The sequence below is a fragment of the Pseudophryne corroboree genome, chromosome 5, assembly GCF_028390025.1.
Source record: "Pseudophryne corroboree isolate aPseCor3 chromosome 5, aPseCor3.hap2, whole genome shotgun sequence".
Classification (NCBI taxonomy): domain Eukaryota; kingdom Metazoa; phylum Chordata; class Amphibia; order Anura; family Myobatrachidae; genus Pseudophryne; species Pseudophryne corroboree.
Window position 1 is genome coordinate 669,796,064 of NC_086448.1, and position 144,179 is coordinate 669,940,242.

At 45.8% G+C, this 144,179-nt stretch overlaps 1 protein-coding gene across 1 annotated transcript; it reads left to right on the top strand.

Moving 5' to 3' along the window:
- The first annotated feature begins 209 nt into the window (after positions 1-209).
- Positions 210-60,126, top strand: MRPL15 (mitochondrial ribosomal protein L15). The gene is made up of 5 exons (XM_063924991.1): positions 210-375; positions 14,840-14,997; positions 42,297-42,462; positions 43,535-43,658; positions 59,565-60,126. Exons 1-5 carry the CDS (start codon positions 271-273, stop codon positions 59,900-59,902), a joined length of 891 nt encoding a protein of 296 aa, XP_063781061.1. The 5' UTR covers positions 210-270; the 3' UTR covers positions 59,903-60,126.
- The last annotated feature ends 84,053 nt before the right edge of the window (positions 60,127-144,179 follow it).

Below are 144,179 nucleotides of genomic sequence, written 5' to 3' on the forward strand. Positions count from 1 at the left end.
GTCCAGATTGTAGTGTTATATTCAATTTATTCCCTACTGCTGACAATAGTAACATACCACGTAAACACTACTACCATATTGGGCGTAAGATCCTCAATATCACATCACATATTAATTAATCTAGTTTTCAAACCGGCACTGCCAGGAACAAAAATGGCGGAAGTATTACGCAAAACGGTGGAGTCGGCCCGTAAAGTGTCACTGTGAGGGCGGTGTGTAGTTGTCGCATCTTAATCACGTGCTTGTGTGTCTGCCCTTCAGAATGCAGAGATGGCGGCCTCCGGGAGCAGCGGGCAGAAAGCGGGCGGGCTGCTGGTAACCCTGCCCCGGGTGTCCTTGGCCAATCTGAGACCTAACCCTGGTGCCAGACAGAGAGTAAGAGTTTCCCCTCATACTGCTGTGCGGACTGTATCATGTCCGCTTAGTGATGTCACGTTTATCCCATGTGCCGGCTCTCCCTACAATGACAGTCCCAGGTGTCAGGCATTTTCCCAGGAAACTTTTTATGTTTCTCTATCTTGCAGAATTGTAATTTAGAATTCTTAGTTTTTTTGTGTTTTGTGCTCAATTCTAACGAGCTCTTTACTTTTTAATCTAATTTATTGGGTAGGGATATTTACAATGTAAAAAAGGTTGTTACAATAATATGTAGAACACATTGCATGATTGTAATGCTGGACTGTTTGTATGGGAAGCGGGTTTGTGACTAGCGGCCGGGAAACCGCCGGTCACTAGACTGATGCCAGAATCCCGAGTGGGGGAAAGCCAGACAGTCGGCAATCCGACTAACGGGGACTATTCCCACTCCTGGGTGTCCATGACACCCATAGAGTGGGAATAGAACCTGTGGTGAGTGCAGCGAGCTCTGTGGGCGGGATCCTGTGGTCTGTATAATGACCTCTGGGATCCCGGCTGCCGGTCTCTATGGTGGCCAATCTCGGGATCCCAGGATTTAGGGCCAAAAATGTACGGGATTCAATCCCGGGGATTGGGGGATCAGCGTTGAGTGTCCACCGGACGCTCAGACGCTGGCCGGCTTCCTCCTTCCGGGTCCCCAGCGCAGCGTGAGAGGTCACGCTGCGCTGTCAGCCACTGCCGGGAGCCGCCAGCAGCGTTCAAAGTATGTTCCCCTCCTGCTCGCCCCTGGTATATGGTGAGCTATATGTGCGGGGCGAGGGGGTGGCCACCAGGCTAAAAGCCAATTCCGGGAATCCCGGGATTGGCCATTTTTCAATCCCAAAACCCAGGATTGAAAAAATGGCCCGGGATTGGCTTCCCTACCGGTCTCCCAATACCAACCCTTGTGTACAGTGCAGTTACATAATGGGTACTAACGGGCAGTGGCTGGGGGAGACGGTACTAATTACCCGGGCCCAGGTCCCTCCCGCTGTACCTAGCAGCACCTGCAGCTTTTCTCCTAGCACACACTGCTGTGTTCTGGGATGCAGTGTGGCCAGGAATGCGCTTAAAATACAATTTGTTTCAGTTTTTTTAATCTAAAGGTGTATGGCCACGCCTCCTGTGATTAGGCTACGCACCCTGAAAAGGTTCCTGGGGCCCAGCTAGGCTCTCGACTGACCTGCTAACGGGATGATTTTACACATACATTAAATGTATTGTACACCAAAGGTCCGGCTCTCCCCGGTAATAAGCAATAGTCCAGGTGCCCGCACATGAAATATAAACGATTGGAGGTGCAAAACTCACGGGTATATAATAAACTTACAACCATTGCCTGTATCTGCTCCATTTCACGCCATTGTCACCAGGCTTAAAATACAAACAACACATTCTCGCCTTAGACAGTGTCTGCTCTTACACTACGTGGACGCCTTCCCCGGAGGCTGGACCTCGCACCCGGCTGCGCATAATCAGTGACGTTATTGTGCCCGTTGTGTCACTAGGTGTTAACCCTTCACCAACAGACGGAAATATTTTAATATTGTGCCGTGAATTCAGGCACTGAAACGTTGCAGATACATGCCGTGTTTGTAAGTTTATTATATACCTGTGAGTGCTGCACCGCCAGTATTTTATATAAAAGGCTCGTTTACAAGGTAGTTCACTGCTTTGTAACTGGGCACACAGACTTTTCTACACGGTTTAGGGTGACCATATTATCCCTTTTACCTGGGATGTCCATGGATTATACAGGTTCTGTGGCTGATTATAATAACCAGCTGAAATGAAGGCTTGAAGTCAGCCAGCCACAGAACCTGTGTAATCCATGAGTGTCCCAGGTAAAAGGGATAATATGGTCACCCTATAAATTCACATCCATTTGTCCTGCTCCACAGAAAACTGTCCCTATCAACTGTTATACTGCTATGTACAGTAAGTGTATTCTAGTAATGGAAAAACTATTCAGATTTCAGTCCATATATTTCAGGAGCCAGCAGGATCATTTATGTAGCCAGTCCCAGCAGTTCCCCCTTGATGGGGGCCCTGGGTGTCACTACCAGGCTTCTGATACTTGGCCAGCACTGATGTTGTAGTGACTTCACACTGCATTCAATGTTTCATACAATAGAATCTTATTTCTCTAACGTCCTAGTGGATGCTGGGGACTCCGTCAGGACCATGGGGAATAGCGGGCTCCGCAGGAGACAGGGCACATCTAAAAAAGCTTTTAGGTCACATGGTGCGTACTGGCTCCTCCCCCTATGACCCTCCTCCAAGCCTCAGTTAGGTTTTTGTGCCCGTCCGAGAGGGTGCAATCTAGGTGGCTCTCTTAAAGAGCTGTTTAGAAAAGTTTTTTTTTAGGTTTCAATCTCAGTGATTCCTGCTGGCAACAGGATCACTGCATCGAGGGACTTAGGGGAGAGATTTCCAACTCACCTGCGTGCAGGATGGATTGGAGTCTTAGGCTACTGGACACTTAGCTCCAGAGGGAGTCGGAACACAGGTCAGCCTGGGGTTCGTCCCGGAGCCGCGCCGCCGATCCCCCTTACAGACGCTGAAGAGACGGCAGAACGGAGGTCCGGAAAACAGGCGGCAGAAGACTCCACAGTCTTCATGAAGGTAGCGCACAGCACTGCAGCTGTGCGCCATTGTTGTCACACGGCTCACTGACTCAGTCATGGAGGGTGCAGGGCGCTGCTGGGGGCGCCCTGGGCAGCAATATAATTACCTTTAGTGGCAAAATAAATACATCACATATACCCATTAAGGCTATATGTATGTATTTTGACCCAGGCCAGTTTCTTAAAAACCGGGAGAAAAATCCAGCCGAAAAAGGGGCGGAGCTTATTCTCCTCAGCACTCAGCGCCATTTTCCTGCTCAGCTCCGCTGGTGAGGAAGGCTCCCAGGACTCTCCCCTGCACTGCACTACAGAAACAGGGTAACAAAGAGAAGGGGGGCATAAATTGGCGATATTTATATATTAAGAGCGCATATATAGTAAACAACACCTTCTAGGGTTGTTTATATACATTTATAGCGCTTTTGGTGTGTGCTGGCAAACTCTCCCTCTGTCTCCCCAAAGGGCTAAGGGGTCCTGTCTTCGATTAGAGCATTCCCTGTGTGGCTGCTGTGTGTCGGTACGTGTGTGTCGACATGTATGAGGACGATGTTGGTGTGGAGGCAGAGCAATTGCCGATGATGGTAATGTCACCCCCTAGGGAGTCGACACCGGAATGGATGGCTTTAGTTATGGAATTACGTGATAATGTCAGCACACTACAAAAGTCAGTTGACGAAATAAGACGCCCGGCAAACCAGTTAGTACCGGTTCAGGCGTCTCAGACACCGTCAGGGGCTGTAAAACGTCCTTTACCTCAGTCAGTCGACACGGGTACCGACACAGATGAATCTAGTGTCGACGGTGAAGAAACAAACGTATTTTCCAATAGGGCCACACGTTATATGATCACGGCAATGAAGGAGGCGTTGCAGATCTCTGATACTGCTGGTACCTCAAAAAGGGGTATTATGTGGGGGGTGAAAAAACTACCTGTATTTTTCCCAGAATCAGAGGAATTGAATGATGTGTGTGATGAAGCGTGGGTTACCCCCGATAGAAAATTGCTAATTTCAAAGAAGTTATTGGCATTATACCCTTTCCCACCAGAGGTTAGGGCGCGCTGGGAAACACCTGACAATTCTAAATTCCTTGTCGTATAAACAACCCTTTATGAAGCTAAGAACACTGTACGCTGTTTACTTAAGAAGTACCGTAATGGTACGCTATTGGCGTAGCGATCGCTCAGCCGTAGGCGAGACGCTCAAGCGTCACGTTCGCTCACGGCCCAGTGATCACAGGACACGTTATTGGCTATGTCTAGGGGAATGATTCGCTGTAGCGTAGCGTACGCTCGAGACCACGAGGAGGTCACCAGCGATGCAGACGCTCACAACACTATACCTTTATGTTAAAACCTTATACCATTGAAATACACTGAATACCTTAATGTGAGTACAGGGTGTAAGTGCAACCTTGTGTAACCTGACTAACTACAAAGCTGCTTGAGCGTCACCGACGCTCAAGTGAACACTTAACACTATAGAAAATGCACAGATACTGGTTTAGGTTCCAAAGCCTATTAACTGTATTATATCTAATATACTTGTAAAAGGGGATAACAGTACAAATGATACACTACACTATAACAGAGACTTCCTAACCACAGAACTAAACAATAAATACAAAAAGACAATACTACACTGACCTAAATGCAATACAGTACAATACTATAATACTATGAGAGATATAAGAGAAAAGAGGAGAGAGAGAGATAGAGAGAGAAATTGGCTCACAGAAAGACAATGATTACGGAGAGAAACTTACGCACAAAGGGTATGATCGCCTGCGCCTCGATATCCAGCTCCCGGCTATCAGCAGATAACCGTTGATGAGAGAGTGAGAGCTGGATGTGGTCGGCCTGCCTATTTATGCCCCACACACAATGCAATCTCCTGGTCCTACAATCCCATTGTCCATTGGCCGAAGGAATTCGGCCCTGCATCATAACAAAAGGTCATAGGGTGATTCATACAGGTGGGCTGTGACGATTTCCAACAGCTCAGGTGGGTGGGAAACTGGGTTTCCCGCCGCATACCTGAGTATGTGTAAATAATAGAAATGGACATAAACTTCTTATGTCCATAACTATTCGCACGAGCGATTAATACGCTCCAAACCAACACCGGAATATTGCTAATTAAATACTCTTCTGATGGGTACCAAACACTGCTGTATGATTCCTGTTAGACCCTTCGTACGATATAAAGAGGGATTCCTCAGCTCTGGGACATTGTATTTTAAACAAACTTTCAGAATCTATCAAAGGGACCATGATCTATAAACTACATTAATTGTGAAAATATGTAACGAATGAGTCGCACGCTACGACCACATAAACTCTACCGTAAATACGCATACCGCGCCTGCGTGTGCACGCTATTGCGGGTATGCGCTTCCACGGGAGAGCGTACGCACGCGCAGCGCGGACCAGTGTGCGGTGCAAATATGGCAACGTGCATTGAGACATTTTTCTGACTTTGACAGTCCACCCTTTGGCAGTCAATAATAACTGCCACAAAACATTTAAGGAGAAAAATGTAAGTCAGGGGTTAATTGATTTCCATGGTTGGGTAGGGGAGAAGAGTGGAGTAGGTGTGAAGAGGGTATGACCTAGTGAGAAAGTAGAAGCGTGTGTATGAGCCCATGTTTGGAGGGTCATGTATCATCGTGCCGTACGTGTGGTAAATCAAGCTTCGAGGTATTGCGAAGTATACATTTGAATTCCTTCTTGTCCTGTGGTACAGGTCTGTGGATGGGCTGTCAAACTCTACCGAGCTCATTTCGGCTGTGGTTGTAACAAAATGGGGATGCACATTTTAGTTGATGATACATGAATGGGGGAGGTATGTGGTTGCTGCTATCTGTGCCTGTATTCCCTATCGTCTATGTGTGTCGTTACCTGGGGGTTGCAGAGATGAAGATAAAGAACACTTACGAAAAATGCAATGATATTCTATGTCAGGGAAATGTACATCTGTCGTCGAAGTTGTTTTCGGTATCTGTTGAGAGTCGTCTTCTTTGCGCTGTATTGCTCCTTGGGCATGAGCAAATAGCTTTGTCTGAGCCATCAGATTTACAAAAAATGTTGGGCTAGCGTGAGTTTAAAAATACTAGGGAAACTGGGGATCCATGGCAAAGTTCATCAAGTGTCCATATTTAAAGTTGTCAAATCTTCTTCTTTGGTGCTTGTCTGTTGTCTGTATACATCTCGTCTCGTCAGCTTCCTCGTCCAAGGGGGTCTTTGTATCTTGGAGAAAAGCAGAAAAACAGGTGAAAGAAACGGACCGTATAATCGCATTTTCATCACATTCTGGTTTCTATCATTGGGTCATAAATCAAATCCAGGTTAATTACGGTTTCCTCACTCCTCAAGCTCATCACTTTTGTACTTTGTTTGCACCTCATTAAAGCCTGCCCGCATCTAAATATCAATCCAATCGATATAACGACACCCAAGATACATAGTAGAAACTTTCCAACATCCATTATGACTCCTTGAGCCCAGTCTCCTAAACCGGAGAACCAATTTCGCGGGTTCAACCATGACACCCAACCAGTCAGCTCATTACCTACAGCAGCAAGGGTGAGATTGTGTTTTCGACGAAATTCCCACTTTAATTGCAGAATATCGTCCATCTTTTGGTCTATGACCTCTACCGGATCCTCGGTGCTATTTGTGATATACGTGCAACACTTTATGCCGTACTGTGTTGCCAATGTAACACAATATCCGCCTGTTACTGCTGTAAGATAATTAAGAACCATCCTATGCTGAACTAGTTCTGTTTTGTAAGCTTGAAGTTCTCTTCCAGTGTATCTAAACGTGTCATCATACATTTCAGTGATATTATCTAACAAATTGGCGAGTGCGGAAATGTATCTATAATTCATCACACCTCGAGCGGTGCGAGTGAAATCTAACGCTACCAGAACCTGAATCCCGGTGGATTCATGGATAAGATCAGAGGCCGGATGCTCTAACCTTTCTGACAGTTGTCTTTTAACTCGGTGCTCGTAATGAGTGTGAGTATAAGGAGCTTGGGCACCACGGTGTATGTCCTTCATTTTGTCATGTGTAACAGTCATCACTTCAGGCAATACTTTTCCAATATAACACAATCCTTCAGAGTTTGGGGCAAGCCACTTGTACGCCTTTCTCCCGCATATGAAATATGCATCATCGGGGAGAACATATGGGACGGAGAAGGACATGACCATGTTACAAACCTTCCAGGTGAAATCTCCTGACCCTAATTCTTCCATCTGCCTAATGCACGTATCGGTTTGTACGATATGTGCACAGTATCCTGGTGATACCTCTCCAACTCTAGTAATCCTATTTCCTAAGGTATATCGATACCGGAAAGATTTTCCTCTACTGGCTATGTGGCGTACGAGCTCTGTATCTGTAGGCATTCTATCTGCTCTATGTGAAAAGGTCATGGTAAGGTTGCTCCATGACACTTCCCAATTTCCCGGTTTTCTGGGATTGGAGATGTTAAAACATATGAGGGACCTATCCACATGGTATTGGTGGAGCTTCAAACTAGGAGGGCTGGAGATGTTAAACCTCCGGTCCACCGGTCTCCCACCACTTAGCTCAAGTACCTCCCCTAACGTTAAAGGAAATGGTACTAGCCCTGATTTACTGTGACCCTGAGGTACTTGAGAGCATACCCAACAATCTGTTTGGTTTAACACGTTACCCACTAGAGAGTGATAGTCACTCAATGGATGCCGGTCCATATGGATATTAAAACTAGATTGGCATTTCTTTATGCATCCATCTTCAACCAGATTATCACAGAGCCTACAGATACAATTTTCTTCAGCTAACAATCCATCACAATTCCTTCTATCGGATCGTTTTCTGATACTCGCCTTTGCTTGTTGGTTTGGTTGATCTTGGAAAACTACGCCTCCATCATCATAATCGGAACCCATTCCAGAACCTCTCTCGACCTCTATGGTACTCTCGCCGGAACAGACTGCTCTGGTCAACATCATGGTTAACATCAAAATCCGGATCACAGTCTCTTGGGGCAAGTCCATCTTTGAGGAGGAAATAGAGAAGAATGAGAAGGGGGAAAAAGAAATTTTAAGGGAGAGGGGATGGGGAGTGGAGAAAACAATAAAAGGGAGAGGGGAGTCGACAGCTGCTTTCGATCTTCAAGGCTCAGGTGCCGCCTCAGTCCTCCTGGAACAGACACTCTAGTGATACAACCTCTACCGTCTGTTCCTTATGACCTCCTGGTCTTGTTACCTTATGACCTCCTGGTCTTGTTACCTTATGGTCCGCTATACTCTAATGCTCAAATATTATTTAACCAGGGATGCCTCCCTAGCCACCGTATATGTCACTTACACGTATGTCCCTTGACGAGTACCCGGCTTTCCTTTTGGTTCCACCTTAAAGTTATATAAACTTTTGTATACAAAACACACTCACTCAACACATGTACACTTTGTTTCTATATCTATTTCTGCGCAGAAATTGTCTTTAGGCCAAAAGTGTTACCAATTAGGAGCAGGATCTGTTAAACTAAATTTCAGATTTTTTTTCAAAAATAGATTTGCGTTATTTTCCGCGTCGCGTTATCTACCGCTGTGCGTTACTTATCGCTTTTGCGTTAATTATCGCTTTGCGCTAATTCAACTTTTCGTGACGAGCTACGTGGGCGTAACCAGACGCTACGTTGCGTAATGAACGCTGCGTGCGTCTGCCTTTTGGATTGCGTACGCTAGTCTTTGTTAGCGACACGTGTACGCAATGCAAAGGATCCACCGTAACACAATATATACTTTTATCAATGTAAATGATCCCTGATCATCTACCGCAATCCACACTGACTGCCTTGTATCTCAGACAAACCGTGTGTTTGTTCTATACTTTAACTATTACCTCTACTATTAAATAACAGCAAATCTCTTTTTAGCACTTTCTATCAACTATAAAATTGGCAAACAGGAATAGTGATATACGAAATTGAAAAAGAAATGCAGATAAATGTATGCGTGCGTGTATACGCAAGACAGAAGAGAAATAAAACAGTTTTAAAAGACACAAGCGTTTTGTTCTTACTTCCGGTTACCGGGTTCCTTCAGCACTCTTTATCTAAGCGAAGCAGACGCTTATCCCGTCAGCAACTGCGAGACAACCTCCCACCCTTTGCTGGGGGATAATGTCTGCTGATCTACCTAGTGCAGATGTGAGAAGTATAGGACGAGTCCCCCAATTGACAATTCTAAATTCCTTGTCGTATAAACAACCCTTTATGAAGCTAAGAACACTGTACGCTGTTTACTTAAGAAGTACCGTAATGGTACGCTATTGGCGTAGCGATCGCTCAGCCGTAGGCGAGACGCTCAAGCGTCACGTTCGCTCACGGCCCAGTGATCACAGGACACGTTATTGGCTATGTCTAGGGGAATGATTCGCTGTAGCGTAGCGTACGCTCGAGACCACGAGGAGGTCACCAGCGATGCAGACGCTCACAACACTATACCTTTATGTTAAAACCTTATACCATTGAAATACACTGAATACCTTAATGTGAGTACAGGGTGTAAGTGCAACCTTGTGTAACCTGACTAACTACAAAGCTGCTTGAGCGTCACCGACGCTCAAGTGAACACTTAACACTATAGAAAATGCACAGATACTGGTTTAGGTTCCAAAGCCTATTAACTGTATTATATCTAATATACTTGTAAAAGGGGATAACAGTACAAATGATACACTACACTATAACAGAGACTTCCTAAGCACAGAACTAAACAATAAATACAAAAAGACAATACTACACTGACCTAAATGCAATACAGTACAATACTATAATACTATGAGAGATATAAGAGAAAAGAGGAGAGAGAGAGATAGAGAGAGAGAGAGAAATTGGCTCACAGAAAGACAATGATTACGGAGAGAAACTTACGCACAAAGGGTATGATCGCCTGCGCCTCGATATCCAGCTCCCGGCTATCAGCAGATAACCGTTGATGAGAGAGTGAGAGCTGGATGTGGTCGGCCTGCCTATTTATGCCCCACACACAATGCAATCTCCTGGTCCTACAATCCCATTGTCCATTGGCCGAAGGAATTCGGCCCTGCATCATAACAAAAGGTCATAGGGTGATTCATACAGGTGGGCTGTGACGATTTCCAACAGCTCAGGTGGGTGGGAAACTGGGTTTCCCGCCGCATACCTGAGTATGTGTAAATAATAGAAATGGACATAAACTTCTTATGTCCATAACTATTCGCACGAGCGATTAATACGCTCCAAACCAACACCGGAATATTGCTAATTAAATACTCTTCCGATGGGTACCAAACACTGCTGTATGATTCCTGTTAGACCCTTCGTACGATATAAAGAGGGATTCCTCAGCTCTGGGACATTGTATTTTAAACAAACTTTCAGAATCTATCAAAGGGACCATGATCTATAAACTACATTAATTGTGAAAATATGTAACGAATGAGTCGCACGCTACGACCACATAAACTCTACCGTAAATACGCATACCGCGCCTGCGTGTGCACGCTATTGCGGGTATGCGCTTCCACGGGAGAGCGTACGCACGCGCAGCGCGGACCAGTGTGCGGTGCAAATATGGCAACGTGCATTGAGACATTTTTCTGACTTTGACACACCCCCTAAGGTGGATAAGGCGCTCACACGTTTATCAAAGCAAGTGGCGTTGCCGTCTCCTGATACGGCCGCCTTCAAGGATCCAGCAGATAGGAGGCTGGAAACTACACTGAAGAGTATATACACACATACTGGTGTTATACTGCGACCGGCAATAGCCTCAGCCTGGATGTGCAGTGCTGGGGTAGTGTGGTTGGATTCTCTGACTGAAAATATTGAGACCCTGGATAGGGACAGTATTTTATTGACTCTAGAGCAATTAAAGGATGCTTTTCTTTATATGCGAGATGCTCAGAGGGATGTTTGTACTCTAGCATCAAGAGTAAGCGCGATGTCCATATCTGCCAGAAGAAGTTTATGGACGCGACAGTGGTCAGGTGATGCGGATTCCAAGAGCCATATGGAAGTATTGCCATATAAAGGAGAGGAATTGTTTGGGGTCGGTCTTTCGGACCTGGTGACCACGGCAACTGCCGGCAAATCCACCTTTTTACCTCAGACCCCTTCACAACAGAAAAAGACACCGTCTTTTCAGCCGCAGTCCTTTCGCTCCTATAAAAAGCGACCAAAAGGACAGTCTTATCTGCCGAGAGGCAGAGGAAAGGGTAAGAAAGGGCAGCACGCAGCCCCTGCCCAGGAACAGAAGCCCACCCCGGCTTCTACAAAGCCATCAGCATGACGCTGGGGCTTTACAAGCGGACTCAGGAACGGTGGGGGGTCGACTCAAGATTTTCAGCAATCAATGGGCTCACTCACAAGTGGACCCGTGGGTCCTGCAGATAATATCTCAGGGTTACATGCTGGAGTTCGAAAGGTTTCCCCCTCGCCGGTTCCTAAAGTCTGCTTTACCAACGTCTCCCTCAGAAAGGACGTCGGTTTTGGAAGCCATTCACAAGCTGTATTCTCAGCAGGTGATAGTCAAGGTACCCCTCCTACAACAGGGAAAGGGGTATTATTCCACTCTATTTGTGGTACCGAAACCGGACGGTTCGGTAAGGCCTATTCTAAATCTGAAATCCTTGAACCTGTACATACAGAAATTCAAGTTCAAGATGGAGTCACTCAGGGCAGTGATAGCGAATCTGGAAGAAGGAGACTTCATGGTGTCCTTGGACATAAAAGATGCTTATCTACATGTCCCGATTTACCCCTCACACCAAGGGTATCTCAGGTTCGTGATACAAGACTGTCATTATCAGTTTCAAACGCTGCCGTTTGGTTTGTCCACGGCCCCTCGGGTCTTTACCAAGGTAATGACCGAAATGATGGTTCTTCTACGAAGAAAAGGCGTATTAATTATCCCTTACTTGGACGATCTCCTGATAAGGGCAAAGTCCAGAGAACAGCTGGAAGTCGGTGTGGCGCTAACACAAGTAGTGCTTCAGCAACACGGGTGGATTCTAAATCTTCCAAAATCTCAATTGACCCCGACAACGCATCTGCTGTTCCTGGGTATGATTCTGGACACGGTTCAGAAAAAGGTATTTCTCCCGGAAGAGAAAGCAAGGGAGTTATCCGAACTTGTCAGGAACCTCCTAAAACCAGGAACTGTGTCAGTACATCAATGCACAAGAGTCCTGGGAAAGATGGTGGCTTCGTACGAAGCGATTCCATTCGGCAGATTCCATGCACGGACATTTCAGTGGGATCTGCTGGACAAATGGTCCGGATCGCATCTGCACATGCATCAGCGGATAACACTGTCACCGAGAACAAGGTTGTCTCTCCTGTGGTGGTTGCAGACTGCCCATCTGTTAGTGGGCCGCAGATTCGGCATACAGGACTGGGTCCTGGTGACTACGGATGCTAGCCTACGAGGTTGGGGAGCAGTCACAAAGGGAAGAAACTTCCAGGGCGTGTGGTCAAACCTGGAGACGTCTCTTCACATAAATATACTGGAGCTAAGAGCGATCTACAATGCTCTAAGTCTGAAAAAACCGCTGCTTCAGGGTCAGCCGGTGTTGATCCAGTCCGACAACATCACGGCAGTCGCCCACGTAAACCGACAAGGCGGCACGAGAAGCAGGAGTGCAATGGCAGAAGCTGCAAGGATTCTGCGCTGGGCGGAGAATCATGTCATAGCACTGTCAGCAGTGTTCATCCCGGGAGTGGACAACTGGGAAGCAGATTTCCTCAGCAGACACGACCTTCACCCGGGAGAGTGGGGACTTCATCCAGAAGTTTTCCACATGATTGTGAACCGTTGGGAAAAACCAAAGGTGGACATGATGGCGTCTCGCCTCAACAAAAAATTGGACAGGTATTACGCCAGGTCAAGAGACCCTCAGGCAATAGCTGTGGACGCTCTGGTAACACCGTGGGTGTACCAGTCAGTGTATGTGTTCCCTCCTCTGCCTCTCATACCAAAGGTACTGAGAATTATACGGAAAAGAGGAGTAAGAACGATACTGGTGGCCCCGGACTGGCCAAGAAGAACTTGGTATCCGGAACTTCAAGAGATGCTCACGGAGGATCCGTGGCCTCTACCTCTAAGAAGGGATCTGCTTCAGCAGGGACCTTGTATGTTCCAAGACTTACCGCGTCTGCGTTTGACGGCATGGCGGTTGAACGCCGGATTCTAAAAGAAAAGGGCATTCCAGAGGAAGTTATTCCTACCTTGATTAAGGCTAGAAAGGAAGTGACTGTACAACATTATCACCGCATTTGGCGAAAATATGTTGCGTGGTGTGAGGCCAAGAAGGCTCCAACGGAAGAATTTCAATTGGGTCGATTCTTACATTTCCTGCAAGCAGGATTGTCTATGGGCCTAAAATTGGGGTCCATTAAAGTTCAAATTTCGGCCTTATCAATTTTCTTCCAGAAGGAATTGGCGTCCGTGCCTGAAGTACAAACTTTTGTCAAAGGTGTACTACATATACAACCCCCAATAGTGCCTCCAGTGGCACCGTGGGATTTGAACGTGGTTCTAAATTTTCTCAAATCTCATTGGTTTGAGCCGTTAAAATCGGAAGAATTAAAATACCTTACATGGAAGGTAACCATGCTGTTGGCCCTGGCTTCTGCCAGGAGAGTTTCAGAGTTGGCAGCTTTGTCATACAAGAGCCCATATCTGATATTCCATTCGGACAGGGCAGAATTGAGGACACGTCCTCAATTTCTCCCTAAGGTGGTTTCGGCATTTCACTTAAACCAGCCTATTGTGGTGCCTGCGGCTACTAGCGACTTGGAGGACTCCAAGTTACTGGACGTTGTCAGAGCATTAAAAATATATATTTCAAGGACAGCTGGAGTCAGAAAAACTGACTCGTTGTTTACATTGTATGCACCCAACAAGATGGGTGCTCCTGCGTCTAAACAGACGATTGCACGTTGGATCTGTAGCACAATCCAACTTGCACATTCTGTGGCAGGCGTGCCACAGCCTAAATCTGTAAAGGCCCACTCCACAAGGAAGGTGGGCTCATCTTGGGCGGCTGCCCGAGGGGTCTCGGCATTACAACTTTGCCGAGCAGCTACGTGGTCAGGGGAGAACACGTTTGTAAAATTTTACAAATTTGATACTCTGGCTAAAGAGGACCTGGAGTTTTCTCATTCGGTGCTGCAGAGTCATCCGCACTCTCCCGCCCGTTTGGGAGCTTTGGTATAATCCCCATGGTCCTGACGGAGTCCCCAGCATCCACTAGGACGTTAGAGAAAATAAGAATTTACTTACCGATAATTCTATTTCTCATAGTCCGTAGTGGATGCTGGGCGCCCATCCCAAGTGCGGATTGTCTGCAATGCTTGTACATAGTTATTGTTACAAAATCGGGTTATTACTGTTGTTGTGAGCCATCTTTTCAGAGGCTACTTCGTTTTGTTATCATACTGTTAACTGGGTTCAGATCACAAGTTGTACGGTGTGATTGGTGTGGCTGGTATGAGTCTTACCCGGGATTCAAGATCCTTCCTTATTGTGTACGCTCGTCCGGGCACAGTACCTAACTGAGGCTTGGAGGAGGGTCATAGGGGGAGGAGCCAGTACGCACCATGTGACCTAAAAGCTTTTTTAGATGTGCCCTGTCTCCTGCGGAGCCCGCTATTCCCCATGGTCCTGACGGAGTCCCCAGCATCCACTACGGACTATGAGAAATAGAATTATCGGTAAGTAAATTCTTATTTTTCCTTGTATTAATATTTTACTTTATTCTTAATTTTCAGGAAAGACAAAGAGGCCGTGGTAGACATGGTGGTAGGAAAAGTGGTCGGGGCCACAAAGGAGAGACACAGAGGGGAAACAGACCTCGTTTAGGATTTGAGGGAGGCCAGACCCCTTTTTATCTGGTTATCCCTAAGTATGGGTTCAACGAGGGACACAGGCAAGTACAATCTAATGGCTTATGCTGGGTATACACTGTCTGTGAGACGGGCAACTTATCTGACAGCCTGAAACCCATCAGATATTGTGGCCATACACTGCAATGTCACACAGTGTATGGTCACAATATCTGGGTTCCTTCCCTTAGGAGGAGACATTTCCCTTGTTTTCCGTCTATGAAATAACGGGGTAAATGTAAGGTGTCCGGCCGTGGCAGCACATACACTGCCAAATGCGGCCGACAAATGTTCGGATCTATCGGACGTGCCGGATGATTCCAGCGTGACTGACACACCGTTCATCGCTTATCTATCGCCGGCATACACTGTACGAGTTACACACACAGGAATCAATCCCACACCAGTAATAAAATATACTATTAGAATCTCATAGGTCCCTTCCTCTTAGAGAGAGAGAGAGATATATAATAAGAATTTACTCACCGGTAATTCTATTTCTCGTAGTCCGTAGTGGATGCTGGGTACTCCGTAAGGACCATGGGGAATAGACGGGCTCCGCAGGAGACTGGGCACTCTTAAAAGAAAGATTAGGTACTATATCTGGTGTGCACTGGCTCCTCCCTCTATGCCCCTCCTCCAGACCTCAGTTAGGGAAACTGCCCGGAAGAGCTGACATTACTAGGAAAGGATTTGGAATCCAGGGTAAGACTCATACCAGCCACACCAATCACACCGTACAGCTTGTGATAACTATCCCCAGTTAACAGTATGAACAACAACTGAGCCTCATTCAACAGATGGCTCATAACAATAACCCTTTAGTTAAGCAATAACTATATACATGTATTGCAGAGAGTCTGCACTTGGGACGGGCTCCCAGCATGCACTACGGACTACGAGAAATAGAATTACCGGTGAGTAAATTCTTATTTTCTCTGACGTCCTAGTGGATGCTGGGTACTCCGTAAGGACCATGGGGATTATACCAAAGCTCCCAAACGGGCGGGAGAGTGCGGATGACTCTGCAGCACCGAATGAGCAAACTCAAGGTCCTCCTCAGCCAGGGTATCTAACTTGTAGAATTTTGCAAAAGTGTTTGATCCCGACCAAGTAGCAGCTCGGCAAAGTTGTAAAGCCGAGACCCTTCGGGCAGCCGCCCAAGAAGAGCCCACCTTCCTCGTGGAATGGGCTTTTACTGATTTAGGATGCGGCAGTCCAGCCGCAGAATGTGCAAGTTGAATCGTGCTACAGATCCAGCGAGCAATAGTCTGCTTTGAAGCAGGAGCACCCAGCTTGTTGGGTGCATGCAGGATAAACAGCGAGTCAGTTTTTCTGACTCTAGCCGTCCTGGAAACATAGATTTTCAGGGCCCGGACTACGTCCAGTAACTTGGAATCCTCCAAGTCCCGAGTAGCCGCAGGCACCACAATAGGTTGGTTCAAATGAAACGCTGATACCACCTTTGGGAGAAATTGGGGACGAGTCCTCAATTCTGCCCTGTCCACATGGAAAATCAGATATGGGCTTTTACAGGACAAAGCCGCCAATTCTGACACACGCCTAGCTGAGGCCAAGGCCAACAGCATGACTACCTTCCACGTGAGATACTTCAACTCCACGGTCTGAAGTGGCTCAAACCAATGTGATTTTAGGAAATCCAACACAACGTTGAGATCCCAAGGTGCCACTGGAGGCACAAAAGGGGGCTGAATATGCAGCACTCCCTTAACAAACGTCTGAACTTCAGGCAGTGAAGCCAGTTCTTTTTGAAAGAAAATAGACAGGGCCGAAATCTGGACTTTAATGGATCCCAATTTTAGGCCCATAGTCACTCCTGACTGTAGGAAGTGCAGAAATCGACCCAGCTGAAATTCCTCTGTTAGGGCCTTCCTGGCCTCACACCAAGCAACATATTTACGCCATATGCTGTGATAATGTTTTGCTGTCACATCCTTCCTAGCTTTTATCAGCGTAGGAATGACTTCATCTGGAATGCCCTTTTTCCATTAGGATCCGGCGTTCAACCGCCATGCCGTCAAACGCAGCCGCGGTAAGTCTTGGAACAGACAGGGCCCCTGCTGTAGCAGGTCCTGTCGGAGCGGCAGAGGCCAAGGGTCCTCTGAGATCATTTCTTGTAGTTCCGGGTACCAAGTTCTTCTTGGCCAATCCGGAACGATGAGTATAGTTCTTACTCCTCTCTTTCTTATTATCCTCAGTACCTTTGGTATGAGAGGAAGAGGAGGGAACACATAAACCGACTGGTACACCCACGGTGTCACTAGAGCGTCCACAGCTATCGCCTGAGGGTCCCTTGACCTGGCGCAATATCTTTTTAGCTTTTTGTTGAGGCGGGACGCCATCATGTCCACCTGTGGCCTTTCCCAACGATTTACAATCAGCTTGAAGACTTCTGGATGAAGTCCCCACTCTCCCGGGTGGAGGTCGTGCCTGCTGAGGAAGTCTGCTTCCCAGTTGTCCACTCCCGGAATGAACACCGCTGACAGTGCTAGCACGTGATTCTCCGCCCATCGAAGAATCCTTGTGGCTTCTGCCATTGCCATCCTGCTTCTTGTGCCGCCCTGTCAGTTTACGTGGGCGACCGCCGTGATGTTGTCTGACTGAATCAGCACCGGTTGGTTTTGAAGCAGGGGTTCTGCTTGACTCAGGGCATTGTAAATGGCCCTTAGTTCCAGAATGTTTATGTGTAGGGAAGTCTCCTGACTCGACCACTGTCCTTGGAAGTTTCTTCCCTGAGTGACTGCCCCCCAACCTCGGAGGCTTGCATCCGTGGTCACCAGGACCCAGTCCTGAATGCTGAACCTGCGGCCCTCGAGAAGATGAGCACTCTGCAACCACCACAGCAGAGACACCCTGGCCCTCGGGGACAGGGTGATCAACTGATGCATCTGAAGATGCGATCCGGACCACTTGTCTAACAGATCCCACTGAAAGATCCTTGCATGGAACCTGCCGAAGGGAATTGCCTCGTAAGAAGCTACCATCTTTCCCAGGACTCGCGTGCAGTGATGCACCGACACCTGTTTTGGTTTCAGGAGGTCCCTGACCAGAGATGACAATTCCTGGGCCTTCTCCTCCGGGAGAAACACCTTCTTCTGTTCTGTGTCCAGAATCATGCCCAAGAACAGCAGACGCGTCGTAGGAATCAGCTGCGACTTTGGGATATTCAGAATCCAGCCGTGCTGTTGTAGCACTTCCCGAGATAGTGCTACTCTAACTAACAACTGCTCCTTGGACCTTGCCTTTATAAGGAGATCGTCCAAGTACGGGATAATTATAACTCCCTTCTTTCGAAGGAGTATCATCATTTCGGCCATTACCTTGGTAAATACCCTTGGTGCCGTGGACAGACCAAACGGCAACGTCTGGAATTGGTAATGACAGTCCTGTACCACAAACCTGAGGTACTCCTGGTGAGGTGGGTAAATGGGGACATGTAGGTAAGCATCCTTGATGTCCAGCGACACCATAAAATCCCCCTCTTCCAGGCTTGCAATAACCGCCCTGAGCGATTCCATTTTGAACTTGAACTTCCTTATATAAGTGTTCAAGGATTTCAAATTTAGAATGGGTCTCACCGAACCGTCTGGTTTCGGTACCACAAACATTGTGGAATAGTAACCCCGTCCCTGTTGAAGGAGGGGAACTTTGATTATCACCTGCTGAAGGTACAGCTTGTGAATTGCCGCCAGTACTACCTCCCTTTCCTTGGGAGCAGCTGGCAAGGCTGATTTAAGGTAACGGCGAGGGGGAGTCGCCTCGAACTCCAGCTTGTATCCCTGAGATACCACTTGTAGAACCCAGAGATCCACCTGTGAGCGAACCCACTGGTCGCTGAAGTTCCGGAGACGCGCCCCCACCGCACCTGGCTCCACCTGTGGAGCCCCAGCGTCATGCGGTGGAATTAGTGGAAGCAGGGGAGGATTTTTGTTCCTGGGAACTGGCTGTCTGGTGCAGCTTTTTCTCTCTACCCCTGCCTCTGGGCAGAAAGGACGCGCCTCTGACCCGCTTGCCTTTCTGAGGCCGAAAGGACTGTACTTGATAATACGGTGCTTTCTTAGGCTGTGAGGGAACCTGAGGTAAAAAAGTCGACTTCCCAGCTGTTGCTGTGGATACGAGGTCCGAGAGACCGTCCCCAAACAATTCCTCACCCTTATAAGGCAAAACCTCCATGTGCCTTTTAGAATCCGCATCATCTGTCCACTGCCGAGTCCATAATACTCTCCTGGCAGAAATGGACATTGCATTAATTCTAGATGCCAGCCGGCAAATGTCCCTCTGTGCATCCCTCATATATAAGACGACGTCTTTAATATGCTCTAGGGTTAGCAAAATAGTATCCCTGTCAAGGGAATCAATGTTATCTGACAGGGTATCAGACCAAGCTGCTGCAGCACTACACATCCATGCTGAAGCAATAGCAGGTCTCAGTATAGTACCTGAGTGTGTATACACAGACTTCAGGATAGCCTCCTGCTTTCTATCTGCAGGCTCCTTTAAGGCGGCCGTATCCTGAGACGGCAGTGCCACCTTTTTTTAAGCGTGTGAGCGCCTTGTCCACCCTAGGGGATGTTTCCCAACTTAACCTGTCCGTTGCCGGGAAAGGGTACGCCATCAGTAACCTCTTAGAAATCACTAATTTCTTATCTGGGGAACACCACGCTTCTTCACACAATTCATTTAACTCATCAGATGGGGGAAAAGTCACTGGCTACTTTAGTACATAATACCCTTTTTAGTGGTAACCGGGTTAATGTCAGAAATGTGCAACACATTTTTCATTGCCGTAATCATGCATCGGATGGCCCTTGTGGACTGTACATTTGTCTCATCCTCGTCTACACTGGAGTCAGACTCCGTGTCGACATCTGTGTCTGCCATCTGAGGTAGCGGGCGTTTTTGAGCCCCTGATGGCCTCTGAGACGCCTGGGCAGGCGCGGGCTGAGATGCCGGCTGTCCCAAAGCTGTTACGTCATCGAACCTTTTATGCAAGGAGTTGACACTGTCGGTTAATACCTTCCACATATCCATCCACTCTGGTGTCGGCCCCGCAGGGGGCGACATCACACTTATCGGCTCCTGCTCCGCCTCCACGTAAGCGTCCTCATCAAACATGTCGACACAGCCGTACCGACACACCGCACACACACAGGGAATGCTCTGACTGAGGACAGGACCCCACAAAGTCCTTTGGGGAGACAGAGAGAGAGTATGCCAGCACACACCAGAGCGCTATATAACAGAGGGATTTAAACTAACACAGTTAATTTTCCCCCAATAGCTGCTTATATCACCTTTTGCTCCTAAATTTATGTGCCCCCCTCTCTTTTTTACCCTTCTTGTAGTGTATACTGCAGGGGAGAGCCTAGGGAGCGTCCTTCCAGCGGAGCTGTGAAGAGAAAATGGCGCCGGTGTGCTGAGGGAGATGGCCCCGCCCCCTCCGCGGCGGGCTTCTCCCGCTTTTTTAATAATGTTAATGGCGGGGGATTAGGCACATATACAGTTTATAACTGTATTATGTGCACATTTGCCAAAAGGTATACTTATTGCAGCCCAGGCCCCCCCCCCCCCAGCGCCCTGCACCCACCAGTGACCGGAGCGTGTGGTGTGCTGTGGGAGCAATGGCGCACAGCTGCAGTGCTGTGCGCTACCTTATTGAAGACCGGAGTCTTCAGCCGCCGATTTTCTCCTGGTTCTTCCGTCTTCTGGCTCTGCAAGGGGGATGGCGGCGCGGCTCCGGGAACGGACGATCGAGGTCGGGCCCTGTGTTCGATCCCTCTGGAGCTAATGGTGTCCAGTAGCCTTAGAAGCACAAGCTAGCTGCAAGCAGGTAGGTTTGCTTCTCTCCCCTCAGTCCCTCGTAGCAGTGAGTCTGTTGCCAGCAGATCTCACTGAAAATAAAAAACCTAACAAATACTTTCTTTTCTAGTAAGCTCAGGAGAGCCCACTAGGTGCATCCAGCTCTGGCCGGGCACAGATTCTAACTGAGGTCTGGAGGAGGGGCATAGAGGGAGGAGCCAGTGCACACCAGATGTAGTACCTAATCTTTCTTTTAGAGTGCCCAGTCTCCTGCGGAGCCCGTCTATTCCCCATGGTCCTTACGGAGTACCCAGCATCCACTAGGACGTCCGAGAAATATAGTTTAATTATTCTTACTACAGGTAATCTACTCTTATGAGGTGCTACTCACTACTTTTTAACAGACATACATTGCACAAAAGAGGGGAAAAAAAAGCTATTTTGTGAGTGCACTTGGATCAAATAACATTATAAAAGGCAAATGTTTATTGATATGTAATTCTGAATGTACGTATGTCACAAGAAATGGTGAAGTTTTAAAATACAGTGTGAGAAAGTGAAAGAAAAGGTGTATTAAAATTATTTTAAAAGACCTGGCTGCTGTCTTTTCTTACTACTAGATATCCGTTATTTATTAGTGTATATATGAGCTAATTTGCCTTATTAGTAATGTAAATAACATATTTTATAATGCAGATAGTTATCAGTAATTTCTCTAAAGGTGCATACACACGGGGTGTTTTTGCCCAGTGTGTATGCACAGCGATGATCGCTAGGCTGAAAATCGCTCAGTGCATGCACACTGGGCAAAGTTTTTTATTTCTCCCCCCCCCTGCCCAGCGACATCAGTGGGGGTGAACGGCTTTCGATAGCAGGACACTATGGAAAGCTGTCCACCCCGTCATTCATCTACTGGTGATACCAGCAGATGAATGGCAGCCGCCGGGGATGAAGCAGGGGTGTGCATCAGCGCTCATCGCCGGGGCATACCCACTGGGCGGTTTTGAGCTGAAAGCAGCTCAACACACCAAAAGTGAGCTGCTTTCAGCTCAAAATCGCCCAGTGTGTATGGGCCTTTAGTGACTTGTCAGTGCTCTCTCGTTGCTGTTTATTTAGTGAGATTAGATATTTCACTTCCACAACTAATGCTGTATCTCCTCTTTGTTATACAATGTTGCAAGTATTTATAACTTTATTAGCATTCAGCTATTCCCTCTGTCATGATTATAGAGGTGAAATCCTACTGTGATTCATTGTTATTAAGCAATGAGTCTAATAATTCCTTTAATGAGTGATATTAAATGATATAGTGATCTTATAAGGGATTAGCAGGTATAACAATTTTAATACACCTTTTTCTTTCACTTATCTCACACTGGGGTATATTCAATTGCAGTTGAAAGCTGCCGTCTGTCGGAAAGACAGAGGTTTTCAACTTTTTTAGGTAGGAAGGGGTTCCGACTTATTCATTACACCCCAGAATTATCCGACAAGTCGGGAATTCCGACTTGTCATAAATCACGCGGATCAGCGGAATAGCTGCTGATTCGTGTGCTTCTGTCGGAAACCGTGCCAAATCCGACAGGTTTTGGCCCCGTTACCCGACCATCTCAATCCGACTTTAAAAAAAAGTCAGATTGAGATGAGGGAGTTGAGAGGAGGAGATGGGGAGAGCAGCGGCTACAGCAGCGTAGCAGGAGGATGGGGCACTGCCGCCGCTCACGGCATTGTCCACCTGGCTGCAGCAAAGGAGGTCCCGCTTGCTGGAGCTGGGTGGACGCTGCCGTGAGGTCTGGCGGCGGTGACCTATCCTCCTGCTACGTTGCTGGAGCCACGGCTCTCACCCCGTCACCTCCTCTCAGCTCCCTCATCTCAAACCAACTTTTTTTAAAGTCTGATTGAGATGGTCAGGATTTGGCCATTCATTGAATAGCCCTTGTTGGATCCATTCCGACAAATGCATGTCGGAATGGATCCATCTTTAATTGAATATACCCCACTGTATTTTAATACGTCACCATTTCTTGTGACATGCATAGATTCAGAATTTTAATACATTTCAATAAAGATTTGATTTTTAAAATGTTATTTGGTCCAAGTGCACTCACAAAATTGCTTTCTTTTTCCTTTTTTGTGTGAAGTATACACTATACCAGTGATGGTGAACCTTTGGCACTCAGCTGTTGTTGAACTACACATCCCAGCATGCCTTGCTACAGTTTTGCTATTTGGCCATGCTAAAACTGTAGCAGGGCATGCTGGAATGTGTAGTTCAAGAACAGCTGGAGTGCCAAAGGTTCTCCATCACTGCACTATACGATCATTGGCTCAATCCGCAATTAATATGCTGATCAGGTGTGATAATTGCATAATTTATGCCTGGCATTATCTCTAGACATACACAAATGTATTTTATTTTTTTTAATTTGCTTTCAGCTGTACTTATTGACAGCTAGAAATGCCTGTTTATTCATTGCATTTTTTTTGTTTGTTTGATGAATAAAGAACTACACACATTAGACCATTTGGGATCAGGTAATTGTCTGAGTCTCGTGGTAATTGTATTTTCTTTTTTTCTTTTGTAACATACATATTACAAACATAAAAAGATAGAACTGTGCCGCTATTTAGAATATTTTGTTACTGTAAAATCAAGTTCTGAACAGATGTTAAAGAACTGAACCCAAAACTTATACTGATTCTTAGATAGCAAAGCTGTGGGGTTTGGGAATATAGGACCTTTCCGGTAAATACTGTTTTCACTTGCGTCTTTGTCTTCTGATGGTGTATTGTGTCGCATTGTAGCATGTGTGTAGGTGCAATTTTGTTGGTTACCCTGCAGAAATCCCATTTCAGCTCACAATAAAAGACGCTCACACCTCCATAAGATGCATGCCTGCTTCCGTCTGTAAAAGTAAAGAGTAAAAAATGGTAGAAAAAAAAAAAAAAAGCGGGGTCCACTCTCAGAAGCATAACCAGCACTGAGCTCTTTGAGCCGGTATTGGTTGGAAAAATATAAGGGCAAAAATGACTGAGGTCCCCCTGTATTTTAATTGCGCTTTTGGACTGGTGAAAGTTCCAAAAATACAGTGAAAAAAAGATGTAGTGTCCCTTGTATTTTTTAAACCAGCAGAGTGCTCCACTAGCCACGGAGGTAATATCACAGCTGGGGGACCTACTTATATTGATCCTAGTGTCATAGTATTAGCGCCCCAACTAATCCACCCTGGCTGGGGATTCCTTGGGGAGTGGGGACCCCCCAATAAAGCCTCTCCTTTGTGCACCCAATGCCAGGGATGAAGCCTGATGCAATGCCCGGCACCCGTGGGTGGTGGGTGCCGAGTTGATAGCATTCAAGTATAAAAATAAGAATGAATGTGTGTTAAAGTGGATCTACAGGTCCCAGCTAGCCTCCACATCATGCTAGTACTTGGAGAACCACAAACGTGGGGCATTAAATGGCCTCCTGGTACCTGTAGTACCACTGTAAAATAAATATTACAATAAACACAGGACACACGCCTTAAAGTACAACTTGCGGTTCACCTCAATTGACCCTGCACTTAACTACATAATAAAGCGATTCCCATCATAGGAATGAATTGTGTTTTACACCCATTCATCTCTATGGGAGCTGCACACAGCCTCTGGATCCCAACTTTCATTGGCTGACTGGGTCTCCTAGTGACAGCAGTCACTTGGGGACCCATCATTTGGGCAGAGTCTGCTGGATTCTGGTTTTCGATATATTTGTTTTTTAACCCCTTGGATGCCTACATAGCACGAAGAGGACCAATCTACACTGGAATAAGGTGAGATGTTTTTATTTTTATTTTACAGTGACGTGGATTACTGCATGCAGGTACTTGTGGTTCTCCAAGTACCAGCATGTGGAAGAGGCTTTCTGGGACTTATAGTTCTACTGTGAAAGACATTCTTATTTTTACATTTTAATGCTATGAACTCTGCACCCACCAACCACGGTTGCCGGCCATAGAATCGGGCTTCAACCCTGGCTTTAGGTGACCTGGAAGGGGGGTTTTATTAGGTCCCCACTCCCCCAAGGAATACCCGGCCAGAGCTGATTAGTTGTGAAGAGATGGGTTTAATGCTACGGCTGCCAGCACCAATATAATTGTGTCCTCCGGATGTGGCATTACCTCCCTGCCTAGTGGAGCCCGGTGCTATTAAAAATACGGGGAACCACTTTGTTTTATTCCCCCTGTATTTTTGGAAACAGGACTGTTCCAAGAGCCCAGTGCTGGTTGTCAAACCATAGGGGGACCTCAGTAATTTTTCTCTGGCTGGGTCCACAGGATAACGTTGGGATATTGTCGAGCGACAGCGAAAATGGCACCAACACGGTCACAAGCTTTCTGGCCTCCCAGGATGCATTGGGGCCTCCACTATATAGTCCCGCCCACTGACTCAGTCAGATCAGTTTTTTGCTTGGTGCGGCAGGAAGCCGCATGGTCACAGGGCTGCTGTGAGAGCAGCCTCAAGCTTTTATTTTATTTTTATAGACTTACTATATTGTTTTTGAGTGACTTATTTTAACAGCGTCTTAAACGCATTCTAGAAAGAGTCGCTCCAACAACTCCCCACCGGGTCGCAACAACACTTACCTTCGGGTATCAGTGCTGTCTCGACGGGCGTCTGTGTCGGATGTTCTAGCAGGTCCAGCAGACGTAACCAGGCTGTGGCCGGAGCATGGGGAGACGGTGAGTCTATGGACTTCCTCTTACTAGAGGGGTCAGGACACAGCTACACTGATTTTGGTGGAGACTACAAACAGTGTGTTGATGCGCCGAACATCTAGAGTGCGACAGTGCTACGCTCCGGGGATCATAGTCGCCAGGACTAGGTAGAGGCCGCGATCCTGGGAGTTTAAGTCAACAGGGGGATTCAGACGCTCTCCTGGCCGTCCCTCCTCCGAGTTCATGGCCAGTTCCCGCGTATTTCTCGTTTCATGAACTAAATGACCTCACTTCCGGCTCAGACGCTACCACGAGGGTACTCGGTCGCAGCTTAGACGCTGCGGTTGTGTACACTGAAGATAAACCTGCCCAGACCGAGTCGCAGTCCTTAGCATCTGCATACACGTGGAAGTCGCTCAGCGTCCGTGTCCGTTATCAAGAGCGGCAGTGTACACCAGTAGCGTCTGAATCCACTCAGCGTCTTACGAGCGTATTTGCTTGTATATGAAAGTGTGGTGAGTCTCCCTGTATCCCGCTCTACGGAGGCAGGGTATACAGTACTAAAAATTCTCTCTACTTCTTAGTATGCATTGTTAATTTTTAGTACCTATTGCATACGAGACCTGTATATTACTGTGTTTTCTGCATGCTATGTTGAAAAAAGAACCATTTTATAACAGAAGTACAATTTTCCTACTTATGTATAAGTTGTTAGGGAGGTTGTATTCTCATATGGCAATGTCTAATGCTTTAACATGTGACTGACTGCTAGTATGTGTGCTGACTTTTCTGTGTAATGTCAGTCCTGTTCTGACCCTCAAATCAGGTGCACTGTGGTCAGATTGGTCTCACCTCTATATACTGACATATAGGGTGATTTTCAGTCACAAATTGTGTAGTCAATAACAGGTTAATACCATATCTGTGAGCGGCAAAAGTGATGAGGAGAATTTATCAAGCACTCCTACAAGCCCTAACTTGCTTATCTTGTAAGTCAGGTGTAATTGATATGAATCAATTGGTCACTTATGAGGGTTTGCGTGCAAACTGTTTCGCTTTTCAGCGAAGTAAAAAACAGGAGTTGGTTCAACCACCAACAGAGCCACCATGGAATATGTTCGCAAAGACTCTGTCTTCAATAGCGGACAGGTTAGCTCCGGTAGCACCACCTCAAGGGTTAGGTTACACTATGAACCCATACATGCAGCTCCCTTCCTATGGTTTGGTTCCAGTAGCCTCTACAAGCAACCAAGGGACAGGTAAGACTAAGACAGATACGTCTGTGTGGCAGACTACACAAGATGATACATCGGATGATGATGATACAATAGATTCAACTCCATATGATGATCAGTCGCAGAGCTTTAGTTCAGATGATGTAGCTGAACTTATTAATGCTGTGAAGGCTGTTCTCTCGTTGGAAGAGCCAGCCAAGACAGTGTTAAAAACTAAAGCACCTGTATTTAAACGAACAAAATCAGTGACAGCTGAATTCCCAGCGTCAGATGAGCTGACGGAAATGATGGATGAGTCTTGGGCAGCGCCCAGTAAAAAGTATAAGATTCCTAAGAGATGGGATTCTTATTATCCATTTCCTGCTGTGGATTGTTCGAAAAGAGAAGTTCCTCCAAAAGTAGATGCACATGTTCTGCGACTCGTGCATAAATCTGCTTTACCACTGTCATCTACCTCATTGAATGATGTCACAGACAGAAGGGTAGAGAGCCTGTTGAAAAATATTTTTTCTCTAGTAGGAGCAGTGGTAAGACCTGCTATGGCTTCGGCCTGGGTAGCAAAGGCAATGGGCGAATGGATAGAGGAACTAGAGAATGACATCCCTACACCTACTAGGGAGCAAGAGGATAGTTTTTGCCGTTTAAGACAATCTGCCCAGTATTTGGAAGAGGCAGCAATTGATGTAGGCACAGTTGCTTCTAAAGCTTCAGCCTTGACAGTAGTCGCTCGCAGAGCAGTTTGGCTACGGACCTGGAAAGCAGGTGCGGAGTCCAAGAAAGAATTGGAAGCATTGCCTTTTGTCGGTAATATATTATTTGGAAAACCTTTATCGGATATCCTAGAATCAGAGGCTGAATCGAAAAAGGTCAGATTTCCGGCTGTTTATAACCCTAAGTCCAAGGGTTTAAAATTTCGCTCATTTCGTTGGCAAAGCAAAGCGAAAGCTAAAGAGGAGCCTACGCAACCCCAGTTTAAATCCAGGGGTAGGAAGCAGAGGGCTATCAAAAAGCCAGCTTCCAAACCTGAACAGAAACAGTCAGCCTGAAGAGACGGGCCTCCGCCTGGAGGATTCCAGGGTTGGGGGCCGACTCCTTCTTTTTGCACACATATGGCAACAGTCAACAATTCTAAACCTGAAAATGTTGAACAAATACATATGGATCCCGAAGTTCCACATGGAGACGTTACGCTCCATAATGTTGGCTATGGAACCGGGAGATTACATGGTATCTCTGGATGTACGGTATGCCTACCTGCATGTGCCTATAGCACTATCACATCAGTGTTACCTCAGGTTTGCCATCCTCCAGGAACATTTCCAGTTCCAAGCTCTGCCATTCGGGCTAGCTACAGCACCCAGGGTGTTTACCAAGATCATGGTGGTTATGGCAGATTGTCTGCGCAAACCAGGGATAAAAATATTCCCATACCTAGACGACCTGTTAATCTTAGCACAGTCGCAAGATTTACTGTTGAGCCATCTTCAACAGACGATAGTTTGTTTACAGAGACACGGGTGGCTCATAAATTGGGAAAAGTCGTCCCTGAATCCGTCACAGCTGATGGGCCATATTGGATTCAGACCTACAGAAAGTTCTCTTACCAGAGAAAAAGATAGTCACGGTGCAGGTCATGGCTCAGGAAGCGTTGTAAGCCCAGGCAATGTCAGTCCATGCAGCAATGCGACTGTTGGGTCTGATGGTATCAACCTTCGACATGGTGGAATATGCGCAATTCCACTCCAGACCGTTGCAGCACCTTATTCTGACCAAATGGAACGGAAATCATCAGACGATAAAGAAGCAGATGATAAAGATTCCAGTAAATGTAAAAAGGTCTCTAGCGTGGTGGCTACAGACAGACCATTTAAACAAGGGGAGACCCTTTTGGATTAAAGAGTGGCAAGTCCTGACAACAGATGCCAGCCTGCAAGGCTGGGGGGCGGTACTCGGAAGCCTATGGTTTCAGGGAAAATGGACCGCAAGGGAAAGTCACCTGCCGATAAATCTGTTGGAGATAAGGGCCGTTTACTTGGCTTTAGTTCAGTCAAAGGACAATCTACAAGGAAGACCAGTCCAGATCCGCTCAGACAATGCGACGGCAGTAGCATACCTCAATCATCAAGGAGGGACTCACAGCAAGAGTCTGATGGGGGAAGTAACTCCCATTCTAAAATGGGCAGAACTCCATCTCCCAGAATTGTCAGCAGTATTTGTCCCGGGTGTACTAAACTGGGAGCGGATTTTCTCAGTCGGCACACCATTCAGGAAACCGAATGGGCACTACACCCAGAAGTGTTTCAGACACTGGTGAACAGATGGGGTCTACCAGAGATAGACCTTATGGCGTCTCGTCTAAACAACAAAGTTCCGAGGTACGGATCGAGAACAAGGGACCCAGGAGCGGTCCTTGTAGACGCACTGTCAGTAGAATGGAGGTTTCAGCTGGCATATCTGTTCCCTCCAATATCTTTGTTACCCAGAGTAGTGAGAAAGATAAAGCAGGCAAAAGGAGCGATCATCCTAATAGCTCCAGCTTGGCCAAGAAGGCATTGGTACACAGATCTGTTGAGAATGTCCGTGGAAGCACCGATACTGCTCCAACAGCGTCCAGATCTGCTAATGCAGGGTCCTTGTTGTCACAGTCATCTGGATCGCCTGTCTTTGACGGCGTGGCTGTTGAAACCTCTATCTTAGAGGCTAAAGGTTTTTCGAAACAAGTAATCCAAACTATGCTCAGAGCAAGAAAGCCTTCTTCAGCCCGTGTGTATCATAGAATATGGCAAGCCTATATTAATTGGTGTACTGGAAAAAATTTAAATCCGAGATCTTTTAAAGTAGCTAGGATTTTGGATTTCCTGCAGGCAGGATTGGATAAGGGGTTGAAAGTTGCTTCCTTGAGGGTCCAAGTTTCAGCGTTAACTGTATGGTTTCAGCAGAAGATTGCTGATTTACAGGATGTACGTACATTTTTTCAAGGAGTAGTACATATTCAACCTCCATTTGTTCCTCCTGCAGCTCCCTGGGATTTGAATTTAGTTCTTAATTTTCTCCAGGGTCCTTTGTTTGAACCACTTGAGAGAGCAGATCTTAAGTGGTTAACGGTTAAAATTCTTTGTTTACTGGCAATGGCGTCAGCCAGAAGAGTGTCAGATTTAGGAGCATTATCATGTAAGTCTCCTTTCCTAAGTTATTTTCCAGACAGAGCATTACTCAGAACGAGATCTAGCTATCTTCCAAAGGTGGTATCAAAGTTTCACCTGAATGAAGAGATTGTAGTCCCAGCTTTTCAGGTATCGGGACTATCTGCGGGAGAAGCGTCGCTGGACGTGGTCCGGGCTTTAAGAATCTACATAGATCGTACTAGTGTCATCAGGAAAACAAATTCTCTCTTCATCCTCTACGGATTCCATAGAAGAGGATGGTCTGCTAGTAAACAGACGCTGGCGAGATGGCTCCGAATGGTAATATCAGAAGCTTATTCGCATGCAGGTCTCCCTATTCCGGCTAATGTCTCTGCACACTCTACACGTAAGGTAGGTCCTTCTTGGGCAGCACAACAGGGTGCTTCAGCAGAACAGATATGTAGGGCAGCCACATGGTCTTCCATAAACACATTCATTAGACATTATGCCTTGGATACTTTTGCCTCTCATGACGCAGACTTCGGGCGAAAGGTCCTCCTGCGCAATCAGGAGCGTCCCCACCACTAAACTGGCTTTGGGAATCCCAATGTTATCCTGTGGATAATCCTGTGGACCCAGCCAGAGAAATATACGTTATGGTAAGAACTTACCGTTGATAACGTGATTTCTCTTATGTCCACAGGGATCCAACCCTGACTCATCTGATTTGAGGATCTAGACAAACACTAAAACCTCTTCCTTCTTGTATGGAAGGGTGTACATGTGTGTTCTTATCGCCTAAACAGGTCTCTGCCTGATGTTCCTGCCTAAAATCGGTGTGGAAAGAACTGATCTGACTGAGTCAGTGGGCGGGACTATATAGTGGAGGCCCCAATGCATCCTGGGAGGCCAGAAAGCTCGTGACCGTGTTGGTGCCATTTTCGCTGTCGCTCGACAATATCCCAATGTTATTCTGTGGATACCTGTGGACATAAGAGAAATCACGTTATCAACGGTAAGTTCTTACCATAACGTATATTTTCCTATGTATTTTTCCAACCTGGACAAGCTCAAAGAGCTTTTGGGGAGGACCTCACATCATTATTTTTTCGAAACTCTTTCTTTTACAGACTGAAGCATGCACGGATCTTACTGATCTGTGCAGGATTCTGTTAAACATGCACATGTTGAAGGTGCATTGAGGTGCAACTTTGGTGGTGCGTTTGATGGGTCTTGGTAAAAAAAAAAAAAATATGGTTGTTCGATGTGAACACGCTCAAAAAAAAATAAAAAATCAATCCATTGATTTAGTGCATTGAGCTGCGACTTTGAGGTGATTTTGATGGTATATGACAAAAGCAATTTTTAGTAAATCTGCGGTTTCCAATGATACTAATGTTATTTGGTAGTTGTTTGCTCCGATGGTGAATTGCCACGATTTGGAGTATGAAGTCGCATTTGACATGCAACTTTTCTGCGAATTAAACTTTGGTAAATTAGCGATTAGTAAAATCGTGTTTTCTGCAGCAGGATACATTGGTTTCCACAGGAAAACATTGGTGTGTAGAGAGGATTTTGCTCCAGAGGCTCCAACAGGCTAAAGCTTTAGACTGTCCAAGGATGCATTGGGGCCTCCCCTATAAACCCTGCCTCCATGCACTAGGAGCTTAGTTTTGAGTTGGTGCCTGCAGCAGCAGGTCACCTAACAGGAGGGATGCACTGGACAGCCCTGAAAAAAGCTTGTTAAGATTTCTCTGGGCTGTCAGCGCTGTATGTCAGGGTGACACTTCAGCGCTGCAGCTCCATCACCTCCCAAGCGGCGCCGCATACTCCCGCGGTTCTGTTCCCGGGTACTTGCGGCGGAGATGCTCTGGCTTAGGCACATGGTCGCAGACGCTCTTCTGGTTCATGTGGCTGCTACGGGGAGGCGGTAAGAGAATTCCCCAGGCGGGACCCGCCATTAAATCGCGTTCCGTCCGTGGCCATTGGTAGACGGGTCGTGACGCTGGCGTGGACACTGTCTCTGAGCAGGGATCCCACTAGACCACCGGGAAGTTTGATTACAGTTCGGGTGTACTAACACCCCATTTAATAAGACTCACAGTACTTCGTCAGGAGTGTGATACGAAACGCGTTGGGGCGTGGCCTGTCTGACACACTGTGTCCACCTCTGCAGCTGCTCCCACTGTCTGATCCAGAGAGGTTTCCCGACGAGTCACGGCTATACCATAGCCGGCGGCGCGGTGTGTGGTCCCGGGTGGCGGCCAGCGGGTATGCAGTTTGTGCCAGTGGATTTTCTTTGAACCGTGGGGTAACCAGCCCACAGCGTGTGCTATATGGTACGAGTCCCATACAATTTGTCCGTGGACCTGTTACTGTTTTTAAATTGAATAAACAGTCTGCACTATGAGCGCCTTTTCCATTATGTTTTATTCCTAGAAATCAATCCTGCTCCAGGAGTCCGGAGCCTTCATTGGAAAAGTGCTGCGGTATTTATCCTATACCTGTGCTACAACTCGGAGGTTTCTGGTGCTTGGAATTTTCTCTACTGTTGAGAGAAAAAGGACTGCCAACACACACACACACACACACACACACACACACACACACACACACACACACACACACACACACACACACACACACTATGGGTGTCTGCAGTGTCGGAAGCCACAGGCGGCACTCCACGGATTTAGTGTAGAATTAAAATTTATAAAACAAACAGCATGAAGAGTCCAACTGTCAGAATCCGTTTGGATCTCCCATTGTGAGAACATGTTAGCAGGGACTGATGTTCACGGTATAATAGCAAGTTTATTAAGCACTGTACAACTAAACAATAAATATAAACCAGGAGTAACTAGAGAACACAAAAAGAAAGGGAAAACTGAGGGGACATAGGATACCAGGAGACTGTGAATACACGTGATGCCAGGATTGCACTGTGGTAGCTGGATCACAGGATAGCAACAAGCTGAGGGAATACAGGTTACCTGAGTACTGGGAGAATGCAGGCCAGCTACTCAGTTCTTTAACCATAGGCTGAGAGAATACAGGTTACCTGAGTGCTGGGAGAATGCAGGCCAACTACTCAGTTCCTTAACAACAAGCTGAGGGAATACAGGTTACCTGAGTACTGGGAGAATGCCGGTCAGCTGCTCAGTCCATTAACAATGAGCTGAGATATTGCAGCCTCAAAGATAGACTTGATGAACTGGCACAGGAGTGCTTGTGAACAGAGGATAAATAGCAGCTTCCTAGGTGCAAACCACAGCTGCACATAACTAGGTAATCAACGCTGCCAGGTCACAGAGTGGGAACTGCTAGACAGACTAGGAGGCAGAAAGTGACACCTAGAGTCAGAAAGGATATATGGCACGGATCATGACAGTACCCCCCTCCTCAAGGGTGGATTCCAGACACTCCACAAATTATTTCTTCTTCTTTCTCCTCTTTGTGGATTTCCCAGTAGGAACAGTAGACTGAAGCTGAAAAAAACCAACAGGTAAGCTGATTGCTGGAGTCTCTAAGTTAGCAACAGGATTCTCGGATGAACCAAGATAGATAGGAACCTAAGATGACCCCGGCTGGGCAGGAACCTTAATTGGGACTGAAGACTGGTAAGACCATGAATTGAATTTCTTAATTACCACTTCACTGAAGGCCACAAGATTGAAAAGAACTGGGTCATTGGTTTCAATTAATGGACTAACCCATGCCAAGGCTTCTCCTCTGAAGGTCAGGAATAAAAATTTAACTATGTTGGATGGAGTAATTCCGAGGGAAGGATCTGTCTCCATCATGGAAAGATATCGATTAACTAGTGTGAAGTATTGCGTTAAATCTCCATCATAGTAATCCAAAGATGGAGCGTTGGATGAATTCTGTGAAGTGGACGCTTGATTTTCTGGAAACACTCGAGATGGATCATCAGGACACTGAGGAGGGGACAGACTTTCAGGAGACTGGTCAGAAATATATAATGATCCTAACCGAACTTTGACTAGAGACTTGGATGGCACTTTTTGGATTTGGTCCGTCCTGGGGGACTGGGCTGTACCCAAATCGTGAGCCAACAAGTTAGTAGTAGGATTAGAACCCAGGACAACAGCAGTGCCTACGTTCCTAGATATATGGCCTGTGTTGTGAAAAGCAAGGGTGCTAGATTCCTCTTCTGAGATTGGCATAATGCTCAGAGCCCCCTCCTGGGGCTGGACTAAGGCAGTCGCCCCCACTTCACGGGGCTGGGCTGAGGCAAGAGCCCCCTCGTCACAGGGCTGGGCTGAGGCAAGAGCCCCCTCGTCGCTGGGCTGGGCTGAGGCAAGAGCCCCCTCGTCACGGGGCTGGGCTGAGGCAAGAGCCCCCTCGTCACGGGGCTGGGCTGAGGCAAGAGCCCCCTCGTCACGGGGCTGGGCTGAGGCAAGAGCCCCCTCGTCACGGGGCTGGGCTGAGGCAAGAGCCCCCTCGTCACGGGGCTGGGCTGAGGCAAGAGCCCCCTCGTCACGGGGCTGGGCTGAGGCAAGAGCCCCCTCGTCACGGGGCTGGGCTGAGGCAAGAGCCCCCTCTTCACGGGGCTGGGCAGCGCTCTGTAGACTCTCTGGCTGGGCAGCGCTCTGTAGACTCTCTGGCTGGGCAGCGCTCTGTAGACTCTCTGGCTGGGCAGCGCTCTGTAGACTCTCTGGCTGGGCAGCGCTCTGTAGACTTTCTGGCTCTGGACCCTCTGAAGAACCCCCTCCTGGGGCTGGACACGCTGAAACCCTCACTGGGGCTGTATGCTCAGAACCCCCTCCTGGGGCTGTATGCTCAGAACCCCCTCCTGGGGCTGTATGCTCAGAACCCCCTCCTGGGGCTGGATGCTCAGAACCCCCTCCTGGGGCTGGATGCTCAGAACCCCCTCCTGGGGCTGGATGCTCAGAACCCCCTCCTGGGGCTGGACACTCTGAAGAACCCCCTCCTGGGGCTGGACACTCTGAAGAACCCCCTCCTGGGGCTGGACACTCTGAAGAACCCCCTCCTGGGGCTGGACACTCTGAAGAACCCCCTCCTGGGGCTGGACACTCTGAAGAACCCCCTCCTGGGGCTGGACACTCTGAAGAACCCCCTCTTGGGGCTGGACACTCTGAAGAACCCCCTCCTGGGGCTGGACACTCTGAAGAACCCCCTCTTGGGGCTGGACACTCTGAAGAACCCCCTCCTGGGGCGACAGGCTTGGAAACTCCTCCTGAGGCAACAGACTCGGAAACTTTAGGTGGAAGACCAGTTTTGTGACAGATGGTATTTAAAGATTGGAGATGCACTCTGCCCCCATTTCTTGGTTTTCGAATGGGACAAGTTAGAATAAAATGTCCTTGACCCCCACAATACAGGCAAAGTTTATTGTCTCTACGATACTGGTGTTCTGTTTCTGAGAGGCTAGGTCGAGGGAAACTTTGGAACCTGCCTCTTGTCTGTGGAGGAGAGGTGCCCCTAGCATGCCTAGTCCATGGGTCAGAAGAAAACCCCTTTTCTGGAGCTATTTTACTGGGGTCCACCAGTCTCCCCAGGAATTCAGGTAGAATGCATAGAATACTGGATACTAAAGTCTGTAGCTGGTCTAACTTTCTCTTTAAAATCCCCAGTTGTAAGAAATCTAAAGAAGGTGATGTCCTGGGAGCTGAGGGGTTAGCGAGCTGTGAGAAAACTCCCTCAGGCAGACTGCAATTATCTCCCCTGCTGTTTGTTTTGGGCCAGTTCATACTGTCAGAATCCGTTTGGATCTCCCATTGTGAGAACATGTTAGCAGGGACTGATGTTCACGGTATAATAGCAAGTTTATTAAGCACTGTACAACTGTAAACAATAAATATAAACCAGGAGTAACTAGAGAACACAAAAAGAAAGGGAAAACTGAGGGGACATAGGATACCAGGAGACTGTGAATACACGGGATGCCAGGATTGCACTGTGGTAGCTGGATCACAGGATAGCAACAAGCTGAGGAAATACAGGTTACCTGAGTACTGTGAGAATGCAGGCCAGCTACTCAGTTCCTTAACAATGGGCTGAGAGAATACAGGTTACCTGAGTACTGGGAGAATGCAGGCCAGCTACTCGGTTCCTTAACAACAAGCTGAGAGAATACAGGTTACCTGAGTACTGGGAGAATGCAGGCCAGCTACTCAGTTCCTTAACAACAAGCTGAGGGAATACAGGTTACCTGAGTACTGGGAGAATGCAGGCCAGCTACTCAGTTCCTTAACAACAAGCTGAGGGAATACAGGTTACCTGAGTACTGGGAAAATGCAGGCCAGCTACTCAGTTCCTTAACCATGGGCTGAGAGAATACAGGTTACCGGAGTACTGGGAGAATGCAGGCCAGCTACTCGGTTCCTTAACCATAGACTGAGAGAATATAGGTTACCCGAGTACTGGGAGAAGGCAGGCCAACTACTCAGTTCCTTAACAACAAGCTGAGAGAATACAGGTTACCTGAGTACTGGGAGAATGCAGGCCAGCTACTCAGTTCTTTAACCATAGGCTGAGAGAATACAGGTTACCTGAGTGCTGGGAGAATGCAGGCCAACTACTCAGTTCCTTAACAACAAGCTGAGGGAATACAGGTTACCTGAGTACTGGGAGATTGCAGGCCAACTACTCAGTTCCTTAACAACAAGCTGAGGGAATACAGGTTACCTGAGTACTGGGAGAATGCAGGTCAGCTACTCAGTTCTTTAACAACAAGCTGAGGGAATACAGGTTACCTGAGTACTGGGAGAATTCCGGTCAGCTGCTCAGTAGTCCATTAACAATGAGCTGAGATATTGCAGCCTCAAAGATGGACTTGATGAACTGGCACAGGAGTGCTTGTGAACAGAGGATAAATAGCAGCTTCCCAGGTGCAAACCACAGCTGCACATAACTAGGTAATCAACGCTGCCAGGTCACAGAGTGGGAACTGCTAGACAGACCAGGAGGCAGAGAGTGACACCTAGAGGCAGAAAGGATATATGGCACGGATCATGACACCAACGTTTCAACACCGCGGCGGGTGTTTTTGTCAAGGACACATGGTGAAAACAAACAGTGTGTGCATTGTTCTTACCTTAAATACGCCTCTCTCTTGTCAGTGCAGTCAGACAGGTGCGGCGGGCGGGAGCGTCGCCGGCGGCTCCGGCATCGGGCGGCTGAAGATGACGTCACCGTTGCTAGGCTACCGGGAAACGCCAACACCCGGCGCATCCCGTTACTGCGCTGTAGAGCAGAGGCATAGTTAAATACAAAGTGTAACAAAGTGATACAAATAAACAATATGAGGAAACAAAATAAAGTTTCCAGCGGTGTAAGTGAAGAGATACATAATAGCTGAGCAATCGTGTGACTGGGAAACAATCTAGACATCTTTAAATAAATATCAACTATGTGTAAATTAAAAACTTTAAAGCGTACCGTTATCAAACATGATAATAAAAAGCTCAAACTTAAAGTTGCTGCAAATTGCACACTATGTATATACTGATAACTCCCCATAGGAACAGTAAGCTGGCCTGTATAATGACATTTAAAGAAAAAAACTCCATGTCAGTTTTTCGTTCAGTCCCTGAGGTGCTACAGAGTTCAACAAGGAGATCCATCACATTTCTCGTTATGACAGAAGTTTCTGTCTGTCACCACCGTGGTTGGAGATAGGAACATGGTCCACAATCTGATATTTCAAACTCGAAAGAGGATGTCCACATAGCTTGAAATGACGGGCGACTGGCTGATCATTATCCTTGCCCTCAATGGCAGCTTTAATGGCAGCCATTAAAGCTACCATTGAGGGCAGGATAATTTATACCATAATGTCTAACAGAAATGGCAGTAAATCAGTGGAAGCTCCTGCATCATGCCAGTCCGCAGCTCCTGGGACTACTTAGGAGCCACCCTGTGCTGCGTTCACAAGCCTACTGGGTACTCTGGTAGAACGCCTTATGCCCCCTATGGGATGTCCCTATGGTTAATCCACTTTGGGCGGAAAAAACTTATCTAGCTAGCTGCAACAATTAAATTGGTCTTTGGTTAGACAGAAATCCACTCCAAGTCACTCTCGTGTCTCTGGGTCATCCAAGCGGGCTACTTTGTCCTCACAGTCCACATACCTCTCTGATGTTTCATCTGAAGAGGAGGTGGAGCATATGGTCCTGTCAGACACTGAATTTCGTGTTACTGATGAGGATTCTCCCTTGCAGATTGATGTCCCCGCCTTAGTGTTGCTATTAAACAAATTCTGCAAATCTCTGATGAGGATTCCACTGCTTTGGCAAAGAAAACGAATATGTTTAAATGTCAGAAAGTGTTAAAACTCTTACCCCATTCTGACCATTTATTGGACATCAGAAGGGAACCCTGGACTACTCCAGGGAAGAAATTCCCTCTGCATAAACGGGCCCGGGCTCGCTGTCCTCTCCCTGCAGAGTTATGTAGCAAGTGGGTAAATTCACCGCCAATGTATTCTCACATCACCCAACTTGTGGTGTCATCAACTCTGCCTGTCACCACAGTTACCTCACTGAAGGAACTGACAGATAAGCGAGTGGAGGGATTCCTGAAATCTATTTGCTCCCTTACAGGAGTTGTGCATAGACCCACTATTGCTGCTTCTTGGGCTGCAAAAGGTATTGAAGTGTGGGTTTAGGCATTAGAGGAAGAGCTGCCCGAGGATATATCTCACAGTGCCAGACAATACCTGTCTCACATTACCACTGCCGCCTATTACATTCAGGAGGCGTCCTCTGAGGTGGGTGTGCTGGCGGCCAAGGCGTCGACTACGTCTGTCCTGGCTCGCCGTATTCTGGTGTTGAGGTCCTAAAAGGTGGACCTAGACTCCAAAAAGACCTTGGAGGTACTCCCTTTCACTGGGGATATTTTGTTTGGTGAAGACTTGAATAAAATTGTGTCTGTGTTAGCAGCTGCTAAGACTGCTTTCTTTCCAAATACTAATCCTTCTGCACAGAAGACAAAAGGTACCACCTTTTGGCCTCAAGGAAAAGCAAAAGGTCAGGCATACCAAAACCTTCCAAAACCACAAAGCCCAAGACCAAACAATCCTGGGCAGCCCGTCAGCCTGCTTCTAGACAAGACCAGCATGCTGCATGACTGGGCAGGCCCCCCTGGGGGATCCCAGGGTGGGAGGCCAACTTCTTCAGTTCGCCCAGGTCTGATTAAAGAACACTTCAGACTCGTGGGTGCTGGACGTTGTGTCTCACGGTTATGCTGTCTCCTTCATGAGACGTCCCCCTAGCCAGTTTTGCACCACGGTTCTACATTCGGATCCGTTAAAGGCACAAGCTTTGCAAACGTGTCAGTTCTCTCCTGAGTACAGGAATGGTTGTGCTGGTACCTCAGTCCCAGTTAGGCAGAGGTTATTACTTGACCCTGTTTCTAGTCCCGAAACCAAATGGGTCATTCCAGCCTATGCTCAACCTCAAATCCCTGAACAAGTTTGTGAGTGTCCAGGTTATATATGGAAACACTGCGCTCAATTGTACTGGCTATGGAACCCAGAGACTAAAGGGTATCTCTGGATATACAGGATGCATACCTGCAAATACCTATTGCCATGTCACACCAGCAGTTTCTGTCCTCCTCAGTCATCTGCAACTGACGGTAAACTTCCTGCAAGCCCACGGGTGTCTTATCAATTGGAAGAAGTCGTCGCTGGTCCCAGCTCTTAACATGGTGCACCTGGGGGCACTTCTGGACACACACGATGCAAGTACTTGGCCTGATGGTGTCGGCATTAGACATGGTAGAGTACGCTCAGTTTCATTCCCGCCCACTACAGAGGTTAATCCTTTCCAAATGGGACGGCCAACCTCATCGGATCAGTTCTCAGATGATCACTTTAACTCCGGAGGTTTGTTTGTCGCTGACCTGGTGGTTACAGGACCAGCAATTAAGCAAGGCCCGTCCCTTCTGGATCCCCGACTGGGTCATGCTGACAACAGATGCCAGTGTGAGGGGATGGGGTGCAGTGTTGGAGCAACACTTGTTTCAGGGTCGCTGGACCAAGGAGGAATCACTCCTCCCAATAAACATTCTGGAGCTGAGGGCAGTGTTCAAAGCGTTATCACTCGCCCTGCCTATGGTACAGAACAGGCCTGCTCAACTACGGTCCGACAACGCCACCACGGTGGCATACATAAACCCTTAAGGCAGCACTTGAAGGAACTTGGCAATGATGGAAGTGTCAAAAATCCTTTGTTGGGCGGAACGCCATCTGCCAGCCATATCGTCAATGTTCATTCCAGATGTCCTAAACTGGGAAGCGGACTTCGGCGTGCACGTCCTGGCGACTGAGGGAGAGTGGAGTCTTCATCCGGAAGTCTTTCAACTCCTAGTGGACAGATGGGGCCTACTGGACGTAGACCTAATGGCGTCTCGACACAATCACAAGGTTCCGGTCTTCAGATCAAGGACCAGGGATCCTCAAGCAGCGTTCGTGGACGCACTGGCGGTTCCGTGGAACTTTTGGCTGCCCTACGTGTTCCTTCTAGTGTCACTCCTGCCCAGGGTACTACGCAAGTTCAAACAAGAAGGAGGAATACTACTTCTAGTCGCCCCAGCGTGGCCTCGAAGGCATTGGTTCTCAGACCTGCATGGTCTGTTTACAGAGAACCCCCTTCTACTTCCTCAGCACCTGGACATCCTTGCGCAGGGCCCTTGTCTTTACCCAGACCTGGCCAGACTGGCTTTGATGGCGTAGCTCTTGAAGCATCACTCCTGAGGGCCAAAGGCTTCTCTGAGGCAGTTATCCAGACTATGTTGAAAGCCCGCAAACCAGCCTCTGCCCGGATTTATTATAGGGTTTGGAATTCTTACTTCACATCGTGTGCTGATAAGAATTATGATGTCTTTACATTCAGAACTTCCAGAATTCTGGCTTTTCTGCATCAAGGCCTTGACTTAGGTCTCCGTCTGGCTTCCCTCAAGGTTCACATATCTACCTTGTCGGTATGGTTTTCAGAGAAAAATTGCATCTATACCTGACGTTCATACTTTCACTCATGGCTCAGGATTCAGCCTCCCTATGTCCCTCCTGCGGCTCCATGGGATTTAATGGTTGTACTGAAAGCCCTGCAAGAGTCTCCATTTGAACATCATCAGCGGACCTTAAATGGCTCTCAGTCAAGGTCCTGTTCTTGCTGGTTATTGCCTCAGCAAGACGGGTGTCGGACTTGGGCGCTTTGTCCTGTCATCCATCTTATTTGATTTTTCACACTGACCTGGCAGTTCTACAAACTCGACTGGCTTATTTGCCTAAGGTGGTGTCATATTTTCACCTTAACCAAGAGATTTCCGGCCTTTATCTCTTCAGATTTGTCTTCCAAAGAGCGTTCTTTGGATGTGGTAAGGGCTCTCCGTATTTATGTGGAGAGGTCTATCAGGATGTCAGATTCCCTTTTTGTCCTGTTTGGTTTCCACAAACTGGCCTGCAAATAAGCAAACCTTGGCCAGATGAATTAGAATGGTGATTGCACAAGCTTATGCGCAGGCTGGACTCCTAGCTCCTGCTGCTATAAAAGCCCATTCTCCTCTGTCTGTTGGACCTTCTTGGGCGGCTTCCGTGGCGCATCCGCAGTACAATTGTGCAAGGCGGCTACGTGGTCCTCAGTGAACACGTTCATTAGGTTCTATGCCTTTGATACTTCTGCCTCCAAGGATGCTTCCTTTGGATGCCGGGTTCTCATACCCACTAAGGCGCGTCCCCTCCCTTGAGGAACTGCCTTAGGATATCCACGATGTTTTCCTGTGGAAACCAATGTATCCTGCTGCAGAAAATAGAGTTATGGTAGACTTACCATTGTTAACTCTTTCTGCGAGGTACATTGGTTCCACAGGGCGCCCACCCTGACGCACCTAGCTTCTTTGGGTTTGTATGGCATTAGCCACTGGTATCTTCTCCTGTCGTGAGAATGTGGTTCTATGTGACTAACATCTACCTTCTCTCTTGCCTGCTCCTGCATTGGACTGGTTAACAAAACTGAGCTCCTAGTGCCTGGTGGCAGGTTTTATAGGGGAGGCTCCAACGCATCCTGGGACAGCCTGTTGGTGCGTCTGGATGAAGATCCCCTCTACACCGCAATGTTTTCCTGTGGAACCAGTGTACCTCACAAAAAGAGAGTTAACGATAGTAAGTCTGCCATAACTCTATTTTTTTTTCTCACCAAAAATACCCACAAATTGGTTAAAATCTACCTTAAGTAAATGTCCCCCCTAGAGTTGTATTTTGCTTCACTTGGCCTACTGACATGGTAATGTGTCAAGGTGAGTATTTTTTAAGTAATGTATTCCTGAACAAGGTACAGCCCCTTTGGCAGCATTCAGTTGTAGGAAGGGGGGGGGGGGCATTATAGTTCTAGTTCCTTGTTGAAATTAATTTTAGAATTAATAGAAAACTTTTTTTATGAGTTTTGTACTAAGTGCTTTATTCTGTCTTGTTCTCCAGCAATCGGCGCCAGTATCACCCTCTGAGTCTGAAGAAGTTGCAGTACTTGATTGATCTTGGAAGGGTAGATCCATCCCAGCCGATCGACTTAACACAGCTAGTAAATGCCAGGGGAGTGACCATACAGCTCTTAAAGAGAGATTATGGTGTCCAGCTTTTGGAAGAGGTACTGTGTATTCCTTTCTGAGGTGTGGTGTTTTGTTTTTTTGTTTTTTACATGAATGAAAAGTTAGAATTATTACACTTCTCACAATTTTTGGCACAAGTAAAGTATTTAGACCCATTTACTGAGTACTCTGGTTGTAATAGAAAAGTGTCCTAATGAATACTAGGGTGATGTCATTACTAAGCAGAAAACCTTAGCATTGCTTACTGTAATTAATACATAGTTTAGCATTGTCCCTTTTTTACTAGAGGGGTGTGGGTTCACCAGGGGGTGGTGTACAAGTGGTGAATAGATATAATTCTTGTGTTTATTATTGTGGTGGTTTTTTTTGTAAACACAATGCTATGACTATCTAAACTGCCCTTTGGAATACATATGAATGGGGAAATTTGAGGGACCGACACACAAACACCACTAGGTGGAGACAGTGCAATGCTTTAGTAATGAAGTAATAGGCTACTTTATTGTGAAATGTTTTTGTTGTGTTTATGTATTATTATTATTATTATTATTATTATTATTATGAACATAAAAAGAAATAACAGGCACACACTCCAAACTTTACCCAGTGGCTCAGTAGAAATAATTTTATTCATAAACATCATAAATATTTATCCCATAAAAAAAATTAACGCCAGATGAATCACCTGGTATCATAAAGAGACTTGCGTATAACTTTTATCAACTACTCAACTGGCTAATGTTTTTTACAGAATTGCCAATTGGTTCTTATTTTTTACTATTATTATTCGCATCATCAGCAAGTTAGGTAAATAATACATTTTTAAAAATGATTTGGTATATTTTAACAAAAATGCAAAATCAAGTTTTAAATAACTATTATTTCATTTATTTAATGTAGTAAAAAACAAAAAACGATTTTGGGACATTTAAAAGAAAGTCACATTTTCACAAAACCATTTTCTACAATTTAAGTTCTAGTAACGATTTCATTCTACTTCAGAAACCTTTTACAGATGTAATTACAAAAATGACATATTTAGGTAGGTTGCTGATTACTCATTTCTGAATTTTTATTTATTTATTTTTCTATATCATTGCACTGTTTCAGGGCGCAGACCTATTTTGTGCTAAAGTTAACATTGAAGTCCAATGGGCATCCGAGCTGGCAATTGCAGCCATTGAAAAAAATGGTGGTGTTATCACAACTGGTTTCTACGATCCACGGAGCCTTGGTAAGTTAGTAATTGTGTTTTGTGTTAAAATTGGTTGTGAATAGCTTTAGGGCAAATGGTCAGAAACAACAATTGTTGTCTAAAAAAATAGAATGGATTTCAACTAGTTTTTTTTTCCATCAAGGGTTCACAGATTTTCTGTCTGAGTGCTTTTAGTACATTGTTCCAGTAACAGTATAATAATGCTGAGGCTGCAATCTAAACTAGGCTCTCCGTAGAGTTATGGGGGGATTCAATTGCCGGCGAAGGTTGTGAATTGCTGTTGTTGGAGCGTTTAAACACTGCAACAGCACCCCTTACTTGCCCAATTCGCACCTCGATTTGCTCATAAGTGCTAACTGCCCTATGGGGAAGCGAACTCGTGTGCGAGCTCCCGCTGCAGTAAAGTGCAGTGTGTGTGTCACAGATTGGCCGGTGAACAAGTCGCAGCAAACGAATTCCCACCATAGGATTCTTAACCACTGAACTAGCTGCAATTAAATTGGTAGTTTTTGTTTTTTTTACATATTATTTTGTCTTTGAACCATCTATAGGTAGCAGCACATGCTGTTGCTGTTGGCTGATTTTCTTTAATAGGCCATATTGTAAATATTGTCATTTGAGCATAAAGTGCCTATGGGGTATATGCAATAGCGGGCGAATTGCAGAAAAAGGCGAATTCCGGGACGTTTTCGCCTCCAAAAATCAATTCGCCTATGCAGTGCAGTACTTTTTCGCAAAAAAACGGGCCGTCAAAATTCGCCTTTTCTCAATTCGCCTTTTTCCGCATTCGCCTTTTCTGCAATGGTACAGATGCTGCAATTCGCCTCCAGCATATTCAATTCAAGTTTGGAAATTCGCCTGCAGTGCTTTTAGACAGCACATTCGCGATTTTCAATCCGCCACACTTTGGAGGGTGAAAACAAATAAAAAAATTTTAAACATGGATTTTTTTGTGTTTTTTTTTTGGGAATAGCAGATCTATTTATATTAGAAGGGATTAGGTTTTTTTTTTTTTTTGGGGGGAGGCACAAATATTATTTATATATTTTTTAAAATATTATTATTATTTTTTTTATTTTTTTATTGCTGGAACGGTAAAATCAGAAAAAAAAATGGCGTGGGGTCCCCCCTCCAAAGCATAACCAGCCTCGGGCTCATTGAGCTGGTCCTGGTTCTAAAAATGCGGGGAAAAAATTGACAGGGGATCCCCCGTATTTTTAAAACCAGCACCGGGCTCTGCGCCTGATGCTGGTGCCAAAAATACGGGGGACAAAACGAGTAGGGGTCCCCCGTATTTTAAACACCAGCATCGGGCTCCACTAGCTGGACAGATAATGCCACAGCCGGGGGTCACTTTTATGCCGTGCCCTGCGGCCGTGGCATCAAATATCCAACTAGTCACCTCTGGCCGGGGTACCCTGGGGGAGTGGGGACCCCTTCAATCAAGGGGTCCCCCCCCCCCCAGCCACCCAAGGGCCAGGGGTGAAGCCCGAGGCTGTCCCCCCCCATCCAATGGGCTGCGGATGGGGGGGCTGATAGCCTTTGTGTTCAAAAAAAAGATATTGTTTTTTCCATTAGTACTACAAGTCCCAGCAAGCCTCCCCCGCAAGCTGGTACTTGGAGAACCACAAGTACCAGCATGCGGGAGAAAAACGGGCCCGCTGGTACCTGTAGTTCTAATGGAAAAAAAATACCCAAATAAAAACAGGACACAGACACCGTCGACAGTAAAACTTTATTAGACACTGCCGACACACACATACTTACCTATGTTCACACGCCGACATCGGTCCTCTTCTCCATGTAGAATCCCGGGGTACCTGAAAAGCAAAGTTCAATATACTCACCTTAACCAGGCTCCAGAGATAAATCCACGGACTTGGCAAAAAAAGAAAACGCATTTACCCGCACCAAAAACGGACTGAAAGGTGTCCCATGCTGACACATGGGACACCTTTCCACGATTAAGATCTGTCAGTGACAGTTGTCACTGACAGGTCTCTAAGCCAATCAGGAAGCGCAACTTCGTTGCGCTCACCTGATTGGCTGCTCGCTGTGACAGCGCATCGCACAGCTCCCTCCATTATATTCAATGGTGGGAACTTAGCGGCTAGCGGTGAGGTCACCCGCCGGTCAGCGGCTGACCGGCGGGTGACCCCACCGCTAGCCGCTAAGTTCCCACCATTGAAAGTAATGGAGCGGCTTTGCGAGGCGCTGTCAGAGTACAGACGGCGTCCAGCCAATCAGGTGAGCGCCACGGCAGTAGCGCTTCCTGATTGGCTGAAGGGACATCAGTGACAGGAGTCACGTGATGTCCCGGCATTCGGGAGAAAGGAGTGTAATGTGAAAACATTGGACCCCTTTCTAGTCCGGTATGGCTCGGTGATCGTTTTTTTATTTTACAAAGTACGTGGATTTACCTCTGGACCTGGACCTCTGGACGGACGCTGGAAGGTGAGTATAATTTTTTGACAGGTACCCTCGGATCGTCGGAGATCGTTGCAGTCGGCGTGTCAACACAGGTAAGTATGTGTGTGTCGGCGTATGAAATAAAGTTTTACTATCAAGGTGTGTGTGTCCTGTTTTTATTTGGGTATTTTTTCCCCAGTAGTACTACAGGTACCAGCGGGCCCGTTTTTCTCCCGCATGCTGGTACTTGTGGTTCTCCAAGTACCAGCTTGCGGGGGAGGCTTGCTGGGACTTGTAGTACTAATGGAAAAAACAATATCTTTTTTTTTAACACAAAGGCTATCAGCCCCCCCATCCGCAGCCCATTGGATGGGGGGGGACAGCCTCGGGCTTCACCCCTGGCCCTTGGGTGGCTGGGGGGGGGGGACCCCTTGATTGAAGGGGTCCCCACTCCCCCAGGGTACCCCGGCCAGGGGTGACTAGTTGGATATTTGATGCCACGGCCGCAGGGCACGGCATAAAAGTGACCCCCGGCTGTGGCATTATCTGTCCAGCTAGTGGAGCCCGATGCTGGTGTTTAAAATACGGGGGACCCCTACTCGTTTTGTCCCCCGTATTTTTGGCACCAGCATCAGGCGCAGAGCCCGGTGCTGGTTTTAAAAATACGGGGGATCCCTGGCCGATTTTTCCCCTGCATTTTTAGAACCAGGACCAGCTCGATGAGCCCGAGGCTGGTTATGCTTTGGAGGGGGGACCCCACGCCATTTTTTTTTCGGGTTTTTCCCCGTTTTTTCCCGTTTTTAAAAATCGCGGCAAAATCCGCCAAATCGGCCGATTTTCGCCCGCGACCCTGGCGAATCCGTTTTTCATTGCATATGGTGAATTCCGGAAGCCACCTTCCGGAATTCACCTGGCGAATTTGGTCGAATTGAAAAAACGGCGATAATTGCCGCGATTTCGCCCGCTATTGCATATACCCCTATGTCTGAGTCTCATGTAAAGTCGTAGCAATTCCTGGCACTTCCAGCGATTTTTTTTTTTTTTTTAATCAACCCTACACTTGTGAGAGCATCTGGCATCACTGTTATGTGCGTGTGCCCCAGCCCCATCCTTAGTGTAGGTCTGGCTGTACCTTCTCCTCTGAATGCCACCCAGTAATAAACATTCAGCCACAAACGAGAAACAAGATGTGCACAAGTCTGAATTGCTTTTAAATGCTTGAAGATTGTGCAGTTTGCTAAAAATCGCAACGGCTTTTGGAGTAGCGCACAACTTTGAATAAATAATTACTGGCACAACCAGTTTGATAAGTTATCCAATGTATTGTTAGGCACATGATTTTTTTTTTTTTTTTTTTTTTGTCTTAACATACCTTAGTGCTTTTTTTAAACAAATACTTCCTTACACTGCAGTGCTTTTCAAACTCTTCTAAATAACACTCAGTTGGTATTGGGCAGTACGCATGGTGTAATGGTTAGCATTACTGCCTGACAGCACCGAGGTCATGGGTTTTTATTACCACCATGGCCTTGTGTGGAGTTTATATATTCTCCCGTACTTGCGTTGGTTTCCTCTGGGTACTCTGGTTTCGTCCAATAAATCATAAAATATGCAGGTAGGTTAATTGGCTCGCAACAAAATTAACCCTAGCATGCATGTGTTTGGTGTACATGTGGTAGGGAATCTAGATTGTAAGCTCCACTGGGGCAAGGGCTGATGTGAATGGCCAAATATTCTCTGTAAAGCGCTGTGTAATATGTGTGCGCTATATAAATACCATGCAATATTTCTCTAACGTCCTTAAGGACCATGGGGATAGACGGGCTCCGCAGGAGACATAGGCACTTTAAGAAAGAATTTAGGTTCTGGTGTGCTCTGGCTCCTCCCTCTATGTCCCTCCTCCAGACCTCAGTTTGATACTGTGCCCGGACGAGCTGGGTGCTTTTCAGTGAGCTCTCATGAGCTTGCTGTGAGAAAGTATTTTGTTAGTTTCTTTATTTTCAGGGAGCTCTGCTGGCAACAGACTCCCTGCATCGTGGGACAGAGGGGAGAGAAGCAGCCCTACTCTCTGAAGCTAGGTCCTGCTTCTTAGGCTACTGGACACCTTAGCTCCAGAGGGATCGTACACAGGATCTCACCCTCGTCGTCCGATCCCAGAGCCGAGCCGCCGTCCCCCTCGCAGAGCCGGAAGACAGAAGCCGGGTGAGTATGAGAAGCAAGAAGACTTCGAAATCGGCGTCAGAAGACTCCGTTCTTCACTGAGGTAACGCACAGCACTGCAGCTGTGCGCCATTGCTCCCACACACCTCACATACTCTGGTCACTGTAAGGGTGCAGGGCGCACGGGGGGGCGCCCTGGGCAGCATATGGACCTCTTTTGGCAAAAGTACACATATATATAGTTGGGCACTGTATATATGTATGAGCCCCCGCCAAGAAAATGTATATTTAAGCGGGACAGAAGCCCGCCGTCGAGGGGGCGGGGCTTCTTCCTCAGCACTCACCAGCGCCGTGTTTTTTCTCCACAGCACCGCTGAGAGGTAGCTCCCCAGCCTCTCCCCTGCAGATACACGGTAGAAGAGGGTAAAAAGAGAGGGGGGAGGGGCACATAATTAGGCGCAAAAGTCAATATAAACAGCAGCTACTGGGATAACATTAAGTTACTGTGTTATTCCTGGGTTTATAGCGCTGGGGTGTGTGCTGGCATACTCTCTCTCTGTCTCTCCAAAGGGCCTTGTGGGGGAATTGTCTTCAGATGAGCATTCCCTGAGTGTGTGGTGTGTCGGTACGTGTGTGTCGACATGTCTGAGGTAAAAGGCTCCCCTAAGGAGGAGATGGAGCAAATGTGTGTGTGAGTGGTGTCTCCGTCGACAACGCCGACACCTGTTTGGATATGTGTAATAAAGTGCTAAGGTAAATTTATTGCACAAAAGATTAGAGAACAGACAGGGAATCTACCCATGTCTGTCCCTATGTCGCAGAGACCTTCAGAGTCTCTCAATGCTCACTATCCAAAATAATAGACTACGTGTCGATATCAGTGTCTGACTCCAGTGTCGACTACGATAATGCAAAGTTACAGCCAAAATGTCAGGAAAGTATTCAATATATGATTATTGTAATAAAAAATGTTTTGCATATCACTGATGACTCATCTGTCCCTGACACAAGGGTACACATGTTTAAGGGGAAGAAAGCTGAGGTAAATTTCCCTCCTCTCATGATGAAAAAGAGCGGGAATCTCCAGACAAGAGACTACAGTTTCCCACAAAGAATTCTCAGGGAGTATCCTTTCCCTACTAGGGCCAGGATACAATGGGAATCTTCCCCTAGGGTGTCACGTTTGCCCAAAAGATAGCGCTGACTTAACAGTTATCCTCAGGGATCCTGCAGATAGCATGCACATTCTGGTACACTACTCAGACCGGTGATTGTGTCGGCATGGGTTTATAGCGCTGTAGCAGCGTGGACAGATACCTTATCAGCAGAGATTGAGACCCTAGTATGTATGTGTGTGTATATGTGTGTGTATATGTGTGTGTATATGTGTGTGTGTATATATATATATATATATATATATATATATTTCTCTAACGTCCTAAGTGGATGCTGGGGACTCCGTAAGGACCATGGGGAATAGCGGCTCCGCAGGAGACTGGGCACAAAAGTAAAAGCTTTAGGACTACCTGGTGTGCACTGGCTCCTCCCCCTATGACCCTCCTCCAAGCCTCAGTTAGATTTTTGTGCCCGAACGAGAAGGGTGCACACTAGGTGGCTCTCCTGAGCTGCTTAGTGAAAAGTTTAGTTTTAGGTTTTTTATTTTCAGTGAGACCTGCTGGCAACAGGCTCACTGCACCGAGGGACTAAGGGGAGAAGTAGCGAACTCACCTGCGTGCAGAGTGGATTGGGCTTCTTAGGCTACTGGACATTAGCTCCAGAGGGACGATCACAGGCCCAGCCATGGATGGGTCCCAGAGCCGCGCCGCCGGCCCCCTTACAGAGCCAGAAGACTGAAGAGGTCCGGGAAATCGGCGGCAGAAGACGTCCTGTCTTCAATAAGGTAGCGCACAGCACCGCAGCTGTGCGCCATTGCTCTCAGCACACTTCACACTCCGGTCACTGAGGGTGCAGGGCGCTGGGGGGGGGCGCCCTGAGACGCAATAAAAACACCTTAGATGGCTAAAAATACATCACATATAGCTCCTGGGCTATATGGATGCATTTAACCCCTGCCAGTTTTTCCTTAAAAAAGCGGGAGAAAGGCCGCCGAGAAAGGGGCGGAGCCTATCTCCTCAGCACACAAGCGCCATTTTCCCTCACAGCTCCGTTGGAGGGAAGCTCCCTGACTCTCCCCTGCAGTCCTGCACTACAGAAACAGGGTAAAACAAGAGAGGGGGGGCACTAAATTTGGCAGATTAATAATACAGCAGCTATATAAGGGAAAAACACTTATATAAGGTTATCCCTGTGTATATATATAGCGCTCTGGTGTGTGCTGGCAAACTCTCCCTCTGTCTCCCCAAAGGGCTAGTGGGGTCCTGTCCTCTATCAGAGCATTCCCTGTGTGTGTGTGCTGGTGTCGGTACGTTGTGTCGACATGTATGAGGAGGAAAATGGTATGGAGGCGGAGCAATTGCCTGTAATAGTGATGTCACCCCCTAGGGAGTCGACACATGACTGGATGGTCGTATGGAAGGAATTACGTGATAGCGTCAGCACTTTACAAAAGACTGTTGACGACATGAGACAGCCGGAAAAACAGTTAATACCTGTCCAGGCGTCTCAAACACCGTCAGGGGCTCTAAAGCGCCCGTTACCTCAGATGGTCGACACAGACCCAGACACGGATACTGACTCCAGTGTCGACGGTGAGGAAACAAACGTATTTTCCAGTAGGGCCACACGTTACATGATCACGGCAATGAAGGAGGTTTTGAACATTTCTGATACTACAAGTACCACAAAAAAGGGTATTATGTGGGGTGTGAAAAAACTACCCGTAGTTTTTCCTGAATCAGATGAATTAAATGAGGTGTGTGATGAAGCGTGGGTTTCCCCCGATAAAAAACTGCTAATTTCTAAAAAATTATTGGCATTATACCCTTTCCCGCCAGAGGTTAGGGCGCGTTGGGAAACACCCCCTAGGGTAGATAAGGCGCTCACACGCTTATCAAAACAAGTGGCGTTACCGTCTCCGGATACGGCCGCCCTCAAGGAGCCAGCTGATAGAAAGCTGGAAAATATCCTTAAAAGTATATACACACATACTGGTGTTATACTGAGACCAGCAATCGCCTCAGCCTGGATGTGCAGTGCTGGGGTTGCTTGGTCGGATTCCCTGACTGAAAATATTGATACCCTGGACAGGGACAGTATATTATTGACTATAGAGCATTTAAAGGATGCATTTCTATATATGCGAGATGCACAGAGGGATATTTGCACTCTGGCATCAAGAGTAAGTGCGCTGTCCATTTCTGCCAGAAGAGGGTTATGGACGCGACAGTGGTCAGGTGATGCGGATTCCAAACGGCATATGGAAGTATTGCCGTATAAAGGGGAGGAGTTATTTGGGGTCGGTCTATCGGACCTGGTGGCCACGGCAACGGCTGGGAAATCCACCTTTTTACCCCAGGTCACCTCTCAGCAGAAAAAGACACAGTCTTTTCAGGCTCAATCCTTTCGTCCCCATAAGGGCAAGCGGGCAAAAGGCCACTCATATCTGCCCCGGGGCAGAGGAAGGGGAAAAAGACTGCAGCAGGCAGCCTCTTCCCAGGAACAGAAGCCCTCCCCCGCTTCTGCCAAGTCCTCAGCATGACGCTGGGGCCTTACAAGCGGACTCAGGTACGGTGGGGGGTCGTCTCAAGAATTTCAGCGCGCAGTGGGCTCACTCGCAAGTGGACCCCTGGATCCTGCAGGTAGTATCTCAGGGGTACAAATTGGAATTCGAGAAGTCTCCCCCTCGCCGGTTCCTGAAGTCTGCTTTACCAACGTCTCCCTCCGACAGGGAGGCGGTATTGGAAGCCATTCACAAGCTGTATTCCCAGCAGGTGATAATCAAGGTACCCCATCTACAACAGGGAAAGGGGTATTATTCCACGCTGTCTGTGGTACCGAAGCTGGACGGCTCGGTGAGACCTATTTTAAATCTGAAATCCTTGAACACTTACATACAAAGGTTCAAATTCAAGATGGAGTCACTCAGAGCAGTGATAGCGAACCTGGAAGAAGGGGACTATATGGTGTCTCTGGACATCAAGGATGCTTACCTCCATGTCCCAATTTGCCCTTCTCACCAAGGGTACCTCAGGTTTGTGGTACAGAACTGTCACTATCAGTTTCAGACGCTGCCGTTTGGATTGTCCACGGCACCCCGGGTCTTTACCAAGGTAATGGCCGAAATGATGATTCTTCTTCGAAGAAAAGGCGTCTTAATTATCCCTTACTTGGACGATCTCCTGATAAGGGCAAGGTCCAGGGAACAGTTAGAGGTCGGAGTAGCACTATCTCAAGTAGTGCTACGACAGCACGGGTGGATTCTAAATATTCCAAAATCGCAGCTGATTCCGACGACACGTCTGCTGTTCCTAGGGATGATTCTGGACACAGTCCAGAAAAAGGTGTTTCTCCCGGAGGAGAAAGCCAGGGAGTTATCCGAGCTAGTCAGGAACCTCCTAAAACCAGGCCAAGTGTCAGTGCATCAATGCACAAGGGTCCTGGGAAAAATGGTGGCTTCTTACGAAGCGATTCCATTCGGCAGATTCCACGCAAGAACTTTTCAGTGGGATCTGCTGGACAAATGGTCCGGATCGCATCTTCAGATGCATCAGCGGATAACCCTGTCTCCAAGGACAAGGGTGTCTCTCCTGTGGTGGTTGCAGAGTGCTCATCTTCTAGAGGGCCGCAGATTCGGCATTCAGGACTGAGTCCTGGTGACCACGGATGCCAGCCTGAGAGGCTGGGGAGCAGTCACACAGGGAAGAAATTTCCAGGGCTTGTGGTCAAGCCTGGAGACATCACTTCACATAAATATCCTGGAGCTAAGAGCCATCTACAATGCTCTGAGCCTAGCAAGACCTCTGCTTCAAAGTCAGCCGGTGCTGATCCAGTCGGACAACATCACGGCAGTCGCCCACGTAAACAGACAGGGCGGCACAAGAAGCAGGAGGGCAATGACAGAAGTTGCAAGGATTCTTCGCTGGGCAGAAAATCATGTGATAGCACTGTCAGCAGTGTTCATTCCGGGTGTGGACAACTGGGAAGCAGACTTCCTCAGCAGACACGACCTCCACCCGGGGGAGTGGGGACTTCACCCAGAAGTCTTCCACATGATTGTGAACCGTTGGGAAAAACCAAAGGTGGACATGATGGCGTTCCGCCTCAACAAAAAACTAGACAGATATTGCGCCAGGTCAAGGGACCCTCAGGCAATAGCTGTGGACGCTCTGGTAACACCATGGGTGTACCAGTCAGTGTATGTGTTCCCTCCTCTGCCTCTCATACCCAAGGTACTGAGGATCATAAGAAGGAGAGGAGTAAGGACTATACTCGTGGCTCCGGATTGGCCAAGAAGGACTTGGTACCCGGAACTTCAAGAGATGCTCACAGAGGACCCGTGGCCTCTACCTCTAAGAAAGGACCTGCTCCAGCAGGGACCCTGTCTCTTCCAAGACTTACCGCGGCTGCGTTTGACGGCATGGCGGTTGAACGCCGGATCCTGAAGGAAAAAGGCATTCCGGATGAAGTCATCCCTACCCTGATCAAAGCCAGGAAGGATGTAACCGTACAACATTATCACCGTATTTGGCGTAAATATGTTGCGTGGTGCGAGGCCAGGAAGGCCCCTACAGAGGAATTTCAACTGGGTCGTTTCCTGCATTTCCTACAAACAGGACTGTCTATGGGCCTAAAATTAGGGTCCATTAAGGTTCAGATTTCGGCCCTGTCGATTTTCTTCCAAAAAGAACTGGCTTCAGTTCCTGAAGTACAGACGTTTGTCAAGGGGGTACTGCATATACAACCTCCTTTTGTGCCTCCAGTGGCACCTTGGGATCTAAATGTAGTTTGGGGATTCCTAAAATCACATTGGTTTGAACCACTTTCCACTGTGGACTTAAAATATCTCACATGGAAGGTGGTAATGCTGTTAGCCCTGGCTTCAGCCAGGCGTGTCTCAGAATTGGCGGCTTTATCCTATAAAAGCCCTTACCTAATTTTTCATACGGACAGGGCAGAATTGAGGACTCGTCCTCAATTTCTCCCTAAGGTGGTTTCAGCATTTCACTTGAACCAGCCTATTGTGGTGCCTGCGGCTACTAGGGACTTGGAGGACTCCAAGTTGCTGGACGTAGTCAGGGCCCTGAAAATATGTTTCCAGGACGGCTGGAGTCAGAAAATCTGACTCGCTATTTATCCTGTATGCACCCAACAAGCTGGGTGCTCCTGCTTCTAAGCAGACTATTGCTCGCTGGATTTGTAGTACAATTCAGCTTGCACATTCTGTGGCAGGCCTGCCACAGCCAAAATCTGTAAATGCCCATTCCACAAGGAAGGTGGGCTCATCTTGGGCGGCTGCCCGAGGGGTCTCGGCTTTACAACTTTGCCGAGCAGCTACTTGGTCAGGGGCAAACACGTTTGCTAAATTCTACAAATTTGATACCCTGGCTGAGGAGTACCTGGAGTTCTCTCATTCGGTGCTGCAGAGTCATCCGCACTCTCCCGCCCGTTTGGGAGCTTTGGTATAATCCCCATGGTCCTTACGAAGTCCCCAGCATCCACTTAGGACGTTAGAGAAAATAAGAATTTACTTACCGATAATTCTATTTCTCATAGTCCGTAGTGGATGCTGGGCGCCCATCCCAAGTGCGGATTGTCTGCAATACTTGTACATAGTTATTGTTACAAAAATCGGGTTATTATTGTTGTGAGCCATCTTTTCAGAGGCTCCTCTGTTATCATGCTGTTAACTGGGTTCAGATCACAGGTTGTACGGTGTGATTGGTGTGGCTGGTATGAGTCTTACCCGGGATTCAATATCCTTCCTTATTGTGTACGCTCGTCCGGGCACAGTATCCTAACTGAGGCTTGGAGGAGGGTCATAGGTGGAGGAGCCAGTGCACACCAGGTAGTCCTAAAGCTTTTACTTTTGTGCCCAGTCTCCTGCGGAGCCGCTATTCCCCATGGTCCTTACGGAGTCCCCAGCATCCACTACGGACTATGAGAAATAGAATTATCGGTAAGTAAATTCTTATTTAAAGATGCTGTCTTAGATATATATATATATATATATATATATATATATATATATATATAACCTGCCCAAAGAGACATTGGTGTACTGGGTTCTAGAGTCAACGCTATGTCGATTTCTGCTTGACGTGTCCTGTGGAACATGCAATGGACAGGTGATGCCGACTTAAGAGGCATATGGAAGGTTTACCTTACAAGGCTGAGGATTGTGTGGAGAAGGGATCTCGGACCTGGTCTCCACAGATATATAGCTGGTAATTCTGATCTTTTGCCTTATATTCCCGCACAGCCTAGGAAAGCACGACATTATCAAATGCTGCCTTTCGATCACAAAGAAACAAAGTCCGAGGTGCGTCCTTTCTTGCCAGAGGCAGGGGCAGAGGAAAGAAGCTGCACAACACAGCTAGTTCCCAGGAACAGAAGTCCTCCCCGGCCTCTACAAAATCCACTGCATGTCGCTGGGGCTCCACAGGCGGAGCTAGGCCCGGTGGGGGCACATCTTCAAAATTTCAGCCACAAGTGGGTTCACTCCCTGTTGGATCCCTGGGCAATAGATATTGTGTCTCAGGGATACAAGCTGGACTTCGAGGAGATGCCCCCTCACCGACGGCCCTGCCGGCTTTCCCCCACGAGAGGGAAATAGTGTTAAGTGCAATTCACAAATTGTATCTTCAACAGGTGGTGGTCAAGGTTCCCCTCCTTCAACAAGGAGGGGGTTATTATTCGACCATGTTGTAGTCCCGAAACCGGACGGTTCGGTCAGACTCATATTGAATTTAAAATCCCTGAACATATACCTGAAAAGGTTCAAGTTCAAGATGGAATCGCTGAGAGCGGTCGTCGCAAGCCTGGAAGGGGGGGATTTTATGGTGTCTCTGGACATAAAGGATGCATACCTTCATGTCCCCATTTATCCACCTCATTAGGCGTACCTCAGATTTGTGGTACAGGATTGTCATTACCAATTTCAGACGTTGCCGTTTGGTCTCTCCACGGCACCGAGAATATTTACCAAGGTAATGGCGGAAATGATGGTACTCCTGCGGAAGCAAGGGGTCGCAATTATCCCATACTTGGACGATCTCCTCATAAAAGCGGGATCAAGAGAGCAGTTGCTGATCAGCGTAGCACTTTCTCTGGAAGTGTTACGGCAACACGGCTGGATTCTAAATATTCCAAGGTCGCAGTTGGTTCCTACGGCTCGTCTGCCTTTCCTAGGCATGATTCTAGACACAGACCAGAAAAGGGGTTATCTCCCGATAGAAAGAGCTCAGGAGCTCATTAAAACCAAAACAGGTGTCAGTGCATCACTGCACTCGAGTCCTGGGAAGGATGGTGACCTCATACGAGGCCATTCCCTTCGGCAGGTTCCATGCGAGGACCTTTCAATGGGACTTACTGGACAAGTGGTCCGGATCACATCTTCAGATGCATCGGTTAATGACACTATCCCCCAGGGCCAGGGTGTCTCTCCTGTGGTGGCTGCAGAGTGCTCACCTTCTCGAGGGCCGCAGATTCGGCATTCAGGACTGGGTCCTGGTGACCACGGATGCAAGCCTCCGAGGGTGGGGAGCAGTCACACAGGGAAGAAATTTCCAAGGTCTGTGGTCAAGTCAGGAGACTTGCCTTCACATCAACATCCTGGAACTAAGGGCCGTATACAACGCCCTACGTCAAGCGGAGACCCTGCTTCGCGACCGACCGGTTCTGATTCAGTCAGACACCATCACCGCAGTGGCTCATGTAAACCGACAAGGCGGCACAAGGAGCAGGGTAGCGATGGCGGAAGCCACCAGAATTCTTCGCTGGGTGGAAAATCACGTAAGCGCACTGTCAGCAGTGTTCATCCCGGGAGTGGACAACTGGGAAGCAGACTTCCTCAGCAGACACGACCTCCACCCGGGAGAGTGGGGACTTCATCAGGAAGTCTTCGCACAGATTGCGAGTCGGTGGGAACTGCCACAAGGGGACATGTTGGCATACCGCCTCAACAAAAAACTACAGAGGTATTGCGCCAGCTCAAGAGACCCTCAGGCGATAGCTGTAGACGCCCTGGTGACATCGTGGTTGTTCCAGTCGGTCTATGTATTTCCTCCTCTTCCTCTCATACCCAAGGTGCTGAGAATCATAAGGAAAAGAGGAGTGAGAACAATACTCATTGTTCCGGATTGGCCACGAAGGACTTGGTATCCAGATCTGCAAGAAATGCTCACAGAGGACCCGTGGCCTTTTTCCCTAAGACAGGACTTGTTGCAACAGGGGCCCCGTCTGTTCCAAGACTTACCGCGGCTGCGTTTGATGGCATGGCGGTTGAACGCCGGATCCTAGCAGAGAAAGGCATTCCGGATGAGGTCATTCCTATGCTGATAAAGGCTAGGAAAGAGGTGAAAGCTAAACATTATCACCGCATATGGCGAAAATATGTTGCTTAGTATGAGGCCAGGAATGCCCCTACGGAGGAATTCCAGCTGGGCCGTTTCCTTCACTTCCTACAGTCGGGAGTGAATTTGGGCCTAAAATTGGGTTCCATGAAGGTCCAAATTTCGGTCCTATCCATTTTCTTTCAAAAGGAGTTGACTTCTGTACCTGAAGTTCAGACGTTTGTGAAGGGAGTGCTGCGTATTCAGCCCCCTTTTGTGCCTCCAGTGGCACCTTGGGATTTTAACGTGGTGTTGAGTTTCCTGAAATCCCACTGATTTGAACCACTCACAACGGTGGAGTTGAAATATCTCACGTGGAAGGTGGTCAGTCTACTAGCCTTGGCTTCGGCTAGGCGTGTGTCAGAGTTGGCGGCTTTGTCACACAAAAGCCCCTATCTGGTTTTTCCATGCGGATAGAGCAGAATTGCGGACCCGTCCACAATTTCTGCCGAAAGTGGTTTCATCCTTTCATATAAACCAACCTATTGGGGTGCCTGTGGCTACTACTGACTTGGAGGATTCCGAGTTGCTTGGTGTGGTCAGGGCTTTGAAAGTTTATGTAGCCGGAACGGCTAGGGTCAGGAAAACAGAGTCTTTGTTTATCCTGTCTGCTTCCAACAAGCTTGGTGCTCCTGCTTCAAAGCAAACTATTGCTCGCTGGATCAGTAACACGATTCAGCAGGCTCATTCTGCGGCTGGATTGCCGCTGCCAAAATCAGTTAAGGCCCATTCCACTAGGAAGATGGGCTCTTCTTGGGCGGTTGCCCGAGGGGTCTCTGCATTACAGCTGTGCCGAGCGACTACTTGGTCAGGTTCAAACACTTTTGCACAGTTCTACAAGTTGATACCCTGGCTGAGGAGGACCTTGTGTTTGCTCATTCGGTGCTGCAGAGTCATCCGCACTCTCCCGCCCGTTTGGGAGCTTTGGTATAATCCCCATGGTCCTTACGGAGTCCCCAGCATCCACTAGGACGTTAGAGAAAATAAGATTTTACTTACCGGTAAATCTATTTCTCGTAGTCCGTAGTGGATGCTGGGCACCCATCCCAAGTGCGGACTTCTTCTGCAATACTTGTATATAGTTATTGCTGCAATAAGGGTTATGTTATGGTTGCATGAGGGTTGACCTGATGCTCCGTTGTGGTTCATACTGTTAACTGGGTAAGTTTATCACAGGTTATACGGTGTGATTGGTGTGGCTGGTATGAATCTTGCCCTGGATTACCAAAATCCTTTCCTTGTAACGGTCAGCTCTTCCGGGCACAGTTTCTCTAACTGAGGTCTGGAGGAGGGACATAGAGGGAGGAGCCAGAGCACACCAGAACCTAAATTCTTTCTTAAAGTGCCCATGTCTCCTGCGGAGCCCGTCTATCCCCATGGTCCTTACGGAGTCCCCAGCATCCACTACGGACTACGAGAAATAGATTTACCGGTAAGTAAAATCTTTTTTTTTTTTTTTACCAGTTATCTGGGGATTGCAAACCCATCATATATTTGTTGAGAATGTTTGTGGTTTTTTTTTTTCCATAAGTATTTTTAGGGTAAATGCAGAGAAATGTAAATTGCTTATATGTATGCTTTTGTGATATAATATTGTATTTAACTGCTAAAGCCTTCAGACAGGCATGTAATGTACTTTCTCAGTACTTGTTATGGTACCATTTACTTATTTTTCCAATTTTATTAAATAATTTATTGTTTTGTCCTTGACTAGCACATCTGACAGAATAATAGGTCTGACATACAGGGTTTTGTTACCTTTTCATTCTCCTACTAACTTTAATGGTTTTGCCACTATTTATATATTTTATGGTTTTAGTTTTTGATAGCATTTTGCTTTTTGCAGAGGTTCTGTGTAAACCGGTCCCATTTTTCATGCGGGGAAAGCCAATTCCCAAACGAATGCTTCCTCCAGAAGACTTGGTAAAGTATTATACCGATGCTGAAAGCCGCGGGTACTTGGCTGATCCAATAAAAGTTGCTGATGCTAGGAAGCACCTTGCTCAGAAATATGGTTACATTCTTCCTGACATCACCAAAGATGAACTGTATGAAATGCTGTGCACACGCAAGGACCCACGACAGATATTCTTTGGTCTTGCCCCAGGCTGGGTTGTCAACATGTCAGAGAAGAAGATCCTAAAGCCCACAGATGAACATTTGCTCGCATACTACAGCTCATAAGTAACAGGAATGACTGCTAATAATGATGTTCCATTCCGTCAAATCTGGAATTAACCTGTTGCATTTTGAAGGGTCAGTGAATGGTAAATCTGGAGCAATTGGCAAAGTACTTCCAGAGACCTGTTCACGCTGCATTGACATTCTTATTGTCACATTCTACACATTTCTTTTTTTGTTTAGTTATTACAATATTTTGAATAAAAAATATAATGCGTTTGCATACAGCTACGTTTCTGGAATTGTTTGTTCTTCAGATGTCCGAACTCAGTAACACAGACCTGGCCAACCTGTGGCTCTCCAGCTGTTGTGAAACTACAAGTCCCAGCATTCTCTGCCACAGTTTTGCTATTGGGGAATGTTAAAACTGTAGCAAGGCATGCTGGGATGTGTCGTTTCCCAACAGCTGGAGAGCCACAGGTTGGCCAGACCTGCAGTAATACAGTTTCTGCCAATACGCTGGAGTAGAGAGAAATTCTGCCAGAATTTATAAATATTTTCATCACTTACTGTATGTGAGTGTGCAGGTGTGCCCTCATACATCTAGCCCCAATAAGCCATGCAGCACGAGATACCTGGCGTGTGTGTGCGCCACCAGGTTCTGTGCAACTCTGCTAATGTTGGGCAGTTTTCTCTATTTTTTATTTTTTTTAACTGACACCGCATCTTATTCACAACATAATGCGATTAGGACACACAAGAAGACTGCTGATTGATTTTATATGTGACACTTTTATATATGTGTAAGACTGCATACGGAACGAACAGAACAGAACTTGTGTTGGACAAAAACTGCGACTGCTACATTGTAGCACTTTGTATGCAGATTAACGGACTCTGGGGGTCATGGCGAGTTGATCGCTAGCTGCCGTTGTTCGCAGCTCAGCGATCAAGCAAAAAAATCGTCATTTCTGTGCATGCGTATGCACCGTAATGCACACGTGCGTCGTACGGGTACAAAGCCCGTTGTGGTTGTGCAAAGGTTATAGCAAAGTTTTTCAGTTGCACTGACGGCCGCAAGAAGTTTGACAGGAAGGGGGCGTTTCTGGGTGTCAACTGACCGTTTTCAGGGAGTGTTTGCAAAAACGCAGGCATGTCTGAAAAAACGCAGGCGTGGCTGGGCGTTCGCTGAGCGGGTGTATGACGTCAAATCCGGACACGATTAGGCTGAAGTGATCGCAAGTGCTGAGTAGGTTCAGAGCTACTCTGAAACTGCACAAACTGTTTTTGCAGAGCTTGGCTGCACATGCGTTCGCACTTCTGCTAAGCTAAAATACACTCCCCAGTGGGCGGCGGCGGCATAGCGTTTGCATGGCTGCTAAAACTATCTAGCGAGCGATCAACTCAGAATCTGTCCATACAGATATACAAGTGACATATATCAAATTAGCACAGTCACTGTCTATACCTGCAGGAGAAAGCTGTAATTGAAGTGCAAGAGAAGAGTGCCCTGCTCCAAGGAGCTTACAATCTAGGGGAAGAGGGAGACAGACAGGTGACATAAGGCACAAGCAAGCAGAAGGTGGCCTGGTGTTAAGAAGTAAGCGAGGCAGAGATGCCAAGGCATGAGGATGGGAGAGTGGCCTCAACACTGGGTTATGCGGAAGCTCTGACAGGCTGCGCTCCATGAAGGCTCAGCAACATGCATGTGTAGACGCTACTGAGGGGCATCCTGGGCCAGCGTGATCACCCTAAGACTGGTAAAACAGCTAACTGGTTAATCCTGCTGTTAGCATCAAAGACCTCAGACCAATATAATTTAATTGTGCGGGAAGCCGCGCGCCATTACAGGGGGTGGGGCTTCTCAGAGCGGATCCAGCACTCACCAGCGCCAGTTTATCCCTGCAGATCACTGAAGCAGGACGCTGACATCGAGCGCTGACCCACACATAACTCCATAACCTCTGCGGTACCAGGGTGTTATAGACCGGGGGGGGGGGAGTGTACTTAGTACTAATTAACCTATTAAGGTTAGTTAGTGCCAGGCTTTTATCATAATAACTGCCCACAAGGGTGCTGTGTGGCTGGCTCTTTATACTCTGTGACTCTCTGAAGGTACTCTGGGGGAAACTGTCTGACATTTTCCTGTATGTATGTATGTGTGTAAGTGTATATATCCACATGACCATGTCTAAGGGCTCTGTGTCATGCATCATGTGCTGCAGAGTGTGTATCTTCTCCTGAGGAGTCTATTCCATGTACTCCGGACTGCAATGTGTTTTCCCAGCCTTCTGAATCCGAACCCTCATGGGTGGATTCTTTTAAGGGGAATGATCTCCCAGATTTCATCAAGGGTGTCATATAATGAGAAAGAGACGCAGTTTTTGAGAAAATCTGTAGAGGGTTTGAAGTTTTCAGCTCCCACTACTTCCTCAAATACCCCACCTGCATACCCGAAAAAACGTACACTTGCCGAGATAATGCAAGTTGACACTGATACCGATTCTGATACAGGGGACGGTGATGGGGATATGCAGGGGGGTGATGCATCCCTTGCTAAAGGGGTGCAGCTAATGATTGAAGCCATTAGGGATGTTTTACATATTTCTGAGAAGGTACCTGAACAAGTAGAGCAATCTTATTTTACAAAAAATAGCAAATCCTCGCTTACCTTCCCCGCTTCTAAGGAGTTAAACTCTTTATTTGAAAAATCCTGTGAAAACCCAGAGAAAAAATTCCAGATCCCTAAAAGAATTCTCATTGCTTTCCCATTCCCTGAAGAGGATAGAAAGAAGTGGGAAAACCCACCTATAATAGACGCTTCTGTATCTAGGTTGTCTAGAAAGGTGGTTTCTCTTACGTCCTAGAGGATGCAGGGGTCCACATTAGTACCATGGGGTAAGAGTGTCCGTCTCCTCGGGCACAGTTTCTACACCGTGAGGCAGATGTATTAAGCCTGGTGAAGTGATACAGTGGAAGGTGATAACGCATCAGCCAGTCAGCTCCTAACTGTCGTTTTTCAAACCCAGCCTGTAACATGGCAGTTAGAAGCTGATTGGCTGGTACTTTATCACCTTCCACTTTATCACTTCACCAGGCTTAATAAATTTGCCCCTGAGTCTGGTAGGAGGGGCATAGTGGGAGGAGCCAGCCCATACTATTAATTTCTTAAAGTGCCCATGGCACTAGTGGACCCGTCTGTACCCCATGGTACTAATGTGGACCCGAGAATAGCATTTACCGGTAGGTAATTAAAATCCTATTTTCTGCCTGGTAAGTGATCAGGTATTCATGATGGCACAATTGTTAAACGCAGCGTTCCTTACTGGGGGGTATTTTAACTTCCACTATATTATTTATTTATTAGCGGGTTTCTGATGTAGTGCAGCAAATTCCGTTGCGCTTTACAATTGGAACAATATTAGTGGGCACTTTTGGAAATACTGGTAAAGTTACCATTTGTCTTGCACTGAAGCTTTGAATTGGAGCTGGCTGGCAAACCAGTGTCATTTGTTTAGCCCTATGATGATGGGATTCAGTATGATTTACCGGTGGGCGGGATGCCGGCTGTCAGTATCCCGACAGCAGCATCCCAGCTGCCCAAATGCCGGCAGCTGGGGCAAGCGCAAAGAGTCCCCTTGAGGACTCACTGCGCTCGCCACAGGATCTATTCCCAGGCTATGGGTGTCGTGGACACCCACGAGTGGGAATAGTCCTGTTGCGCTGAGATTCTGGCTAACTGCATTGCCGGTTGTCGGGATTCCGGCATCTGTATCCTGACCGCCGGCAAATTAAACACATCCCTGATGATGTACAGTATTGCAAAGACATTCATTTTACAGTCTTGCGCATACTTCCCCTCTAGTGTGTTTATTTACTATTGGCCTTGGCTGGCAGATCATATACAAGTGCTAGCATGCTCCGGGTACCCCTGTCTGAAGTACTGCCCACTGGAGTATTGACACTATTCTAAAGCTTTTACAGCCCTCTGAACATTTACTCCAGTAATAAGTGTATCATGAAGTGTTTTCAATGATGCTACTACTCACAGGTCTTTAAGTCTGCACTTTGGTCATCACTACACGTCTTTACTGATTTCTGTAGGCTTGACTTTCAGTCTTACTCATTGACAGCATTTGACCAAAATTTCCTCCAGTCAGCAGTACTACAATTTCTCTGACGTCCTAGTGGATGCTGGGGACTCCATAAGGACCATGGGGAATAGACGGCTCCGCAGGAGACTGGGCACATCTAAAGAAAGATTTAGGTCTATCTGGTGTGCACTGGCTCCTCCCCCTATGACCCTCCTCCAAGCCTCGGTTAGATTTCTGTGCCCGGCTGAGCTGGATGCACACTAGGGGCTCTCCTGAGCTCCTAGAAAGAAAGTATAGTTTAGGTTTTTTATTTTACAGCGAGACCTGCTGGCAACAGGCTCACTGCAGCGAGGGACTAAGGGGAGAAGAAGCGAACCTACCTAAGTGGTGGTAGCTTGGGCTTCTTAGGCTACTGGACACCATTAGCTCCAGAGGGATCGCACACAGGACCCGACCTCGTCGTCCGTTCCCGGGGCCGCGCCGCCGTCCCCCTTGCAGAGCCAGAAGCAAGAAGGTCCGGAAAATCGGCGGCTGAAGACTTCTGTCTTCTCCAAGGTAGCGCACAGCACTGCAGCTGTGCGCCATTGCTCCTCATGCACCCCACACACTTCAGTCACTGATGGGTGCAGGGCGCTGGGGGGGGCGCCCTGAGCAGCAATATTAACACCTTGGCTGGCAAAACTGACACCATATATAGCCCCAGAGGCTATATAGGTGTAAATTACCCCTGCCAGAATAACACAAAAAGCGGGAGAAAGCCAGCCGAAAAAGGGGCGGAGCCATCTCCCTCAGCACACTGGCGCCATTTTCCCTCACAGCTCCGCTGGAAGGATCGCTCCCTGGCTCTCCCCTGCAGTCCTGCACTACAGAAAGGGTAAAAAAGAGAGGGGGGGCACAAATTTAGGCGCAGTATAATATATATATGCAGCTATAAGGGAAAACACTCTTTATAGGTGATATCCCTGTGGTATATAGCGCTCTGGTGTGTGCTGGCATACTCTCCCTCTGTCTCCCCAAAGGGCTTTGTGGGGTCCTGTCCTCTGTCAGAGCATTCCCTGTGTGTGTGCTGTGTGTCGGTACCGCTGTGTCGACATGTATGATGAGGAAAATGATGTGGAGGCAGAGCAAATGCCTGTAAATGTGTTGTCACCCCCTGAGGGGTCGACACCTGTGTGGATGGACTTATGGAAGGAATTACGTGACAGTGTCAGCTCCTTACATAAAAGGTTTGACGACATAGGACAGCCGGCTACTCAGCTTGTGACTGTTCCAGCATCTCAAATGTCATCAGGGGCTTTAAAACGCCCGCTACCTCAGATGGCAGACACAGATGTCGACACGGATACCGACTCCAGTGTCGACGACTATGAGACTAGTGTACCCTCCAATAGGTCCACCCGTTACATGATTGAGGCAATGAAAAATGTATTACACATTTCTAATAGTACCCCAGGTACCACAAAAAAGGGTATTCTGTTCGGTGAGAAAAAACTACCAGTAGTTTTTCCTGCATCTGACGAATTAAATGAGGTGTGTGAGGAAGCCTGGACTTTCCCCGATAAGAAATTGATAATTTCTAAACGGTTATTGGCAGCGTACCCTTTCCCGCCAGAGGATAGGTCACGTTGGGAAACGTCCCCTAGGGTAGATAAAGCGCTTACACGTTTATCAAAACAGGTGGCACTACCGTCTCCGGATACGGCCGCCCTAAAGGATCCTGCTGATAGAAAGCAGGAGGCTACCCTAAAAGCTATATATACACACACGGGCATTATATTGCGACCAGCGATTGCATCAGCATGGATGTGCAGTGCTGCTGCTGCGTGGTCAGATTCCCTGTCGGATAATATTGATACCCTGGATAGGGACACTATTTTGCTGACAGTAGAGCATATAAAGGACGCTGTCTTATACATGCGTGATGCACAGAGGGATATTTGCCGGCTGGCATCAAAAACAAGCGCAATGTCCATTGCCGCCAGAAGGGGGTTATGGACTCGGCAGTGGTCAGGTGATGCCGATTCAAAAAGGCACATGGAAGTTTTGCCTTATAAGGGGGTGGAACTGTTTGGGGATGGTCTTTCAGACCTCGTTTCCACAGCTACGGCTGGGAAATCGACATTTTTGCCACAGGCTACCCCACAGCAAAAGAAGGCACTGTATCAAGTACAGTCCTTTCGGCCCCATAAACACAAGAGGGCTCGAGGCGCATCCTTTCTGCCGAGAGGCAAAGGTAGAGGGAAAAAGCTGCAGCATACAGCCAGTTCCCAAGAGCAAAAGTCCTCCCCTGCGTCCGGTAAGTCCACAGCATGACGCTGGGGCTTCACAGGCGGATCCGGGTACGGTGGGGGCCGTCTCAGAAATTTCAGCACACAGTGGGCTCTCACAGGTGGATCCCTGGGCCCTTCAAGTAGTATCTCAGGGGTACAGGCTGGAATTCGAGACGTCCCCCTCCCCCCCGCGTTTTCTAAAATCTGCCTTACCAGCAACTCTTTCTGCCAGGGAGGCAGTGTTGGTGGCTATCCAAAAACTGTATTCACAGCAAGTGATTGTCAAGGTACCCCTCCTTCAGCAAGGGAAGGGTTACTATTCCACAATGTTTGTGGTACCGAAACCGGACGGTTCTTAAATTTAAAATCCTCGAACACTTATATCAAAAGGTTCAAGTTCAAGATGGAATCGCTCAGGGCGGTTATTGCGAGCCTGGACGAGGGAGATTTCATGGTCTCCCTGGACATCAAGGATGCGTACCTGCATGTCCCCATTTACCCTCCTCACCAGGAGTACCTCAGATTTGTGGTACAGGACTGTCACTATCCGTTCCAGACGCTGCCGTTTGGGTTATCCACGGCACCGAGGGTCTTTACCAAGGTAATGACCGAAATGATGATACTCCTTCGCAAGAAGGGAGTTTTAATTACTCCGTACTTGGACGATCTCCTGATAAAGGCGAGGTCCAAGGAACAGTTGGTAGTGGGGGTAGCACTTTCTCGGGAAGTGCTACAACAGCACGGCTGGATTCTCAATATTCCAAAGTCACAGCTGGTCCCGACGACACGTCTTCTGTTCCTGGGAATGATTCTGGACACAGACCAGAAAAAAGTGTTTCTTCCAGTGGAAAAAGCCGAGGAGTTGTCATCTCTAGTCAGAGACCTCCTAAAACCGGGACAGGTGTCGGTACATCAATGCACACGAGTCCTGGGAAAAATGGTAGCTTCGTACGAAGCGATTCCATTCGGAAGGTTCCACGCAAGGACTTTCCAGTGGGACCTGTTGGACAAATGGTCCGGGTCCCATCTCCAGATGCAACAGCGGATAACCCTGTCGGCAAGGACCAGGGTGTCGCTGCTGTGGTGGCTGCAGAGGGCTCATCTACTAGAGGGCCGCAGATTCGGAATACAGGACTGGGTCCTGGTGACCACGGATGCCAGCCTTCGGGGCTGGGGCGCAGTCACACAGGGAAGAAATTTCCAAGGACTGTGGTCAAATCAGGAGATTTCGCTTCACATAAATATTCTAGAGCTAAGGGCCATTTACAATGCCCTAAGCCAAGCAAGGCCCCTGCTTCAGAACCAGCCGGTACTGATCCAATCGGACAACATCATGGCGGTCGCCCATGTAAACAGACAGGGCGGCACAAGAAGCAGGAGGGCAATGGCAGAAGCCACAAGGATTCTCCGATGGGCGGAAAATCATGTGTAAGCACTGACAGCAGTGTTCATTCCGGGAGTGGACAACTGGGAAGCAGACTTCCTCAGCAGGCACGACCTCCACCCGGGAGAATGGGGACATCATCCAGAAGTCTTCCAAATGCTGGTAAACCGGTGGGAAAGACCACAGGTAGACATGATGGCGTCCCGCCTCAACAAAAAGCTAAAAAGATATTGCGCCAGGTCAAGGGACCCTCAGGCGATCGCTGTGGACGCTCTAGTAACACCGTGGGTGTACCAGTCTGTTTATGTGTTTCCTCCTCTGCCTCTCATTTCCAAGGTACTGAGAAAAGGGCATTCCGGAGGAAGTCATCCCTACCCTGATCAAAGCCAGGAAGGATGTCACTGCAAAACATTATCACCGCATTTGGCGGAAATATGTTGCTTGGTGTGAGGCCAGGAAGGCCCCAACGGAGGAATTTCAACTGGGTCGATTCCTGCATTTCCTGCAAGCAGGGGTGACGTTGGGCCTCAAATTGGGGTCCACTAAGGTCCAGATTTCGGCCCTGTCGATTTTCTTCCAGAAAGAACTGGCTTCACTGCCTGAAGTTCAGACTTTTGTCAAAGGAGTTCTGCGTATTCAGCCTCCTTTTGTGCCCCCAGTGGCACCTTGGGATCTCAATGTGGTTTTGGAGTTCCTGAAATCACATTGGTTTGAACCACTTAAGACTGTGGATTTGAAATATCTCACGTGGAAAGTGGTCATGCTGTTGGCTCTGGCTTCGGCCAGGCGTGTGTCAGAATTGGCGGCTTTGTCCTATAAAAGCCCTTATCTGATTTTCCATATGGATAGGGCAGAGTTGAGGACTCGTCCTCAGTTTCTCCCGAAGGTGGTATCAGCGTTTTCACTTGAACCAGCCTATTGTGGTGCCTGCGGCTACTAGGAACTTGGAGGATTCCAAGTTACTGGACGTAGTCAGGGCCCTGAAAAATTATGTTTCCAGGACGGCTGGAGTCAGGAAAACTGACTCGCTGTTTATCCTGTATGCACCCAACAAACTGGGTGCTCCTGCTTCTAAGCAGACTATCGCGCGCTGGATTTGTAGCACTATTCAGCTGGCGCATTCTGCGGTGGGACTACCGCAGCCTAAATCTGTAAAAACCCATTCCACAAGGAAGGTGGGCTCATCTTGGGCGGCTGCCCGAGGGGTCTCGGCTTTACAACTTTGCCGAGCTGCTACTTGGTCAGGGGCAAACACGTTTGCAAAATTCTACAAATTTGATACCCTGGCTGAGGAGGACCTGGAGTTCTCTCATTCGGTGTTGCAGAGTCGTCCGCACTCTCCCGCCCGTTAGGGAGCTTTGGTATAATCCCCATGGTCCTTATGGAGTCCCCAGCATCCACTAGGACGTCAGAGAAAATAAGAATTTACTCACCGGTAATTCTATTTCTCGTAGTCCGTAGTGGATGCTGGGCGCCCATCCCAAGTGCGGATTGTCTGCAATACTTGTAAATAGTTATTGTTACACAAATCGGGTTGTTATTGCGAGCCATCTGTTCAGAGGCCTTGTTGTTATCATACTGTTAACCGGGGTTCCTATCACGAGTTATACGGTGTGATTGGTGTGGCTGGTATGAGTCTTACCCGGGATTCAAAATCCCTCCTTATTGTGTCAGCTCTTCCGGGCACAGTGTCCTAACTGAGGCTTGGAGGAGGGTCATAGGGGGAGGAGCCAGTGCACACCAGATAGACCTAAATCTTTCTTTAGATGTGCCCAGTCTCCTGCGGAGCCGTCTATTCCCCATGGTCCTTACGGAGTCCCCAGCATCCACTACGGACTACGAGAAATAGAATTACCGGTGAGTAAATTCTTATTATCTGAAAGCCAGAGTTTATTACATGAATTATCTTGCTTTTCATTTCCTGCTTTGGGACAGCACAAATGTAAGCACTGACCCAAGGTCTGTAGGAACATAGTTTTGCTTACTGGTGCCTCCATTTCTTTTAAGCTTGTAGCTGTGACTGCATTGTTCCCATCCAAATGTTGCTTACACTTATTTTATTGGAACACTAAACTGTGTGGATTCCTGTTTTTGTTTCTAATAATTTCATATTCCTATAAGAGATTCTTCTGCCTCTGCTAGACAAATAAGGAAGTGTTTTAAATGTCAATGATTTTCCTGCCCTCATGCATCATAGCATCTATAGGTCATTCCATGTCAAGTGTTCCATTACAAATGACCTTATTATTGTTATTTGCATACATTTACTACTATAATAGTGTCTCAAATATATATATTTTTTTATCTTGTGATTTAAAAAAAAAGTATTTGATGTTCCACATGCATAGGCTTAAAGAAGTCAATATTTCAAGCTCACATGCTCTCAATTTTGAGGCTATATTGTTATCAAGTATAAAAAAAAAACTATTTTGGGGGCCTTTTTTGTGTGGTTATAGCATTTTTATAGTTTCTTAACTAGGAATTATCTGGATTGAATCCCTTGCCCTTTTTCAGTCAAAGGAAATGGGGTTATAGCCTCTGTTTTCATCAATATTTGAAGCTTGGATTGCAGAGCCTTCAACTCGGTGATGGAACGCTATACTGTAGCCTTCCACTACAATCTGTAGTGCCCACTTGAACCTCTATGCAGTGGGCCCAAGTATGTACTACAGTACATACTGTGAAAATCTGCCCTCTACAGGCATTGTAGAGGCTGGTTCTGGACATAGTCATTGTGGATACCCTGATTATTATTTTTTTTTTTTATTCTCTCATTCTTAAAACCACAAAAGGATTGCCTGGTGGTAGGAAAATTGTGTCTGTTTATACTGCCTACCAGACTTATAAATTCTCACATTCTTTAGCTACCGGCACATGAAAAATGAGTGAGAATATCTTTTTGAGACTGTGGCAAATCATACCTACCAACTGTCCCAATTTTTGTGGGACTGTACAGTTTTTTTTTTTTTTTGGCCACTGTCCTTCCCTACTTCACTGTAGAGAATGTTGGGAAGTATGGGAAATGGATAGCTTTTTCATCAGTAAATATATGTATACATTTCCTTCATAAGTGAGGATAATCAGGATATCCTTAGATCAGTGATTCCCAGACTCTGTACTCGAGGCTTTGTGCACTAAGATGGTTATTCAGACTTGTTAGCAATTGGGCAAAACCATGTTGCACTGTAGGTGGGGCAGATGTAACATGTGCAGAGAGATTTAGATTTGGGTGGGTTATATTGTTTCTGTGCATGGTAAATACTTGCTGCTTTATTTTTACACTTCAGTTTAGATTTCCTTTTGAACATACCCCACCCAAATCTAATCTCTCTGCACATGTTACATCTGCCCCACCTGCAGTGCAACATGATTTTGCCCATTAGTGCGTGCCTTTTGGTTTGCTAACAACTCTGAATAACCCCCCAAGTATGGGAACCACTGCCTTACACTGTAACCAGAGAGCTTTTCTGGCTAGTTGATGATGCCATAAGTGTGGGTTCACAAACTCTGTCCCCAAGGCACCCTAACAGTCCAGGCTTGAAGGATAACCTGGCTGCTTATGGCTGAGCACAGATGGTTAAATCAGATTGACTGAGGTACTAATTTATTATCTGAGCCCAAGCATGGTTATCCTTAAAACCTGGACCGTTAGGGTGTCTTGAGGTACGAGTTTGGGAACCTCTAAGTTACAGTGTTCAATTAAATATTCAATTCCTTTATGTACAATTCTTAGGCCTGTATCCCATTGCCAGCGTTCATTTAGTGCAATGCAAATACAGGCTAAAATAGCCCGATAGTGTATCGGGCTAACCAATTCCAGACCGTTTTTACCATGTGGTAAATTACCTGTTTTTGGGCGATTAACGCATGGGATCTCGATTAAGTTCCTGGGCCCATGCTTTATTGCGCAAAAACGGGTTTCTTAGGGCTGCTTATCGGGAAGGCATGCAAAGCCTCATCCCCGATAAATGCCGACGGTCAGGGGATAATTGGATAGCCTGTTTTGGGCTCCGCAACCATGTTAAGTCCAATCAAATTTAACCTTTAGTAACAAATCCTTAAATGTTTAATGTCAGTGAAGTGTTATCTTTATGCTGAGCATTAGAGATATGTGTGGTCCCCTATTCTAATTCATCATTGTGCTTTTGTTTGTGCAAAACCCCCCTCAAGTGTTTTTGTTCTGATTCAGGTTAAGGTTCGTTAAAAAAAAGATCATCCGCTAAATCGATAACGGCTAAAATCATGAAATTTTTGCAATCCAAAACCCAAAATTTGGATTTAAAATCCGAATTCTGAACAGCGGTTAGATTCAAGACCTGATTCAGTGTAAAGTCGTTCTCCCCTGCATTCGTGGTGGCTACGAAACCTCCAACTTGGACAAGGGTTGTCCATTCTGGATTCCAGACTGGGTACTTCTCACCATGAACGCCAGCCTCTGGGGGTGGGGAGCGGTCACTGGCAGTCACTCCTTTCAGGGCCGTTGGACCCCAACAGAGATGTACCTTCCAATCAACTCCTGGAACTTCGGCCGGTTTACTGAGCCCTAACACTGGTTCAGGACCTTCCTTACAGCTCTCCCGTTCAAGTGCAGTCAGACAGTGCCACGGTAGTGGCTTATATCAATCAGCAGCGGGGTACTCGCAGTGCCACCGCAATGACAGATTCTCGCCTGGATGGAACACCATCTTCCTGCCATCTACACGGTCTCCATACTGGGGGTACTCAACTGGGAAGCAGACTTCCTCAGTCGCCAGAATGTGCACGCTGGAGAGTGATCTCTACACCCAGATGTCTTTCAGCTTCTGGTGATATGGCATCTTCTGAAAGTAGACCTCATGGCCTCCAGACACACAAGGTACCCATGTACTGGTCCAGGACGAGGGATCCAGACACAACCTTCGCGGACGCCCTAACAGTCCCACGGTCTTTTCGTCTGGCATATCTCTTTCTTCTGGTATCTCTTCCCAGAGTACTTTGCAAATTCAAGGAGGCTCTGACATGGCCCAAATGCCATTGGTTCACGGATCTCCAGTGTCTCTTCATACACGTGCTGTTTCCACAGGATTAGTATGAGCTCCCGACGATCAGGAGACAGACGCCGGGATCCCGACGGTGAGCGCAGCATGTCCCCTCGCTGCGCTTGCCATGCTTTGGTTGCCACAAGATTTTATTCCCCCTGGGGTGGTGGCATGGACCACCACCCAAGTGTGGAAACTAGCCTGTGGTTGGGACTCCGACCGCCGGTATTGCAGTTGGTGTTGGGATTCCAGCGTCGTATATTGACTGCCGGGATCCTGTCCATCGGTCAATTCACAGCCTCCCAGTTCCACTTCCTCTTTGACCAGACCTCTTGTCACAGGGTCCCTGTCTACACCCGGACCTAGCTCACTTGTCTTTGTTAGTGTGTCAGTTCGCATCTGTTATCATATATGGCACTCCTACTTTCAGTGGTGTGCCCATCGACAGTATGATCCTCTGATTTCTAGACTCCTGGCACTTCTGAAGGCCAGCCTTGATGTGGGCCTCCGCCTGGCTTTTCTTAAGGTTCAGGTCTCAGCTCTGTCCGTATGCTTCCAGAAAAGACTTGCTCTCTTAGCAGATATACGTACCTTCCTTCAAGGGGTACTACGGATCCAGCCTCCCTTTTGTTCCTCCAGTTGCTTCTTGGTTCTTCGGGCCTTTCAACAGCCTCCCTTTGAACCTTTGGATTCGGTTGACCTCAAATGGTTGACCACGAAGACTCTCTTCCTCCTGGCCATCGCCTCAGCCTGCAGAGTCTTGGACTTGGGGGCATTCTCATGCCGCACCCCCTTTATGATTTTTCATCATGATTGACGGTCCTCCGGTCTAAGCAGGGATAACACCCCAAGGTGGTATCCAAGTTCCATATCAACAAGTAAATTGTATTACCAGCCTTCCATACTCCTGGCCATACTAGTGGTCCGTACTAGTTCCATTAGGAAAATGTATTCCTTGTGTGTTCTTCATGGATTCCACAAACGTGGCTGGACGGCTAATAAACAAACTTTGGCTAGCTGGTTCTGCTTCACCATCTCACAGGCCTACACGCAAACTGATTTTCCATTACCAGTTTTACCAATTACAGTCTCTGCTCACTTGCTCTGTGGGACCTACGTGGTCTTCTGCCCACACGTTTCTTAGGTTCTATGCCTTTGATACGTTTGCCTCTCAGGATGCATCCTTTCAGCTTAGGAGCATTCCGTATTACTACTGCTTTGGAAACTGAGACTGAAAATGAGTTATGGTAAATTTTACCTTGGTTAACTTTTTTTTTTCTTCGAGGTCCATAGGATCCACGGGGCACCTACCCTGATGCACCTAGCTTCAATGGGTTACTCTTCTTGGTCCCCCGTTCCCTTCTCCTACTAGTGATTGCGTTTCCTGTGTGTACCATTCTTCCTTCTCTCCAGCTCCTGCTTTGGGCTTATTAACTAAAACTGAAGAGCCTGAGCTGTGGGCAGGGTATGAAGGGAGAGGGGTCCAGTGCATCCTGGAATCTTGTAAAACCTTTGCGGTTCGGTGCCTGTCCTGGTCTCCACCAGCATACACCAAGGTAACCTTGTGGATCCTATGGACCTAGAAGAAAGAGTTAACCAAGGTAAGTTTCTCCGTAATACAATTTTTTTTCCCCCAATGCTGTTCTCAGATGATAACACATGATACAGTGCATTGTCTCTTTTAGTTACCATAGGCCAATGACAGGGATTGTAGACTGCACTGCATTCCCATATTTCTGGCACAGTTCTAACAGGAAATCGCCTAATTGCCTTATAGCATCCGTGAAGATGTGTCCAAATTTGCTGGAAAAACTAATTTGTCATACGTCCTAGAGGATGCTGGGGACACTTCAAGAACCATGGGGTATAGACGGGATCCGAAGGAGACACGGGCACTTTAAGACTTTGAATGTGTGTGAACTGGCTCCTCCCTCTATGCCCCTCCTCCAGACTCCAGTTTAGAATTGTGCCCAGGGAGACTGGTCACACACAGGGGAGCTCTACTGAGTTTCTCTGAAAAGACTTGTTAGGTTTTTTATTTTCAGGGAGAACTGCTGGCAACAGTCTCCCTGCATCGTGGGACTTAGGGGAGAGAAGTCAGACCTACTTCTAATGAGTTCAAAGGCTCTGCTTCTTGGCTACAGGACACCATTAGCTCCTGAGGGTTTGGAGCAATAGGTACGCCTAGGGGTTCACTCCCAGAGCCCGCCGTCAACCCCCTTGCAGAGCCAGAAGTCAGAAGACAGGTGAGTAGAAGAAGATAGAAGACTTCAGTGATGGCTTCTGAGGTACCACACAGTGATCGCGCTGCGAGCCATGCTCCCATACACACCAGCACTACAGGGTGGGTGGGGGTGGGGTGGGGGGGGGCGCCCTGGGCAGCATAAAAAATCCTCATACAAGCTGGCAAAGTGGATAAGATGTGCCAAGGCACAAAATCCTGACCCCTGCCAGCGGTTTTATATTATAAAATAGCGGTCTGAAGCGCGCCATTGAGGGGGCAGGGCTTAGCCCTCACAGCCCTCAGCGCCATTTTCTCTTCACAGAAAGCTGTAGAGACGCTGGTCCCTGCTTCCACACTGCTGTAACAGGGTGCAAAACGGGGGGTGGGGGGCACAGTTAATTTGGCTAATATAAATTCTAAAAGCGTAAAAACAGGTCTGGGCTTTATATTAAAGTTTCAGTACTGGGATTGAGCGCTGGGTTGTGAGCTGGCAAACTCCCTCTGTGTTTCTCTGACAGGCTTTACTGTGGGTCTGTCCCCTATCTGCCCAGTGTGTCAGTGGGTGTCGGCATGTCTGAGTGTTCTTCCCAGGAGGAGACTGTGTTAGGGACAGAAACGGCTGTGGGAGTAACCATGTCTGCACCGCCGACTCCTGATTGGGTAAATGTGTTGAATGCCTTGAATGCTAATGTGGCTCTTATTAATAAGAGATTGGATAAATCTGAATCTCAGAACCAGGCATGGAAGAATTCTGTGGAGGATGTGTTATCACAGGTCCAGATCCACTCGGGGTCACATAAACGTTCATTTGCTCAATTGGCAGACACAGATACCGACACGGACACTGATTCCAGTGTCGACTATAGTGATGCCAGATTAGACCCAAAATTGGCAAAGAATATTCAGTACATGATTGTGGCAATAAAAGACGTGTTAAATATCACTGAGGACCCTGCTGTTCCTGATACTAGGGTCTGTGTGTATAAGGGAAAGAAACCTGAGGTAACATTTCCGCCCTCTCATGAACTGAATACTTTATTTGAAAAAATGTGGGAAACTCCTGACAAAAAGTTTCTGATTCCCAAGAGGATTCAGGTAGCGTATCCGTTCCCCTCTGGGGATAGAGAAAAGTGGGAGTCTTCCCCCATTGTGGACAAGGCCCTATCACGGTTGTCTAAAAAGGTGGCTTTACAGTCTTCTGACACGGCAGCCCTTAAGGATCCTGCGGATCGTAGACCAGAAAGTAAGTTAAAATCCGTTTAAGTCACCACAGGTACACTGCTCAGACCGACCATTGCATCGGCGTGGGTGAGTAGTGCTATCGAAAAGTGGGCAGATAACTTGGCATCTGATATAGATACCCTATAGATAGCATCCTGTTAACTCTGGGTTATATCAGGGACGCTGCGGCCTACCTAAAGGAGGCGGCAAGGGATATTGGCATTTTGGGAGCAAAAGCCAATGCCATGGCAATTTCAGCTAGGAGGGCATTGTGGATTCATCAATGGGATGCTGATGCTGACTCTAAGAAAGCTATGGAGTCGCTCCCATATAAGGGTGGTGTCTTGTTTGGTGACGGTCTCACTTAGCTGGTATCTACGGCTACTGCGGGTGCCTTATGTTCCTCCACAACAAAAGAGAGGCCATTTTCAGATGCAGTCCTTTCGGCCAAATAAATACAAAAAAGGCAGAGGTTATTCCTTCTTCTCTAATAGGGGAAGAGGAAAAGGTAAAAGATCTCTGGCCGTCGCAGGTTCCCAGGGTCAGAAGTCCTCCCCAGCTTCTGTCAAATCCACCGCATGATGCTGGGGCTCCGCTGAGGGAGTCCGCACCGGTGGGGGCACGTCTCAAGCTCTTCAGTCAATTCTGGGCTTGTTCGGCCCTGGACCCATGGGTTTTAGAAATAGTGTCCCAGGGGTACAAACTGGAGTTTCAAGACGTTCCCCCTCACCGATTTTTCACATCGGCCTTACCAGCTTCTCTTCTGGACAGGCAGGTTGTATGTGATGCAATAAAAAAGTTATGCCTAAATCAGGTCATTATCAGGGTTCCCCCGTCTCAACAGGGAGAAGGCTTTTATTCCAGCCTGTTTGTGGTCCCGAAGCCGGACGGTTCGGTCAGACCAATTCTGAACCTAAAGTCCCTCAATCTTTACCTAAGAAAATTCCAATTCAAGATGGAATCTCTCCGAGCAGTGATCTCCAGTCTGGAGGAGGGGGATTTCATGGTGTCGGTCGATATAAAGGATGCCTACTTACACATCCCCATATATCCTCCGCATCAGGCTTACCTAAGGTTTGCTATTCAGGATTGTCATTACCAATTTCAGACTTTGCCGTTTGGTCTGTCCACGGCTCTGAGGATTTTCACCAAGGTAATGGCGGAAATTATGATTCTCCTTCGCAGGCAAGGAGTCACAATTATCCCTTACTTGGACGATCTCCTGATAAAGGCGAGATCCAAGGACAAACTGGTCCAGGATATTACGCTATCCATGACAGTTCTACAACAACATGGTTGGATCCTAAACTTGCCAAAGTCACAGTTGAATCCGCCAAAACGGCTGTCGTTCTTGGGAATGATTCTGGACACAGAATTACAGAGTGTTTCTTCCAGAAGAAAAAGCTCTGGAAATCCAGAGTTTGGTCAAACAGATTCTGAAACCGGCGAGAGTGTTGATCCATCAATGCACTCGTTTGCTGGGAAAGATGGTGGCAGCCTACGAGGCCATTCAATTTGGCAGGATCCATGCCAGAGTGTTTCAGTGGGACTTGTTGGACAAGTGGTCCGGATTCCATCTACACATGCACCGGAAAATAATCCTGTCCTCCAAGACCAGAATCTCATTCCAGTGGTGGCTGCACAGCTCTCACCTCCTAGAGGGACGCAGGTTCGGGATCCAGGACTGGATCCTAGTAACCACAGATGCGAGTCTCCGGGGCTGGGGAGCAGTCACACAGGGGGAAAACTTCCAGGGAAGATGGACAAGCCAGGAAGTTTGTCTACACATAAACGTTCTAGAGTTAAGAGCCATTTACAACGGTCTTCTTCAAGCAGAACGTCTCCTTCGAAACCTGGCCGCACTAATCCAGTCAGACAATAGAACAGCAGTAGCGCACATAAACCGCCAGGGCGGAACAAAGAGCAGAGCGGCAATGGCAGAGGCCACAAAAGTTCTCAGCTGGGCGGAAAGACATACAAGCGCTCTGTCAGCAATCTTCATTCCATGAGTGGACAACTGGGAAGCAGACTTCCTCAGCAGACACGATCTCCATCCAGGAGAGTGGGGTCTTCATCAAGAGGTCTTCGCAGAAGTGACAAGTCTTTGGGGAATTCCTCAAATAGACATGATGGAGTCTCGCCTCAACAAGAAACTTCAGATATTGTTCCAGGTCGAGGGACCCTCAAGCAAAAGCTGTAGACGCGCTAGTGACACCATGGGTGTTTCAGTCAGGGTATGAGTTCCCTCCGCTTCCACTCATACCAAAGGTGCAAAAGATCATAAGAAGAACAAGGGTTCAGGCGATCCTCATTGTTCCGGACTGGCCGAGGAGGGCTTGGTATCCAGATCTTCAGGAATTACTCATAGGAGATCCCTGGCCTCTTCCTCTACGAGAGGATCTGTTACAGCAGGGGCCGTGCGTATATCACAACTTACCGCGGCTACGTTTGACGGCTTGGCGGTTGAACGCCGGATCTTAACCCAAAAGGGTATTCCCAGTGAAGTCATTCCCACACTTCTTCAGGCTAGGAAAGATGTAACGGCAAAACATTATCACCGTATTTGGAGAAAATATGTGTCTTGGTGTGAATCCAAGAGGGCTCCTACGGAAGAATTTCAGCTAGGGCATTTTCTCCATTTTCTGCAAGCAGGTGTGGATGCGGGCCTGAAGTTAGGCTCCATAAAAGTACAAATATCGGCTTTATCAATTTTCTTTCTAAAAGAATTGGCCTCACTTCCGGAAGTTCAGACTTTCGTGAAGGGCGTTATGCACATCCAACCTCCTTTTGTGCCCCCAGTGGCACCATAGGATCTTAATGTGGTGTTGCAGTTCCTTCAATCTCATTGGTTTGAACCTTTCAGAAGGTAGAGTTGAAATTTCTCACTTGGAAAGTGGTCATGTTATTGGCTTTAGCATCCGCGAGGCGGGTGTCTGAGTTAGCAGCTTTGTCTCACAAAAGTCCTTCCTGTCCGGAAGAGAAGATGGAGCAGAGTTGAGGACTCGTCAACAATTTCTGCCGAAGGTGGTTTCATCGTTCCACATGAACCAGCCTATTGTGGTGCCGGTGGCTACTGACGTCTTTGCTGAATCAAAATCTCTCGATGTGGTCAGGGCTTTAAAGATTTAGGTCACCAGAACGGCTCCACTTAGGAAAACTGAAGCTTTGTTTGTCCTGTATGCTTCCAACAAGATTGGAAATCCTGCTTCCAAGTAGACTATTGCGCGCTGGATCTGTCATACGATTCAGTAGGCTCATTCTACGGCTGGATTGCCGTTACCGAAATCAGTGAAGGCCCACTCTACCAGAAAGGTGGGCTCATCCTGGGCGGCTGCCCGGGGGGGTCTCGGCATTGCAACTCTGCCGAGCAGCTACTTGGTCGGGTTCAAACACTTTTGCAAAATTTTACAAGTTTTATACCCTGGCTGAGGAGGACCACGTGTTTGGTCAATCGGTGCTGCAGAGTAATCCGTACTCTCCCGCCCATTCTAGAGCTTTGGTATAAACCCCATGGTTCTTGAAGTGTCCCCAGCATCCTCTAGGACGTATGAGAATATAGGATTTTAATACCTACCGGTAAATCCTTTTCTCTTAGTCCGTAGAGGATGCTGGGCGCCCGTCCCAGTGCGGACTCTATCTGCAGTTATTGGTTAGGTTACACACAAGTTGTGTTTCTGTTTAGTCAGCCTGTTGCTGACATGGTTCATGCTGTTGACTGGTTTTCTGTTAAATGCCATGTTGTACGGCGTGGTTTGAGGTGTGAGCTGGTAGGTATCCCACCTTAGTTAACATTAAATCCTTTTCCTTGAAATGTCCGTCTCCCTGGGCACAGTTCCTATAACTGGAGTCTGGAGGAGGGGCATAGAGGGAGGAGCCAGTTCACACCCATTCAAAGTCTTATAGTGTGCCCATGTCTCCTGTGGATCCCGTCTATACCCCATGGTTCTTGAAGTGTCCCCAGCATCCTCTATGGACTAAGAGAAAAGGATTTACCGGTAGGTATTAAAATCCTATTATATTCAAGATGTTGGGTAAAGAAGCAGGCAACATACTTTGTACTCTGCACCACCAGACCTTGTTCCAGATTGTTTATATTAAATATACTGTATATATTTGGTGGGTTCATTGGTGGGACTGATTCTAAGGGGTACATTTACTAAAACTTCTAAAACGCAATTGGTGATGTTGCCCATAGCAACCAATCAGATGCTGTCTATCATTTTCTAAAAAGCAATAGACAAATGATAGCCAGCATCTGATTGGTTGCTATGGGCAACATCACCAATTGCGTTTTAGAAGCTTTAGTAAATTTACCGCTCAGTTAGGAGGAAAGCAAGGTAAATGAATAACTTTGCACCTTGACAATTCATGTGGGGATGCAAGGGGAGCAATTTGCATTTGCATTCAGGGTAAATACTGGCTGATTTTGCAAGTAACCCACAAATATTGGGTCGCTTTTTTATACTACTATTTAGAACTGAGCTAGGATGCTCCCCTTCCAGTTTAAATATCTCTCCTGCTCCTGTAGTGCAAGATGGTTTTGCCAAGATGCAAAATTAACATTGTTGTCACAATATATTAACGCACTAAACAAAAAAAGTGTTAACCATTTTATTTGTTGTCCTTTCTAGATTTCACTTGTTTAATATGCACTAAAAGTAATTGTATTTTGGCAAGCTTCAGTCCTCCTTTCACATTTCCAGCACACACTGACTCGGATACCCCGGATGCTCGGGAAATACGCTCCACGAGCTGCTTTCTCCTCAGGATCACAATACCTCAGAAATCATTTCATGATGATGTGTTGCCTTCCCTCATTTGTGAAAAATATATTTAATGAACTAATTCACTATTGTACTCGGTGTCTGCAGCAGTTTCAAGTGATTGGGCAGGAAAAAGTAACACTAATTCCAGCGTTTAAGGAAGTCTGCTCTCCGGTAGAATACAAAAGTGTTATTTGTGTCTCAGGATTTAACATTTGATACTGTGTATATTGTGAACTTTAGTAATAAACCTTTTTGGAAAATTGAATAAGAGCTCCTGCAATTTGTGAGATTCTTACCCTCTTGGAACATGATCAGTAGTCATTTTCCTGATGAAATAGAAGTGTTGAGTTCATGAGCTTACATACTGGTGCAATATACTCTTTTTTTGAGACAAACATATGTTTCTATAAGCCAGCGCTCTTGCCAAAAAATTGAGAGGTGATAAAATTGATATTTCAACCTTGGTAATAATTACAATATCGTTATTAAAATATTCTACTGTATTAAAACAAAAAGTTAATATAATATAAATGTACAAATATTTTGATCTATTAATATAGTGCAATATGTTCATCTAAATAATTGCATGTAGACCCTAATATAAGAGTAAATAATAACATATAGATCCTTATATAATGGTGGCAATTTAGCCCATAGAATTGTAGCCCCCTTTTAACCTCTAACGTGACTAATCCCTTACTTAGGGTTACTAGCTTTCAGTAATATCTTGGATGTATCCACCCTTAACTGAGGGTATTGTACTTCTAATGTCAGTGCCTCTACCCAAGTATGTTTGTGTGCCTACCCCTTACACCATTCAGGCCTTCTTGGGGAAACCAAAATACATTAATTAATGTCTTTAATAACACCCGTGATAGCACTTACACCTCACTCCCGGATGAAGCAGCAGAAGGTAAGTTCATTTCTCGCATCCATTCTTTAAAACTGATATATTCCATTTGCATATATTATTGATAATGCAACACAAAATGTATTTAACAACTATTAGTCATTTGAAACTACCCCTGTCGCTACGGCCAACCCAAGGACTCAGTGGCACCCTTCATATGGGTTAGATGTACGGTGAATGATCATTAGGACAAAGTACAATAGTAACTTTAGGTACCTATGAATCCCTGGGAGGGTCAGCAGTTTATAAGCTTGTTAAAAAAACCCAACTTAGATGAGAAACACTTTCCCTATAAATATGTACAGTTCACGGTATCACATTTACTGTATGAGCTCATATGTGACTTCCAAAAAATAAAGTGGTCCTTTCCATAAGCACAGTTTACTAGTCCTCAATGACAGTAATATGCAAGTATGTGTGTGTATGTATATGTATATGTGTGTATATATATATATATATATATATATATTGATAATGCTGATTTGATTACCATATAACCTTCACAATAATGGGTAAGGGACACAGTACGCAATTGGCGTATGGGGTACCGTAAGGGTACGCACTTAGCGTAGCATACGCTCGGCCGTGATCGAGACGCACATGCGGCACGCTCGCTCACAGCTTAATGCGTGGTGTCGAGCACGCTATAGGCGAGCGACTACCGTAATGCTACGTCCACCTTTGACTATGTCTTTAGGGAGGAGGGGGACTCCACAGTATTAGTGGACGAAAACTTAGGAGGACTAATGAAGAAGTTGGAAGGGGTCCTCTTGAAAGAAAGTAGAATCTGGTGGGAGATGGTTACATTAGAAAGGTACCTCTCCCACCAGATGATCCCTAAAGGTTTAAAAATTCAAAAAAATACCACATTCTCCTCGTCTAACGAGAGTTTTACATTGGAGTGGAATCAGATTCTTAAAACTTGTTCCCTGTCCTTGATCAATTTGATTGTAGCTGACAGGAAACCAGAACTCACAAAGTTAGAAGTGGAAATTGCCAACTATAGAATTCTGATCCAACCATTTAAAGATCTTCAGGAATTCAAAGATTTTGAGAAAAGGATAGAAAATAGCCTGAAAAAGAACGAGAAAGCGATAATAGAACGCAAAGTCAGGAAATTCAATAGAGACAAAAAAAGTGAGATTTTGGGAGAACAGGAAGTAACAACGGAAGATGAAGCAGATGTCCTCAGAGAAGAGGAAAGACCAGACCCACTGCAATTCCACTCCCTAAAGAAGAAAAAGACGTATGAAGTTCCCCAATACAGGGGAAGATTAAATTCAGGGAGAGATAAACAAATGCAGGATCCGAGATACAATCATAGACAAAGATCGGCAACACCGTATCTCAGAGAACAGGGATATGGAGAGTACAGAGGGGATGAGAGACGCTGGAAACCTAGAAACTATAGAGACTACAGAAGAGAGGACGAAGATTGGAGGTCTAGAAATCCCGTTCATTTCCCAAACAGAAATGGTTGGAATAGGAATGGGGAGAACAGGGAAAGGGTTCTGAGGGGCAGAAGTCCCGATGGGATCACAATTCGCAATCGATTCAGACCCATTGAGGGACACCCACAGTCTCCGGTTCCTTTTTTATACAGGGAAAGGAACCAGAGACACCAAAGATAAGGAGGAGAGGTAGGAGGGGTGGGAAATTGAAGAAAAGGTTCAAACAAAAGCAAAAAGGAAAGAGAGGTAGAAGAAAGCATCAAATGAGAGTTGGGGAAAATTTATCCAGAGATATGGAAACATCATCTCATATGGAGGCAAAGGTCAAGATTTTTAACCTCAGCGACCATATTCTGGCAAAGGAGGAGATCTCCCTTTTAGAGAAGGGCCTGAAGTATGCACCGGCACTTTCTCTAAATAAGTTCAGCACGTATGTGGATTTGCACAAATATATAAGAAAATTATGTATTAAAAAGTTTTTTCTGATGAAGGAAGATGGGACCTACCACAAGCACTCCAGAGTGTACAGATACCCCTTTTAAACCAAAATCGATTTTTTTATCCAGCACATGTTAAGGGAAATTTTATAGAAACCTTTTTGAAATTAGTGTCTGACGATATTCAACATATGGAAACAAGGATCCCCAGACCCAACCTGACTTTTAAGGAACGTGAAGCCCTTAAAAGTTTGAGGGCAAATGAGGATCTGATTATCAAACCCACCGATAAAGGGGGGGGGGGGGGTAGTCATTATGACAAGGGAGGAATATGAGAACGAGATAAAGAGACAGATAGAGGACGGAAAGACTTATCGCCGTTTAAGATCGGATCCAACAGAAAGAATACAAAAGGCTTTAGGAGAATTGATAGAAGAATATCACCAAAATGGAACTTTGCAAGAAAAAGAGGTGAAATTCATCTGCATTACAGAGCCTGTGATCCCAGTGTTTTACGTCCTGCCGAAGGTCCATAAAGATCCGAAGAAACCTCCGGGACGTCCTATTGTTTCGGGGATAGGTTCGATAACTTCGAACCTATCAGAGTATATAGATTACTTCTTACAGCCATTAGTTTTGAAGAATAAAGCCCATTTAAAGGATACAGGAGATTTCCTGAGGACTATTAAGGAAATTAAATGGGAGGAGGGACTTATGTTGGTCACGGACGACGTAAGATCACTATACACTATAATTGAACACAAGGCAGGCTTGAGATCGTTACAGATTGCTCTTGCAAATAGTGAACACAACAAGGATCTCCAAGAATTCTTACTCAAGGGAGTGAATTTCATATTGCAAAATAATTATTTTTCCTTCAATGGTACCTTCTACCTACAGTGTGTGGGGACAGCCATGGGCACCAGGTTCGCTCCAAGTTATGCCAACATCTTCATGGGGCAGTGGGAAGACGAGAATATCTGGAACCACTGCCCTTTCGGAGCGAACCTGGTGCTATGGAGAAGGTACATAGATGATGTTTTTTTCGTGTGGAAAGGCGGAGAGACCCTTCTGGAGGAATTTTGCACATACCTCAACACAAATAATCTGAACATACATTTCACCTTTGAAAAAAGTTGCGAAGTGGTGAATTTTCTAGATATATCAGTGTATGTAGAAAATTGCAATTTCAATACTAGGTCTTTCAGTAAACCTACCGACTCAGGAGTGTATATCAACACCAAAAGCTGCCACCATCCAGATTGGCTAGGCTCAATCCCTGAAGGGCAATTCAGGCGACTTAAAAGAAATTGCACTAACGAAGAAATCTACCTCAAACAAGCAGAGGATATGCAATCTAGATTTGAAGCCTCGGGATATAAGAAGGAGAAGATCTTGGACGCCAAGAACAGAGTAGCCAGAATGGATAGGAACATCCTTCTGCAGCCCAGCGACACAGGGAAGAGAAAAGAGAAATCAGTATTTGATTGGGCTTTCATTACCACTTATAATAGCCAGTACAGAAATATAGAGAAAACTTTAGCAAAGCATTGGAAGATATTACGAAAAGATCCGGTGATAGGTAAAATAATTCCAACAAAACCTAAGTGTATCTTCAGAAAAGCCCCGAATCTCAAAACCAACTTAGTTAGGAGTGCTTTTCCCCCCAAGAGAGCCATGGGCACGATAAAATCAAAAGGTTTTTTTCGCTGCGGTCTCTGTTTGGGCTGCAGAGGAATCCGGTCAGACACTAGTAAAATTACACAGGTTACCATCAATAAAAGAGATTGGAAAATAAACGAATTCATTACGTGCAACACATCGAATGTTGTGTATGCAATAGAGTGCGCATGCGGCCTCTGGTATTTGGGATGCACTTCCAGAGCATTGAAAACTCGCATTGGCGAACATTTGAGGAACATAAAGAAAGGCCTGAATACGCATGCATTGTCAGAACACTTCAGGGTTGTACATCAGTGTAGCACTTCAGCCATCAAACGGTTTTGCGGAATAAAACGTGTAAAGAACAACTGGAGGTGTAAGGATGTGTCAAGTCAGCTAGCTAAGAAAGAAATGCAGCTAATATATGAATTCGGCACTCTGAAACCGGGAGGGATTAATTCGGATTTCGAAGTGAAGTGGTTTCTTTAGTACATATTTTAAGAATAGGGGGTACATTGGATGTGTTTATTTTACCCTTGCAATATAATATATTTTATATATTTTATAGTTTTACTATTTTGTGATTTTCTTGAAATTGGATTTTATATGGTGACTTTCCCTCAAATCATATTTTAGGAAGACATGGAGGAAGAGTTGCACAGGGACTTGCCAATATTGGATGATAAGGACTGCTGCCCGGATGAATTTTTTTCCCACTTGTACAGATGACAGGGTAAATCCCAGAACTTTAAAGATCAAGCCCTCAGGTTCCCAAGACAACGGGACCGGAAGTGACGTTACGGTGTTAAGGGAAGAAAGGAATCAGGTTAAAACCTGCTAATAACAATGGAGGCTTTGGGTGTCCAAAGCAGGGAGGCCTGGATAGGAATCCTGTCATAATGAGGAACATCTAATCCGCCATAGGACACAGCGATAACGGAGCGCTGAGAGCGTCCGGTTCCCATGGCAACGGGACCGGATGTGACGTCGCGCTACAGTGTACGGGATAGAATCACACATGGAGAAGCGGGTTGTCATGACAACGGTCCGTAGCACAGACCAGGGGCGTGATGAAACTAAAGGAATACCCATGCATCCCTCAGGTAGATAGAGAGGGAACGGAGGTTGTCAGGGCAATAAGCCCGCCCAGAAGCTGTACAGAGGATTAGGACAGGAAGTGGCTATGGACGCTCTGGCAGAGGATCATGGGACTTGTAGTAAATTATGTATAGGATTCAGCTGGGCGCCTAGCCTTCTGATTGGGAGAATGTGGTTTAAATGTCAGGAGTGAGAGGAAGGTAATCATTCAGCTTGCAAACCTTGAGAAAGACCCCCAGGCAGGGGTAGAAACGCGTTGGTTGTTTCCTGAACAAGCCTGAGGACGGACGTAAGGACCAGGCTCTCGATGAGATCTGAGTGGCATGGTGGGAAGATCCGGTAACCCCACATTACATCTTTCATGCGCTGATTGAACTGTCTAAACCACAGTTCATAATCATCTGGTAATTAGCCCGTCCTCATACACATGCTTGAAGGGATTGTGCAATTTATTGGATTTTATATCGATTTTTTTATCAATTGTATTGGATGTAATTTTATGTGTTATATGCTGATTATTAAAATAGTACTTCACTATATACACATATCCTTTTTTTTCCACATGGGATTCGATCCTGAGCAATGAGATTCCATGGGAGCATAAGGACCAGAAGAAACTAAGAGAGCGCTAGTTAAGTCTTGGTTTCCAGTTTTCTGTTGTACACTATATGGGTGAGGGGTGAAGGAAAACCTCCATAGAAACTTTGAGACTATACCAGCTGCTATATTTGCGCACTACGATATCCTATTTATTCTCTGTATTACGCTATAGGCGAGCGACTACCGTAATGCTACGCTACCAGCGTAGCGGACGCTCGAGACCACGAGGAGATCACGAGCGGCGCAGACGCTCACAAGATGACAATCAATAAACCTTGAATGTAACACACAGAAAGGATACTCTTATATTGTAAATCTTGTACTGAAACACTGTAGCGATATAACGCTGCTTAACCTTGTTAACACTAAAGCTGTTTGAGCGATCGTGACGCTCCTATTACCCACTGCAATGTAATGAACACACGATACCGTGCTAAGGATCCAACACCTTTACTAACAAGCTTTTAGTTATATCGAAAAGAGAAACAGTTAACAAGTCATACACAACAGGCTAACATATAATTCTAACAGGATATCTAGACAGAAATATACACAATAGTAAACAATCGCAAATACAAATACATAGACTAAGAATGAATGGCTAACATTACACGGGTAACAAAGTGGCAACAGAGAAACATACCATACGGGGAACACTCGCAGGCGCAACCGGAATCCAGTCCTCCAATTATCAGCGATAACTGTTGAAGAGAGAGTACTGGCCGGTCTGGGGACAGTGACCCTTATATACACAACATACAGTGTACTTCAAAGGGCCCTACAACCTTATTGTTCATTGGACATAGGAATGTCTCTCTGCACTATAACAAAAGGTCATAGGTGGATTTGAACAGGTGGGCTGTGACTATTTCAAACAGCTCAGGTGGGAGGGAATCTCCGGATTCCCGCCGCATGGATAATGAACTGCAAATATAGAATATGTCCAGAAACTACTAATGGCCATAACTACACGCAGGAGCGATTAATCTTTACCTAACCAACACCGGATTATTGCTATTAAAATGCTCTTCGGTTAGGTACCAGACACCACTGTTCAACCTTAAACAGACCCTTTGTACCACGCAAAGAGGGATTCCCAAGTCCGTGAACAAGTCACATTAAACAAACTTACAGTTATTACTAAAGGGAACATTACCTATAAAACCTGCTATATGGATTTATTATCTAGCGATTGAGTCGCTCGCTAGACGCACACAAACTCTACCGTAAATGCACATACCACGCGCTCGAGCGCATGGCCGAGGCGCCATCACGCGGCTGCGAGTATCCGTACGCACGGGAGAGAATGTGCACGTGCAGCAGGCACGCGCATGAGGTGAATATATGGTAGCGTGATAGTTTTCTGACTTTGACAGTATATATATATATATATATATATATATATATATCTCCAGCTGGCTTGTATTATTTACAGTACTAGTACTCCAGTCCTTTGAGGCAAATAAACATCCACAGGTGCTATCACTGTTAACCATGAATTCAAGTTTCCACCAGTAGGTAGCATTCATTTGTCCTTAGTGGATACTGATTAACAATCTTGGATTAGCAAGACCCCTACATTTGATTTTCAATGACTCACTCACATCAGACATGGTCCCCAAAAGACTGACGTATATATCGGAAGTAGTGCCGATATTTAAAAAGGGAAGTAAATCTGAACCGGGTAATTATAGACCAGTAAGTCTTACATCTATAGTGTGGAAAGTACTGGAAGGTATTTTAAGGAATAGAATACAGGAGTTCCTTGAAACCAATATGGATTTGTGAAGGATAGATCATGTAAAACTAACTTAATAAGCTATTATGAAACAGTGTGAACCTAGATCAGGGCAAAGAGGTGGACGTGATCTTTTTAGACTTTGCTAAAGCTTTTGATACAGTACCTCACATGAGACTTATCTACAAATTAAGAGAACTTGGGCTAGGAAGCACAATATGCACTTGGGTTAGAAACTGGTTGGATAAAAGGGAGCAGCGAGTGATGGTAAGTGGAACTTTTTCAAATTGGACTGAAGTACTGAGTGGTGTGCCACAGGGGTCTGTACTTGGACCACTATTGTTCAACATTTTCATAAATGATCTGGTAGTAGTTCTAGAGAGCCCAGTGTCAATTTTTGCAGACTGTGTAAGGTCATAAATTCGAAGGGGGATGCTGAGTCTCTTCAGAATGACTAATTTAAACTGGAAACATGGGTGGCAAAATGGAGAATGAGGTTCAATATAGACAAATGTAAAGTAATGCACTTTGGTAACAAGATCAACAATACCTATATACTAAATGGGGAAAAACTAGGGGATTCTGTACTGGAAAAAGATTTAGATGTTCACATAGATATCAAACTGAGCAGTAGTACCCAAAGAAGGAATGCAGCAAATAAGGCAAACAAGGTATTAGCATGCATATATCGGTTAATTGATGCAAGGTGAGAGTGTTATACTCCCATTATATAAATCACTAGTAAGGCAACATCTCGAATACTGTGCATAATTATTAGCACCATACTACAAAAAGGATATCATGGAACTAGAAAAGGTTCAGAGACATGCGACAAAATTGATTAAGGGGATGGAGATGCTAGAATACAAGGAAAGGCTTGCTAGGCTTGGCATGTTTACCCTGGAAAAAGGGAGATTAAGAGGGGACAAAATTAACATTTACAAATATATAAGGGGTCATTACACAGAGCTAGCGGGGGAATTGTTTATGGTAAGATCATCGCAAAGGACACGTGGACACCCGCTTAGGTTAGAGGAAAGAAGATTTCACACCGAGATGGAAATATACGTTATGGTAAGAACTTACTGTTGATAACTATATTTCTCCTAAGTCCACAGGTTCCACAGGATAACATTGGGATATGATGAAGCGACAGCAGATTTGCACCAATCGGTCAAAGCTTTTCAGCCTCACACCATGCAACGGACCCGTCCATATATCCCTGCCTCAGGCAAATCAGTTGTATTCCCAAAGCTCAAGGCAGGAGCATCATAGATAGCCCTAATCAAGTGAGAAGAACACACATACACACCCTTCCGTACAAGAAGGAAGAGGTTAGTGAGTAAAAGGATCCTCAAATCAGGTGCGTCAGGGTGGGATCCCTGTGGAACCTGTGGACTTAGGAGAAATACCGTTATCAACGGTAAGTTCTTACCATAACGTATATTTCCCCGGCAGGGTCCACAGGTTATCCACAGTCAGTGCCGTAACTAGACATTTTAGCGCTGTGTGGAAAAAAAACAGCACCGGTGCCCCCCCCCCCCCTGTATCATAAGGGCAGTGCGTGCTACATGCGCGCAAAAAATATATCTGGGCGTGGCTTCATGGGGAAAGGGTGTGGCCACAAAATAATACCAATTCATATTACGGTGCACAGTAGTCTCCATTATTAAAATTACGCCACACAGAAGTGCCACTACACCATATAGAGCCCCTTTTACACATTACGGCGGACAGATTCCCCTTTTTACACATTAGGGCAGAAAGTGTCCCCTTTTTACACATTACGGCAGACAGCGTCCCTTTATTACAGATTACGGCAGACAATGTCCCCTTATTACACATCACAGCAGACAGCGTCCCCTTATTACACATTACGGCAGACAGCATCCCCCTTTTTACACATTATGTCAGACAGCGCCCCCCTCTTTACACATTACGGCAGACAGCATCCCCCTTTTTACACATTACGGCAGACAGCGTCCCCCCTTTTTACACATTACGGGAGACAGCGTCCCTTTATTACACATTATGGCAGACAGCGTCCCGTTTTTACACATTACGGCAGACAGCGGCCCCCTTTTTACACATTAGGTAGATAGGATAGATAAAGAGAGATATACAGAATAGATGATACCATCTCTCCGCTGGCTCAGGCAATCAGTATCCTTGGTGCTGGCAGCTCCGGAGGCAGGGGAGGAGGAGGAGGAGGAGGGAGCCACAGCAGCGCACTGTAATTGGTGCATCCCAGAATTCACAGCAGCGGTGGCCAGCCTATGTGGTAGGAGAGGAGCAGCGGCACTGCCACCAATTACATAGCGCTGCTGCGGCTCCCGAGTCCCCCTCCCTCCTCCTCCTCCTCCCCTGCCCGCCGGAGCTGCTTCTCTCCGGCAGCTGCACACGCACACAGGCGGCTCGTAATGATTCAGTTTGACTCATTACAATGCCGCTGATGACTTTAGGGAATGCGGGCAGTTGCGCCCTCAGGGACACACGTAGTTACGGCTCTGTCTACCGGATAACATTGGGATTTCCCAAAGCAGTTTAGTGGTGGGGATGCTCCTGATTGGACAGGAGAATCCTTCGCCCGAATTCAGAGTCGTGAGAGGCAAAGCTATCCATGGCATAATGTCTAATGAATGTGTTAATGGAAGACCATGTGGCTTCCTAACATATCTGTTCTGCTGAAGCACCACGTTGTGCTGCCCATGATGGACCTACTTTATGAGTAGAATGAGACATTAGCCGGAACAGGAGATCAGCTTGAGAATATGCTTCTTAAATCGTCTTCCGAAGACACCTTGCCAGTGTCTGCTTATCAGCAGGCCATCCTCTCTTGTGAAATCCATAGAGAATGAAGAGAGAATCTGTCTTTCTGATGGCACTGGTACGATTCACGTAGATCCTTAAGGCATGGACCACGTCTAGCATCTCTCGCAGACAGGCCTGGTACCTGGAAAGCCGGGACTACAATTTCTTCGTTAACGTAGAATTTAGGCACCACCTTAGGAAGATACCCAGATCTAGTTCTGCTCACTGCTTTATCTGGATAAAAAAATCAGAAATGGGGAACGACATGACATTGCCCCTAAATCTGACACTCTTCTAGCTGACGCCATGGCTAGTAGAAACAGAACTTTAGCTGTCAACGATTTAAGTTCCACTTTATTAAGTGGTTCAAATGGGACAACTTGAAGGGCTTTTAGGACTGTATTTAAGTCCCATGGCACTGTAGAAGGAACAAAAGGAGGTTGAATGTGCAGCATTCCCTGGAAAAAAGTACGCACATCTTGTAAGTTGGCAAATTTATTTTGGAACCATACAGTCAATGCTGACACTTGCACTCTCAAGGAAGCCACCTTCAAACCTTTATCCATTCCTGCCTGAAGGAATGCTAAAACCCTGGAAACTCTGAAAGACCGAGGGTCCATTTTCCGTTTACTGCACCAATGAATATAGGTTTGCCATATTCGATGATAAATGCGAGCTGAGGAAGGTTTCCTTGAGTATTGTTTGAATTACCTGTTGTGAGAATCCTCTTGACTTCAGGATAGAGGTTTCAAGAGCCATACCGTCAAAGACAGTTGATCCAGATGTCTGTGATAACAAGGACCCTGCATCAGTAGATCTGGACGTTGAGGGAGCAGGAGTGGAGCATCCATCGACATTCTCTGCAGATCTGTGTACCAATGACTTTTGGGCCAAGCCGGAGCTATTAGTATCACGGCACCTTTTCCTTGCTTTATCTTTTTCACCACCCTGGGTAATAGGGTGATTGGAGGAAACACATAAGCCAGATGAAAGTCCCATCTCATCGACAGGGCATCCACAAAGATCGCTCCGGGATCCTTTGTTCTTGACCCGTATGCGAGAATTTTGTTGTTCTGATGGGATGCCATGAGATCTATCTCTGGCAACCCCCACTTGTCGACTAGAGTCTGGAAGACCACCGAGTGTAGAGCCCATTCGCTTGCCTGAATGGCATGTTAACTGAGAAAATCCGCTTCCCAATTTAGGACTCCCGTAACGAACGCTGAGGACAAGGCTGGATGATGAAGTTCTGCCCACTTTAGTATGTGACTTACCTCCTTCATTGCTTTTTGGCTGCGAGTTCCTCCCTGATGGTTGAGGTACGCTACTGCTGTCACATTGTCCGAGCGGATCTGAACTGATTTCCCCCGAAGAGTGTCCTTTGCCTGAATCAGTGCCATGTATATGGCCCAAAGATCCAATATATTTATTGGCAGGCAACCTTCTTCCTGGGTCCATTGCCCCTGAAAACACAACCTTCGTGACACTGCTCACCAGCCCTGTAGACTGGCTTCTGTTGTCAGAATTTCCCAATCTGATATCCAAAAGGGTCTCCCCTTGTCCAGATGGGATGTCTGTAGCCACCCGGCTAATGACCTTCTTACTTCTATCGTAAGAACCATAGTCTGCGTTTTTATCGTCTGAGGCAACCCATTCCATTTGGCAAGAATCAGATGCTGCAGAGGCCTGGAGTGGAACTGTGCATATTCCACCATGTCGAATGTTGACACCATCAATCCCATCACATGCATTGCTGCGTGAATGGATACCTTTTGACTGTGTAGCAAGTCCTGAATCCTTGATTAAACCTTGGATATCTTGTTCAGAGGTAAAATTACTCTCTGAAGACTTGAATCCAGTACACTCCCAAGTGAGTCATATGATGTGACGGAACCAGAGTAGATTTTGACCAATTTATGAGCCACCCGTGCCTTTGCAGACATGTTATTGTCTGTTGCAGATGACATAAGAGCAATTCCTGTGACTGTGCCAGGATTAAAACATCGTCAAGGTATGGAAAAATTCTTATCCCCTGCTGGCGGAGATAAGCTGCCATTACCACCATAATCTTGGTAAATACTCTGGGGGCTGTGACTAACCCAAAGGTAGAGCCTGGAACTGAAAATGCTGTTGGAGGATAGCGAACCTGAGATCACACTGATGGAACAGTGCTATAGGAACATGTAGTTAAGCATCCTGTATATCCAGGGATACCATATAATCCCCTGGCTCCATGGCCAAAATGATGGAACGTAAAGTCTCCATATGAAACCGAGGTACCCAAATGTATTTGTTCAGCACTTTGGGATTGAGAATGGGCCGGAATGACCCATTTGGTTTCTGAACTAGAAACAGGTTGGAGTTAAAACTCTGTCCTCTTTGCGCAGGAGGAACTGGAATGACTACTCCTGACTGAAGCAATTTCTGAACTGCCTCTTGCAAAGCCCTGGCCTTCATCTCTACCCGAGACAGACTGGTACAAAAAAACCTTAGAGGAGGGTGCTTCTTGAAGACAAAAGCATAACCTAGAGATACTGCTTCCTGCACCCAGGCATCTGTTGTAGACTGCTGCCAGATCTGTGCAAACTAAAGAAGTCGGCCCCTCACCCTGGGATCCCCCAGGTGGAGGCCCGCATAATCCATCAGCCTATTTTCTGTTTTACCAACCGGTCCTCTGGTAGCCCAATGCTTTTTAGTCTTACCAGACTTGTTGTATTGGAACTGCCTGCCATCACTTTTTCCTTTAGCTTTTCCTTGAGACCGAAAGGGCCGAGAAGCTGGAACTTTAGGTCTGAAATTGTATGTGTAAGGAAACCTTACATTCTTGGAATCTGCTTCTGACTCCAAAATATCTGTCAATTCTTTACCGAAAAGAATCTCTCCAGAAAAAGGCAAAGATTCCAAAACCACCTTAGATTCTGAATCCGCTTTCCACGTACATAGCCAAACTGCTCTGCGAGCAGCTATTGTTGAAGCTGATGCCCTGGAGGCAATAGTACCCATATCCAATGCTGCTACTTCCAAGAACATTGCAGCTTGTTTTATATGTGCTATATGGGATTTTTGCTTTCTAATCCCCCTCCAGTGCATCAGCCCAGGCAGCCACTGCCTTTGCAATCCAAGCTGAAGCCACGGCTGGCCTTAAGACTGCCCCAGAGAGGGAAAAATGTTTTTAAATAAACTACCCACTCTTCTATCCGTGACATAATTTATTAATGTTGAAGGCAAAGGTAATGTAGATTTTCGCACTAATCGAATCACATGCGTATCTACTTTAGGAGCCACCTCCCTTTTTAAACAATCCCCAGCTGGAAGGGGATAATTGGAATTCCATTTCTTATGAATTCTAAACTTCCTATTGGGCATAGCCCAAGCCTCTTCCATGATTTCCGTTAGCTGATCTGACCCCGAAAACTGTTTTGGGACATTTAAACACAGGTGCCTTGGTTTTTAACACAGGCTCTGCTGAATCCTCTAAGGATAGAATGGCTTTCATTGCTTTAATTAACTCCGCTATATCCACTGAGCTGAGACCTTCCTCCTCCTCTTCGTATGTCGAAGTAGAATTTATTGAGCTTTCATCCTCTGATGAATCCTTATCTGAAACATGTGTAGCCTGTGATAATGAAGATTTTCTTACCACTGGCTTATCAGCCTGTTTCTTTTGAGAGGCTGCTGCTGGAAGTGTTAAACTGCAGGTGGGAAGCCGCATGTAAGGGTTTATCGTGTAACCTATCCCTGGTACAGGAGTTGGATGAATTATCCGTTCAGCTATACTGGATAATGTCTGTGCAAACATAACCCAAGGTGGATCAACCTGCACCTGAATCTGCCTTGTATTTTTCAAGAGACCCTGGTGAAAGCTGAAACAATTTGCACACAAACCATCCTGAACCTAGGGGGTCATTCCGAGTTGATCACTCGCTAGCAGTTTTTAGCAGCCGTGCAAATGCATTGTCGCCGCCCACTGGGGAGTGTATTTTAGCTTTGCAGAAGTGCGAACGCTTGTGCAGCAGAGTGCCTACAAAATAGTTTTGTGCAAAACAAGAGTAGCCCTGTAGTTACTCTTCGTGTGCGTTGATTCTAACGACGGAAGGACGGCTTTTGACATCACACACCCGCCCAGCGAACGCCCAGCCACGCCTGCATTTTTTCTGCCACGCCTGTGTTTTTCTAAGCACTCCCTGAAAACAGTCAGTTGCCACCCAGAAACGCCCTCTTTCTGTCAGTTTCCTTGCGGCCGGCTGTGCGATTGGAATCGTCGCTAGAACCAGTGCAAAACCACAATGGACTTTGTACCCTTACGACGCACGTGCGCATTGCGGAGCATGTGCATGCGCAGATTAGCCTTTTTTTCACTGATTGCTACACAGCGAACAACGGCAGCTAGCGATCAACTCAGAATGACCCCCCAGATCCTGAGAGGTTAACCCAGCTTTGCAAGACAATCATGACATGAGTGTTTGTGTTGCTGATTGTATCTTCCTCACCTTTGCCGCTCTAAGATATGATAAATAATCAACACTTCCACAGTGTACTACACAATTTGTGACTGTAAGCACTTTAAGCTTTTTAAAGTGACATAGAATCCGACCCTACCCACACACCAGCATTGAGGATCGGAATAGAAAAAAACTGACAGAATTATAGTAAAGTCAGTAATCACACTAACAGTCAGTCACATGTTATACATTAGTATAATAAGCAATATGAGCACATCATCAACTACAACATTTCAAGTATGTGGGGGAACATATTACTGAATCATGTTTAAACAGTTCTACCGTATTCAGATGCATAGCGAAAGAAACAACAGTAATCGTATACAGACTCATATGCAATAGGCACTTATCGAACTATTCATACTCAAAAGGTAGATAGAGACTTAGTGCTGTATTACCCGTACTCCTTAGAGTGGGATACAGGGAGACTCACCCCGCTTCCAGGACCGATCAATACATTTGCGAACACTGAGTGGATCCAGACGCTACTAGTGTACACTGCCGCTCCATGAGCCTATAGTGAACACAGACACTCAGTGAACACAGACAGCCTATGCTGCGACTGGGTCCCCTTCGTGTACAGAGTCTGATACGGAAGCGGGAACACAGTTCATGGTGGGAGACTCGGAGGAAACTAGTCATGAACCGGGGGGAGGGGGAGACCAGGATTGCGCCTTACTCCCCACTGCTGACATCAACCCTAGGGATCACATACTATTCCTGTAGCCTCTGATCTATAAGGCCTAGCGCTGGTGCACCCAAAGTGACAGCTGCATCAGCGACTGTTTGGTAGTCTGTTTTGGACTCTGTCATTGCTTTTAAGAATGGGCTATATGAATTCCTAATGGATAGGGATATACAGGGTTATGGTGAGTAAATCATGCAATATAATATTAAAATAAAAAGAAAAGGAATTGACATAACAGCTGAACATTTACCACAGTTAAATTAGTTTTAAAAATATTACAGTGTAGAAGAGCACTAACAGGTTGAACTCAATGGACAAATTGTCTTTTTTTTTTTTTCAACCTTAGAAACTATGTTGCGGTGACTAAACATAAAGTGTCCTCTTTTCACCTCCTTGGTAGCCTTCCTAGGTACATCTTTCACTGTATTGTTACAGTTTTCACAGGGAACGCACTGGGTCCCGCATTCTCTCTGATTTCCTTAACAGTTATAGAACAATACTGGAGAACTTGTAGCTTAGCTAGGCAACCACTATTAAGCAATACCACATGTGGCCAATAAATGGAGTTGTCCTGCTAAGTCTGTTGTCAGCAGCTATAGAATGAATTTCTTCCACTCATGGTGGTTTGTATTAAGCCTCTGTATGTGTATGCAGAATGGCTGACCTTGTTTGTGGTGTTAAGTAGTGCCAGCCTTATCCCTATACTCTGGTTACAAGTGAGGGATGCCGTGTACTTGCTTTGATCACACCCTCCAGCTGTTCAGTCCCTCGTTTCTCTCAGCTGCTCACTCTGCTAGCTGCTGCTATCTGTAGCCCCTCCCCTGTCTCGGCCCTGCACTCTCCTATTGGTGGCCAGTGGCTGCCCTCTCTCACTCCTGTCACTGAAGCCAGCTTTTTCATCACTGGGATACTCTGCCGCAGCTGTCCAGCTGTTACCTCTACTCAGGCAGCCAGCACCAGAACCCATCCTGGCACCACTCTACCACTGCTCACTGCCATTGCCTGTTTACAGCTCTACTGTGGCAGCACTATGAGCAGGAGGTAAGCACATGGGGGCTTGCAGGATGGCAGATGTGGCTCCGGCCACGCTTCCCTGCTCCCTTTCTGGCTTTACTCCCCCCTTGCCTGGCTGCATGTTTATAGCTCAGATGTTTACACCTATGGCAGCCAGGTCACAGAGGAGGCAAGTGCTAGAAGAAGGGATCACCAGACTGGCTGTCAGCTGTAACTGAGAACGCTCTTATAACCTGCAGTGAGGTAAGGCTCCGCCCATTGGCAATCACCCCATCTCAGTAGGTGATAATCTCCTCCCACTGGCAACCACCCCACTGAGAGTTACTAGAATGTTCCCTCAGTCACTGGCCACCAATATGTATACATTTTGCATGTGGTGCCGCACTCTCGTCCCCTGTCCCACAGGGTCAAATATCCATATAACTTGAAAGATAGTAGGCGCACAATAGTGTAGTATTTTATAGTTCAGGTTGTCTTTACTCAGAAATAATTAAAAACACACTCACAAAAGATGTGGTGACATATAATAAAATATATCACAGAAGCACTTGTTTGGTCAAATAAGACCTGGCATCTCCGGCTGCAAGTCTCGAGCAGTGAGCGGGATTCCCCGTGTTCTCCGGCACAGACCATGCTACACGCCTCCAGCTCCCCGGCTCCGTGACGTCAGCACATTCACGTCTACAACAAGCCATGCCCAGACGCGTTTCGTCTGTCAGGACTTCGTCAGTGGCTGTGGCTTTGCAGCACATACTCCTTACATAAGTATTGCATCAAACATTCACATAGTCTATTTAACCAATAGAATTCAATTTGTAAATAACACCGGGGGAAACCTCAATATGCTTTTCTCATTCACTATTACAGGCGCCATTTTTGTATGGGCTAAACACTACTCATTATGCATTACGGGCACTATCTTCTTAAAGCCCATTAATACAGCTAGTTATAATGTACTTTATTATTTAAAAATATATTCAATAAGGTGTATCAAAATATACACCAAACTTCAAAATTCTATTCATTATATCAATACACCGAACAACAAATAAAATGCTCGTTATTAGCTATATGAAAAAATGCTGATAAATACTGAGATGTCCCACCTGTTAACAACAATTATATAGATAATTCTTAAATTCTGGCAATACTGAGAAACAGACAATATTAACATAAAACAGTTTCTATAAAAAATAGCATCATGCTTTATGAAAAATATTTTTTCCATCTTATGAATTGAACAAAAGTAAAATGAGGATCCTTAATATACATGCATCTAAATATTTGCAATTACTGACCGGCCATCGCTACCGCACCATAAAGAACACAACAGGGATGTCTCCATCCAACAACTGCTACGTCCATCGAGCGGAAGAGATAGCTGAGGGTTGAAAGAACTTTAAATATAATACAATAAACTAAGAGGAAAAAATACAGAGATAAAAAAATAATATACCAGAAAGTGGACAATGTCACATCCCTCATTCATACCATAGGGAGAAAGTATATTTAAGGTTTAAATCCACCAGGCCTCTCATTTTGCTAATTTTCTCAATAAATATTTTCTGGAATCTAATGTTACTTGTTCTAAAGCTTTAAATTTGAAACTGGCAAGGGATGATTTTTGACATGAAGCGAAGTGTCTCGGGACACTGATTGGTGACTTTAATCACAATGTTTCTGGTATGTTCTAATATTTTCAACTTTAGCTGTCATTTTGTTTTTCCTATATACCTAAAACCACATTGATATTCAATCATATAAACTACACACACTGATTGACAATTCATAAAACTATGTATTTTAAAAGTCTTAGAATTATCAGAGTCTTGAAAATCATACCTATCTGGATTAACATATTTACACATCTTACAGTGTGAACAAGGTAAAAAACCTTCGGTACCACTCAGCCATGAGCTCTTATTTTTATTTTCAAATAACTGGCTCAGTGCTAACCTATTTTTAAGTGACCTAGCCTTACAAAAAACTATTTGTGCTTCTTTTGGTAGGATTCAACCTAATATCGGATCGAGAGTTAGGACATTCCAATGTCTCTTCAAAATGTTTGTAATTTATTTTTATTTTTCATCCACTAGGGGTCACTGGAGTACTCTTGGGATATGGACTGCTTCAGCAAGAACAGGGCACTGAATATTTAAATTTAGAACTCTCCTCCCCTCCATATCCCAGAGTACCTCAGTGTTTTTTCTGTGCTCACTGCACTAACAAGGCTTGTGTGGAGCTCCCACACTTCTTTTGAATATTTTATTTTTATTTTTACTACACTTTATTCACATCCCTTCCCCCCTTCCAAAAGGCATGGGTCCGGGATAGTGGAAGCTGCTACAAGCAGCTACTGGCGTGTCGGTCCTCACTAAAAGAGCACCCTCACAGCCAACAGCAGACATCCTGCAGGAAGCTGGACGGAGCTTGCAGAAGAAGCCCCGTCATAGCCCCTCACCACAGGAGTTCAGGTATGCTGGGGACAGGGCGGTCAGCTCATGCTGCCGCCCTGCTGTGTGGGGAACGTTGTTTAGTGCACGCCAGTGCTCCCTGCTAGTTGCCGCCCACTGCCAGAGCCGCTCAAAGCCGCACACAGTTCCACACGCTGTGCACAGCGCCGGCCGCAGATCCGCCCGGCACTCGCTCCCTGCTGGAAGTCCACTGCCGCGTCCCGCCGCTATACAGGCTCCCTGCAAGATCTCCGGTTCACGACGGTACTCGGAGTACAGGGAGGGAGGGGGGGGGGGGGCGATTCTTCTCACAGCAGCGTGGCTGCAAAGGGGGGAAGAAGGCTGCATGGGTTGTGGTATAATTACATAGGCTTTTAAGCCTATATTAACAGGGTTGCTTTTTAATGCAGTTGGTTACAGGTTGTAGACTTTAAATGTGTGTTATAACCTGACCTGTGATTATTAGTGTAAGCATGGCATGGGGGCCATTTTAACCATGCTTCCTGTTAAATCCTGTTTCTCTTTCAGCTTGGAAGATCCTGTCCTACAACACTACTCCACCGGAGGCGCAGGGGTGTTAGTGGGAATTTGGGATCAGATTTCATATAGTACTGGCCACGTGCAGTACACTTGCCCAGATATATATATAGACACACCTTAGTACTATTTTACTGAGTCGTGCAAGTTGTCTGTCTTTGTATATTGTATTGTCTGTCTGTCGTTTTGTGAATTCAGCTACAAATACAATTTCCACTCCGGTTTCACAGCCGGTTTCATTGCCGGACCCTCCATGGGCTATGCTAACAGATGTCATGGCTGGATTGCAATCAGAATTGGCCGCCGCTCGACAAGAGCGGGAAGTGGCAAGATCTGAGTCTAGGATGAGACCGCCAGAACTACCGGAGGGATCTCAGCCTTGCCAAAAGTCCAAGTCCATTTGGGGTAGAAGGGATACATTTCATTTGTCTTATGATTTACCAGTTTCTGCTATGTTGCATTATGACGATTCTATGCCAGACCTCACTGCACAAGATGAGGGTGAGGAGGGCGAAGTGGACCAGCAGTCAGATAGTGAAGATTTTGACAGCCCAGGCATTGATAATCTCATCAGAGCGGTGCGTCAGTCTCTGAAGTTTACAGAAACTGAGGAGCCTCTGACAAATGATGAAGTCGTCTTTACTAAACGACAGAGATCTCCAATGTGTTTTCCTGTTTTGGAATCTCTTAATAAGATGTTAGTAGAAACACGAAAAAATCCGGATAAACGGTTTTCTATACCTCGTAGATTTAAGTCTAGTTACCCGTTTCCAGAGTCTGTAACATCTACATGGGAGAATCCGCCATCGGTGGATTCGTCTGTGTCAAAACTTACAAAGAAATTAACCATACCAGTACCAACTGCTACTACGCTTAAAGACCCTTTAGACCGTAAAATAGAAGCTATGCTAAAGTCCATGTATATAGCAGCAGGAGTGTTGCTTAGACTTGGGTTGGTTGGCATTTGGGTAACTAAGGCGCTAATTGTATGGATAACAGAACTCAAGTCTGGCCTACATGACGATCACCTTGTACTTCTCGCTGATCAAATCTGTGAAGCTGCTGAGTATCTATGTAAAGCTTCTACTGACGTCTGTCAGCTCACTTCTCGCATTTCATCGTCGCTAGTTACAGCACAACGAGCACTCTGGCTGCTTTCCTGGCAAGCAGAGGCAGAGGTCAAAAGAGGTATAGAGGCGTTACCTTACGGTGAAGAGAAGTTGTTTGGTCCTGAATTGGACAAATGGATTTCTGAGGCCACGGGAGGAAAGTCTGTTTTCCTACCATTGCCTCCAACGGTACCTAGACGGAAATACTCTGGCCCGGCGTTCAAATCCTTTAGACATCAGCCCTTTCGAGGCCATGGTAGAGGAACAGCCACGCCTGGTAGACGAGGTCGAGGACGTGGTTTCCAACAAACCAACACCAGTCGTCAGGACGCTAAGGTCACCGACAAGCCCGTGGCATGACGGGCTCCCAGCCCATCTCGGATCTCCAATTGTGGGAGCACGCCTTCAGACGTTCCATTTGGTGTGGTTCCAGACATCCACAGATGGGTGGATCCGCAATTTAGTGTTAAAAGGTTACAAAATAGAGTTCGACTGTCTCCCGCCACTGCGGTTTTTCAAGACAGGACTGCCTCTGTCGGATGACAAGAGGGCAGTTCTGCAAATTGCCATTCAGTCCCTGCTGGATTCAGCAGTTTTGATTCCGGTCCCTGTACACCAACAAGGTCAGGGTTATTATTCCAGTCTGTTTGTGGTACCAAAGCCGGATGGCTCCGTCAGGCCAATATTGAACTTAAAGGGTCTCAATCAGTACGTCACTTACTACAGATTTAAGATGGAATCTCTGCGGTCAGTAATTGCAGGTTTAGAGCCACAGGAATTCATGATTGCGCTAGATCTCAAGGATGCGTACTTACACATTCCGATTTGGCCACCTCATCAGAGGTTCTTGCGTTTTGCGATACGGCAGAACCATTACCAGTTTCAGGCTCTACCGTTTGGCCTCTCCTCAGCGCCTCGGGTATTCCCCAAAGTGATGTCTGTGATGATAGCTCATCTCAGATCCCTGGGAGTGATAATAGTTCCGTACTTGGACGATCTGCTCATCAAAGCTCCGTCTCAACAGATGCTCCTCCAACATTGCGTTGCTAACGTACAATGTACTAGTTCAGCACGCTTGGATTGTCAACTTCAAGAAATCACATCTAATTCCGTCTCAACGACTTCAATTCCTAGGTATGATTCTCGATACGGTAAATCAAAGAATTTACCTACCAGAACAGAAAGTACAGATTATTCATCATCTGGTACAATTAGTGCTCAAGCCACGCACAGTCTCGGTACATTTGTGCATTCGCCTCTTAGGCACAATGGTGGCGGCTTTCGAAGCGCTTCAGTTCGGAAGATTTCACTCACGTCCTTTTCAACTGGATGTGCTCGCACAGTGGTCGGGCTCGCATCTGCAGATTCACCACAGGGTGAGGTTGTCGCCACGGGCCAGGGTATCTCTACTCTGGTGGCTCAAAGTACACAATCTAACCGCAGGGAAACGGTTCGGTGCCTGGAATTGGATAATTCTAACGACGGACGCAAGTCTCAGAGGTTGGGGATCTGTAGTTTAAAATTGTCAGCTCCAGGGTCTCTGGGCGGATCACGAAAGATTGCTGTCTATAAATGTCCTCGAACTCCGGGCAATTTACAATGCGCTACGACAAGCAGTGCACATGCTTCGGTCTCAGACTGTCCAGGTGCAGTCAGACAACGCGACGGTGGTCGCGTACATCAACAAACAAGGAGGAACGAGAAGCCGCATGGCAATGCGGGAAGTAGCTCGAATCCTCAATTGGGCCGAGCATCACCAAGTGATATTGTCGGCAGTGTTCATTCCGGGAGTGGACAACTGGGAGGCGGATTATCTCAGCCGTCAGGGCATTAAATCCAGAAGTTTTTCACATGTTGGTCCAGAGGTGGGGTTACCCTCAAGTGGACCTGATGGCATCTCGCCATAATCACCAAACGCCCCTGTATGTGTCCAGAATGCGAGATCCAAAGGCAGTGGTGGTGGATGCTCTCACAATCGCGTGGCCGTACAGTCTCGTGTATCTGTTTCCACCGTTGCCGCTGCTCCCTCTTTTGCTAAAACGGATCAAAAGAGAGTCCGCCACAGTCATACTAGTGGTGCCTCATTGGCCTCAGAGAGCTTGGTTCTCGTATCTCCGCGGACTACACGCAGACGATCCTTGGCCACTCCCACTTCATCTGGACCTGTTACAACAGGGTCCGTTCCTTTACCCCGATTTACCGCGGCTGCGTTTGACGGGGTGGTTGTTGAGACCGCCCTCTTAAGAAGAGAGGGCATTCCAGAATCGGTTATACCAACCATGTTACGTGCTAGGAAGCCAGTTACGGCAGCTCATTATTACAGAATTTGGAGTGCCTATATAGGTTGGTGTGAAGCTCGGAAGTTTCCGACATCCTCTTTCAACTTATCCCGTCTTTTGTTATTTCTACAGACGGGGTTAGATGGAGGACTGCGTTTATCTACACTAAAGGTGCAGGTCTCTGCTTTGTCAATTTACTTTCAAAGGCGATTGGCTCTATTGCCGTCTGTACACACCTTTCTGCAAGGTGTTCTCAGAGTACAGCCTCCATTCATTCCACCTAAAGCGCCATGGGACTTGAATCTGGTTTTAGATTTCTTACAGTCTTCATATTTTGAACCCTTACAACAAGTGGATATTAAGTTTCTCACTTGGAAAACAATTTTTCTACTAGCCTTCGCTTCGGCAAGGCGTGTTTCAGATTTGGGTGCCTTGTCATGCAAACCACCGTATTTGGTGTTTCATGATGACAGAGCGGAACTTCGGATGAATCCCGCTTTCTTACCAAAGGTAGTGTCATCTTTTCACATCAATCAACCAATAGTAGTTCCTGTGTTAACAGGACACTCTGGAACTTTGGATGTGGTACGAGCATTACGCGTTTATGTATCCCAAAAGTCTACAGTTCATAAGATGGATACGTTCTTTGTTCTCTATGATGCTGCCAAGATGGGTTGGCCAGCTTCTAAGCAGACCTTACCCAGATGGATAAACTGACCATACGTCAGGCTTACCTTCATGCTAGGTTACAGCCGCCTACATCAGTAACAGCTCATTCCACACGTTCTGTGGGAACTTCATGGGCAGCTGGTCGTGGGGCTTCTACGATGCAGCTTTGCCATGCGGCTACATGGTCATCAGTGCACCCGTTTGTGCGCTTTTACAAGTTTGATACGTTTGCGGCATCAGCATCTAGCTTTGGCCACCTAGTGTTACAGGTGCCAAACAGCTCTCCCGCCCACGGGGGAAGCTTTGGTACATCCCAAGAGTACTCCTGTGACCCCTAGTGGATGAAAAAGAAAATAGGATTTTGGTACTTACCAGGTAAATCCTTTTCTTTGAATCCATGGGTGGCACTGGACGCCCACCCAGAGCAGTTTTACCTAGTTTGTGTTAAGTTCAGTGGATCTTATGGTAACACATTCTCACCGACTGGTTCAAAGTTTCAAGTTCTATCGGTTATGGTGTCAACGGTTTAGTTGTCAGTAACGTTATGTGTCAACTTTATTGTTGTCCGTTATGTTATATGTAATTCTCCATTGTCAACCTATAGCTCCTGTTCAGCTCATAAAAAACACTGAGGTACTCTGGGATATGGAGGGGAGGAGAGTTCTAAATTTAAATATTCAGTGCCCTGTTCTTGCTGAAGCTGTCCATATCCCAAGAGTACTCCAGTGCCCCCTATGGATTCAAAGAAAAGGATTTACCTGGTAAGTACCAAAATCCTATTTTCCTTGTACTGTGTTATGAAATGTACAAAAAAAATCCTCTTTATCATTTTTTTTACTGTTTTATCTCTGTAGGTCAATAATTTCTGCAAAGGAACAGCCAGTGCTCTATTCATACTGTTGTCAATTAGACTTTCCGGATATTCCTTCTCCAAAAACCTTTTTATATATATATATATATATATATATATATATATATATATGAGCTATATATATGAGCTTGCTCATCATACTTCTATTGCTCTCGACAATTACGTCTTAGTCGTATAAACTGAGAATAAGGTATGTTCGTCTTCCATTTGTTATATTGACAACTTTTAAAATGAACGTAGCTGTTGCGATCAACTTTTCTAATGTGTGTGTATGTGTTTACCAGGTTGTTACCTTGTTCATCCATATTACTAGTATCTAACACCAAATCCAGAAACTCAATCTTATATTTCTAAAAATTGAACGTAAATTTCAAATTTAAGTCATTAAGACTTAAATATTCCATAAATCTCCAAAATTCATCTTCACTCCCCTCTCATATTATAAGAATGTCATCTATAAATCTCTTGTACATTTTTATATTTCTAAAAAAAGGATTAATATTGCAATAGCGGACAGAAGTATTTTCCCATATACCTAAATAAAGACCCGCGAAACTGGGTGCAAAGGGCGTACCCATTGCGGTCCCGCACCGCTGTAATATAAATTGATCTTGAAATTTTAAAAAGTTATTAGCCAAGACATAAAGCATACAATCAGTCAAAAAGTCTCTCTTATTCTCATCAATATTAGGGTTTTTTAACAAAAATTAATTCACAGCTGTCACCCCTTTTTCATGCAGGATGCTGGTATAAAGTGCTTCAACATCAATCGTGCACCATGACTAATTGGCTGACCTTTTAAAATTCTCCATAATCTGTAATACATGAGTAGAATCTTTCAAATACGAACTCAATTGTTCAACATATTTCTGAATATATATATATATATCTACAAACTCAAAGTTTAGAAATTCCTGAATTAAGGCCAGACACGATTGGGCGACCCAGTGGGTTAATTAACCTTTTATGTAATTTCGGTAGGTAATAAAATATAGGAATTCTGGGGTGCTCAACCTTTAAAAAATTATATTCATCTTTAGAAAGACTACCATTGTTCACACCTCTCAATAGTAAGTTGTTAACCTCCTCCTTAATTGTATCACTCATATCCTCAGAATTCTCCATGAGAGGTGTAAATTACTGGTAGAGTCTGGAATATTTAATGATAGAGTCAAATAACTACCTTTTAACATTAGCTATATATTAATACCGTGTAGCCGTAATGGCTGCTAAACCATGTGCACATGCTACGCACTCCGTACGCTATTTGCGTATGAAGACCTCGCACGTGGTACGCAAATAAAGTACACACGCTGTGCTGGGTGTACGGAATACCCACAGTGAACATACACACAGACAGTAACCTTTATAAACTTTAAACACAGATTATGCTTACTCTGTAACCCTTGTATGCAACACACTATGATTGAGTTTGTGTTGTAAAACCTTACTACTGAAATACTGCAGCGATATAACGCTGCTTAACCTTGTTAATGTAAATGCTGTTAGAGCGATTTAGAATTCAGAAACCCTTTGTACCAGCTAGAGAGACACAGACACCCTGCTGAGGTTCTAACACCTTATATGAACGTTCTATTTGCAAAAGAATAATACAATACAAGTCATACACTACCAATATAACATAGACTACCTAACCAGATAACTGCACATGAAATACAATAACAGTACAATAACACTTAGGAGAAAGGAGAGAGAAAGAGGAGAGGAGAGAGAGATATGGCTCACAATAACAATAAAGACAATATGATTGCGGAGAACTTACGCACAAGGGAAACAATCGCATGCGCCTCTGGATATCCAGCTCCCGATTATCAGTGATGAGAACCGTTGAAGAGAATAGTAGAATGGGAGCTGGATCAGATCGGCTTGTCTTTTTATACCCTACACACAATACAGTACAATGGTCCCTATATTCTTATTGTTCATTGGACACAGGAATTCGTCTCCGCATTATAACAAAAGTCATAGGTTGATTCATACAGGTGGGCTGTGACTATTTCAAACTGCTCAGGTGGGTGGGAAACTAGGTTTCCCCGCCGCATGGATAATAAAGTGTAAATAATAGTAAAAGTCCATAAACTTCTTATGTCCATAACTATTCGCACGAGCGATTAATCCGCTTCAAACCAACACCGGAATATTGCTAATTAAATACTCTTCCGATGGATACTAAACACCACTGTATAACCCTTGTCTGACCCTTCGTATCAAACAAAGAGGGATCTCTTTGTCTATGAACATGCTACATTAACTAAACTTTCAGATTCTATCAAAGGGACCATAATCTACAAAATACATTATATGGTTAAAATATGTAACGATCGAGTCGCCCGCTAGACGCACACAAACTCTACCGTAAATGCGCACACCGTGCGCCTGCGGGTGCCCGCAACGGCGAGTATGCGCACGCACGGCGGGGCTCATGAACGTGCAACAGGCACTCGCATGAGGTGCAAATATGGCAGTGTGTAGCGTGATATTTTTCTGACTTTGACAGTCCACCCTTTGGCAGTCACTAATAACTGCCACTTCCTAAAACATTTCAAAAAGAGAAAAATATATGTCATGTGTAAATACATTTCCATGGTTGGGTAGGGGAGGAGAGAAGAAGGTGTGAGAAGGGTATGACCTAGTGAGATAGCAGAAGCATGTGTGTATGAATCCATGTTTGGGGGGTCATGTATCATTGTGCCGTACGTGTTGTAAATCAAGCTTCGAGGTATTGCGAAGTATACATTTGAATTCCTTCTTATCCCGTGGTACGGGTCTGTGGATGGGCTGTCAAACTTTACCGAGCTCTTTTCGGCTTTTAGTTGCAACAAAATGGGGGAGCACATTTTAGTTGATGATACATGAATGGGGGGGAATATGTGAATGCTGATATTTGTGCCTGTATTCCCTATCGACTATGTGTGTCATTACCTGAAGGTTGTAGAGATGAAGATAAGAAACAATTATGGTAAATGCAGTGGTATTCTATGTGAGGTTAATATGCATTTGTTGGTTTAAGTCTTGTCTGAAGTCTTGTCTGAAGTCTTGTTTGAAGTCTCCTTTGGGCTTTTGCTATTAACGGTATGCAAAAAGCCTTGTCAATGTCCATAGACTTACAAAAAAAATTGGGCTAGCGTAAATTTAAAATTTCTAGGGAAACTGGGGGTCTATGGCATAGTCCATCAATTATCTGTGTACAAGGTTGTCAAAACTTCTTCTTTAATCCATCTGTTGTCTGTATACAGGATCGCCAAATTCCTCTTCCAAGTGGGTCTTTTTACCTTGGAGAAAACGGAGAAACAGGTGAAAGAAACGGACCGTATAATCGCATTTTCATCACATCATTGTCTCTACCGTTGGGTCATAAATCAAATCCATTGGAATTACAATTTCTTCACTCCTTAGACTCATTACCCTGGTACTACGTTTGCACTTCATTAAAACCTGACCGCATCTAAATATCAAGCCAATCGATATGACAACACCCAAGATACATAGGAGAAACTTCCCTACATCCATTATGACTCCTTGAGCCCATTCTCCTAAACCAGAGAACCAATTTCGCGGGTTCAACCATGACACCCAACCAGTCAGCTCATTACCCACAGCAGCAAGGGTGAGATTGTGTCTCCTGCGAAATTCCCACTTTAATTGGAGAATATCGTCCATCTTTTGGTCTATGACCTCGACCGGATCCTCAGTACTATTCGTAATATATGTGCAGCATTTCACGCCGTATTGCGTTGCCAGTGTGACACAATATCCACCTGTCACTGCTGTGAGATAATTAAGAACCATTCTATGCTGAACCAGTTCTGTTTTATAAGCTTGAAGCTCCCTTCCAGTATACCTAAAAGTGTCGTCATACATTTCAGTGATATTGTCTAATAAATTTGCAAGCGCAGATATATATCTATAGTTCAGCACTCCTCTAGCGGTGCGAGTGATATCTAACGCGATTTGGAATTGAATCCCGGTGGATTCATGGATCAGATCAGAGGCCGGGTGCTCTGTCCTTTCTGTCAGTTGCCTTTTAATGACGTGCTCGTAATGAGTGTGGGTATAAGGAGCTTGGGCACCACGGTGTATATCTTTCATTTTGGCATGTGATACAGTCATTACCTCAGGCAGTACTTTTCCAATATAACACAATCCTTCAGAGTTTGGGGCAAGCCACTTATACGCCTTCCTCCCGCATATGAAATATGCATCATCGGGGAGAACATATGGGACGGAGTAGGACATAACCATATTACACATCTTCCATGTGAAATCTCCTAACCCTAATTCTCCCATCTGTCTAGTACACGTATCTGTTTGTATGATATGTGCACAGTGTCCTGGTGATACCTCTCCAACTCTCATGATTCTACTTCCTAGGGTATACCTATATCGGAAAGATTTTTCCTTACCGGCTATGTGGCGTATAAGCTCTGTATCTGTAGGCATTCTATCTGCTCTATATGAAAAGGTCATGGTTTGGTTACTCCATGACACTTCCCAATTTCCCGGCTTTCGGGGATTGGAAATGTTAAAACATATTAGGGATCTATCCACATGATATTGGTGGGGCTTCAAACTAGGAGGACTGGAGATATTAAACCTCCTGTCCACCGGTCTCCCACCCTTTAGCTCAAGTACCTCCCCTACCGTTAAAGGGAATGGTACTAATCCTGATTTGCTATGGCCTTGAGGTACTTGAGAGCATACCCAACAATCTATCTGATTTAACACATTACCCACTAAGGAGTGATAGTCACTCAATGGATGCCGGTTCATGTTAATGTTAAAACTGGACTGACATTTCTTGATGCACCCATCCTCTACTACACTGTCACAGAGTCTACAGATACAGTTCTCTTTTCAGCTAACAATGTTTACAAATAACATGGCTGCTAGATCGTTTCCGGTACTCGCCTTTGCTTGGTGGTTGTGTTGCTATTGGAAATTTACACCTCCGTCTCAGTCATCGGAACCTTTCTGGATCCTTTCTCGACCTCCATGGTACTCTCGCCGGAACAGACTGCTCTGGTCAACATCATGGTCAACAGGAAAATCCGTATCACAGTCTCTCGAGGCGAGTCCATCTTACAGGAGGAGAAAAGGAGAAATTTGTAATGGGGGTACAGGAAAACAGTTTGAGGGGGAGAGAAACTTGTTACGATAATAAGTTCTCTAGTCTTGTTGTTCTTCTTGTTCTGCTGTCATCTCAAAGGTGCTGTCTCTCAGTCTTCCAAACGAACATTCTGGTGATACAATATTTCTTCCAAACCAGCGATCTTTCTGTAAGGAGCAAAAATCTTGCATTACCATTTGTCTAACTGATGTGTGACATACCATCTTTAAAACATGAAAACATGAGTGAGAAGAGAGAGAAAACAAAAAAAAACAAAGAAAGAGAGAACAATTCATATACATATATATTACATAAACCAACAATAAACAACAACAGGAAAAAAAAACAATTTTTCAAACACTTTAAAATATTGTCAGATCATCAGGCTGTCATATCTACATGTCCAATGGTTTCCTTGCGCAGTCCCTCCCACCAGCACCTCCATACTCCACCCTCTGTATCTGGCCAGGATACATTGATGCGGATAGGTCATGCTGGGGTTTGGTAGACTTCTGCAAAGACCAAGCAGATATGCAATGTTTGAGTCCTACCAATAATCGTCAGAGATGGGGAGAGAAAAAGAAACATTTCACAGATACATATACAACGTTTCACCCGGTCATTCCTGTGTCTTCAGGGAATGACCTCCCAATTTATTAACCGTTACCTCAGGCTTACCATCAGTCCTAATGATCACCTTTCCTGACTATATATTATGGGTGTGGCCCCAAATTCTTCCTATATGATCCCTGATTATAATTTGGTGTGTCATAATTTTGCTAATTTCTTTGTCTAGGGGGTCTGACTTTATGTGGGCTATTACAGTTGCTGGCATAATGCCCTTCTCTTTTACAAAGATAACAAATCCTTGGCTTCCTCCATGTGCTAGGGGCCTGGGGTTTCGGTCGACTTGATGCCTCCTCTAGTGCTTGGATGCTCATTACCATCAATCGCTCTCCCTGTGCTTCCCTGGTTCTTCGGATATTGCGGTCATGCTCGATAGCGGACTCTCTTAATGCAGCCACCGAGATACCACTCCAGTGAGGTAGAGAGGTTTGTACCCTGATTCTTAGTGTGTCTTTTAAGCCGTCCATTAATACAGACACAGCTACCTCTCTGTGGTGTACATTAGTTTCAATGTCATCTATACCAGTGTACCTAGCCATATCCTGCAGAGCCCGATGAAAATACTCTGGTGTGGATTCACTTTCTTTTTGTCTTATTGTAAAGATTTTATTCCACTTTACTACTGCAGGAAAATATACTCCTAACTGTAGATTGATTCTTTTTACATTATCTTGGTTATACTTGTCTGTTAGTGGTACTTCCTCATCTAACTTGCAATCAGCGATAAACTTTAATGAATCAACATCGGGGGGTAAGCATGCCCTCAAAACTGTCCTCCAATCTTTGTTATTTGGCTCTGCAGTATTTCCTAGCACTCTAATATACTTTTGACAAGCAACTAAGTCTTCCCTGGGGTCAGGGAATTCAGACGAAATTGTTCTCAATTCTGTTCGGGAAAAGGGGCAGTACATGGCGATGTTCCTGACAGGAGTGACTCCTGAAGTGTCAGTTTTCCCATTTGGTACTGCAATTACCCTGACAGGATTAAGTCCAATGACGTCATTCTGAATTGATTCTACGATATGAGGTACATTTGTTTGTGCGTGATGTATAACACCATACGTACCTGTGGACACGACCTCACCTGACCCTCCGTTAGGGGGTTTGATTACAGTCTTTACCGATTTGGTCGCGTCCACCTGGATGTCTTGTGTGATGGCTGCTGGAAAAGGTGCCGACATCGTGCTGGGCTCACTTTCTTGTTGGTGATCCTGAGGAAAGTTTAACATGGGGTGCGACTTGCATGGGTTAGTAGTTGTACATTTAACACTTTCATTTTTATAAACCTTATTACGTCTGTTACTTTCATTCTTAATATAGTTACTAAGTGCATTTTTATCGTACAACATTGTGCCTTTCTCCGCAACCATAATCCTCTCCATTGCCATGTCTCTCCTCTCAAGATGAAAGTCAGGTATGTAAGTTAAATTTCTTTGCATTTCACTTTCCTGTTGCCATAACTGCAAACAATCATAATGTTTAACTCGTTGTTTCCAGGATTTTATGAGACAGATCCTTCGCCTTAAATTATGCAATACCTCTGAGTCAAAACTACCTATCCCAGGAAATGGTGCTTTATCCCCCACGGTCATTCGTGTCCATTCGTCACAAAAAGTCTCAGTGTGGGGACCATACCTCCCCCACATTACTAACCGAGCAGACCCTCGGGGTCTGCAAGCCTCTGCAGCCTGAACTCTGACTGCTAAACGTCCCTGTGTTGTGCACTTGGCTGCCATTGTGGACCTCTTTTAACACAGAAAAACTTCCTAAAATGCACCAAACACAGTAGTCTACGGTGGGAGTTTTCCAAGCTCTTCCACCAGCTTCTTCTGCTCCGGGTATCCCCGTTCCGCCTTCTAGCAGACACGTGTAGCCGTTGCAGGCCCTACCTCTAGAGATTTTCCTGAGCCAGCGAAAATTCCCTCCTTTTTACACAAATCACGCTTGCATGTGCTTCCCACAACACGTATGAGGGCAATTTACCTCGTATCACGTTGCGTTATTAGTCACACCTACAACCGTGCGGTCCAATCGTACCACTTATAGACACTTGTTGCCCATAAATGGTAGGATCATTGGAGTCTCCCTACTGTGCTCCAAAACAGCCAGAGCGTAATACAACGAAAACTTTATCACACTCTGTCGCACGTTTTCACTTAGACCGTGCTCATACTTCACCAAGATTTCACCAAGACTTCACCAAGACTTCACCAAGAGGAGTTCAATACACTCATACCGTTTTCAACCCACACTAACATTCTATAGTTTTCTGATCAGAAAAATCATTTCCCGTAATCTGATAGCTCTCCCCAGAGGCACTACAGTAAAGTAAGGTATTTAAACTAAGTTTTGGAAACTGAAATCAATTTGTGCTATTATCGCGAGGCTATACTATACCGCCCCCACTAAAACAATGCTATTGTGCGATTTGAGTTTCGGTGGGCGTACCCAGACGCTCCGTTGCGTAATATACGCTGCGTGCGTCGGCCTTTGTGTTGCGTACGCGAGTCTCAGCCTTTTGTTAGAGACACGCGTACGCTGGCAACAAAAATACAATTAGCAAGTTTATCAATGTAGATGATCTTTAACTGTAATCATCTACCAAGCACGACACAGGTCTTTCCTTGTATCTCAGGCAAAGCTGTGCGTGTGTTTTACAAATTACCCCTTAATGTATCATTTTTACTCTTTAAGTACCAATAGCAACAAATCTTTCTCAGCACGTTATCAATTATGAAATGGCAACCAGGAAAGTGAGATGTGAAGATTACACAAATGAACATGCAATTCTAAATTAATCTAATAACATATATTGATGTAAGCACACGCATATAGATATTACATATATGAGACCCTATTCAGTGCTTCTAATTTGCATATGAATGTGCAATTTCTTTCACTGCTGGGAGAGAGAGAAAAAAAAGAACAACAAACCAGTCCCACAGGTCATTTGCATTTCAATGGCCAACCTACAAGCAGCAGCGTTAAAACAGGTTCTTGAAGAGAGACAGTTACCAAAAAAAAAAACTACTTGTGTATTTCTTAAATCAAATATTTAATTTATTATTAACTGTTATTAAACTCTATCTGAACTACTTATGATTGACTATGATATGGACTAAACAAATGCATTAAAAAAAAACTAATTAAATGATGATTTCTTTTTGACAGTGGATGGCTGATTATTTCCTGAGTCAACTGAAAATCAGCCGTTCAAAAAAAATTGACCTTCCCAAAATGGCCGCTGCTCCTCCCCCATCCATGAGGTTTACACAAAATGGGGGACAGACCTTTTGTCACAAAGAAAAATCATCATGCCAGCCCCTTTTAGTTATCACGCTATGCAGAGCGATTAAAAATAATTTTAAACCTATTTAAACAGACAAACCATCCAATCTGCGTGTGCAGTTGGCACCAAATAGAAATAAAAACCAGATTTACAAAGACAATAGCTTAATGTTGCTACCTTCTTTGGATTCCACCAGCATCCCTACAGACCAAAAGAATCAGACGCAGACTCTCATCTGATCAGCACTATATCTTCCTTTTCCTCCCTTTGCTGATCGATAAAAGTCTGCGCCTTTTTCGCCTGACTGCGGATATGAGATGAACCGGACTTGCCCCCACTTGATAGAGTCAAATAACTACCTTTTAGCATTAGCTATATATTAATACCGTGTAGCCGTAATGGCTGCTAAACCATGTGCACATGCTACGCACTCCGTACGCTATTTGCGTATGAAGACCTCGCACGTGGTACGCAAATAAAGTACACACGCTGTGCTGGGTGTACGGAATACCCACAGTGAACATACACACAGACAGTAACCTTTATAAACTTTAAACACAGATTATGCTTACTCTGTAACCCTTGTATGCAACACACTATGATTGAGTTTGTGTTGTAAAACCTTACTACTGAAATACTGCAGCGATATAACGCTGCTTAACCTTGTTAATGTAAATGCTGTTAGAGCGATTTAGAATTCAGAAACCCTTTGTACCAGCTAGAGAGACACAGACACCCTGCTGAGGTTCTAACACCTTATATGAACGTTCTATTTGCAAAAGAATAATACAATACAAGTCATACACTACCAATATAACATAGACTACCTAACCAGATAACTGCACATGAAATACAATAACAGTACAATAACACTTAGGAGAAAGGAGAGAGAAAGAGGAGAGGAGAGAGAGATATGGCTCACAATAACAATAAAGACAATATGATTGCGGAGAACTTACGCACAAGGGAAACAATCGCATGCGCCTCTGGATATCCAGCTCCCGATTATCAGTGATGAGAACCGTTGAAGAGAATAGTAGAATGGGAGCTGGATCAGATCGGCTTGTCTTTTTATACCCTACACACAATACAGTACAATGGTCCCTATATTCTTATTGTTCATTGGACACAGGAATTCGTCTCCGCATTATAACAAAAGGTCATAGGTTGATTCATACAGGTGGGCTGTGACTATTTCAAACTGCTCAGGTGGGTGGGAAACTAGGTTTCCCCGCCGCATGGATAATAAAGTGTAAATAATAGTAAAAGTCCATAAACTTCTTATGTCCATAACTATTCGCACGAGCGATTAATCCGCTTCAAACCAACACCGGAATATTGCTAATTAAATACTCTTCCGATGGATACTAAACACCACTGTATAACCCTTGTCTGACCCTTCGTATCAAACAAAGAGGGATCTCTTTGTCTATGAACATGCTACATTAACTAAACTTTCAGATTCTATCAAAGGGACCATAATCTACAAAATACATTATATGGTTAAAATATGTAACGATCGAGTCGCCCGCTAGACGCACACAAACTCTACCGTAAATGCGCACACCGTGCGCCTGCGGGTGCCCGCAACGGCGAGTATGCGCACGCACGGCGGGGCTCATGAACGTGCAACAGGCACTCGCATGAGGTGCAAATATGGCAGTGTGTAGCGTGATATTTTTCTGACTTTGACATTAATTTATTCTCTTATCAATTAAAAAAAGAGGATATTACTCTATTGAAAACCTCTCAATAGTAAGTTAACCTCCTCCTTAATTGTATCACTCACATCCTCATCAATTTTGAGGTAGGTATTTTCATCTCCCAGAATTCTCCATGCTTCAATTAAATAGTCTTATTTAGGATAGCTATGCCCTTATCGGCATTTTTAATCACAATATCCATATTATCCTCAAGGTTTTTAAGGGCTAGCCATTCTTTTTGACTTATATTTTTGAATGATCCTTATTATTACTCAATTATTCAAAATCCTTTTTGATCAAACCAAAATATGTATCAAGATGATTTCCCCTGGATTCTACGGAATAAAATTTAGATTTTTTTTTAAACCTGTATAATTCTCAATCGTGTTATCGCTTTCATCTCTAAAATCCTTTTTATCTGCCTTCAGAAAATTCCTTTTTAGGGTCATATTTCTGACAAATGTATTAGCATCTATAAAAAGATTAAAATTAGATGGTCCTTTAGATGGTGCGTAATTTAATCCTTTTTCAATAGAGTAATATCTTCCTTTTTTAATTGATGAGGATAAATTAAATATTCCAGATTCTACCAGTAATTTACATCTCTCATCCATTTTGCTTTTTCCTCCTATCCTTCCCCTTCGAGTTCTCCATGCTTTCTTTTGCTATTGCTTGACTTCTGTCTATACTCCTGATATTTTTCTTTGTTGAGAGCTTTCTCCTCTGGTAGTTTTTTGAATACTTTGAGGTTTCTTAAGCTTCATATCTGTTTGATAATGGAATGTATCTATCCTCCTGTATAGGGGCTCTATCCTGTCTAGGATTTCTCCCTTTCTGATATCTGGGTTTTCTCTTATATTACACTTTTTCCCAACCTCTATTATTCCAATTGCCTTTTTTATTCTGTGACCAGTCGTGTTTATTTTGTGGCCAATCTCTTATTTTATTTAATCGATAGTCTGATAGATCTCTTTCAAATTTTGAAACCTTAGTCTCTATTATCTCTTTCTTTAATTTAATAACTTTTGCATCTATGGTTCTTTTAATCTCTCATAATCCTCCATTCCTTTAATGGGTTACATTTTTTTTCTATCAGATTTGACATTACACCATCTATTTCCAACTGCTATTTCTTACGTTAAGACACAATTAGCTTCATCAACTCCATAGAACATGCGTCCAATATACTAAACCATTTATCTTTACAATCTCATTCCCAAAGGTGGGATTTTTTAAAATCCTCAAACCTCTTTGAATTCTTCCAGCGTCAAAATAGTTTTCAATTGAGGTGACTTCCCAGGTCAATCTCATCTCTTTTTTCAGTAACTTTTCCTGATATAAACACAAATTGACCATATCCATATCCTTGTCTCTAATATTACCATTATGGCTTTGGTTAAAATATTCATTAAAAATATTATTATTATTATTATTATTATTATTATCCTTTATTTATATGGCGCCACAAGGGTTCTGCAGCGCCCAATTACAGAGTACATAAACAAATAATCAAGCAGGAAAACAGCAACTTACAGTTGACGACAATATAGGACAAGTACAGGGTAAATAAACATAGCTACATCAACAGATGACACTGGAATAAGTATCAGGTGGCAGAAAACTGCTGGATTTGGTGCAGTTGAATATTATTAGAGTAAGAAAAGGATAAGCACATGAGGGAAGAGGGCCCTGCTCGTGAGAGCTTACATTCTAAAGGGGAGGGGTAGACAGACAGGGGTGAGACAGATGGGGTACATAGAGAGCATGGAACAGAGGTTTAGGATAAGATTTGGCTGGGTTTGGTGAAGAAGTGGGTCTTGAGAGCCCATTTGATGTTTTGTAGAGAGGTGGAGAGTCTGAGGGGGAGAGGTAGGGAATTCCAGAGAAGTGGTGCAGCACATGAAAAATCTTGGAGGTAGGAGTGGGAGGAAGTAATCCGTAGGCAGGAGAGTCGGCGTGCATTAGCAGAGCGAAGAGGACGTGTGGGAGTGTAAAGGAAGATAAGGTCAGAGATGTAGATGGGAGAGGAGTGGGTGAGGGCTTTGTAAGCAAGTGTGAGAAGCTTAAAATGGATTCTGAAAGGGAAGGGGAGCCAATGAAGGTCTAGTAAGAGAGGAGAGGTGGATGTAGTGCGTTTGGTGAGGAAAATGAGCCGGGCAGCAGCATTGAGGATAGATTGGAGTGGAGAGAGGTATTTGTCAGGAATGCCAGTCAGGAGGAGATTACAGTAGTCCAGTCTGGAGATGACCAGTGAGTGGATAAGAGTCTTAGTAGCATCCTGGGTCAGAAAGAGTCTGATCCTGAAAATATTTTTTAGATGAAAACGGCAGGTTTGTGAGAGGTGCTGAATGTGTGGTTTGAAGGAGAGGGAGGAGTCAAGGATTACTCCAAGACAGCGCACTTGGGGGCTAGAGGAGATAGTAGTGCCATCAATAGATAATGAGATTGTAGGAGGTGAGGTTATGCGGGAGGGAGGGAAGATGATCAGCTCGGTCTTAGACATGTTAAGTTTAAGAAAGCACTGGGACATCCAGGCAGAGGTTTCAGAGAGACAGTTGGAGATACGAGTGAGGAGAGCAGGGGAGAGGTCTGGAGAGGAAAGATAGATTTGAGTGTCAGCAGCATAGAGATGATATTGGAAACCAAAAGAACTAATGAGCTTACCTAGTGAGGACGTATAGAGAGAGAAGAGAAGAGGACCAAGGACAGAACCTTGGGGTACCCCTACAGTTAGTGGAAGTGAAGGGGAGGTGGAGTCATGACAGGAGACAGAGAATGAATGGTCAGAAAGGTAGGAAGACAGCCAAGAGAGGGCAGTGTCACGCAGACCAATGGACTGAAGGATTTGCAGTAGAAGAGGATGGTCCACAGTGTCAAAAGCAGCAGAGAGATCAAGTAGAATAAGTAGAGAGTAGTGTCCCTTAGATTTAGCAACATGGAAGTCATTGCATACTTTTGTAAGGGCAGTTTCAGTGGAGTGGAGAGGACGGAAGCCAGACTGGAATGGGTCAAGCAGTGAGTGTGAGGAAAGAAAGGAAGTAAGGCGGTTGTAGACAATACGCTCAAGGAGTTTGGAGGCAAAAGGGAGGAGAGAGATGGGTCGGTAGTTGGAGAGAGTGTTTGGATCAAGGGTAGGTTTTTTAAGAATAGGAGAGATGAGTGCATGCTTGAAGGCAGAGGGGACAGTGCCTGATGAGAGGGAGAAATTGAGAAGGTGGGAAAGATGGGAACAAGCAGAAGGAGAGAGGTAGCAGAGGAGGCGAGAGGGGATAGGGTTAAGTGGGGAGGTGGTGAGGGGACAGGAACGAATGAGGGCCATGACTTCCTCTCCAGATGCATGGGAGAAAGATGTCAGAGTTGGTGCGAGGGATGGGGAGGGTTGGTAAGGGATGGGAGAAGGCTGGTTACTGATGGTCTGTTGTGATGTGATGTCCTGATGTATGGAGTCAATTTTGGATGTGAAGTACGTGGCAAAGTCAAGAGCAGAGAGTGAGGAAGGGAGACGAGGTGGAGGTGGGCAGAGGAGTGAGTTGAGAGTGGCAAAGAGGCGCCGGGGGTTGGAAGACTGGGAGGAGATGAGGTTTTTGAAGTATGACTGTTTAGCAAGAGAAAGGGCAGCACTGAAGGATGAGAGCATAAGTTTGAAATGGAGGAAGTCTGCCTTAGAGCGTGATTTCCTCCAGTGTCGCTGGCAGTACGTGAGCATTTTTGCAGATATCTGGTGCATTTGGTGTGCCAGGGTTCAGGTGTTAATTTGCGAGGGTGAATAGTGGTTGGTGGAGCAACAGAGTCAAGAGCAGAAGTAAGGGATGCATTGTATGTGGAAGTGGCTTGTTCAGGGCATGAGTGAGAGAGAATAGGAGAGAGAAGTGAGTCAAACAGGGAGGAAAGGAATGTGGTGTCAATAGCTTCAATGTTACGCTTAGTGATGGTAACCTTAGGAGGTAGAGATGGGGAAGTCGAGAGAGATAGGTTAAAGGAAAGCAGGTGGTGGTCAGAGAGGGAAAATGGGGAGTTTGAAAAATCAGAAATATCACAGCGGTGAGTGAAGACCAGATCCAGTGAGCTCCCATTCACATGGGAGGGTGAGGAGGTCCACTGGGAGAGACCAAGTGAAGAGGTGAGGTTAAGGAGTTTAGAGGCCGGGGATTGTGTGGGATGTCAATAGGGATGTTGAAATCGCCTAGGATAATGGAGGGAATGTCAGAAGAGAGGAAGTGAGGAAGCCAGGAAGCAAAGTTGTCGAATTTGGAAGCAGTGCCAGGGGGGCGGTAAATGACAGCTACTCTAAGATGTACTGGTTGGAAGAGGCGTATGGCATGGACCTCAAATGTAAAGAATGTATGGGATGGTTCTGGTGGTATGAGTTGGTAGGAGTAACTAGAAGGTAAAAGGACCCCAACACCACCCCCATGGCGACCCCCAGGTCAGGGTGTGTGTGTGAATGTGAGGCCCCCAACAGAGAGAGCAGCAGGAGAAGTAGTGTCAGAGGGCGTAATCCAAGTTTCTGTTACGCACACCAGTGCTAACAGGAGTATACCGGTGTATGAACAGAGAGGGAAGCGAAGCAAACGAACTCACAGACAGTATAACATAACATACACAGGAGGTGATGGAATAACTAATAAACACAAAGTGAACGGAGAAGCCCAAAGGCTCAGGAATTGGGTGTCTCCCTAGTGTCAAGAATGCTCAGATGGAATAGGGCGGACAATGAAGTGATGTGTAGTGATTTAACATGTGGAGCACCTGAAATGATGTTGCTAAGAGCAACAGAAAACCCCCCAAAGGGTTACCAACGGGTGTGGGAATAAACTCCTTGGTCAGAGATAGAAATATAGACACAAGGAGAGTATCCACAATCCTAACCCCCACTTGCAGGGCACAGGTTCAGCTTACTGCCACTAAACTGAGACCTGGACGCCCTGCACAGTGAGGGAGGATTAAGCAAGCAGGTCTGAGAGTACAGCCGCAAACCTGCTGGGTTCACAGAATAGCAAAAGAACCCCAGCAGGTCAAATAACTGACTCCAGTCTTACTGCTTGGTCCGGATTGGCAGAATGAAGTACCGAATCCCAAGGCCTATTCGCAGTAAGCAACAAGTAAATACAAAGTCACACAGTGCTAGCTAACTCTCTGGAACTGACTAACAAACAAAGATTCAGCAGCATTTGCCTAGCCTGAGAGGATGGTTTATATAGCAGGTGCTGTCCACGCCCCACTCAGACCTCACAGACTGTGAGCACAAAACCAGCGCCGGATTCCCTGCCGTGCACAGAGCCTGTAACCACTACACAGTAAAAACCCGGACCGGAGTATCAGCTGCGCTCAGGTTACTTCGCTAACACTTGCCTCCCGGTTGCAATGGCGACGTGGCAGCACAGAGCAGGAGATCCTAACAGTACCCCCCCCCCCTCTGACGAGGGGTCAAAGAACCCCTACCACCGGGTTTATCGGGGAACTGCGAGAAGAAAGAGCGTATCAGTCTGGGGGCATGAAGATCACAACTGCGCACCCACGACCGCTCCTCCGGGCCATACCCCTTCCAATGCACCAAAAATGACAGCTGACCCCGAACCATCTTGGAGTCAAGAACCCTTTCAACCACAAACTCCCTCTGACCCCGTATCAGAAGAGGAGAAGGTCTTCCACTGGAAGAAGGATTACTAACCGCCAGTTTTAAAAGGGAACAATGAAATGTTTTATTGATACCCAATGAACGGGGCAGATCTAACTGAAATGCCACCGGATTGATAACCCTGGTGATCTTATAAGGGCCGATGAACCGGGGGCCTAACTTATGAGATGGCTGTCTCAACTCCAAATTCTTGGTGGACAACCAGACGAAGTCTCCTAATTTGAAGCTGCAGGGTCTTCTCCGCTTATCAAAAACCCTTTTGGTCACTAATGACACAGACACAAGGGCTTTCTTCACTTTCCTCCAAATACCCCTAAGGACCGAAACAACAGAGGAACCACCAGGCGTGGAATCCAGGGAGTCAAAAAATTGGCCTTAGGATGATGCCCATACACACAAAGGAAGGGAGAGATCCCTGTAGCAGAGTGAGCCGCGTTGTTATAGGCAAACTCCGCCATGGACAGATGAGCAACCCAGTCAGTCTGACACTTGGAGACATAACACCTGAGGAACTGCTCCAAGGACTGGTTCACCCTCTCAGTCTGACCATTAGACTGCGGATGGTAGCCTGACGACAAGCTCACAGAAATCTGGAGATCAGAACAAAATGCCCTCCAGAATTTGGCCACAAACTGGGATCCACGGTCAGAGACCACATCAAGTGGCAAACCGTGGAGGCGCACAACATGCTGCATAAATAACTCAGACAGGCGTCTGGCCGATGGCAACCCAACCAGTGGAACGAAATGCGCCATCTTCGAAAACCTGTCAACGACAACCCAAATTGCTGTCATCCCCGAGGATTTGGGCAAGTCCACCACAAAATCCATGGAAATGTGGGTCCATGGCTTAGACGGAATAGAGAGTGGATGTAATGGGCCGACAGGAACCCCTCTAGGAGTTTTATTTCGGGCACAAACGTCACATGCCCGAACCCACTGATCCACATCCCTAGCCACCGAGGGCCACCACACCGCCCTAGACAGCAACTCCCGAGTTCTGGCAATAGCCGGATGCCCTGCCGACCTCTTGGCATGGAATTCCAGGAACACTCGCTGTCTTAACCTAGGAGGCACAAACAAGAGACCTACCGGAAGGTCTGGAGGAGCCTGCTCCTGTGCTCTAAGGACTAATGACAAGAGGTCCTGGGTAATGCCCACTTTAATACATGATGGGGACACAATGGGCAATGGCTCCTCGGTGGTCTCTTGAACTGGAGCAAAACTCTGCGAGAGCGCATCAGCCTTGATGTTTTTTGACCCAGGGCGATATGTTATCAAAAAATTAAAGCGAGCAAAAAACAAAGCCCATCGTGCCTGCCTGGCATTGAGCCGCTTCGCTGACTCTAAATATGCCAGATTCTTATGGTCGGTGAGAATTGAGACCACAAACTTAGCCCCCTCAAGCCAGTGTCTCCACTCCCCGAGTGCATCCTTTATAGCCAACAATTCCCGGTTACTCACATCATAATTCATCTCGGCAGACGAAAATTTACGGGAAAAGTAAGCACAGGAATGAAGGCGATTATCAGACACCCCCATCTGAGAGAGCACTGCCCAATACCTATCTCAGAGGCATCCACTTCTACCACAAAAGGACGCTCTGGATCTGGGTGTCGCAGCACCTTGGCCGAGACAAATGCCCTTTTGAGACGGGCAAAGGCCGCTTTGGCCTCACAAGACCAGTGAGCAACATCCGCCCCTTTCTTAGTGAGTGCCACCAAGGGGGCCACTATAGACGAAAATCCAGCGATAAACCGTCTATAAAAATTCGCAAAGCCCAGAAAACGCTGAAGTGCCTTCAAACTAGTGGGCTGCACCCAATCCAGGACTGCCTGTACCTTAGAACCCTCCATTTGAAAACCTTCTGAGGAGATAATATACCCTAGAAATGCGATTTGCTGGACTTCAAACTCGCACTTCTCCAGCTTCGCCCCAAGCTGGTGGTCCCTGAGTTTCTGGAGGACTAAGCGTACATGCTTCCGATGTTCCTCCAGGGATTGAGAGAAGATTAGGATGTCATCTAGATAAACAACTAAGAATCTATCCAAATATTCCCTGAGCACATCGTTCATGAATTCCTGGAAGACTGCCAGGGCATTAGAGAGCCCAAAAGGCATCACCAAATATTCATAATGCCCTGAGTGGGTATTAAAGGCAGTCTTTCATTCATCCCCCTCTCTTATTTGGATTAGATTGTAAGCACCGCGTAGGTCAATCTTAGAAAAAATGGTGGCAGTACGAAGCTGGTCAAACAAAACCGAAATGAGAGGCAGTGGGTACGAGTTTTTAATCGTGATACGGTTCAATTCCCTGAAGTCGATGCAGGGTCGCAACGAACCGTCCTTTTTACCCACGAAAAAGAACCCCGACCCAACTAGGGACTGTGAGGGTCTGATAAATCCCTTAGCCAAGTTCTCCTGAATGTACTCTGCCATAGCCTGAGTCTCAGGACGTGACAGGGAGTACAACCTGCTCTTGGGAAGCTTAGCATCCGGCAACAAATCAATGGCACAGTCATAGGGGCAATGGGGAGGTAGTACCTCCGCAACTTTTTTGGAGAACACATCCGCAAAATCTGCATAACATCCTGGCAATCCTGGCAAACTTAGCTGCGAGAGCCTGACTGGAAGGCTCAAGCAACTCCTGAAACAATCACTACCCCAACTAAGAATCTCCCCAGAGACCCAGTCAAATTGAGGGTTATGGGCCCTTAACCAGGGTAACCCCAAAACCAATGGGGCAAAAGAACAGACAGTCACATAAAAAGACAATTTTTCAGAGTGTGTGGCTCCAATAAACAAAGGAATTTGGCTGGTGCAGGAGGTAATTTTACCCTGGGACAATGGTTCCCCGTTTAACCCACAGATCTCAATCTCTGATGCCAAAGGTACTGAGGGAACAGAGTGTTCCAGGGCGAATTGACGGTCCATGAAAACCCCATCGGCCCCACTGTCAACAAAGGCCTCAGTCTTGACAGTTTGACCGAGGATCTCCAAAGTCACCGGAATGAGAAAAGTCTTTTTGGGAAATTCTGACTTCTGGCCTGACAGGATATTTCCCATCACCCTCAGGCCCTGAAGTTTTCCGTTTTTTCTGGGCATGATACTACAACATGACCTTTATTCCCACAGTACAAACACAAACCCTGCTGTCTCCTCCGCGTCTTCTCACGCGAGGAGAGGCGGGTAGCCCCAATCTGCATAGGCTCCTCGGAATATTCCTCAGAGTCTGAGGTTCCCTTGGGAAAAAAGGAAACTGCGGTCTCCCTTTCAAGCCTACGCTCTCTCAGCCGTCTATCCACCCGGATGGATAACTGCATGAGCTGATCTAAGCTATCAGGCGAGGGATATTGTACCAGTTGGTCCTTTATCTGGTCAGAAAGGCCCCTTCGGTACTGGTTTCTCAGGGCTGGGCCATTCCACTGGGTATCATGAGCCAACCTCCGAAACTCCGTACTATAAACCTCAGCTGGCCGTCGCCCTTGCTTAAGAACCGTAATCTGAGCCTCGGCTGAAGCCATCTTGTCAGGGTCATCATACAAAATGCCCAGTGCCGTAAAAAAAGCATCAACACTTTTAAGCGACGGACAGTCAGGCTGTAACCCATATTCCCAGACCTGTGGGTCTCCTTGTAGCAAGGAAATCACCATGCCCACCCGCTGAATCTCCGACCCAGAAGACTGGGGCCTAAGCCTGAAATATAGCTTACAGCTCTCCTTGAAACAAAAGAACTGCGAGCGATCTCCAGAAAAATGATCCGGGAGATTTACTTTCGGCTCTTTAACCCCTGAACTTGCCGCTGCTGCTGCGGGAGCTCCGCTAGTGGCCTGCGGGGTGTTCATTTTAATGGACATCTCATTAAATTGTCGAGTCAGGACCTGCACCTGATCGACCACCTGTTGCAAAGTATTTTGAGGGGTATGCTCCATATTCCCACAAAATTTCAACAGGAGTAGGGCTGCTGAATATGTTACGCACACCAGTGCTAACAGGAATATACCGGTGTATGAACAGAGAGGGAAGCGAAGCAAACGAACTCACAGACAGTATAACATAACATACACAGGAGGTGATGGAATAACTAATAAACACAAAGTGAACGGAGAAGCCCAAAGGCTCAGGAATTGGGTGTCTCCCTAGTGTCAGGAATGCTCAGATGGAATAGGGCGGACAATGAAGTGATGTGTAGTGATTTAACATGTGGAGCACCTGAAATGATGTTGCTAAGAGCAACAGAAAAACCCCCAAAGGGTTACCAACGGGTGTGGGAATAAACTCCTTGGTCAGAGATAGAAATATAGACACAAGGAGAGTATCCACAATCCTAACCCCAACTTGCAGGGCACAGGTTCAGCTTACTGCCACTAAACTGACACCTGGACGCCCTGCACAGTGAGGGAGGATTAAGCAAGCAGGTCTGAGAGTACAGCCGCAAACCTGCTGGGTTCACAAAATAGCAAAAGAACCCCAGCAGGTCAAACAACTGACTGCAGTCTTACTGCTAGGTCCGGATTGGCAGAATGAAGTACCGAATCCCAAGGCCTATTCGCAGTAAGCAACAAGTAAATACAAAGTCACACAGTACTAGCTAACTCTCTGGAACTGACTAACAAACAAAGATTCAGCAGCATTTGCCTAGCCTGAGAGGATGGTTTATATAGCAGGTGCTGTCCACGCCCCACTCAGACCTCACAGACTGTGAGCACAAAACCAACGCCGGATTCCCTGCCGTGCACAGAGCCTGTAACCACTACACAGTAAAAACCCGGACCGGAGTATCAGCTGCGCTCAGGTTACTTCGCTAACACTTGCCTCCCGGTTGCCATGGCGACGTGGCAGCACAGAGCAGGAGATCCTAACAGTTTCAGTAATGGCTAGGAGGGGAAACTGCAGGAGGTAGGCAGGGAGGGAGGTCAGTGTGATGTGAATGGGGGTGTGGGGAGGTGACAGGGAAGGGAGAGAGGGAGCAGTGCTGAGTTGTGGGGTAGCAGGACCATGGGGCAGAGGTGAATGAAAGTGGGGTAACAGGAAAGGAGGGGGAAGGAAACAGAGGGACGGAGGGGAGAGAGGAGGAGGTGTAAGAGACTAGGGGGGAAGGATAAAGATACTGTTACGATCCTGATGCTCAGGACAGGGGAGATCTTATGTAGTGAGTCCTGAGCACCAAGACGGAATGCTGGGATTGGGAGATGGGAAGGAAATAGCCCATAGCACCCTACCTCCGTTGTCTTACCCATGTTATCAATTCACGCCTGAACGACTATGGTTTCTTGGGCCCATGGCAGCCGCGTTTGAAGGGCGGATTAGGTCTGCCCAACTCCGATGCCCCCTCAGGTCTTAAAGAGAGACAAGGCGTGAACTGAGACAGGGTAATAACAAGGGGACCTCTAACTGAAACAACCACGCCAGGGGCTATAAACTACCTAAAAACTAAACGTATGTGCGGCACGCCGCCAAAGGAAAAGAACTACAAAGAAACCACTGTCCACTCCCCTACACGGCACCGCCGAGTTCCGGGGAGGACAGTGAAAGCGGAAACCTCCGCAAATGCACCAATTCACAGTAAAGTAAACACTAAGCGGCATAGGCCGCAACACGCGGCAGAAGCCGCTACTCACGAAACCGGGCGAGAACCCCAGATGACAAACAGGTTCGCAAGGACTTAGAAGGATTCCCAGGACCGGCTTCGGACCTCCAAAGTACCAAAGGGCAGGGAGCAAGATCCACCAAACTCGGCTGACAGGAACAGATTTCTGCAAGGCAGGAACAGCATACAAGAAGCTATCACCGGCGGGGCTGCAGTCACATAAAAAGGCCCTGCTGGCCAATAACAGGAGGGCCAGCAGGACCAGCCCCCAGACCCTAATTACTAGTTGCCGTGCAGCTGCCCTGCTGCACGAGCAACCTAATTAACTATTCTTAGCAACGGGGAACGCGGTCCACCTGTGGCGTCCCCGTTGCTATGCACCCGGCGGCCCTGCACGCACGGCGTCCTGCGTTGCCAGGGACCCGGCGGCTATCGTGCGCACGGCGTCCTGGCATTGCTAGGCGCCGTGCGTGGGACAGAGAAGGAGAGAGGCGCGGCGGCCGTGACCGCTGCTCAGTCAGGGCATGGCCGAAGACCGCCGCACCTAACAGTACCCCCCCCTTGAGGAGGGGTTAAAGAACCCCTAGAGCCAGGTTTCTGAGGAAACTCCTGAAAGAAAATCCTCTTCAGCTTGGAAGCATGTAAATCTTTATCCAACACCCAAGATCTTTCTTCAGGGCCATAACCTTTCCAGTGGACCAAAAAATAGAGCCGACCCCGAGAAAGCTTAGAATCTAAAACCTTCTCCACCAAGAACTCTTGTTGTCCCTGAACATCCACCGGAGTTCTACCCTGGGAAGTCCTCCGAGGAAATCTCCTGGAAGAAAAATACTGTTTCAAAAGAGAACAGTGAAAAGTATTGCCAATTTTGAGAGATCTCGGCAAGCGTAGCCGAAAAGCAACTGGGTTGACCTTCTTAATGATAAGGAATGGTCCAATAAATTTGGGTCCCAATCTAGCCAAAGGTTGTCGGAGCTTGATGTTGCGAGTTGACAACCATACCTTATCTCCCACCTTAAAAGTGCAAGGACGTCGGAGCCTATCAGAACATTTCTTTTCTAGGAAGGCAGCTTTTCTCAAGGCAAGGTGCACCTTTCTCCAAATTGTTCTGAGATGGGAGGTTAAGGTCAACGAGGAGACTGGAGAATGAGGAAAAAAAGAGTTGGCTCTAGGATGAAAGCCAAAGACTGAAAAGAACGGGGACTCCTTGGTGGAAGAATGACAAGAGTTATTATAAGCAAATTTGGCTAACGGAAGAAATTCAGACCAATCATTCTGGAGTTTGGCCAAATACAACCGTAAATACTGTTTTAATGACTGGTTAACTCGTTCGGTTTGTCCGTTAGATTGTGGATGGTACCCAGATGTTAAAGAGAGTTTCATATTTAATGAGGCACAAAAACGTTTCCAGAAACGAGCAGTGAATTGCGGACCCCGATCAGAGACAATATCCCTGGGCAACCCATGGAGCCTGAACACATGACGGAGAAACAAGACTGCCAACCCTTGAGCAGAGGGTAATCGGGGAAGAGCAATGAAATGAGCCATCTTACTAAAACGATCTACTACCACCCAAATGACTCGAAATCCGTCTGAAAGAGGAAGGTCCACCACGAAATCCAAGGATATATGTGACCATGGCCTGAGAGGAACGGCTAAAGGTATGAGTTGCCCGATCGGCAATGAACCTTATGCCGTGCACAAACCTGACAGGAATGGACAAATTCCCTTACATCTTTAGGAAGACTAGGCCACCACACCGAGCGAGAGACTAACTCCAAGGTCTTAGTGATACCTGGATGACCAGAGACTTTGTTGTCATGAAACTCAGCTAAAACAGTGCCTCTCAGAAATTCAGGGACAAAGAGACGATCAGCAGGAGTCGGTTTAGGAGCCTGCTGTTGAAGCTGGACTAACTGAGTAAATAAATCCTGTGTGAGGCCTGCCCGGATGACAGATGATGGAACTATGGTGGTAGTAGCAGGATGGTTATTGTGAACCGGAAGAAAACAACGTGACAGGGCATCAGCTTTAGTATTTTTGGAACCGGGCCTGAAGGTGATAATAAACCTGAAACGAGTAAAAAACAATGCCCAACGTGCCTGCCGAGCATTAAGCCATTTAGCTGACTCCATATACTGCAGGTTCTTATGGTCAGTAAACACTGTAATAGTATGCCTAGCTCCCTCCAGCCAATGCCTCCACTCCTCGAAAGCCCATTTAACTGCCAGCAATTCTCGATTACCAACGGATTCTGCGGAGGAGAATTTCCTGGACATGAAGGCACAAGGGTGTAATTCCTGAGACTCCGGATCTTCCTGAGATAGGATAGCCCCCACTCCAACCTCTGAGGCATCAACCTCGACTATAAAGGGGAGCTCCGGGTTAGGGTGCCTGAGAACAGGAGCCGAGACAAAGGCCTGCTTTAAGGCCCGAAAGGCAGACTCGGCTGCAGGCGACCAATTGGAAGGGTCCGCTCCTTTTTTAGTCAATGCTACTATAGGAGCAACCAAATCAGAAAAGGCATGAATGAACCGCCTATAATAGTTTGCAAACCCTAAAAAGCGCTGAATTGCTTTTAAATTTGTGGGTTGCGCCCAATTAAGGATGTCCTGGAGTTTTTTCGGTTCCATGAAAAATCCCTGGGGAGAAATAATATACCCCAAGAAGGACACTTCCGTGATGTGAAAATCACATTTCTCTAGTTTTGCGTATAAATGATTCTCCCGTAGTTTTTGAAGAACCAGACGCACATGGGTAATATGTTGTTCCATAGACTCAGAATAAATCAAAATGTCGTCTAAATAAACGACAACGAACTTTCCAAGAAAGTCACGAAGAACATCATTGATGAAGTCTTGAAATACCGCAGGAGCATTTGACAGGCCAAAGGGCATCACCAGGTATTCATAATGACCCGACTGTGTGCTGAAAGCCGTCTTCCACTCATCCCCAGATCTTATTCGGATGAGATTGTAAGCTCCTCTAAAATCGATTTTTGAGAAGATAACGGCAGAGCGTAACTGATCAAAAAGTACTGAAATCAAAGGCAAAGGGTAGGTGTTTTAACAGAAATTTTATTCAGAGCCCGAAAATCAATACATGGTCTGAGCAACCCATCTTTTTTCTCAACAAAAAAGAATCCTGCACTCAAAGGAGATTTCGAAGGCCTAATGAAGCCTTTTTTCAGGCTTTCCTGGATATAATTATCCATAGCCGTGGTTTCTGGCCCGGAGAGGGCATATAATCTCCCTTTAGGTAAAGTGGCCCCGGGAACTAAATCTATAGCGCAGTCATAGGACCGATGGGGAGGCAGAACGTCCGCATTACCCTTGGAGAACACATCAGAAAAATCCTGATATTCCAGAGGAATAAGTTCTGGGTTAACTGCCGCAACCCGGACAGGATGGGAAATACACTCCTTAACACAAAAAGGACCCCATTGGGAAATCTCCCCAGACCGCCAATCTATGGTGGGATTATGAAAGGCAAGCCAGGGGTGACCCAAAACTACTGGAACTGCCGGACAATGTGTAAGGTAAAATTCTATTTCTTCTGAATGTAGAGCCCCCACTGTCAGCAATACTGGAGGTGTGCTGTGAGTAATAACCCCATTGGAAAGCGGACCCCCATCCAAGCCGTGCATGGTGATACATCTATCTAAGGGTATCAGTGGAACGCCTAAAGCCTTAGCCCAAGCTAAATCCATAAAATTTCCTGCAGCTCCACTGTGGACGAAGGCCGACACCAACGAACTGAGGCTGCCAAAGGAAATCTTTACCAGAACTAATAGAGAATTATTAGAGATTAACTGCAGACCCAAGTGAACCCCCTCACAATTCACTTGGTCAGAGCGTTTCCCGGCTTGTTCGGGCAGTTACGTGCGATATGTCCCTTACCACCACAATACAAACAAAGACCAGAACTTAACCTTCTGGTTCTTTCCTCTGGGGACAGCCGGGAGAGACCCATTTGCATGGGCTCCTCGACGTCCTCAGGAAAAGTATACACACATGGATTAGGCCTAAAAGTTGTTCCTCTTTCAGCCCTCCGCTCTCGGAGACGACGATCAATTTTAATAGCGAGCTCCATGAGTTTGTCTAGAGTCTCAGGAGCGGGGTACTGAAGGAGACTGTCTTTAATCACTTCCGACAGACCGAGGCGAAACTGACTGCGCAGGGCCGGGTCATTCCAACCACAGTCGTTCGACCAACGGCGAAATTCGGTACAATACACCTCTGCTGGATTTTTGCCTTGCTTAAGGGCACGCAGGTGACTCTCAGCTGATGCTTCTCTATCTGGGTCGTCATATAAGAGGCCTAAGGATTTAAAAAAGGCGTCTACTGATAACAAAGCAGCATCATCCGCTCTTAGCCCAAACGCCCAGGTCTGTGGATCACCCTGAAGTAGAGACATCACAATCCCGACCCGCTGAGACTCAGTACCAGAGGAACGGGGCCTTAAACGAAAATAAAGCTTACAAGCTTCCTTAAAATTAAAAAAATCCTTTCGGTTACCCGAAAAACGGTCAGGTAAATGCATCTTTGGTTCTGGAACCATACTCGGGGAGGCTCGCAAAAGATCTTCCTGCGATCTCACCTGAAGAGTAAGGTCCTGAACCATCTGAGTTAATTCCTGTATTTGGTTAACCAAAAGCTGACTGGGGTTTGGCCCTAAACCTGCCGGATTCATGAGGCCGAATTTCTAGGCCCACCAATACAACGGAAAAAATTAAACCCCCTTTTTTTTATGTGGGCCGGTGATAATGTTACGATCCTGATGCTCAGGACAGGTGAGATCTTATGTAGTGAGTCCTGAGCACCAAGACGGAATGCTGGGATTGGGAGATGGGAAGGAAATAGCCCCTAGCACCCTACCTCCATTGTCTTACCTGTGTTATCAATTCACGCCTGAACGACTATGGTTTCTTGGGCCCATGGCAGCCGCGTTTGAAGGGCGGATTAGGTCTGCCCAACTCCGATGCCCCCTCAGGTCTTAAAGAGAGACAAGGCGTGAACTGAGACAGGGTAATAACAAGGGGACCTCTAACTGAAACAACCACGCCAGGGGCTATAAACTACCTAAAAACTAAACGTATGTGCGGCACGCCGCCAAAGGAAAAGAACTACAAAGAAACCACTGTCCACTCCCCTACACGTCACCGCCGAGTTCCAGGGAGGACAGTGAAAGCGGAAACCTCCGCAAGTGCACCAATTCACAGTAAAGTAAACACTAAGCGGCATAGGCCGCAACACGCGGCAGAAGCCGCTACTCACGAAGCCGGGCGAGAACCCCAGATGACAAACAGGTTCGTAAGTACTTAGAAGGATTCCCAGGACCGGCTTCGGACCTCCAAAGTACCAAAGGGCAGGGAGCAAGATCCACCAAACTCGGCTGACAGGAACAGAGTTCTGCAAGGCAGGAACAGCATACAAGAAGCTATCACCGGCGGGGCTGCAGTGTGCTGGCTCACATAAAAAGGCCCTGCTGGCCAATAACAGGAGGGCCAGCAGGACCAGCCCCCAGACCCTAATTACTAGTTGCTGTGCAGCTGCCCTGCTGCACGAGCAACCTAATTAACTATTCTTAGCAACGGGGAACGCGGTCCACCTGTGGCGTCCCCGTTGCTATGCACCCGGCGGCCCTGCACGCACGGCGTCCTGCGTTGCCAGGGACCCAGCGGCTATCGTGCGCACGGCGTCCTGACGTTGCTAGGCGCCGTGCGGGGGACAGGGAAGGAGAGAGGCGCGGCGGCCGTGACCGCTGCTCAGTCAGGGCACGGCCGAAGACCGCCGCGCCTAACAGATACATTATTAGGTAGACACTGAGTGATGTGGGGAGTATAAGAAAGCCTTGACATAGTGTTAAGTAGGTAAATAGGTTGAGAGAAAGTGGAAGTAGGAGTGGAGGCTGTAAGGGAATCTGAGCAGAAGAATTGCAGAAATGCAGATGAGAAAAGCAGTGTAGGCTCAATGGGTGTAGATTTAGTATGAAATTAGTCAAAAGCGTAGATAAAGTGGGTGCAGAAATGTATTTGGAGTGTAAGAAATTAAAGGATTGTGAGAGGTTTAAGAAGCGATGGTAATTATGTTAGATGTTTTAAGTGTTTGCTGGTAAAATTGCATTGGTGCAGCTGTGCTTCAAAAATCAAAATTACAATAATACAGATACAAGCATTTGTAGGTGAAATGGATGGTTTTTGAATTGTCCAAGTAAGGTAGTTCCGTGCTATTTAATCAGATGCAACAATCAGGAGGTGTGTGATCTGAGAAGTGACTCACATTTGTTATTAGTTCTTCAGTTTTCTTTGTTTTGTTAGATTGGTGTCCTTCTGTTTTCCTTCTTTTTCACTTCGATTGAACGCTGATGGAACGCTGCTGTTATGTGACAATTTTATCACGCTTTGATAAAAATGCACGCTTAGAAATTAAATGCACAGCCAAACGGCTTTGCACAGCCTACACCATTGAACTTAAGTAGAAGACTACTACAAGTGAAACCAATAATTGAAATCTGTAGCCACACCCCACCACCTCAAATGCCAAGCAATAAATTACCTTACAAAAACAACCAGGCATTCCACAAACATTAAACTGGGTCTATATCCTTCAAAACTATACAAAAAAAACTACTTCAGAATCACATACTATGCAATAATGTTTCAGTTCTAGTTACCTAGCAGAATTAGCTTTGCATATACAGATATAGTACAGCAGAATATGTTGGTGGTTGTAGTCAATTGTAATTACCTAGCAGAATTAGCTTTGCATATACAGATATAGTACAGCAGAATATGTTGGTGGTTGTAGTCAATTGTAATTACCTGTAGGTGACAAGAAGAGAAGAAACGTCAATTCACAACCGATAGCAGCTGAAGATAAATTAACGCTGATGGAACGCTGCTGTTATGTGACCATTTTATCACGCTTAGATATTAAATGCACAGCCAAACGGCTTTGCACAGCCTACACCATTGAACTTAAGTAGAATACTACTACAAGTGAAACCAATAATTGAAATCTGTAGCCACCCCCCACCCCCTCAAATGCCAAGCAATAAATGACCTTACTAAAAAACAACCAGGCATTCCACAAACATTAAACTGGGTCTATATCCTTCAAAACTATACAAAAAAAACTACTTCAGAATCACATACTATGCAATAATGTTTCAGTTCTAGTTACCTAGCAGAATTAGCTTTGCATATACAGATATAGGGGGTGATTCTGAGTTGTTCGCTCGCAAGCTGCTTTTAGCAGCTTTGCAGACGCTAAGCCGCCGCCTACTGGGAGTGAATCTTAGCATATTAAAATTGCGAAACGAAAGATTAGCAGAATTGCGAATAGACACTTCTTAGCAGTTTCTGAGTATCTCCAGACTTACTCGGCATCTGCGATCAGTTCAGTGCTTGTCGTTCCTGGTTTGATGTCACAAACACACCCAGCGTTCGCCCAGACACTCCTCCGTTTATCCTGCCACTCCCGCATTTTTCCCAGAAACGGTAGCGTTTTTTTGCACACCCCCATAAAACGGCCTGTTTCCGCCCAGAAACACCCACTTCCTGTCAATCACATTACGATCACCAGAACGAAGAAAAAACCTTGTAATGCCGTGAGTAAAATACCTAACTGCATAGCAAATTTACTTGGCGCGGTCGCACTGCGGGCATTGCGCATGCGCATTAGCAACTAATCGCTCCGTTGCAACAAAAAAATACAGAGCGAACAACTCGGAATGACCCCCATAGTACAGCAGAATATGTTGGTGGTTGTAGTCAATTGTAATTACCTAGCAGAATTAGCTTTGCATATACAGATAAGTACAGCAGAATATGTTGGTGGTTGTAGTCAATTGTAATTACCTGTAGGTGACAAAAAGAGAAGAAATGTCAATTCACAATCGATAGCAGCTGAAGATAAATTAACGCTGATGGAACGCTGCTGTTATGTGACAATTTTATCACGCTTTGATAAAAATGCACGCTTAGAAATTAAATGCACAGCCAAACGGCTTTGCACAGCCTACACCATTGAACTTAAGTAGAAGACTACTACAAGTGAAACCAATAATTGAAATATGTAGCCACACCCCACCCCCTCAAATGCCAAGCAATAAATTACCTTACAAAAACAACCAGGCATTCCACAAACATTAAACTGGGTCTATATCCTTCAAAACTATACAAAAAAAAACTACTTCAGAATCACATACTATGCAATAATGTTTCAGTTCTAGTTACCTAGCAGAATTAGCTTTGCATATACAGATATAGTACAGCAGAATATGTTGGTGGTTGTAGTCAATTGTAATTACCTAGCAGAATTAGCTTTGCATATACAGATATAGTACAGCAGAATATGTTGGTGGTTGTAGTCAATTGTAATTACCTGTAGGTGACAAGAAGAGAAGAAACGTCAATTCACAACCGATAGCAGCTGAAGATAAATTAACGCTGATGGAACGCTGCTGTTATGTGACCATTTTATCACGCTTAGATATTAAATGCACAGCCAAACGGCTTTGCACAGCCTACACCATTGAACTTAAGTAGAAGACTACTACAAGTGAAACCAATAATTGAAATCTGTAGCCACCCCCCACCCCCTCAAATGCAAAGCAATAAATGACCTTACAAAAACAACCAGGCATTCCACAAACATTAAACTGGGTCTATATCCTTCAAAACTATACAAAAAAAACTACTTCAGAATCACATACTATGCAATAATGTTTCAGTTCTAGTTACCTAGCAGAATTAGCTTTGCATATACAGATATAGGGGGTGATTCTGAGTTGTTCGCTCGCAAGCTGCTTTTAGCAGCTTTGCAGATGCTAAGCCGCCGCCTACTGGGAGTGAATCTTAGCATATTAAAATTGCGAACGAAGGATTAGCAGAATTGCGAATAGACACTTCTTAGCAGTTTCTGAGTAGCTCCAGACTTACTCGGCATCTGCGATCAGTTCAGTGCTTGTCGTTCCTGGTTTGATGTCACAAACACACCCAGCGTTCGCCCAGACACTCCTCCGTTTATCCTGCCACTCCCGCATTTTTCCCAGAAACGGTAGCGTTTTTTTGCACACACCCATAAAACGGCCTGTTTCCGCCCAGAAACACCCACTTCCTGTCAATCACATTACGATCACCAGAACGAAGAAAAAACCTCGTAATGCCGTGAGTAAAATACCTAACTGCATAGCAAATTTACTTGGCGCGGTCGCACTGCGGGCATTGCGCATGCGCATTAGCAACTAATCGCTCCGTTGCAACAAAAAAATACAGAGCGAACAACTCGGAATGACCCCCATAGTACAGCAGAATATGTTGGTGGTTGTAGTCAATTGTAATTACCTAGCAGAATTAGCTTTGCATATACAGATAAGTACAGCAGAATATGTTGGTGGTTGTAGTCAATTGTAATTACCTGTAGGTGACAAAAAGAGAAGAAATGTCAATTCACAATCGATAGCAGCTGAAGATAAATTAACGCTGATGGAACGCTGCTGTTATGTGACAATTTTATCACGCTTTGATAAAAATGCACGCTTAGAAATTAAATGCACAGCCAAACGGCTTTGCACAGCCTACACCATTGAACTTAAGTAGAAGACTACTACAAGTGAAACCAATAATTGAAATATGTAGCCACACCCCACCCCCTCAAATGCCAAGCAATAAATTACCTTACAAAAACAACCAGGCATTCCACAAACATTAAACTGGGTCTATATCCTTCAAAACTATACAAAAAAAACTACTTCAGAATCACATACTATGCAATAATGTTTCAGTTCTAGTTACCTAGCAGAATTAGCTTTGCATATACAGATATAGTACAGCAGAATATGTTGGTGGCTGTAGTCAATTGTAATTACCTAGCAGAATTAGCTTTGCATATACAGATATAGTACAGCAGAATATGTTGGTGGTTGTAGTCAATTGTAATTACCTGTAGGTGACAAGAAGAGAAGAAACGTCAATTCACAACCGATAGCAGCTGAAGATAAATTAACGCTGATGGAACGCTGCTGTTATGTGACCATTTTATCACGCTTAGATATTAAATGCACAGCCAAACGGCTTTGCACAGCCTACACCATTGAACTTAAGTAGAATACTACTACAAGTGAAACCAATAATTGAAATCTGTAGCCACCCCCCACCCCCTCAAATGCCAAGCAATAAATGACCTTACTAAAAAACAACCAGGCATTCCACAAACATTAAACTGGGTCTATATCCTTCAAAACTATACAAAAAAAACTACTTCAGAATCACATACTATGCAATAATGTTTCAGTTCTAGTTACCTAGCAGAATTAGCTTTGCATATACAGATATAGTACAGCAGAATATGTTGGTGGTTGTAGTCAATTGTAATTACCTAGCAGAATTAGCTTTGCATATACAGATAAGTACAGCAGAATATGTTGGTGGTTGTAGTCAATTGTAATTACCTGTAGGTGACAAAAAGAGAAGAAATGTCAATTCACAATCGATAGCAGCTGAAGATAAATTAACGCTGATGGAACGCTGCTGTTATGTGACAATTTTATCACGCTTTAATAAAAATGCACGCTTAGATATTAAATGCACAGCCAAACGGCTTTGCACAGCCTACACCATTGAACTTAAGTAGAAGACTACTACAAGTGAAACCAATAATTGAAATCTGTAGCCACACCCCACCCCCTCAAATGCCAAGCAATAAATTACCTTACAACAACAACAACAACCAGGCATTCCACAAACATTAAACTGGGTCTATATCCTTCAAAACTATACAAAAATACTACTTCAGAATCATATACTATGCAATAATGTTTCAGTTCTAGTTACCTAGCACAATTAGCTTTGCATATACAGATATAGTACAGCAGAATATGTTGGTGGTTGTAGTCAATTGTAATTATCTAGCAGAATTAGCTTTGCATATACAGATATAGTACAGCAGCTAATGTTGGTGGTTGTAGTCAATTGTAATTACCTAGCAGAATTAGCTTTGCATATACAGATATAGTACAGCAGAATATGTTGGTGGTTGTAGTCAATTGTAATTACCTAGCAGAATTAGCTTTGCATATACAGATATAGTACAGCAGAATATGTTGGTGGTTGTAGTCAATTGTAATTACCTAGCAGAGTTAGCTTTGCATATACAGATATAGTACAGCAGAATATGTTGGTGGTTGTAGTCAATTGTAATTACCTAGCAGAATTAGCTTTGCATATACAGATATAGTACAGCAGAATATGTTGGTGGTTGTAGTCAATTGTAATTACCTGCAGGTGACAAGAAGAGAAGAAACGTCAATTCACAATCGATATAAGCTGAAGATAAATTAACGTTGATGGAACGCTGCTGTTATGTGACAATTTGATCCCGCTTTGATAAAAATGCACGCTTAGATATTAAATGCACAGCCAAACGGCTTTGCACAGCCTACACCATTGAACTTAAGTAGAAGACTTATCACGCTCATCTGAGCGTTTTGCTCTGTAGCCAGATCGCATCCTGCTTAATGCAAAATGTATGAAAAACCACAACACTAATTAAAAAAAATATATAAAACATACACAAGAATGCTTCATACAGAGGTGAGGAACAAAATTATATAAACTAAAACAATGCCTCTATATTGCGCAAACCAATGATAAAAAGTTCATAATCAAGTGTCAGCTGATAAGTTTTCACGTAGTGCCGCACTCTGGTCCCCTGTCCCGCAGGGTCAAATATCCATATAACCTGAAAATTAGGAGGCGCACAATAGTGTAGTATTTTATAATTCGTCTCTCTGCCGTTGGTCCCTGTTTCTGGTAAAAGGTAGCTAGCCCTGAACAGCCTGGACGGTGATAGTTTCTGTTTTCATTGTCTAGTTGCTAGTTTCTAGTCCCTTGTTGGAAGCTTTGTCAGCCTGTCCCTGTTCCAGAAACAGTTCTTGCCTTGCCTTGCTCCAAAGGATTCTCTCAGCTAAGTAGCAGTACTATTGTACCTTGTCCTTGCTACTTCAAGTATTTGTTATGTGATTCGTGCATTTAGTATTGCTGAGGATCTCACCTATGCTTTGCTGGGATCACTGGCTAATTTCCACTGCTGTCTCACATTGGATTTCTGTATAAACTCTGCATATCATTCAACCTTTGGCTACAACAGAGGTTTTATACATTATTACTCTGCTACTCTAATAAAAGTACTGGATATATCTGTGGATCATTCCATGTCAGTTCACGCAGGCATGACACCCACAGACTCAGATTTTCAGTATACTTTGTACTAGAGATGAGCGGGTTCGGTTCCTCGGAATCCGAACCCGCCCGAACTTCAGCTTTTTTTACACGGATCCGAGCGACTCGGATCTTCCCGCCTTGCTCGGTTAACCCGAGCGCGCCCGAACGTCATCATGACGCTGTCGGATTCTCGCGAGGCTCGGATTCTATCGCGAGACTCGGATTCTATATAAGGAGCCGCGCGTCGCCGCCATTTTACACGTGCATTGAGATTGATAGTGAGAGGACGTGGCTGGCGTCCTCTCCGTTTAGAGAAGAAATAGATAGGAGAGTGAGAGTGAGACAGTGACACTTCATTTACTGGAGCTTAGGAGGAGTACTCAGACAGAGAGTGCAGAATTTTGCTGATAGTATTAGTTAGTTATACTAGTGACAGAGTGAGACAGTGACACTTCATTTACTGGAGCTTAGGAGGAGTACTCAGACAGAGAGTGCAGAATTTTGCTGATAGTATTAGTTAGTTATACTAGTGACTGACCAGTGACCACCAGTGCAGTTTTATATTATTTAATATAATCCGTTCTCTGCCTGAAAAAACGATACACAGTGACTCAGTCACATACCATATCTGTGCTCAGCCCAGTGTGCTGCTGCATCATCTATGTATAATATCTGACTGTGCTCACACAGCTTAATTGTGGGGGAGACTGGGGAGCAGTTAGGTTATAGCAGGAGCCAGGAGTACATATTAAAATTAAACAGTGCACACTTTTTTTCTGCAGGAGTGCCACTGCCAGTGTGACTGACCAGTGACCTGACCACCAGTATATAGTATACTATATTGTATTGTGAATGTCTGCCTGTAAAAGTTAAACACACGTCGTGTGACTTGTGTGGTTTTTTTATTCTATAAAATAAAAAACTCATTCTGCTGACAGACAGTGTCCAGCAGGTCCGTCATTATATAATATATACCTGTCCGGCTGCAGTAGTGATATATATATATTTTTTATATCATTATTTATCATCCAGTCGCAGCAGACACAGTACGGTAGTTCACGGCTGTAGCTACCTCTGTGTCGGCACTCGGCAGTCCATCCATAATTGTATACCACCTACCCGTGGTTTTTTTTTTCTTTCTTCTTTATACATACTACATCTCATTATCATCCAGTCTATATTAGCAGCAGACACAGTACAGTACGGTAGTCCACGGCTGTAGCTACCTCTGTGTCGGCACTCGGCAGTCCGTCCATAATTGTATACCACCTACCCGTGGTTTTTTTTTCTTTCTTCTTTATACATACTACATCTCATTATCAACCAGTCTATATTAGCAGCAGACACAGTACGGTAGTCCACGGCTGTAGCTACCTCTGTGTCGGCACTCGGCAGTCCATCCATAATTGTATACCACCTAACCGTGGTTTTTTTTTCTTTCTTCTTTATACATACTACATCTCATTATCATCCAGTCTATATTAGCAGCAGACACAGTACAGTACGGTAGTCCACGGCTGTAGCTACCTCTGTGTCGGCACTCGGCAGTCCATCCATAATTGTATACCACCTACCCGTGGTTTTTTTTTCTTTCTTCTTTATACATACATACTACATCTCTTTATCAACCAGTCTATATTAGCAGCAGACACAGTACGGTAGTCCACGGCTGTAGCTACCTCTGTGTCGGCACTCGGCAGTCCATCCATAATTGTATACCACCTACCCGTGGTTTTTTTTTCTTTCTTCTTTATACATACATACTACATCTCTTTATCAACCAGTCTATATTAGCAGCAGACACAGTACGGTAGTCCACGGCTGTAGCTACCTCTGTGTCGGCACTCGGCAGTCCGTCCATAATTGTATACCACCTACCCGTGGTTTTTTTTTCTTTCTTCTTTATACATACATACTACATCTCTTTATCAACCAGTCTATATTAACAGCAGACACAGTACGGTAGTCCACGGCTGTAGCTACCTCTGTGTCGGCACTCGGCAGTCCATCCATAATTGTATACCACCTACCCGTGGTTTTTTTTTTCTTTCTTCTTTATACATACTACATCTCATTATCATCCAGTCTATATTAGCAGCAGACACAGTACAGTACGGTAGTCCACGGCTGTAGCTACCTCTGTGTCGGCACTCGGCAGTCCATCCATAATTGTATACCACCTACCCGTGGTTTTTTTTTCTTTCTTCTTTATACATACATACTACATCTCTTTATCAACCAGTCTATATTAGCAGCAGACACAGTACGGTAGTCCACGGCTGTAGCTACCTCTGTGTCGGCACTCGGCAGTCCGTCCATAATTGTATACCACCTACCCGTGGTTTTTTTTTCTTTCTTCTTTATACATACTACATCTCATTATCATCCAGTCTATATTAGCAGCAGACACAGTACAGTACGGTAGTCCACGGCTGTAGCTACCTCTGTGTCGGCACTTGGCAGTCCATCCATAATTGTATACTAGTATCCATCCATCTCCATTGTTTACCTGAGGTGCCTTTTAGTTGTGCCTATTAAAATATGGAGAACAAAAATGTTGAGGTTCCAAAATTAGGGAAAGATCAAGATCCACTTCCACCTCGTGCTGAAGCTGCTGCCACTAGTCATGGCCGAGACGATGAAATGCCAGCAACGTCGTCTGCCAAGGCCGATGCCCAATGGCATAGTACAGAGCATGTCAAATCCAAAACACCAAATATCAGTAAAAAAAGGACTCCAAAACCTAAAATAAAATTGTCGGAGGAGAAGCGTAAACTTGCCAATATGCCATTTACCACACGGAGTGGCAAGGAACGGCTGAGGCCCTGGCCTATGTTCATGGCTAGTGGTTCAGCTTCACATGAGGATGGAGGCACTCAGCCTCTCGCTAGAAAAATGAAAAGACTCAAGCTGGCAAAAGCAGTAGCACCGCAAAGAACTGTGCGTTCTTCGAAATCCCAAATCCACAAGGAGAGTCCAATTGTGTCGGTTGCGATGCCTGACCTTCCCAACACTGGACGTGAAGAGCATGCGCCTTCCACCATTTGCACGCCCCCTGCAAGTGCTGGAAGGAGCACCCGCAGTCCAGTTCCTGATAGTCAGATTGAAGATGTCAGTGTTGAAGTACACCAGGATGAGGAGGATATGGGTGTTGCTGGTGCTGGGGAGGAAATTGACCAGGAGGATTCTGATGGTGAGGTGGTTTGTTTAAGTCAGGCACCCGGGGAGACACCTGTTGTCCGTGGGAGGAATATGGCCGTTGACATGCCTGGTGAAAATACCAAAAAAATCAGCTCTTTGGTGTGGAAGTATTTCACCAGAAATGCGGACAACATTTGTCAAGCCGTGTGTTCCCTTTGTCAAGCTGTAATAAGTAGGGGTAAGGACGTTAACCACCTCGGAACATCCTCCCTTATACGTCACCTGCAGCGCATTCATAATAAGTCAGTGACAAGTTCAAAAACTTTGGCCGACAGCGGAAGCAGTCCACTGACCAGTAAATCCCTTCCTCTTGTAACCAAGCTTACGCAAACCACCCCACCAACTCCCTCAGTGTCAATTTCCTCCTTCCCCAGGAATGCCAATAGTCCTGCAGGCCATGTCACTGGCAATTCTGACGAGTCCTCTCCTGCCTGGGATTCCTCCGATGCATCCTTGCGTGTAACGCCTACTGCTGCTGGCGCTGCTGTTGTTGCTGCTGGGAGTCGATGGTCATCCCAGAGGGGAAGTCGTAAGCCCACTTGTACTACTTCCAGTAAGCAATTGACTGTCCAACAGTCCTTTGCGAGGAAGATGAAATATCACAGCAGTCATCCTGCTGCAAAGCGGATAACTGAGGCCTTGACAACTATGTTGGTGTTAGACGTGCGTCCGGTATCCGCCGTTAGTTCACAGGGAACTAGACAATTTATTGAGGCAGTGTGCCCCCGTTACCAAATACCATCTAGGTTCCACTTCTCTAGGCAGGCGATACCGAGAATGTACACGGACGTCAGAAAAAGACTCACCAGTGTCCTAAAAAATGCAGTTGTACCCAATGTCCACTTAACCACGGACATGTGGACAAGTGGAGCAGGGCAGGGTCAGGACTATATGACTGTGACAGCCCACTGGGTAGATGTATGGACTCCCGCCGCAAGAACAGCAGCGGCGGCACCAGTAGCAGCATCTCGCAAACGCCAACTCTTTCCTAGGCAGGCTACGCTTTGTATCACCGCTTTCCAGAATACGCACACAGCTGAAAACCTCTTACGGCAACTGAGGAAGATCATCGCGGAATGGCTTACCCCAATTGGACTCTCCTGTGGATTTGTGGCATCGGACAACGCCAGCAAT

Coding starts and splice junctions, on each gene's coding strand:
- MRPL15 (XM_063924991.1), top strand. CDS start 271: ATGGCGGCCTCCGGGAGCAGCGGGCAGAAAGCGGGCGGGCTGCTGGTA. Junction 376..14,839: donor ACCCTGGTGCCAGACAGAGA/GTAAGAGTTTCC, acceptor CTTAATTTTCAG/GAAAGACAAAGAGGCCGTGG. Junction 43,659..59,564: donor CTACGATCCACGGAGCCTTG/GTAAGTTAGTAA, acceptor TGCTTTTTGCAG/AGGTTCTGTGTAAACCGGTC.